Source organism: Doryrhamphus excisus, chromosome 17 (genome assembly GCF_030265055.1).
Source record: "Doryrhamphus excisus isolate RoL2022-K1 chromosome 17, RoL_Dexc_1.0, whole genome shotgun sequence".
Classification (NCBI taxonomy): domain Eukaryota; kingdom Metazoa; phylum Chordata; class Actinopteri; order Syngnathiformes; family Syngnathidae; genus Doryrhamphus; species Doryrhamphus excisus.
Window position 1 is genome coordinate 1,900,477 of NC_080482.1, and position 123,751 is coordinate 2,024,227.

General features: G+C 41.6%; 3 protein-coding genes and 1 long non-coding RNA gene across 4 annotated transcripts; all 4 read right to left on the minus strand.

The window, feature by feature from the left end:
• Nucleotides 1–4,122: 4,122 nt before the first annotated feature.
• LOC131105466 (uncharacterized) lies at nt 4,123–7,111 on the minus strand. Its single transcript, XR_009119939.1, has 2 exons — nt 6,553–7,111; nt 4,123–4,300 (listed from the first exon to the last, which is right to left on the minus strand). It is a non-coding gene; the product is annotated as an uncharacterized LOC131105466 (long non-coding RNA).
• Nucleotides 7,112–36,214: 29,103 nt separating this feature from the next.
• Nucleotides 36,215–81,623, minus strand: LOC131105165 (eukaryotic translation initiation factor 3 subunit H). Its single transcript, XM_058053014.1, has 8 exons — nt 81,457–81,623; nt 70,240–70,396; nt 52,733–52,900; nt 50,744–50,843; nt 48,250–48,399; nt 44,012–44,132; nt 36,811–36,943; nt 36,215–36,451 (listed from the first exon to the last, which is right to left on the minus strand). The coding sequence occupies exons 1-8, from the start codon at nt 81,514–81,516 to the stop codon at nt 36,357–36,359; spliced, it is 984 nt and encodes a 327-aa protein (XP_057908997.1). The 5' UTR covers nt 81,517–81,623; the 3' UTR covers nt 36,215–36,356.
• Nucleotides 81,624–83,368: 1,745 nt separating this feature from the next.
• LOC131105164 (double-strand-break repair protein rad21 homolog A-like) lies at nt 83,369–90,616 on the minus strand. The gene is made up of 14 exons (XM_058053013.1): nt 90,455–90,616; nt 89,308–89,497; nt 89,099–89,228; nt 88,927–89,026; nt 88,425–88,531; nt 87,283–87,480; nt 87,050–87,175; nt 86,834–86,959; nt 86,427–86,650; nt 86,048–86,201; nt 85,818–85,963; nt 85,133–85,321; nt 84,390–84,473; nt 83,369–84,284 (listed from the first exon to the last, which is right to left on the minus strand). The coding sequence occupies exons 2-14, from the start codon at nt 89,449–89,451 to the stop codon at nt 84,093–84,095; spliced, it is 1,920 nt and encodes a 639-aa protein (XP_057908996.1). The 5' UTR covers nt 89,452–89,497; nt 90,455–90,616; the 3' UTR covers nt 83,369–84,092.
• A 2,876-nt stretch (nt 90,617–93,492) lies between these two features.
• Nucleotides 93,493–112,185, minus strand: LOC131105498 (exostosin-1-like). Its single transcript, XM_058053658.1, has 11 exons — nt 110,389–112,185; nt 102,184–102,277; nt 101,886–101,993; nt 101,408–101,527; nt 100,187–100,319; nt 99,587–99,705; nt 98,995–99,090; nt 97,617–97,706; nt 97,256–97,416; nt 97,002–97,173; nt 93,493–96,677 (listed from the first exon to the last, which is right to left on the minus strand). The coding sequence occupies exons 1-11, from the start codon at nt 111,324–111,326 to the stop codon at nt 96,492–96,494; spliced, it is 2,217 nt and encodes a 738-aa protein (XP_057909641.1). The 5' UTR covers nt 111,327–112,185; the 3' UTR covers nt 93,493–96,491.
• Between the last annotated feature and the right edge of the window lie 11,566 nt (nt 112,186–123,751).

Here is a 123,751-nt window from a genome sequence, read left to right on the forward strand (position 1 = left end):
GACTTGATAGCGATGACAGATCTCTATCGTCCAAAGTATCTCCTTCCCCGTGGGCCTATTACAGTCGTTAGCCTTATCTTTGAACCGGGGCGGCTAAACTGTGCTCTCTCTATTCTTATTCAACCTGAGAGGAAGAAAACTTCAGCTCTGCGCAGAGGAGATTTCAGTCACCGGAGACAAGGCCGGTGTCGATGTGCCCGAGGCAGCTGGCTGCCTTGGCCCAGTGTGGCTGCAGAAATGTGATGACTTTTACTACGGTGGATTGGGGCTGAGTCATAATGGGCAGCGTAGTGGAAGGATTACAGGGGAACACACAGCTTAACCACATCTATCTCTGGGCATAATGAAATGTATCCACCCACTACCCTAATTACAAGGGATTCTGAAATCTCTCCTACTGGATTCGTTTGCTTCTTGGAGGAATTATGTCTCAATTCCAAGAGGGAAAACTAAATGCATTTACACTTTTGCTTGCATTTAACTTCAAGGACAGGTGCAAGACTTTAGTGCTGATTCTGTCTCAAAGTGAAAGAATTACGGAGGAATGTCGAGAAATCCTATTTGTTATCATTAGGCGTGCACAGACGGATAATTATGATATGGGTATAAGGAATTATGACGCCATAAATCTAATAATACAGTAAACCTCGGATATATCGGATTCAATTGTTCCCACTGGTTTTGTCCAATGTAAGCGAAATCCGTTATATGCGTATACCGGAAAATGTCCGTTTTACGCATATATCGGATTTATATCCGGTATATGCGTAAATGGGATTTTATCCGTTATAAAAAGGCACTTCCTTGACTATGTTTCCAATGTACCTGGACGCGCAGGCAACGCTGCAAACGCTGCAAATGACGTCGTATAGCGGCCTGTCACGATTCGGCGAATCGGAGCGCCACGATGCGGCCATCCGATATATGCGAGGGAAATTTAATGGAAATGCATTGGAACGGGACTGGAGATTTTGTCCGAAATAAGCGAAATCCGTTATAAAAAATCCGATATATGCAATGAATTTTTATTGGAAATGCATTACAGAAAAATTGGTTATTTTTATCTGTCCGTTGTGAATTTCCGATATATCCGAGTCCGATATATCCGAGGTTTACTGTATTCAAAAATAACATATCATTTAACATATCAACTTAAAAATCTGTGGTCATAGGTTCGGGCCTGGCCTGTGCAGACCTGGACCTTACCCCGAATTCAAGTACAGCTGCACGGGGCTCCAACTCATGGTACATTTGATCCGATGTGCCCTGTGTATGTTTGCTTTAATCCAAGATGCTCCGCGTATAGGCTCCGCCCTATATGCAGCAGCCTTGGGACATTCAACAATCTCCCATCAAAGAACATCAAAAGACCCAACCCAGGGCTTTATTGACATACCCCAACAGTGTAATAAATACTGTCAAGTAATCAAGAAACTAAAATGATTACGAAGAAAACAATGAGGTCAAACTAAGTCCCCAGGAAATTTACTCCATCAAGAGCTTTTGAAATAGAAATACATCATGGGACTTGGAATCTGGGGACTTGGTTAAATGGGATGGAAAGAACCAACAATAATAATAATAAGGGGAGAGCGGCATATGACTATTTCATTATTACGACACAAGCAAACCTGACAACATAACGCAATGCATGGGGGGGGGGGGGGGGGGGACGCTACGGAAGGCGACTGATGCAGCAATTCATGACACCGGTGGACACCAGTGGACACCAGTGGACACCAATGGTGAGGGATGCCGTCAACCTGAAGGAGGAGTCCTATCTGGCCTACTTGGCTCATAGGACTTGGGGCAAAAACCTGGATAGGAGGAGTTTGGAGAAGCCATGGAGAAGGACTCCCAGACGGCATTGAAGAGATTCTGGACCGCCATCCGCCATCTGGGATGTGCTGCTGACCTCAACTCAAGATGTTGTGGATTTGTGGAAGGAATACTTCGAAGACCTCTTCAATCCCATCGATTGTCTTCCAATGAGGAAGCAGTGCCCGGGGACTCCGAATTGGGGGGCCGAAATGAGCTTTCTCCGCAGGGTGACAGGGCTCTCTCTCAGAGATAAACTGTCATCCGGGAGAGACTCTGAATGGAACCGTTACTCCTCCACATTAAGAGGATCCAGTTGAGGTGGCCTGGGCATCTGTTTAGGATGCCTCCAGGATGCCTCCTTGGGGAGGTATTCACGTCCACGTCCAACTGCTAGAAGGCCTCGAGGAAGACCCGGGACACGTTGGAGAGACTATGTCTCCCAACCGGCCTGGGAACGCCTCAGGATACGCCTGGAGGAGCTGGACGAAGTGGTCGGGAGTGGCCGGGAAGTCTGGGCCTGGATGGATGGATGCTTGTCAGCATAATGATTGTCTGGTGACCCATTCAAGGTCGACGCTATCTCTCACCCAAGGTCAGCAGTGACAGGTTCAGCGCACCCGTGACATGGAAAGGATAAGGTGTAAAAAATAAATAAATGAATGATCAAACTGCTGTGTTGATGAAATGAACTGTAAATATTAAATACACTGTTGGCTCTCACGCTACTAAACGCAGTAAAAAAAGAAGGAAAATATTACAATAATTCATTCTACTGCTGTACAGGGTCATGAGTGAGCAAGAGCCTATCCCAGCAGACTCTGTGTGAGAGGTGAGGTACACCCGGGACTGGTTACTTGTCAATCACAGGTCCCAAGAAAAATACAAAATCCTCTAAACTAGCGGCTCAATGTCAAAATGAAAGCCACACGAGTTATTTTACTCTTTGCCCCCCCCCTCAGGCTGGAGCCTATAGCAACCTCAGTGGCGCTCGTGACTGCTTAATCCAAAGTAATGACATGTCAGAGGCCTTAAACGTGATGGACTATGGCGCTGTTTTGAAGGAGCGGTGGAGTGCACTCCGTAGCGTAGCAGCAAGAAGATTATGTGACGCCAGGCCTTTTTTTTTTATTAGCTGGGTTACATCAAATAAAATGTACCTCCCCCCCCAACATATAGCGCTATTGGGAAGTTCATTTGAATAATCAACATATATACTTTAGACATTTCAGCCCAAAAAAAATCCTTATTTTGGATTCTCTCTGAGTCACCATTTGGGTCTGTGAATGCATCGTGTGTTGATGTAAGAAATGGCACGCAGCGAGACATCTGGCACGAAACTCACCTTTCCTTTGAGCCGAGCATGAGCAAACTTCTCATCCATTTCCCAGTTCAGCAGCAGGCATGGCCGAAATTAACAAGTGACTGCACGTCACGTCGCACAAACACATCACGATGCATTTGAAGACAACCCCCTAAACACACACACACACACACAGGAGCATATTCAAAGCGATGGACAAATATCAATGGGAAGAGAAATGGCTGGAGGACAGCAGTTTGAGCCGCAGCGTAAGGTGAGGGACGAAGTGAGACTAATGCAATGGGACGTGCTAAATGTGAGCTAAAGCTCCAGCAGGACATGGAGCACAAGGGCTTCAAAGTGGGGGGGGGGTGTTGAGCAGTGGGAGCGCTAATCCGGACTGACATTGTGTGAACTACAGTAACTAAACTACACATCAACATGGAGCCGACTAACTAACTTCTCCAAAACCGGTCCGACACCTCGGATTCATTTATTGGTTTATTGGATATCTCCATTCTGCATGTGGACATTAATGCTATAACTATTCATATTAATAATAAGGCTGTCAAAAACAATGTGTTTACGGCGGTAGCTAATTAATTTCATGAATTACAGTACGTTCCATTTTTTGGCGTAATTAACGGATGTGGACCAGAGCTAGCACGCCTCTGTTACGACGGCAGCACCGTGGAGTGTCCCCACAGTCACGCAAGAGTCTGACGCTCTTTCAGAAATTCATTCTGACCTGAATACATCAACAGCAGTACAATTCCAGCACCGTGTACTGTAAGTATTTCCAGTGTTGTTCCAGTTGCTGGTTTGACCGAGTTCAAAGTTCAGTTCACACAGTATTAATATGAAGAGTTCACATTCAGAGTTCACCATTTCCATTTTGAACTGGTTCAAAGTTCAGTTTACATTTTTGTAGGCGAAAGAGAATGAAACACTGACATTGTTTTTTAAAAGAAAACTATGACATCCATCGAACAAAACTTGAATATAAAGTAGTTTTCTTTATTTATGCTTTTTAGCCTATGTATGTTTCCTTTTTCATGCCCTGCAAACAAAAGTATAACAAATAATTGTTTCATGCAATGAAATCAATTAGTAAACACAAAACAACGTATCCAGAAGTCCTTGGGAGCGCTTGGGAGTGTGACCAATCACTGGGCGTACCTAGAGGAGGGCCAAGAGTGGACAAAAATTAGAAACTGTTTGGGTCGGAAGCAGGAAGTCAATTGAAAGACCGCAGAAAGAAGTTTAAAATCAGGAATATCTAAAAAGCTTTTTGTGCGGGTTATTGTGTGTAGCTGCTCTATAGGAGTCAACAACTCAATACAAAGCGCTGAAAATGAGCATAATAATAGGTCCCCTTTAAGAATTGCTGCATTGTTGAAGTGCAAATATCTGTCTGGACCTAAACAGTGGCGCTGATTCCAGACATCGGTGAGCTTTTAATTCTCCTTGAATGCGCACTCTATAGTGCTACACAGACATCTGCTTACTTACACAAAATAAATAGTGCTTCTGACTCTTCAACATGATCAAGTTACGGAAAGCCATCGGATAGTGCAGCTTCACCCATGCCGAGTCTACAGCTTGTACCCAGGAACACCCATATAAGGGAGCCGGGCTCACTGTGATGTCACAGTTAGCCGGGTTTCCTTATATGGGATCTTATTAAAAAAAAAAAAAAAACCCTGAAAACGAGCATTTTTAGGCATCACAAACATCGTTCAGGACTCACTTCCAAATGCGCAAACCTCATTAACTGAAACTATGGCCACGTTTAACACGAGAACACAACATTCCAACAACATTTATGGGTCATAAAAGTGGAAAAAGCATAATGGGTCCCCTTGGGCTGGATTGAGTTTGTATTTGTATGACAATGAGCTGTACAGAGCAATTGAGTTTTGTGACGCACCAGGTCTACTTGGCTGTGAAAGCAAAGCACTTGATACAAAGGTGTGCAGTAGTTTCCATGGTCATTATTCAAATTGTCTCTGAAAGACATGTGCAATCATCTGGGCTTCCACGCATCAAAACATCGATTTGTTAAAGGTGTTTTTTTGTCATTGCCATGGCAACCGTGTTAATTATTTTAAGTGGATGAGCACTAGTGTCGAGTTATACGTGACACATTCTCCCAACCTGCTGACGACAAACTTGACAAGGGAGTCAAAATTTCAAGTTGAGGTGAACTCTAAACTTTGTTTTTGTTGATAATGATGATGGGACAACACATGATTTTCATATATTTAGATATTAGGCGACTATTTTGGCGATATATTTAATGTACCGGTGTATCGGTATAGATGGCATAATGGCAGCAGACACCAAAAGTAACCTTTTTTTATTGAATTTCTGTATTTCTTCAGTATATTCCACATATTGTGCGTATTTTGTAAGCAGCACATCAATAATGGCTTCCAACAGACTGCAAGTCAATTGGCAGAATGAAATTACGGTTAATATCAGAGCCACTCAATAAAACCATGATATGCCTGTCAGGTTTTTATGTCCTTTTTCCCCAAATATTCAGGATTAAGTCATCAATCAAAAAACAACAAACATCATCCAAGATTAATTTTATCATCACTATAATGTACAACATAACGTAATATGACATAATGTGGAATGTAATGTAGAATTGTAGTAGAATTGTAGTAGCATTCCAATTTCACCACTAACTAACAATGTCATCATACAATAAACAACTCTCGGTAACTCTTTGTATAACATGTCATATCAACAACAATGTTGCCATCAAAGTGGAATATACCATATTTTCTGGACTATAAGTCACTCTGGAGTATAAGTCGCACAAGGCCAAAAATACATAATTAAATAGAAAAAAACATACATAAGTTGCTTCGGAGTATAAGTCACACAAGGCCAAAAATGCATAATTAGGTAAAATAAAACATACATAAGTCGCTCTGGAGTATAAGTCGCATTTTTTGCGGGTAATTTATTTTCCAAACTACTTGACCAAAACAGACATTATGTCCTCTTGGAAGGTAAGTTCTAACAATAAAATAATAGAGAACAGGCTGAATAGAAGATATGCTAACACAATGCTTATGCAATGCATAAACAGTTTTTTCATTTATAAGTCGCTCTGGAGTATAAGTCCCAGGAACAGCCAACCTATGAAAAAAAGTCCATAAAATACAGTAATCAAATCAATAACAGTCCCAATTCATCAACACAACCTAGCAAGTGGCTGTACAAGATGTTTTTCTAAGTGGGTTTTGGTGATTGTAGTGACAGACAATTCTCTTGTGTTTGCATGTAAACAATAGTAAGGTGCCTAGTACGGTGCCAGGTTAGATTTATGTAGGTTGACAGTAGAACTACAGTCCTGTCTGGCCTTTACTGGCGTACTCACACCAAAGGCTGGGTTCCAACATGACGACACTTACGCCTTGCGTGTCTACTTCTTGAAGAGGAGAAATCAGGTTGTATTTCTTGCCGCTGCGACAGAGAAGGAAGAGAAGGTGGTCCACTCGTCCTTTGAATAGGAGTGCTGCAATCGCAGCGCCAAATGACTTTTGTTCTTCCTTCATCTCCTCTTTCTTCCTCTCCAACACCACAGGCTCTTGTATCCTGGCGGGAGAATGTGCTTACAAAAGAAAATAAAAAACAAACAACTTGACTTCAAACAACTTCTTTCAGTCTTTCTTTATGCTTAAGCTACTGTGCATCACGGGGGGCTGCCTCATATAAATGCTGGTATTTCTGGTATTTCTGTACTTCAGCTTCAAGGATTACCTGCCATTTTTTCCACCCGTTTCTGTCTGCGTAGATGCGGAAATTTTCTGCAAAAAAAGGGGCTGCAGTGAACTGTTGGGGGAAGCGTGAAAGGCAAGAAAGGCTTTCTATATCGAAATGTTAATGTCATTAATTCAAACAATTTGTTAGCATATTAATTTTTTAATGTTAATTTTTATTTCGCATAACAAAAACATCAAATAACGGCAAATGAAATTTTATAGTATGGGTAAGTTGTAGCTTACTACTTTCGTGACAAATCTGTTTAGCATGTTTTTAATTTAAAATTTAAAATTTTAAAAATTTAAAATTTAAAATTTAAAATTTAAAATTTAAAATTTAAAATTTAAAATTTAAAATTTAAAATTTAAAATTTAAAATTTAAAATTTAAAATTTTCGTCCATAGGTATGAATGTGAGTGTGAATGGTTGTTTGTCTATATGTGCCCTGTGATTGGCTGGCCACCAGTCCAGGGTGTACCCCGCCTCTCGCCTGAAGACAGCTGGGATAGGCTCCAGCACCCCCGCGATCCTTGTGAGAATAGAAGCGGTAGAAAATGAATTTAAAATTTAAAATTTAAAATTTAAAATTTAAAATTTAAAATTTAAAATTTAAAATTTAAAATTTAAAATTTAAAATTTAAAATTTAAAATTTAAAATTTAAAATTTAAAAATTTTAGCTGGGATAGGCTCCAGCACCCCCCGCAACCCTTGTGAGGATAAGCGGAAGAAAATGAATGAAAAATGAAAAATGATGTTATTTTTGCCAGTCTTATTAAAACAATAAGATAATAAGTAGCTTCAGGATGCCAAACTAATTGCCCCTATTTGGTCTAATCATCCAAAGGCGGACTAATGAGCACAACACTCAGCGATGCTCAAGCCGGTCCAAGCCATCCCGGCGCAAAGACGACTTGTGGGAACCGCCGAGGACCCCACCTGTTGGCGCACAAGCCGCAGTGGCACAATCCCATTACTCGCCGCGTTATTGGCCCTTTCACAGCGTGCAGCACAGCACCAGATCAGGCAGCCACAGACGGCCGTGCCGCCTCTCCGGGGAACGGAGCGGGTGTTTGATTTTCTGAGGTGCTCATCTCACATGCTCTCCCACCTTTCCTCAGCCCTCACCCGCATCTCCCTCTCGGCCCCTCTCACTTCTCCTTGCTCTCCTCTGCGCCTTGTTCCATCTCACCTCGCCTCAGCACATCCTGACTCTTTCTTTCGACAACAACAAAAAAAAACGTATTTAGCAGTCAGCTCAGCATCAGTATCGTAAAGCTGCCAATTCACCTGCATAAATTGCTGTATTCTCTACAGCGTCTCCAAAACCCTTTGTGATTACCGTCCCTGCATGTTCCATAAGCACCCTGTATCAAACACCTTCCAGGAATGTTTTTATCCATCACAGTCATCAACAACTTAGCTAAAGTCTTCACATATTTCATTTTGAGTCTGTTTTTTGGTTAAAGTCCAAATTTTGCACCAAATGTTGCCTTGGTTTGCATGCATTTTTTTTTTTTTTTGTGTAACTCATTCAATGGTATCAGAGCACGTTCTGCTCCAGGCTTGAACAGAAGTGACACATGTTTAGGTTAGAAGCAATTAGTAAGGGCATCTTTTATACATGACTTGAGTCAGATTATAGGGAAGCCTACTCGAGTGGAGTCGTCGACACAGGATTACTCTGCGTGTTTCTACCGAGTCGTAATTGCTGTTTTGTGTCAGCAGATGTCTGAGCTAAGACGAGGCTTTAATTAGTTTGTTTAATTTCATTTTGTTTCTGTTGATTGTAAATTACTTCCGACGATTGTTTAGTTGCTTGGAGGCCATAAAAGGTTTGTACATGCGTGGCATGGAATGCTGGTAAACGTTTAGTTCAGGATTTGACAAGACTGCACCAAAAGCATCCTTCGAATGCCTTTGATAAGCAGGTCTGTCGTAGAAGAAATATCTTATAGCGTGATCTTGTTTTCCACTTCTACCTTAGCGGTGATTGAGGAAATTGCATCTAAGCCGTGTAACATCAAACAATGTAAGCATGACGGCCCCTTCGAGGTCTAAGACGAGGAAGGGTGTTAACTTCAGATGGGCCGGGAGGAGGTTCTGAAAAAGATCTTGGTTTCAAGGTTCTGTGTTGTAATTACAGCTCAAATGTGTTATGTTCAAATACCTTTATTCTGTGGAACAAAATATTTTCCTCACTAACAAGTTGACAGTATTTGTTTCACCAAGGCCAGATGTAAAGGTAGCTAGTTCCTGTCATGACAGCATTGGCTTTATCCAGGGGCGTCACTCGGTTCTGAGGATGGGGGGGGAGGGGCTTAGCCCCCTTGAGATGCACAGGATATGAATGAATGTAGTAGACATTCAAAAAAAATCCCAAAATCCAAAAAACAAATAAGGAACAAGAATTGGGATATAACTTTCCCACTTTTGGACAGATTTAGTAGAGATACTCAATTGTTTTAGGCCACCATTAAAAGTACACAAGTACACACAATCTACACTGCAAAACCGCTGGACAGTGATCAATGATATAATAATCATTATTATATTATTAATTAGCCTATTATTATTCTTCTTCTGATTATTACTACTACTAGTAGGCTGCTTATTGGCTTGCTTATTAGCCTGCATTTGCCCTATTATATGAAATTTGAGATTTTTTTTAATATGAGATGAGATTTTGAGATGAGATTTTTTTGTAAAAAAAAAAAAATCAATAAAAAATATCAAATTATTTAGTGGGGTTTTACCTGAGATTTAGAATGATGATGGGTGACGTGCTATCATGTTTTATCACCTTTTGCATATTCAACAACTTCTTGGCCATCTGTATTGTTCCATCCACCCATTTTCTATGCCTCTTATCCTCATTAGGGCTATGCTGGAACCTATCCCAGCTCGTATGTATTCTTATGAAGTAAAAATGAAAGTATTTGATAGGAATGTTTGGGACAGTCACATCATTCCGCCATCATAGAGCCTGTCCAGCTGACCGCAGATGGAAGGTTTGTGATGTTGCACACGAACTGAGGGATTTCTGACCTCCATTTTCCATCATATCGCAGGAACTGCATGATGGAAAATTGCAGTGGTTTTGAAACGTGACTTTTTCATACCGCAGTATATCTTCCAACCAGTAACCTTGGTGTTAGCATGTAACAGGCAGAATAAGGCAGGAATGACACATATGCATGCTTGATGTGCTACAACTATGAATTTATTGTAAATACAATAATAAGAGTAATGTAGTATTGTAATATTGTGCTCAAAACAAATATAGAGTAATGGTATAAAAAAAAAACAACGGTACTGAAAACATTTCACTTGAAATCCCAATCCAATCTGCAATTAGTCCAAAGCTTTCCAGGCGAGTTTCTGCTTGTTATGCACCCCGAGGCAGAACAAAGGTTGAACCCAGAATCCACAAAGGGGGCCGACCAAGCGGTCTGCATAGACAGCATCATTGATTTAGACGTCTGTAATTGTGTGGGCGTTGCTGCAAAGGATACAAAGACAGCAAGCAACATTCATTACTGTTTTACTGTGGGCTGGAACCTATCCCAGCTGACTTGGGACCAGTCAATTACTCCGCATGGAAACAACCATTGACATCGAGGGACAAATGAGAGTCTGCATGTTTTTAGACTGTGGGCGGGAGCCGGAATACCAGGAGAAAAGCGATGCCGGCACATCAGACATGAACACTTGACACAGAGAGGTCCGTGTCAGGAATCAAACCAATACCAAGTGGCTGCGAGGCATAAGTGCTAACCATATGTGCAACCCTGCTGCCCAAGAGTCGACGGTACAAATAAATTAGCAAACAGAATCTCATTGTGTCCTTGAACATAATTCCTATGTGGTACACTGGAACCTTTAGGGTCTGATCCAGTCCTGGTTAGCCTCCAATTTGTAGAATTTCTAAAGAAAGCAACTGCTAAAAAAAAAAGTCAACAATTAATTATCAGACGCAATCACTTTAGCCACTCCTACTTTCTACTACTCCTACTCTCTCTCTTTCCTTTGTCGCCGAACGCTTGTTGTTGGGGGGGGAACAGGAGAGCGGTTCTGCGAGCGCTGGTCCAGGGTTTTGGGGACTGGGCTCCTAACTGGAGTTGGGATTGAACCACCAACCTTCAACTTTCTGAATAACCAACTTATCCTGAAAAAGCAAGACCAAGAGCTACCACTTCCACACGGAATAAGAGGAGAACTTGTTTTCACTCATTCATGTCCGACACACCATGGCTGAATCCTGACAACTTTAGTGTTTTTCGAAGTCAAAGCTGATATGTGGATGGATGACGAAGAAAATGACAAAATATTGGAAGGATATTTACATATTCAAAAACAATGAATTGATTACCAAAATAGCTATTGGATGATTGGATGAGGTATGAATAATTGAAGCCTATGCATCTCTGGCAGAAAGGATTTTTACATTTTCAACTAACAGATGAAGAATGTACCATTCATTCATTTTCTACCGCTTTTTCCTCCTGAGGGTCACAAGGGTGCTGGAGCCTATCCCAGCTGTCTTCGGGCGAGAGGCAGGGTACACCCTGGACTGGTGGCCAGCCAATCACAGGGCACATATAGACAAACAACCATTCACACTCACATTCATACCTATGGACAATTTGGAGTCGCCAATTAACCTAGCAAACTCCACACAGAGATGGCCGAGAGTGGAATTGAACCTGAGTCTCCTAGCTGTGAGGTCTGCGCGCTAACCACTAGACCGCCGTGCAACCACTTTGGCCTTTGTGGCATCAATTTGTTTTTCCCAAGATTTGGTCCAAATGGAACTAAAAACAATCTCATATATGAGATTGGGATTGAATACCGTATTCCACGACTCCACACGTGATTTAGTAGGCTCCAGCCACATGCATGTGTTGATGCTGTATCACAGGTGTTCTTTGGAGAGGTGTGGGGGGGCAAGGATGTCATGTAGAATTAGCAGCTCCAGATGTTTGCGGCCTGAAGAGAACATTTATTATGTGTTCATTTTCAACAGCTTTTCAAATGTCTGTATTTAGAGGCCAAAGCTAATTTATGCTACACAACGTGAACATTCCAGCTGCTAAGGACTCATTCGGAATTGAAACGTAGAAAAGCCCAACCTCTAACTTGCTAACTCGTTCCCCATTGTTGCGGTGAGTGCACGGCGTTAAATACCGCATGTGTCACCCTGCTAAATATGCATGTCGCTCGTGTCAGCTGGGGTCTGCAACAGGTCAGTGTGTGTTCGTGTGTGTTCGTGTGTGTGTGTGTGTTTTTGTGTGTGTGTGTGAGCTGTCAATTGTCCGAGCAATTGAGTGTGTCGGGGCTCTGCTGTGATGCCACGCTGACCTTCGCTTGGCTCGCTGGGAAACTGTTCAAACAGCTCGGGGCAAATGTCGTTAAGATGCTCACAATTAACAATGGCCGTCTTTGGCTGCTGGACTTTACCATGACTTGAACATTCAGGATGTGTTAAAAAAAAACAGGACATGTATTTTGAACATTGATTCCAATATTGTGGTGACACTGACACTTATATTACGTTCAATAATTCATGATTGACGCACAGTAGGAGGAGCCTCAGCGAGAACAATGCAATGACACGCCTACACGTAATTTATGTTAGATAGAACTACTTTCCAAAGTGAACAAAGCATTAGGCGGATGCAAAGGCTAACAGATGCCTGGATGAATGCCAACCTGTTCTCCTATGAAGTAATTTCTCTAATGAAGATAATTCCATTATCTGTGTAGGCCATTAATAGTGTAGAACTTCCATGCAACCATGGGATCGCTTCCGACTTTGGCACCAGGGGTCCAGTTAAGGATTCACTCCACCCGTGATCAAGATCAACTGGGATACGCTCCAGCTCACAGAAAATTGATGAGTAGCTGGAATACTTTGACACAGCTATTATAGATTATGGAACTGAAGTTTTTTGCTAGTAATAAAAGTAAACACATTTTTATACAGCATACATATATACATATATACATATATACATATATACATATATACATATATACATATATACATATATACATATATACATTTCATTCAAGAATAGAATTTTGAATCTATGTGAAAAATAAAAAAAAATAAAAATTAAAAAAATTTTAATTTTAATTTTAATTTTAATTTTAATTTTAATTTTAATTTTAATTTTAATTTTTAATTGTAATTGTAATTGTAATTTTAATTTTTAATTTTTAATTTTTAATTTTTAATTTTTAATTTTTAATTTTTAAATTAGGAAAGCAGGAAGTGAACAAATGTAACAGTTACTGATTGTAAAAGTACCAGATGGAGGGGTAGGATTTGGACATCTTTTGGACATGTGGAACTGGGAACTGATTATGGGATGCACTCAATTGTAATCTGATGCAAATGAAATTAAACCATTACCATTACCATTACCATTACCATTACCATTAGATCACATCCGGTACTTAGACTCCTGGTAACTGTTGGGTCCCCGTGTAGGGCGGTGCAAAAGGGGGGGCTGGGTGGCCAGTCGGGCTTGATAAAGTGTCAGACTGACAGGCATGAACAGACACACCTGAGAGTCGGCGAGGGGAAGGAAAGGAAAGGAAAGGGGGGGTCGGAATAATAGCGAGTGTGGATTATGGGGGAAGCAGCAAGGAAAGGGAGGATGACACGACAGAAATGAAACACGGGCGACGAGTGAGCCGCCTCGAGAGGCTGGACTTAGTGCAAGCGGGATGTAAACAGGACGAAATATAGAAGAAAGGACAGAAAGAGCAGCACCGCTCATCCTCTTGTTTAACACATCCTAGGGTGAAGAATAGCTAGCAAGGATTTGCTTGGTTGCGTTCCAGACTTCACAATCAATTTGTCACCAGCATGGCTGTTTATTATGGCAATAATCTCTTTCACTTTCAATGCAATACACATTATTGTAATATTCATTAGCAAAATGAGCGCTTCAGTACGGTGCTGAAACATAAGGAGACGCGTGGCATCGATATTTTGTCACCATGTCACTTGTTTTGTTTTCCTCGGCTATTTGACATCTTCACACTGCTGAACTGTCATATACGTACGTGTTGCAGGTCTACTGTTACCATGGCAACCGCTTCCACAGGAGGAAAGGCTAGAGGACGAAGGCATAAAAGTCAACACCCTTGGCTAATTTCTTCTTAATGATGTGATTCCTTTGTCAAAACATCGCACTTCAGACGCCGTTTCAGAAACAAAACTCTCGGACGACTCCGATATTCCGCTGGAGTTCCACAGCGTCAAAGTGCACATAAAGTAGGCAGAGTGGATGAATCACTGTCATGGAGTTATTTCTCCATCTCCTTTTTCCATTTCCTGTGATGGTTGAGTTTGAAACAACGTGTTCTTTGCCTCGTCACATTCCTTGTCCCCCCCCCCAAATAAATCAGCAGTTGATGATGCGACTGTGTCGCCTGCCTTCGCTGCTGCCCTGCTCAAGCCCCGCGGAAGATTACTGCTCTTTCTGTGCTCGCTAAAGCTCAGCAAAAGTATGTTTAGTGCTCACTTTTACAGAGACGGTGAAGTCGGGGAACTTTGTTCGTGGGCATTCTAGTCTTAGAGAAAACTTTGACACACAAAAGTCGAACTGAATTGAAAGAAAATACATTAACAAAAAGAATAAACACATTTTAATACATAGATAATGCATAAAATCTGTTACAACTCGATATATGAATACAACGGTATTCATATATATGAGTATACGTACAGTACTGCTCAAATGTTTGGGATCACATGCAAATGTCTTTGTTTTCCAAAGAAAAACACATTTTTATGCAATTCATAAACAATTTTTTTTCCATTTCACAAACAATAAAAATGAATCAGAATGAAAAATGAATCAGATGATGTATATTTTTGCATAGAGGCCTACTATCAACAACTGTCAGTCCTCTGCATCAATCTCCTGGTATGGCTGCTAATAGGCTAATAGATTATCTAAAAAAATCCCCAAATTATCAAAAAAATTATCTAAAAACCCATCTAAAAATCTAAACAAAAACCAAAACTATTTCTTACCATGCTGTTAACTACTCCCTTCCGAGAGCAGCACAAACTTGGTCTAACAAGGACATAAAAACGCTGCACGACTGTGCAAGAAGACAAATATCTGAGAGTGTGTAGTTTAAGACAAAGACGCCTCACAGGTCGTCACCTGGCACCTGCACTAAATAGTACTAATACTACTAATAGTAGTAATAATACCCGTCAAACACCAGTGTCAGTATCAGTATCAAGATTCAAGTATGACTGTGTGCATTGGCATCACTGCCAGTGGGTGGAAAGGATCGGTAGAGGAGACACTCATTACGATAACAATCCAGGATGTGGAGTAAACTGGGTCTAACAAGGACATAAAAACGCTGCACAACTGTGCAAGAAGACAAATATCTGAGAGTGTGTAGTTTAAAACAAAGACGCCGTAGCCGTCAAACACCAGTGTCAGTATCAACAAGGCCTACTATCAACAACTGTCAGTCCTCTGCATCAATCTCCTGGTATGGCTGCTAATCCAAGTTCATCATTTTATAAGGCTAATAGAATATCTAAAAATCCCCAAATTATCAAAAAAATTATGTATAAACGCATCTAAAAATCTAAACAAAACCCAAAACTATTTCTTACCATGCTGTTAACTACTCCCTTCAGAGAGCAGCACAAACTGGGTCTAACAAGGACATAAAAACGCTGCACAACTGTGCAAGAAGACAAATATCTGAGAGTGTGTAGTTTAAGACAAAGACGCCTCACAGGTCGTCACCTGGCAGCTGCACTAAATAGTACTAATAGTACTACTAGTAGTAATAATACCCGTCAAACACCAGTGTCAGTATCAACAGTGAAGCGGCGACTTCAGGACTTTAGAATTCATGGCAGGATTGCCAAGAAAAAGCCGTATCTCAGAACTGGCCAATAAAATTTCCAAGTGATCCCAAACTTTTGAGCGACAGTGTAACTGTATGTGGTATTGTACACTGGTCAGTATCAGTCAGCCTTACTGTAGCGACTGTCTTATTATGTAACAACTGTTTAGATCAGGGGTGGGCAAACTACGGCCCGGGGGCCACATCCGGCCCGCCAAGTGTTTGAATACGGCCCGCCCAATCTTTCAAAAGTATTTAATTTAAACTCAACATACAACCTGGCATCATGGCCTGAGCCAACCTTTTGATGGTTGTATCAATTTCGTTGTTTGACATGGTCTGTTGTTTACAAAGTGCTCCTGAAAAAAGAGACACAAGCACATAATAATAATAAAAATTAAAATAATAATTATTATATTATTATTATAACTATTATGATTATTATATTTATTATATTAATGCTAATTATTATATTAATTATATATAATAATATTGTTATATTTGCATATTTTACATAATAATAATATAATAATTATTTTAATTGTATTTTAATTATTATAATATTTTATTATTTTTAAAATATTTAAATATAAATATAAAATAATAAATAATAATAGCAGATTGCATGACAATTTTACAGATACAATAATACCAGGTGGACCCCCCGGACATTTTGTTATATCAATGCGGCCCGCGAGTCAAAAAGTTTGCCCACCCCTGGTTTTGATAGTAGACTCTAGTGGTTGCCTTGTGTCTATTTCCAATAAAAATGCTGACTAATTTACAGCCATCTTGATGCTACATTACATTGATGAGACAATACCCACCGTATGAAGGACGCTGTCCACACGTTGGACATCCCTGAAGTGGATGAATGACCTTAATCGTGAAACAGCATCTCAGTCCTGTTAAGCAACCAATTCATTAGAGGCGGGAAACAACATAAATCAACCAAAACAAGTACATTAGCCTGTCTCGCAAAAGAATCCAAACTGCCATGTCCCGTCATACCGTAGTGATGAAAACCATAAACCAGAATCCCTGGCGAAGGCGGTTACCCCACAACCCGTCCACCTGCCACGAACGGGGCTCTTTACGAAAAAGCGTACGGTTTCAGGTTCTGACCGCCGATTGTGGTCGAACGAAAGTGCATCATGTCAGAGTTGATAGCTCCGACTGCGTGGAGCAGAAACTTTGGCCTCAGGCCACCCAAAGCCAGCCAAAAAGATTTGTGCCTCAACAGATGGAAGACACCCTTAATAACCTCGGCTTAATTAGAACATGCACATCATTTTGACGAGCTTTGAGTTGGGTTTCATTTCTCTGTTTCTAATGGCTTTGGGCATTTGGGTAGCCATCAAAATGCTTCTGCACTGGAGATACTGTTGGCATAACCTCGCAAAAGAGATGTTGGAGTTTAAAGAGAAAAGTGTCTTTAATCTTGGCGGAGCTGCGTATCTCCGGGGCTCGTGGTGAGAGTCCTGGATGAGCGACGGCGGTAAAGCGAGAGAGTCGTCGGTGCTCAGCCAGCCTCGCTCATTCTTGGTCTTGGGTTGCTCCACGCTTACAAGGGCTCAGCTGTGCCTCTGTTGCCCTCTCATCTTTTCCATCTGTGTCTGGGACCGCAGAGTCACTCAGGTCCTCTCCAGCGCTGCATCCTGGCCGCATCGTTAGAACCAAGCCAGGAATAAAGATGCGCTGAATATTGTCATTCATCCAGGTCATTGTATTCTCACGGCATCCCGACTGGACGGTCCAGAGTCCAGAGACCAGAGTCCAGTCCTCGGAGGGTTGGACCCAAATGTTGGCACGAGGGTTGTCTCAGATAAGATGACTATTTGGCGATTCGATGAGTCTGGTTGCGGTGGAATCGTATGAAAATGTCATGTGACCAAGATTGGGCCATCCTGACCACATGGGTAGAGGTACACCCACATGTTGGTTACCCCTGCCATTCATTCATTCATTTTCTACCGCTTATCCTCATGAGGGTCGCACCCCGCTGGAGCCTATCCCAGTTGTCTTCAGGCGAGAGGCGGGGTCCACCCTGGACTGGTCGGCAACCAATCACAGGGCACATATAGACAAACAACCATTCACACTCACATTCATACCTATGGACAATTTGGAGTGGCTAATTAACCTAGCATGTTTTTGGAATGTGGGAGGAAACCGGAGTACTCGGAGAAAACCCACGCATGCACGGGGAGAACATGCAAACTCCACACAGAGATGGCCGATGGTGGGATTGAACTCGGGTCTCCTGAGTTGTGAGCTAACCACTCGACGACCATGCAGCCTACCGGAAATTAATTCATTCATTCATTTTCTACCGCTTTTCCTCACGAGGGTTGCGGGGGTTGCTGGAGCCTATCCCAGCTGTCGTCGGGCGAGAGGCGGGGTACACCCTGGACTGGTGGCCAGCCAATCACAGGGCACATATAGACAAACAACCATTCACACTCACATTCATACCTATGGACAATTTGGAGTCGCTAATTAACCTAGCATGTTTTTTGGAATGTGGGAGGAAACCGGAGTACCCGGAGAAAACGGGAATTGAACTCGGGTCTCCCAGCTGTGAGGCCTGGTTCAAATCAATAAAACATGAAATTATTGTGTTCATTATGCATAATAATAGGAGAACCTCATATCTGGACTGTGCTTTGACTCAAAACAAATAGAGAAAAAAAAATAATTGACAAGCCAATTATTAAAAACACATCATAAATTATGTAATAATAATAATAATAATAATGGTCCCACAGGTGTTGTAATTGGATATAGCAATCCTGGTCACGAGTTGTCAATCTTGCTCACCCTGAAGATGGCCGTCAATCATCAACGGAGCTTGTGTTGTGGTGTTCATTCAGGTTTTTGATTGTGGGTTGGGTTGGGTGAGGTTTGCGCGCTAACCACTAGACCACCGTGCAGCCACAACATGCCATGTTTTAGCAAATATGATGTTTATTTGGCGGTATCGCCATAACATCGTTCCATGATAAATACATAAACTTTGGACAAAATGGAGCCAATGTGATTGGAGTAGGAAAATCCTCCGTCCAAGTCCGGCCTAGTCGGCGCTACGCATGCGTCGTCGGTGCAGGATCTCGGCCCATAAGCAATAAGTCCTCCAAAATATCGATGCATCATCAAGAAGCCTCGGAAAAGCAAGCCAGCTCAGCAGGATTTAAGGTGAGACGATGACAGGCTATCATTGGAGATTTTCAGCTTTGGCCGACGACAAGAGAAGACAAGCTAAGAGTGAAAGGATTACGCTGCAGATACACTCCAGCCTCAAATGTCGGTTGAAAGTAAAAGAAAGACACAAGCGTCAAAGGATCGTTGTCACTTTTGCTTGTTGTCTGAATGAGGAAGTATTTCTTATTGTGTTTCCGCCCACATAGTACTCACGTCTACTTTGACGTATCAATAAAAACCTATTCAAATATTCCCTTTTGATTCAACGGCACCCCGCCCGCCCGCCCGCTTGCCCACTCCTCATCCCTTTAAACGCCCTCCTCTGCAAGCGATTCGTGATTCAAGACCGCGGGTCTCTTTATTATTGTAATGAACCTCGTGACGATGTGAAGCCGGGGTGCAAATGAGGAGTTCACCTCTTCTTGTTGAGCTCACTCCACCGCTAATTACTTGCTTACAGGCTTTGGTCTTGACGTGACCACCCATAAAAGTGGGAGATAGAGGGGGCTTGGGGGGGGGGGGTTGCTTCCTTAGATGGACGACTACATTTGTTCAGTGGTAATTGATCATATGGAAGATGATTACCTCCAGTTGCATGTAAGCTTTTCATCTCAGATCGCAGATTTCTTCATTAAGTTGAGTGATTGTTATTTTTAATGAAGTCATTGTAAATGTACGTGTGAAATACATAATATTAATATTATTAATAATGAACCATTCAAGTATGACTGTGTGCATTGGCATCACTGCCAGTGGGTGGAAAGGATCGGTAAAGGAGACACTCATTACGATAACAATCCAGGATGTGGAGTAAACTGGGTCTAACAAGGACATAAAAACGCTGCACAACTGTGCAAGAAGACAAATATCTGAGAGTGTGTAGTTTAAGACAAAGACGCCTCACAGGTCGTCACCTGGCAGCTACACTAAATACTAGTACTAATAGTACTAATAGTAGTAATAATACCCATCAAACACCAGCGTCGGTATCAACAAGGCCTACTATCAACAACTGTCAGTCCTCTGCATCAATCTCCTGGCATGGCTGCTAATCCAAGTTCATCATTTTATAAGGCTAATAGATAATTAGAAAAGCCATCTAAAAATCTAAACTAAAACTAAAACATTCTAGTCTTAGAGAAAACTTTGACACACAAAAGTTGAACTGAATTGAAAGAAAGTACATGAACAAAAGGAAAATAGGGTGATGTTTATGCTAATTAACACATTTTAATACATAGATAATGCATAAAATCTGTTACAACTCTATATATGAATACAACGGTATTCATATATATGAGTATACGTACGCTACTGCTCAAATGTTTGGGATCACATACAAATGTCTTTGTTTTCCAAAAAAACACATTTTTATGCACTTCATAAACATTTTTTCTTCCATTTCACAAACATTTTTATCCATTTCACAAACAATAAAAATGAATCAGATGATTTTCAAAGAAGGATGTATATTTTTGCATAGAGGCCTACTATCAACAACTGTCAATCAATCTCCTGGTATGGCTGCTAATCCAAGTTCATCATTTTATAAGGCTAATAAATTATCTAAAAATCCCCAAATTATCAAAAAAAAATATCTAAAAACCCATCTAAAAATCTAAACAAAAACCAAAACTATTTCTTACCATGGTATTAACTACCCCCTTCAGAGAGCAGCACAAACTGGGTCTAACAAGGACATAAAAACGATGCACAACTGTGCAAGAAGACAAATATGTGAGAGTGTGTAGTTTAAGACAAAGACGCCTCACAGGTCGTCACCTGGCAGCTGCACTAAATAGTACTAATACTACTAATAGTAGTAATAATACCCGTCAAACACCAGTGTCAGTATCAACAGTGAAGCGGCGACTTCAGGATGCTGGACTTCATGGCAGGATTGCCAAGAAAAAGCCAAATCTCAGACTGAGATTAGACTGAGCGGTAGTAAAATAAATTTTTTAATTAAATTTTAATTAAATTTACAAAAAAGTCACATTTTGGTAAATATCATGGCGGCGGGTTACTGATGCGCTGAAATCTTAAATGTAATATTCATTCATTCATTCATTTTCTACCGCTTTTCCTCACGAGGGTCGCGGGGGTGCTGGAGCCTATCCCAGCTGTCTTCGGGCGTAAGGCGGGGTACACCCTGGACTGGTCGCCAGCCAATCACAAGGCACATATAGACAAACAACCATTCACACTCACATTCATACCTATGGACAATTTGGAGTCACCAATGAACCTAGCATGTTTTTGGAATGTGGGAGGAAACCGGAGTACCAGAGACTACCAGAGATGCCCGAGGGTGGGATTGAACCCTAGTCTCCTTGCTGTGAGGTCTGCGCGCTAACCCCTAGACCACCGTGCCGCCCCCTTAAATGTAATATTTACATACAAATGTATTGACTTCTTTTATATGACATTTTTACATCTGTAACATATCAGTAACTCCTTGGTCCTTGGTCATGGTGAGGCTTATTATGTTATGATTTTTTTACATTTCGAATGTAAAAATGTAAACAAATGTGCCGCTAATTGTTGTTTTAAATCCATTATTAATTTAACCGATTCCATTACAAAAGGAAACTGCACCATCCAGTAAGTTTTTATCTTTGGCTGAATCGCATCGACAACCACAAATCGTTGATTACCGTGAACGTCAGCTCCAAGTGTACCTAATGAAGTGTCCAGTGAGCAGCCGTCGGCTTCCATGTTGTAACCGCAGGCTGCTTGTGGAGTTTGGGTCTACGGGGCGTGCATATTAACCATCTCCTCTGAATACAATGAAAAATAGATCAGCTCACCACTGTTGGTCAAACAATGTCTTCCCGCAGCTGTGATGTATTTCAATCTCCGCTTATGAAACCATTAAAGCTCCGTCATGCTGGGTATGGATGGGGCTGGGAGGATGGAGGAGGGTCGTTATACTCGTATTCATTTCGCAATGAAGGAATATGTGCCTTACATTTGACCACTTCCTCCCCAGGGACTTTATTCATGCTTCTTGATGAGAGCGCTCATTTCTTTTCCCTAATTGTCTTCCTTTCCGCGTGCCTTTTATCAGCGGCGGACAGTCTCTGTCGCCGAAGTGAAAGTCTGCCAATGGCATCAGGTCTGTTACATGTTGATCCGGGCATTTTAATGCATCATTTGTGCGAGTTATGCACGCCGTAATGCGAGCAAACGAGGTCGTTTCAGTCTGTCGGCCATTGCTGGGTAATTCTAGACGTCCCCTTGATAGTTGATATATGCGCTAAGTAAATTAGCGACAGCAGGACTTAATATAGGTTGTTTTGGAGGAATTCCCCCCCGTGTCATTGAAGGGCTTCTCACACATTTTCTCCTCTTTATTGTGCAATGTCGGTGTTTATCACAACTACCATCATAATTCTGAGTAATCACTTGGCACTCCGTTTTTATGACACATAGTAAAAGCTCAAATGGGATAATATCTGCTTATGGAGCTGCTGCAGCGCCGTCGTGGATGGAGCGGGACAAAGCATGCATGACCAGTGGCGACGACGACTTGGATTCCAGAACATTCATCATAAATCATTCATCAGAAACAATACAAGCAGTTGATGTTTGCTAAATACAAGGATGAAGAGTCTTGAACCAGTCATGATGTGCTATATATATCACTATATTGACACGCACTATGGTACACATTATGGCATTGGATGCTCATATCACCGAGTACTTCAGTATGAGGTACATTATTAAAAAAAAACAAAAAAAAAACCTTAAACTGTATTATGGAAAGCAGGAAGTGAACAAATGTAACAGTTACTGATTGTAAAAGTACCAGATGGAGGGGTAGGATTTAATAAGCTTTGCTTCTTCCTACCCCTTTTGGACATGTGGAACTGGGAACTGATTATGGGATGCACTCAATTGTAATCTGATCTATACAAAAAAATAATAATAATAATAATAGTAATAAAAAGTAAATAAAATTAAATTAAAAAAAAAAAACTCAAATTATATTATGAAAGCAGGAAGTGAACAAATGTAACAGTTACTGATTGTAAAAGTACCAGATGGAGGGGTAGGATTTAATAAGCTTTGCTTCTTCCTACTCCTTTTGGACATGTGGAACTGGGAACTGATTATGGGATGCACTCAATTGGAATCTGATGCATGTTCAAATGAAATAAAACCATTACCATTACCATTACCATTACCATTACCATTACCATTACCATTACCATTACCATTACCATTACCATCATATGAACTGACCTCTAGAAGACGTGGAACCGGAGCAGTTTAGAACATTTCAATCTAATCACACATGCAAGATGAGGAGTGTGCTAAATATTCTTTTTGCAAGGCTTTTCAACTGTCGGTCCGTGGGTCACATCTGACCCTGGGAAGCGTTTCATTTGTCCCACCAAACATCAGGAAGTCATGAAACCATTCAGGAAAGCAAGAGGAGCTCATTCGTTGAACTAAATATGGCACTATCCACTCGAAAATAGGAGAAATCGATACGGACAGATTTATACTGCTATAATTACATTACAGAAAAATCGGTTCTTTTTTATCTGTCCGTTGTGAGCGAATTTCCGATATATCCGAGGTTTACTGTACATATTTTTAACTAATCGCTTGGATTGTGTAAACTGAATAGAAACATATTAGTTAATATTTTAGTGATTTCTACCAAATGTGGGAGTAATTATGTGACAGACAGTACAGTTTAAAGCCATGCATCAAGAAGGACATATGAAACCTGAATAACGGGACTCTTCCTGCAGACCGTGGACCTGTGTCCTACAGAACTTGGTGGTGTAGGCTCCACCCCCGGGGCCTGCATGAATCAGACTCCAATTTGGTTCCCAGCCACGTTGAGGAAGTACTTCGTAACGCCAGCCATCCCCCGGAAACCGGCTTGAAGATTTAGAAATTGGCTTGACTGATTTTTCCAATCAGTTGCGAGGCCAAAACCCAGAGCACAAAGTCGACAAATGGCACCTCCAATCTCGCCTCACATGTCCGGGAGTGAAAAACACACCAGGAATGACCAATTCCGGCCATGAAAATTGTCTGAGAATGTATTCAAGCGCAGCCTGGGGGAAGCGTTGTGGAAAATGCTGACACTTTAAGAAAATTTACTCTTGTTTGGCCTTGGGTACCGAGGTTGGTGCTTCTGAGAGTGTCGACCTGTTTTCTCTAAATTGCATACCTGCGGGTCAGATGGAGCCTAGCGCCGTCTGTTACGGCTGCTCTAAGCTTGTTTGCTATTAAACTGCAGCAATAACAGTCCGGCAAATAGTACCCCTCGCAAGGCGACTGGGGACAAATTGAATTAAAATACTGTAGATGGCGGCAAAAGCAGCCTCGGATATACAGTACCGTATAGCAGCTATAGCCGGCGTGTTGCTAGGCAGACTCTCATCGTGCACAGCGGCGGTTCAGGTAAGGGTCTGCATGCGAGTCCCGGTGGTTTGATTTATAGGCCGCTTGTCATGCACTGTGTTATGTGTGCTTCAGGTCACAGGTGGAGGCAGCAAATCATTGTGCCAAAATAATGTGATTGAATGTCACTGAGCTTGCTGCTCCCCTCAAAGGAGATAAATGGACACCAAATGACAAGCTGCAGGGACCGGGCATCAACATTTGTTATTTTCTAAATGAGTTCAGAAAAAAAGGGGTCAAAATCTAAAACAGAATAAATAACGCTAAATAATTGTTTAGGCCGTCAAATCATGGATTCCGACTATTAAAAGGTCAATGGCAGCCGCTGTGTGCGCCTCTTTGTCGGTTTCTACCTGCGCTAACAGTGTGAAACATTTGCCAACAGTTGGGTTGGCAAAATGCTATTTCTTCAGCATGACTGCGCTCAAAATGCTGGGAACCAACTGTGTGGTTATTTTTGCTCCTGACAGAGGTGGCTTCTATTCTGAATGAGAGTGCAGGATGTTGCATATGTAAGCAGGAAGTACCAGAAGAATGGTAATGGTAATGGTAATGGTAATGGTTTTATTTCATTTGAACATGCATCAGATTACAATTGAGTGCATCCCATAATCAGTTCCCAGTTCCACATGTCCAAAAGGAGTAGGAAGAAGCAAAGCTTATTAAATCCTACCCCTCCATCTGGTACTTTTACAATCAGTAACTGTTACATTTGTTCACTTCCTGCTTTCCTAATATAATTTAAGGGTTTTTTGTGTTATTTTTCAATTATTTGTTATTTGTTATTTGTTATTTGTTATTTGTTATTTGTTATTTGTTATTTTTATTTTTATTTTTATTTAATTTTTTTTATTTTTATTTTTATTTAATTTTTTTTATTTTTAGTCACGTTTGAAAATGAACTATATCAGCAAGTTGAAGTATTTGGGATTTTAGAAATAAGGAGTTAGTATTTTCTCTATAGGCGGCATTATGAATTATCCTTACTGGCCTTTTTTGCAGTTTCCTCCCACATTCCAAAAACATGCTAATTAGCCACTCCAAATTGTCCATAGGTATGAATATGAGTGTGAATGGTTGTTTGTCTATATGTGCCCTGTGATTGGCTGGCCACCAGTCCAGGGTGTACCCCGCCTCTCGCCTGAATACAGCTGGGATAGGCTCCAGCACCCTCGGCGACCCTTGTGAGGATAAGCGGTAGAAAATTAATGAATATTTGTTACAACATATTTTTTTTACAACATCCCATGTTATTACACAGTGGATGCGGTTTATACTCGGGTGCGTTCGATAGTCCAGAATCCCTACTGCAGATCCACGATGCTAAGTGTGTACCGATCAGGAGTGATGGGGATGCTGGTGAGGAGCACAAACTATACTGGATCTCCAATGAGTAGGATTGAACGAATCGACGAACTGAATCTTAATGTCCAGAATATTCAAAGACACATCAGTCACTCTCAGGACCTGAGCTGGAGAGACCAAGGTAAGGAGGGTGTGACTAGACATCAAACAGGGGGGGCCGCTAGCAACATTTATCTCCGAGATCCTCAGCTGAGAGATAAGACGCTTTAATTGCGGGTCTGTCTATTATAGGTCACAAGCATCTCATCAATCACTCCACCCGGGGCAAGCCAGCATCTCAGGACTTCAAGGAACGGGGGGGGGTTGATCATGAATTAGAATAAATTACCATGCTTGGCATTTCCTTCATTTAGGAGGAAATATGAAGGAAGAGGCTAAATAAAGAAAGAAGTACGGGAGGTGGTAGCGACAGCCATGATTGATAATCACGCTTGAAGTGCAGCATAGAGAGCAGCAGGCCTATTAAAAGAGCATTAAGAAGGAAGCGAGGGCGGGGTCGCGGTTGGCGGGTCGCAAAACACAAACAGCGTCCGGTCTGAAACGGGACATCCCAGTTCTCCACCTGGAGTGGCAAGCCTCTGGACAGAGACCTTCGGATCAAATTCCAAGGCTAGCTCTTTAGCCTTTCTTCTTCTCCTTTCTTGTCCGGACTCTTAGGAAAAACAATCACACTGCACTTCCGGAATAACAAACAAAAAACAGACATATATTTATACTGTATTCTGTATATTTTGTATTTTCATTTTTTAATTGATGTGTCTGCACCTACTTCACCACAACAAATTCCTAGTATGTGTTTGATCATACCTGGCAATAAAACCGTTTCTGATTCCGATTCTTGGCGAAGTAGTCGATTATCCAAACATTTCAAAGGTTCTCAAATCGTATATGCTTGGTTACCATCGGAGACGAAGATCTTCCAAAGAGAAAATCAAACTTCAGATTGTGGCCGTCAAATTTCATCATCTTTTAATTGATTTTAATAAAAGGTGAAGGTGAGATGTTTTAGGGAAGATTAGCTTGTCTACTGCCTATCTCCTCGTCCCAGTACTTTGCCATGTAGTATTTGGGAGTGTTGTGTAATGCACTACATTGAAGAGTCCACCTACCCGAGAATCAAAACAGTACCCCCCCACATCTGTCATCCTCCATGAACCAGGATGTAGCCTCTGTGTGGAGTTTGCATGTGCTCCCTGTGCATGCGTGGGTTTTCTCTGAGTACTCCGATTAATAAAATTAATCAGTTTTCCAATTAATTAATCACGATTTGCAGATATGTGTCAAATATTCCCATTTAACTGTATTTCATGATCAAAAAAATCAATGACGGGCTGCACGGCGATCGAGTGGTTAGACCTCACAGCTACGAGACCCGGGTTCAATTCCACCCTCGGAGTTTGCATGTTCTCCCCGTGCATGCGTGGGTTTTCTCCGGGTACTCCGGTTTCCTCCCACATTCCAAAAACATGCTAGGTTAATTAGCCACTCCAAATTGTCCATAGGTATGAATGTGAGTGTGAATGGTTGTTTGTCTATATGTGCCCTGTGATTGGCTGGCCACCAGTCCAGTCCAGGGTGTACCCCGCCTCTCGCCCAAAGACGGCTGGGATAGGCTCCAGCACCCCCGCGACCCTCGTGAGGAAAAGCGGTAGAAAATGAATGAATGAATAATTTGCAGCTACGTGTCAAATATTCCCATTTAACTCTATTTTATGATCAATGACCAATTTTCATATCACAGTATCGATATTTCAGGTCTGCTGAGTTGACAGTAAATATCATTTTCCAGTCTAAATAAGGTTTAGTGTTGGCAACAACTACTTTCCCTTCCAGCTTTTGCAGTTTTACCAACTTGTACCAACTTTTACAATTTAAAATACCACAGATTTGACCCGAAGTCAACCCAACTCTACTATTGGGTCAACGGTAGGTCATGAAAAATGTAGTACCAAAGCTGTGAAGTATGCCTGCCCTGTTTTATTAAATGCACGTCCGGCACACAACGACTTCCTGTCGTCCACGTGCGTTAATTAGTACGACTTCAGAAGTGCTGCAGGGTCTGGTTTTTTCACTCCGCTGAAAACTGATTCCAGTAGTTTGTTGCTCAGACTCGACGCTGAGCTCAGCAACACGTTTGGTAGCCGCTTTGTGTTGTGGAATCTAACCCGGGATCCTGTTCGAATAAGCACACTACACGATAAATCCTCAGGACAACGTGGGCACGAGTCGGCGAATTGATGAGCTTGTCGGTGTGTTTACAAAACGCAGATTCATAAATAACCGAGGGGGCTCCTTTATTTCTGCCGGAAAATAACCTTGAATCCCGACACCAGCGGAAGCAAACAAACGGAGCAACAAACAATCATCTTTACCTGCATAATCAAGACGTCCATAAAACGATGATTGATTACCCAGCATGCAACAAACAGGACGGAACGTGCCCGGCGATGGCGGCCAGCCAGAGATTACAAGCGACATGTGATTGATCCCCAGGAGGAGGACATCCAGTACATTTGTCTTTGCGCTTCGGGGATAAGAGGCGACATTAGTGATGGAGTGGGATCCCAACAATGCGCCTCAGCTGCGCCCGAAGCCCACGGATGCACGGAACAGGCAGGGCGTCATGCTTGGAAAGCCTCCTTGAAAGGCGTCTCTCGGATTAAAGCTGCCTCGTAACGGCCTGTGGGATTTGCGCCACGGTTTGTGCGACGGCCATCGAAGTGGGTGGCGGCCAGAGATGAACGCGGCGCTCGATCTATAACGTTGGCCAATGACACAGCAGATCTGTCGACCTCAGAGGAGGAAGTCGAGATAAGGTAAGGCTGACCGTGGGAGTGGGGGGTGTTACTCCGCAGGCCTGCTCGGATTTGTGTGAATAATCCCTAAATTCCACCACTCTACTTTCCACAAACACATCCGATCGGCTTCCCGCTTTACATCCAGGATAGGTATTCCACACAGGATCCTGTTGCCATGGTGATATATGCGGCCAACGCAAGAGCAAAGTATTGAGTGGTGACGGGGAAATAACCGGTTTCATTATATTCCGCCAGCTGATTCCCTCGATCACCAGCGGCAGGGCGATGGCAGGCGCCACGGAGGCGACGGCAGGCGCCACGGAGGCGACGGCGTTTGTGTTGGAATCCTAATAAATTACCGGCGAGGTCAGAGCGGCGCAGGCCGCGCCCGCTGATTAAATGAGACCAAACTTATATCCCTCTGACATCTTGCCGCCGCCTCCTCCTCGGGAATCTGAAGGTGCACGGACAAATCCCATAATCCTAATGAAGTATTTCCTGCAATTGCAGCGTAGGAAAAGTGGGCTCCCACAGAAAGACCCCACCGGCTTCACATCCTTCCTTTCAGGCGTGTAGTTTGTGGCTAATCTTCACAAATGCAGAAGAGGACGTGACATCATGGAGTATCGCCTCAGCGGGTTGAGCGGCGGAAATAGGTGCGAGATATGAGGATGTCGTTCTCGTTTTCACCGACTGGCAGTCATCTCACGGTCAATTTAGCGGGTTAGCGTGGGAGAGGGAATCACAAAGCGCAGCTGCTGCTGTGGCTCTTTTCTCCCGAGCCTTAGAACGGAGTGCGGCGCCACGGACCTGCACTCGTGCATCCACTCGTGCATCCACTCTTGGGAACACAGGGTGACGTGTTCGCACCTAGCCTGTATGCTAAGATACCAGAATGGGATCGTCACGCCACCGTTGGCCCTTAACGTTAGCTACACGGCACATGGAAGCCATTTTTGAAAGTATTTGCCAAGTAAACAAGGATGTCACAAAGCATAGTACCAAGGTAGTGGATGGCAATTAACGGCCTGTATTGTTATTTTTTAACTATTAAGGAACACAAGATCCAGTAAAAAATAACAACTGCATCAAAAGGAGCAGCTGTACCATAACACCATCAGACTGACAGGTGAGTGGGTGCTTTTTTTAATTCTTTCCAAGACAGTGGATGGCATTTAACGGCCTGTACTGTTATTGTTAACTCTTTAAGTAACACAAGATCCAGTACTAAATAACAACTCCCTTAAAAGGAGCAGCTGTACCATTACACCATCAGACTGACAGGTGAGTGGGTGCTTTTTTTAATTCTTTCCAAGGCAATGGATGGCAATTAACGGCCTGTATTGTTATTGTTAACTCTTTGAGTAACACAAGATCCAGTACAAAATAACTCCCTTAAAAGGAGCAGCTGTACTATTACACCACCAATGTGACAGGTGAGTGTTTTTTTTTTATTATTTCCAAGGCAGTGGGTGGCAATTAACGGCCTGTATTGTTATTGTTAACTCTTTAAGTAACACAAGATCCAGTGCAAATAACAACTCCTTTAAAAGGAGCAGCTGTACCATTACACCATCAGACTGACAGGTGAGTGGGTGCTTTTTTTAATTTTTCCAAGTCAGTGGGTGGCAATTAACGGCCTGTATTGTTATTGTTAACTCTTTAAGTAACACAAGATCCAGTGCAAATAACAACTCCTTTAAAAGGAGCAGCTGTACCATTACACTATCAGACTGACAGGTGAGTGGGTGCTTTTTTTAAATTCTTTCCAAAGCAGTGGATGGCAATTCACGGCCTGTATTGTTATTGTTAACTCTTTGAGTAACACAATATACAGTGCAAATAACAACTTCCTTAAAAGGAGCAGCTGTACCATTACACCATCAGACTGACAGGTGAGTGGGTGCTTTTTTTTAATTCTTTCCAAGGCAATGGGTGGCAATAACGGCCTGTACTGTTATTGTTAACTCTTTAAGTAACTCTTTAAGAGGGTAGAATTGAACTCAGCTGTGAGGTCTGCACGCTAACCACTTGACTGCCGTGCAGCCAGCTTCACATCACTTCTTTCAAAATATAAAATAAATGTATAAAAAAATATATAAATAAATATAAAATATATTCAGAAATCTTGCTGTTTTGTGGTTTTAGTTTTTTTTTAAAGCATTTTTGATGATAAAAATGTCTTAATGAACCAAAATAGGGAAATTATGCAGATGCAAAGTAAATGACATGCAGTATCGCACACCGGCCACTAGATGTCAGTAATGTTACTGTGATGTTCAGTGAGACTGAACAATGTCCTAATAATGTAATAATGTTCAAAACCTTATTTAGAAACTTTTCTATGTTCCAATTATGAAAATATTTGATAGCAAAAATTCACTCATCACGGTCGGGTCTGGACTCTCGTTACTGCAGTAAAGCAGGGATTACTAAGTAAAATAAGTAAAACTACTAATCAGGAAAACCTGAAGATGTTGGATGTGGAGGTTTATTTTAGCACACACACACACGTACACACACACACACACACACACACACGTAGACGTCTTGGCAGTGTTTGAGCCCTGTGATAAAGTCATAAAAGGTCAGCCCTCTTTTGCTTCCTGGGATCGTCAGTGGTTTATGTCATGATTTATGTGACAGCGGTCTAATGCACCACTTTGACTCCCGTGCACCTCCCCTCCGTCGCCCTTGAGCCTTGCCATGACAACATGATTCAGTCTTGACTGCGTTTTTTTTTTTTTCTTTTTTTCCCCCTCCCATCAAAACGGCGGTCTCCTCAACCGGGAGCACGACCTCCGCCACCATCTTCGCACTCCGCAAAGGGGTGAGCGGCCGCCTCGCCGGTTAAAACCTCGCAGCTGGGCTTGAAGCATTTTCAAGGTTTTTAGAATTCCTGCCACATCCTTGGATTAGCAACAGGAGAGGCGGTGCCCCAGTCAGCCCTCAAGGGCGACAAGGGCCCGTGGCGCCGCCTCGGAATTCCAAACAAGCCTTCCAACAGAAGCCACCTCTCCGCAGCCAATCGATAACCTGCCGATACGAGGAAGCGACGGCCGCCATCATGAGGCGTCACGCCAATTACAGGTGTGCCTGATCCTTAACGGATAGCTTAATTAAGGACTTATCAACAAATACTTCCCGTCCAAGTAGCGTGAAAAGGGAAACGGCGTGGTGATTTTAGGAAGAATTTATTTGTGTCTTGAGTACCGCTGCTCCCATAAACATTTATCACGTCGCTCGACTCGTAATTATCGCTAATGAGCGCACTGATGGCAAGCAGGAGCCGTACGAGTTATTGCTCGACGAGGTGATGCTGATGACAAGTCAGACATCAGAGGCGGTATTCCACGGCGCCGTCGCACGGCGGCTTGAGGAGCGGCAACAGAGTGCCGAGGTAATTATTATGCAATGAACCACACTGGCAGCTTCTTTATTAAATGGCGCCGGTAGAGCCATCACTCAAGCTTCCTGTTGCCGAGTTGACGGAGACTCGGCTGGGAAAAAAAAAAGAAAAAAAAAACGCTTGATGAATTGAGCCGCGCCTCCATAACTACGCAAAGTGATTTGATCCTGTGTGAAGGATCAACAGCTCAGTCGCATTTGAGCTGTAAAATCATGTGGTTAGTTCAAGGACATTTCCCACCACCGACAGAGTGCTGACTAGTCGTGTTTTGATTAAGGATTGCCAAAAGTTTGCTTAGGGTGATACTTTATCTGAAGGTGAGCGCACCGGCGGCGCAGCGCTACTGCGATGAATACATTGTTTCATCATCATCATCATGCCATGTGACCAGAGTTCAAGTTGACTGAATATACTTGCTTCTAATGACTGGCACAGAGTACTATATACCAGAGTATATATTTATATCTGCTAAAACACTGCACTGCCGTAATTATGGGGATTTTATAGTGTTTGAAGCACAGGGAAACCTTGGTTAGCATCATGAGTAGGTGACGCTAACCAGATACATTTTTACTATAAGGTAGATCCAATTCATCTGATCAGAAAGACAAAAATGTTAACACAAAATATGTTTTTTTTTTTTAGTTTTTTTGTAGTATTTTTTAATTACGGTGATTTTATAGCGTTTGAAGCACAGGGAAACCTTGGTTATCATCATGAGTAGGTTACGCTAACCAGATACATTTTTACTATAAGGTAGATCCAATTCATCTGTTCAGAATGACAAAAATGTTAACACAAAACATGTTATTTTTTTAATAGTTTTTTTTTTTTTTTACATTACGCTAACCAGATACATTTTTACTATAAAGTAGATCCAATTCATCTGTTCAGAAAGACAAGAATGTTAACACAAAAATTTTATTTTTTTTATAGTTTTTTGAAAAGTTTTTTATAGTTTTTTTGTAGTATTTTTTTAACATTACGCTAACCAGATACATTTTTACTATAAGGTAGATCCAATTCATCTGTTCAGAATGACAAAAATGTTAACACAAAACATGTTTTTTTTAATAGTTTTTTTAAATAGTTTTTTTTGTAGTATTTTTTTAACATTACGCTAACCAGATACATTTTTACTATAAGGTAGATCCAATTCATCTGTTCAGAAAGACAAAAATGTTAACACAAAACATATTTTTTTTATAGTTTCTTAAATAGTTTATTAAATAGTTTGTTTTTTTGTAGTATGTTTTTAACATTTTAATTTTTTATAGTTTGACAATCATATTTTTACATGCGGAAAACTGACTGAAATGTGGCCTCATGGTTAGCATGGTAGCCACGCGGTCAGGAGATCGGGAAAACCTGGGTCTGTTTCCTCCCAAATTCCCAAACCATGCATGTTAGCTTCACTGTCCATAACGATGAATGATTGTTTGTCGCCCAAAGTCAGCTGGGATAGGCTCCAGCAGGCACCCTGTGACGCTAGTGAGGACAAGTTTCATAGTAAATGATGGACATAAACGCAAATGAATGATGCATGAAAGAGATACATGAACTTTTAAGATTACTTTGACCTTCATTGAAGACCATTCTGGACGCGACTTTTCCCCAAAAACGGGATATGCCAGCAAGATCAACGCGGACACCACCTTGGTTTTATTTCTTGAATGCAATAGCGTTTTGGAAGACGTCTATGGTTTCATTGCCCAGTGCTCTACTTTCCTCCATAGGCTTTTTGACCTCCTTAAGAGGTCCTTAAGCGTCCAAGGCAGCCTTATCATCCTGTAGTACCTTGATTTCATTGCCCAGTGCTCCATTTTCCTACCGGAGGTTGTTGACCTCATCCTGGATCTCGGATAAGCTCCTTTCAAGGCCGTTATTCTGTGAGTATACATTTGCAGTCTGTTTGCAGGCCACGTAATAAACAATGCTTCTCGTTAGGGATGAGACGAGCAACCAAACGGTCAAGTGGATAGTCTACCAATTCTTACTTCACAGATACTTAAAACGAGTAAGACAAAACGAATGGTCTTTGAGAAGGGATTAAAAATGGTCTTCAAAATAAGTCATTATTTGATGAATGTGGTCTTCGTCCCAGGACAAAATCAGTTAAATTCAGGTTTTAATGTCGGATGGTAGTATTGTTGTTGGAAATGACACAAGAAAGAACTGCATTGAAAACTGAACTGACCCATTTTCATACTTTTTTACTTGATTTAAATGATCTACATACCTGATCTATCTTGAGCATTCTAATCAATCAATAATATTTCCACCGTCTGTATTGAGAAACGCTAGGAACGCTATGACATAAATATTTACAAGATTTAGTAGGAGGTGTTTTCAAGCCTGTAATGTCTCCAACCCCTGGTAGAATAAATCAAAACAAAACAAAAGTCCCTGGTCTCGATCATTGTGCACCGCCTGAAACCAACACTCGCTAATTGCTACACGAGTGCAGATTCTGTGTGGCCTAATTAAGACACCAGATAAAACCTGACACAAATCTAAGGTCCGTTTAGCACAGTGACACCGAGCGGTGAGTCACGTCGCTGCCATTTCACGGCGTTCTCAACGTAGTACTGATATGGTCTAAGAAAATAGTCAGCCCAGTTCACTTCTACGTCACTGCAAAGTACGGTCGGCACTCACATACTCGGCATTCGCCATCGCGAGGATACAACTATTGTATTGGCGGAATGTTTGATAGCACTCGTGTACGGATTCTAGCACCATAACTAAGCTAGAACAGCTAGTCATTCACGAAAACGATAATGCCGGGGTCTCAAACACGTGGCCCGCGGGCCAAATGTGGCCCGCAGAACACTAGTTTGAGGCCCCCGCCTTGATATGAAAGTTTAAAGTTTGATATGGATGCTGTATGGTATCATGTACCCAGAAGAAATTATTACGTTTGATTCATGTTCATGTTAAAGGTTAAATAACTCTTAATAGTTATCCTCCCTATCCGTGTGGAAGTGGTAAGTTTTTGGTTATTTAAGTTTAAAGGAAATAACTTGAAGGCTACCGTTTAGGTCGCTAGCTCGCTAGTTTGCGAGTTAGCATGTGTCTCAAGACCCTGCAGTTGCGCAATATGTTGTAAATAAAGAGTATAAATGTGACTATAGTCGTGTTTTGTCATGTCTACAGGGCTCTAATAATACTTTGTTCATTTTAATCTGAAAAAATAATTTGTCTACCCACTCTTAAGTTTTTATTATTTGCCGTTTTATTATTATTATATTTATTTATTACTGATTGATTTTCTTTATTCTTGATTTGTTTATTTATTTTTCATCTTATTTTGTGTAGAAAAATAAAAAGTAAGATATTTGAGAACAGTGGAATGTTTTATCAGAGCTTTTATTGTAGAAAATTGTAACCAAAGTAAAGTTTTTAAAATTTTTTTGTTTTTATTAAATGCGTTTTTTTTTTTTTTTTGGAAAACCTGATGCGGCCCAGTGTCACCCAGACCCGAGCTCCAGTGGCCCCCAAGTAAATTGAGTTTGAGACCCCTGCGATAATGAATGCGTCTGAGGGAATTCGTGAAGTTAGAGGTGACTTATCTAGGACTCGATCACGGGGGTTCCGGTTCATTTCTGTTCCAGTGACTTCCATGTTCTTCCACCTTAAAGTTTGCCTTTATGGAACAGAAAATGTCCTTCCCATGAAAGTGTCTTTGTATGACGGAGATGGAAGAACAAGCATTGTCGCTTCTGCACCAAACTTTACCGTCGTCCCCTGCATCACGTAAAACAGCCTGGCGACCTCACAGGAAGTCTTTCTTGGCATGGCGCTTCCTAGCATGCAGGCACTGAGTCAAGGAAACACATGCCATAAAGCACCCAGCGCTAGGTTTTTTTTGCTGATGTTAATGCCAGAGGAGGTTTGGAACTCTAACGCTAATTGAGTCAGCAAAGCGTTGGTGACTTTATCGCATCAGCACTCGCCGACCCCGCTCGGGAACTTTATGCGGTCTGACACTTTGTGGCTGAGTTAGCGTGGCAGCTAAACGCTTCCACTTTGCAAGAATACCACTTATAGTCGATTATGGAATATGCTAGCGAGCGGAAAGTTATTCAACAATGAAACGGCTCATTATTTGACAAATGTAAATAAAGGAAAAGTGCCTGATTGATTGGATACACTGGTGGAGCGGCCCATATTAGCGTTGGGTTAGTTGTTAAAAACCTACAAGGAAAAGGCGGAGCTGTTTCACTTTTATTTCGATCTTAAATCAAAGATGAATTTGTATGCAAAATGGCGTAAACGACGACTAGATGAGCAGGGAATAAACAAAGCTAGTTTTATTTTCATGTATTCTTCCACTGTGCTCTCTGGTCGTCTCATCTAGTTGTGGCCTTGGAGAGCCTCTGCCATGAACAGCTTCCCAAGGTTCTGCGAGGTGAATTCCTTCACGTTCTGGCAGTAGTTGTTAATTTGCCCTGTTGGAGGGTAGCCGCACACCCACCCGATATGTACGTTTGTCCACGGACGCACACACCGGCAGGTCCAGGCCGGGCCGGGGGGAAAAAAAGAAGCATAGCAAAACATCAAATTAGAATAAATTGCAGGATCAGAAAGCTGTCGCGGGCGGAGGAGAGGTGAACAGCGTGAAACGGCAGACAAAGGGGCGGTTAAACTTTAGATTCATGTAATTTCCTGATAATTGAGGGGGGGGGGTAATTACAAAGCAGAGCCTGAGCTCCTGTATGGGGAAAACAGGAAGTTGATGGAGTTTGGACAAGTGGAATGTTCTAACTGGGAGAGGACACAAGAAAATGCATCGTGTGCGTTACCGTACCTGCGATGAGCAGCGTGTCCATGCGGGGTGGAGGCTGGGGGGGCTTGAACATTTTGGTGATGTCCTCTTCGGGCAACGGCGCCTCCCCTCGACTCTGGCGTTGAGCATTTTCCTGCTGCCGCCTCTGGAGGTACTGCAGGGAGGGATGGGATGGGATGTGCCATACGAGGCGTTATAGCATAATAACGGCGCACGATACACGACATCAGATAGCGATGGCGGCTGAGTTAGAGCACCGCAGTCGGCAAAAGCGCGGGACTAAAATAGAAGCACTAAGAAGAAATGCAGAAGTGACGGCGCCCTCCAAGTATTGGAACGGCGAGGTCCAATGTCTTCATTTCTGCTGTAGACTGGAAATATGAATATGAGAGCAGATGGCGGCGTTTCTCCTTCTATTTCCAGGTACCAACATCTGGATCTGGATGCAACTCAGAAGATAGCACCTTCTGTTGGAAGCCGCCCATTTTTCATTTAGTAAATGTCTTGGAACATGTGACGGGGGCTTTTCTTCTATGCCACCTTTCTTCTTGGATCATCTTTGAAACATTACCAATAAAAATGACAGATTTGTATAACTCACATCTATATGAATATTTCAAATCTATGCTACTAAAATGAATTTCTGACTTATCAGAAATGGTCAGAAATGGGATATGGAAGAACTGATTAAATATCGGGGGTGATTTTTTTTTCAAGGCTTCTTTTAACACTGCGCGATAGGACCATTTTCTGCATTTGTGCGTATAGCTCTACAAAAAATTGTCAGAGCACTTTGGGGGGACGAAAAAAAAAATTGAACAAGTTTTCAACCGGTTTTACAAAATATCAGACTGATCCAAAAAAAATGTAGGATTACAATTTTGTTGTGAATCACAATATGTTGCCCAAGTGTGTTCTATTACTTTGCTTCTTCGATTAATAAACGGCACTGAATGTCTTGTTCAGTTTCAGATTGGGTAGGACAGATTCTGCCTGTGTAGACTGCATTTAGAGGTGAAAACAACATGAAAATCAAAGCGATGTAAAAAAACAAGCAATTGTGAATCTGCATGGCAGGGACTAAGCAACACCGACCTGGATAAGACGGCTCTCGTCACAAAATTAGGCGATATTTAATTGTGCACTATTAATAATGCTTAAATTAGCTATAGTTTTAACAATGTTAAAATATAATACTATATGTTGCCACCTCGTTAGTGTGTTTTGTCTTCATTATTAAGTATTATTTTGTATATCTGAAATGAGAGCTCTATTCAAAGTACAGGTTCAGGCAATTGGTGAGGTTCTCTTGACGACTGACATACCACGAGGGTTCTTAAACCGAAAGGATGGACTCGAAAGCAGCTTTGACTTTCTATGTTCCCTTTAGACGGAAATGATTCCGTCCCGCATAGCAGCTGTCAGACAGACTGCCGAAGGATTCCACGGTATTTACACTGCAACTTCACAAGGCTTCCACGGCGTCCTGCAGAGAAGCATCCTCGCAGCTGCAACTACCGAGCCTCATGTAGCAGAGAGAGAGAGTGTATTTCTGGGGGTGTCTTATGTTTGGGCTTACACCGAGAAGTGGAGCTTCAAAGTACACGCTTCATGTTTGCATCAAGGCCTTGTTTTAACCACTTGAATCATCTCGAATTTTAGAGTCAGGAGCGTTTCCAAGCTAATTTATATGCAAGTGCAAAATAACTACTAATGTATTATAATAGCCTAGAACAGAGGATCCAGTATGTACAGTGCATCCAGAAGGTGCATCCAAATGGAATATCATTTGTCACTCAAAATTTGACATACAAAATGTTTGCAAATTCGTAATAAAAATAAGAAATAACGTGTGCAGAAGCATTCACAGTCTTTGCTTAAAACTTTGTTGATGCACCTTTAACAGCAATTACAGCCTCCAGTATTTTTGAATATGATCTACAACAGGGGTGGGCAAACTACGGCCCGGGGGCCACATGCGGCCCACCAAGCGTTTGAATCCGGCCCGCCAGTTGCTTTCTAAGTAACTTCAACTTTTAACATACAAACTGGCAACATGACTTGCAAGTCGGATGTCTGATTTAGTAAAAAATAAACAACAAAACTGTAAAATTAAATGACATAGTTTGATGTGGTGTGATGTTTAAAGTGCTCCTAAAAAAGGGACATGAGAACATACAACTGATATAGGATAACACTTTTACAGATAAAATTAGACAAATAATTCAAGGAAAATGATAAGCATAAAATAGTGTGTGTGTGTTAAATATATGTTCTGGCCCCCCAGACAATTTTGTTAACTCAATGCGGCCCTCGAGTCCAAATATTTGCCCACCCCTGATCTACAAGCTTTGGATGGGAAGCGTTGGTGTGCAGCCATTTTCTCTTCTTTCCAGAGGTATTTAATCAGATCCGAGTCTGGCCTCTGACTGGGCCGCCCAAGGACACGCACAAAGTTGTCCTGAAGCTACCCCCCCCCCTTTCATATTGTGGCTGTGTGCTTAGAATTGTTGTCTTACTGAAAAATTAACCGTCTCCCAACTCTGTGGTCAAGACAACTTTGGGGGAGGGGGGGCAGGTTTTCATCCAGGATGTTACTCTATATTCCTGTAATCATCCCCCTCTATCCTGTCTAGTTCTAACAGTTCCTGTGGCTGACTTTGGCGATTAAGTATTCAATCCTGTCTCATCAGACTACTAACACAATTGTGTTTGTTATGGTCTGAGAATCCATATGTGCTTTCTGGCAAACTTCAGGTGGGCAGTCCTTAGTAGTAGACCTTCCGTCTGCTCATTGTACCGTACTGGTTTGATTGGTGGATTTCTGAAGAGATGGTAGTCGCTCCAAGATGGAATGCTTGAGGTCTGTTAGAGTGACTATCAGGTAAATCGACGGCATCTTTGATCAGTGTCTTTACTTTAGTTCCCAAACACAACAAGTGTCAAGAACGGTATTTTTCCATCCGCGAAACATAAAAAAAATCTGAAATTTCCTGACACTAACCAGATGCCGAAAAGCGTGTTCATGCTTTTGTGACCTCAGACTGGAATATAGTAACTCCATGTTCATAGGTTGCCCTGATAAATCTTTAATGACCCTTCCAAAACACTGCCGCATGAGTCTTAACCAGAACCAGAAGAACAGATCATAGTTCACCCGTGCTAGCCTCAATGCTGTGGTTACCTGTAAAATTCCAAAGTTCAAAATTCTCCTTCTTCCATATAAAGCACCACACAGTCAGACACCAGTATATCTCAGAGATCTTCTAATGACCCATCTACCCAGTAGAAAGAACACTGTGATGCCAATTTACACCTACTTGAGGCTTATTACAAATAGAATGGCGGGTAAATCCTCTGTTATGCAACCGTCTCCCGGACTCAATCTTGGGGGCAGACTCTCTCTTTTTAAAAGTATTCTCCAAACCTTAGACTTAGGCCTCTCTCCTGATATGCCTCCCTGTCCCTTGGACCAAGATAAAAACGCTCCTGCTTTCTCACTTGATCAACCATCTATCCATCTGCTCCATGTTTTCCTATCCTTACCCAACCTGTCGAGACAGACGGCCACCCCATAGAGCCTTGGCTCCGTTCAAGGTTTCTTCCCCAGAGGGAGTTTTTCCTTGCCTCTGTCGCAAAGTGCTTGCTCATGTAGGGTTCAGTTGGTTTCTATTTTCATTTGTGAGCGTGTTCATAAACCGGCCCTTCTCCTCCTATTGCTCACTTTAACAGCGGCTCAGCTCTTGGAAAAGTCCTGTTGCTTTCAAACTTCTTCCATTTGCGGATGATGAAGGCCATCGTTTGTGCCTGGAGACATTCCTGTCGCAGTCCCAGCATCAGTTCCTATGATTCCATGCTGGGTTTAATGCTCGGACATGCATGTGAGACATTATATAGACGGGTGTGTGTCTTTCCGAATCACCAACTACAAACTGAATTTACGACAGGTGGATTCCAATTTAGCTGATGAAACATCAAGGAGGTAAAAACACAGCACCATCACTTCAATGATGAAGCCACTGCATTGCAGATCAGCGCATGAATTATACTTTAACATATGTAATGTCACACACGTGTAAAGATTTAAATTTACAACAAACGACAGCACATATGGCTATCGCTAACAAGCAACAGCACATATGGCAAGGCTGAGTCTTAATGCTTTGAGTAGCTTTTTGACAATATTCTTATCTTTGTTTTACATCCCTTTTGAGGAGGCTGTTCTTGATTTGAAAAAATGTTGCAAATCCACAAAGTTAGACATTTATTTGTACAATCTGTTCTTTTAAACATCTATTGGTAACATCTGCTAGCCGGCGGTGGTGCTCTTGTATTTTTATTTCATTTTTTCATTTTATTCCTTAGGAGCAATGAACCGAGTAAATTGACTGATGTGAATTACATGGACGTCTTTACCTAAAGTCATCCATGACGGCGGCGCATCATTGAGAAGTGTTACCAAAGAAGCCGTGTGCCGAGACAAAAACATGACAATAAATAAATCTGGGGAAGTGACAAACGCTTCCTGCACCCAAGTGTAACCGAGAACCTGCTATTTACTGGTTTTGTAGACCTTCTGGTGATTAATAAGGTTCCATTTGTCCCAGAAGCATCAGGGTCAATAGCGCAAGATTAGAGGGCGCAAATACAGTAGATGCATGAAAGGTGTAATAGAGCTCACTTTCAGTTCCTCTCAGTGCACGGATTGTTCGCCGTACGTAACTGCCCAAAATAAATAAAAAGTAGACGCCATCAAAGGGCTTTACCGTGTGTGTGCACGTGTGCACGTGCGGCTCGAGGCCTGCGATGATGAGAAGGTCGGTGGGGGAGGATGATAAATCATACTGGCTGCAGTGTGGGTGATTGGCCCGGGGACGTTTGGCTGTGTACGTGTGTTGTCTTTTTGCGAGGCTCACGTTGTGAGCAGTGATGGGCTCGGAGTTGTGTGATTATTGTACGTCTGGCTGATGCTTGTGAACCTGGGTGATGATGAAGGCTGAACATTAGCGCTTCAGACGTTTTCTCAATTCCAATCTCTGCGACTAACGACAGAATTATTGAAGCTGTTTGAACGTAGGTGGAAGTTTGTATCTACACAATGCACATTAGTGAGTCTGTGCTACGATTGTTCTGACTAATGTGTTGGTATGCGTATGACTCTGTGTTGGCGGACATTTATGATGCATCTGATTGAGGTTGCGGATGTGCTAACCCTAATGAGTCTTCATCTGCGAATCTTTCTCTGCTGCTAGCCGAGTGCGTGTTGGTGTCTTTGTGCATGTTAAGTGTTTTTGAACACACTAAACGCATCACTGCTGAAGCTTTTTCATTTACAGCTGATGGAAACTGTATGAAATATCTATCAGAGATAGAGAAATATCATGAAAAACAGGGTTATGATATAAGTTGCTTTTTTCTTACAAATTTTGCATATTAAAACAAAGTATCACTTGTTTCTGTTCATGAAAAAGGCCTAATATCATAATACCCACATATATACAGTGGTGTCATACAATCTAAATATTAGTCAGTGAACTGGTGTGTTTTGGATCATAGTCCAGCAGAGTCACGAGTTATTAAATATTAGGATAACACCTGTTGAGTTCAACCCTTCAATCCAGCCGCACAGAGAGGAAGCGGTACTTTGATTTCGGGTTCACGTTTTATGTCCTCTTTCAACAAGGGGAGGATATAGCCTACAGTGGGGAGCAGAATTTTGGTCTGGACCGACCAACATGAAATAAGGCACAGAGACAGGCCCGCACCTGATGTGCTTCCATTCATTTGTCAAAGCAGATATTTTCCACTGAAAGAGGCCGAAAACGGACAGGCCGTGTAATTCAGGCAGACATGAGGAACTAGAACTTCAGAAACCAATACAGATCTAGGAGAAGATCAGCAGAAGGAGCCGTCAAATAAGAACGCAATAAATGTAATTACTTTTCACCCGCATGTCAAGGATGAAAAACATGTTTCATGCCATGGTAATACAGACATCCTTGTAAAAGCCAATTCTCCTAATTTAACCCCAAGCAGTGGTTAAGTGAAACTGAACGTGTCTTCGGCAAGGGGTTTAACCAGCCTGGACGCTTCCACCAGATGTCTCCCGACTTGTTTTTATCATTAGGGGCTATGAAGACAGGTGGGATCGCAGAGGTGAGGCAGAGCCACGCTGCCAATGGGGCAACCAATGGGGCAACAAGTGCGTCAAATCAGGACGTGAACCTGCTGGCTAAAAACCAGACAAAGTTGAGGGGTACTTCATTTTTTGCAGTGTCCAATCACCGCCACATCATCAAAAACATGATAACAATGTTGACTTCATGAAAAATATTGGCAAATAAAAAGTAATTTGCTCCGATTAATATAGCCTAGCTTCTTACTTTGCAGTTGTACATCTTAGAAGAAAGCTTGCTTCTGACAAAAGTGTGTCCGACAATGAGTGCTCCTCCTCGGGCCGGCGGGGTGGAATTTCCATTTCGCCTACATCTAACAATATTCCATACACTACATGGAATTAGATCCTGGAAAAGTTCTCAGCATGTGCTCACTAGCTACGGTACAACGCCAGTGTTTGAGGAGGTAATAAGTCAGTAGGTACTATTCTAACCGTAGTTGGGAATACTGTTGACCTACACTGCATCCCACTTGGAAGTATTTCTAGTGTTTGGCTTGCCTTTCTTTGCTCCACGAAAGGCATACGATATTAGAAAACATTACGTGGCATACTTCTTCCTCTGGTTGAGCAGCACCATTTAAAGGGAAAAGGTAATACAATAATAGTTGTAACTAAAACCAACCAAACAAGTGAATTAAGGACAATGACAATGGTATGTGCACATAGTAAAAAGGATGTTACTGCAGATGTATAATTCAAATTTGTTGTTTACTGTAGTTAATCGCAGGGTTACTGTACTAAGAGTCAGGGAAAATGTTTTTGTATTTTTGTGTGTGGGCGTGTACTCACTACTTCATGCGTTGTAGCTTGCACGCTGTGATTATTGCTGCAATTGGTCGAATCCCCAGCTGAGAGAATGACACCTGTTTTTTTTTTTTCCTGCAGAGACCAAGTATGTGTGTGTGCAGCACAATAGGCCTTCCCCTAACATATGCAGGCTGCAATGTTGAGATTTCCTGCGCTACTTGTCGAACGGTGCCTGTGGGTGGTGTGCGTGTGCTGGAAAAGTTTGCATAGCCGTACGAGTGTATTGCTGAGTATTACCTGGTGCTTCTGCTGCTGCTGTTTACTTAGATTGCGGCTGTAGGTGTTATATTTGACGATGTCTTGGCTCATGTCATCCACTCTGTCCATCAGGAGCTGAAGGCTCTTCTCCAAATGGTTACTGCAAGACAAAGGTCTTAATCGTTCACATTGTTTTCCATTTCATCCAAAAATCATGGCGTCTAACTAGCGCTGCCAAAAATAACACCTTAATGGCAGCCATCAATTTATTTTAATTGATTGTGTTTAAACGGCAAGATAGACCAAGATGAGCCGGCTGGTGCTTTGGGTGGATTTTAGTACACAAACAACAATGATGGAACAGTCAACAAACAAAAAGTGATTTACTTTCACCAAAGCAATGCCAAGCATGCGTCTGTTGCATCAAACGCACCATGTGGCTATTTTTACAGCTTAGAACTGCACTAAACGAGGTGTAAGTTCGTCTTTGGGGTCTGGGATCCGGGTTGAGCAAAATACGTCTTTGGTAGCGAATGAGTCAAGTAAAGCCACCTCGGACAAACTGAACAATGAAATTGCCAAATGGATTGGAAAGGGTTGTCCAGGCCTGTAGTACCGGTTCCGTGAACGCATCCGACAAGCCACGGTCAAAGGCCACAGCGATGGCCAAAATCCACAAGCTGACCAAAAGAGACCCAAACCAGGGCAGACGCCAACCGCGGCTCCACTGAACCCTGAACTTTGATTCGATTCAACATCCATCCATCCCATCCATCTTCCTTCGCTTATCCGGGTCCGGGTCGCAGGGACAGCAGTCTTAGTAGGGAAGCCCAGACTTCCCGATCCCCGGCCACCTACTCCAGCTCCACCGGGAGGACACCAAGGCGTTCCCAGGCCAGCTGTGAGACATAATCCCTCCAGTGTGTCCTAGGTCTGCCCCGGGGCCTTTTCCCGGCTGGGCAAGCCCGGAACACCTCACTGGGGAGGCGTCCGGGAGGCATCCGGACTAGATGCCCGAGCCACCTCAACATAGTCAACATATACTGTATATTAAAAGTATAGTTCTGGTGAAGGTTGATACAGACTGCTGTTCAAAGAACTTTTTTGTATTAATATTAATATTTAATGATTCAATGCTTTGCCGTCACAGCCACCTTCATTTGCCGTTTGATAAATGTTGATCAATTATACATGTGTTTGCTGTTTGGAAGGTACCCCACAGGGCATTTTGGGAGTTCCCGCTGTGAAAAAGACAGACGTGTGCTGCAGTTGTAAAGAACTGCAACATACCAAAAAGGTAAGGTCAGAAGCTTTGGCAAAACAATGAACATGCACTCTCCTAAGGTCTGTAGAGAAGGGATGAGCTGCGGTGTTAGGTGATAAGTATCTTTAGGTTCATCACCGAGACTGACGGCTCTAAGAGGACGCGTTGACATTTGATATATTGTTGCCATTATAAAAATATTGATCATGCCTTCTTGTAATTCAAAAGATAATGGCAAAAGGTGTTGCAATCAGATTTCTATCAGGTGAAAGTTTCTCACAACCCCCTGTTTAAGAGGTGGAATGGATTAAGGCCATAAAGCAGCAACCTTTCACTTAACCGGGAGAACGCTTGATACAAAAAGTAGCAAACTAAAAGGATCACCTGCACCTTGACGTGTTTATACAGTAAACCTCGGATATATCGGACTCGGATATATCGGAAATTCGCTCACAACAAACAGATAAAAAAGAACCAATTTTTCTGTAATGCATTTCCAATAAAAATTTATTGCATATATCGGATTTTTTATAACGGATTTCGCCTATTTCGGACAAAATCTCCAGTCCCGTTCCAATGCATTTCCATTAAATTTCCCTCGCATATATCGGATGGCCGCATCGTGGCGCTCCGATTCGCCGAATCGTGACAGGCCGCTATACGACGTCATTTGCAGCGTTTGCAGCGTTGCCTGCGCGTCCAGGTACATTGGAAACATAGTCAAGGAAGTGCCTTTTTATAACGGATAAAATCCGATTTACGCATATACCGGATATAAATCCGATATATGCGTAAAACGGACATTTTCCGGTATACGCATATAACGGATTTCGCTTATATCGGACAAAACCAGTGGGAACAATTGAATCCGATATATCCGAGGTTTACTGTAGTAAATTAGTCATGAATATGTATACATGGTAACATGGTGCAGGTAATTTTTTTTTTCGTAAAAAAATTAATAACAGGGTTTGGTCGATTAGGGAATGGGTGTTTACTTTCTAAAAAGCTGTACTTTTGGCACTAGCCTACCTGTTGGATTGGCAATAATAAAAACTATGAGAATATAAAAATCCTAAATTAATAAAGACTTTGCGTGATTATTTTATTTCCCAGAGGATTACTGCCATTCTGCACATCATTTTGTTCAAAATGTTTATATCCTGCATGTTCCACAAAAGTTTGGATGATAAACGTATGCGGGCTCAAAACAGCTACTGACTGACAAAGACGGGGTACTTTGGATGTTTTCAACTAGGAAACATTTTCAAGAGTTGGAAATGATTTTAAATTCACGCAATTCATCACTGGGGCCCCATGTCATCATCTGGGGTAACAACAACCTCGTTTCCTGAAGTGAAACGGTATTCACTCAGCTTTCCAAGTAGATGACAGAGACAAATGGGGCTGCAGATTAGAAAAAGAGACAAAAGGAAAAACATTAAATAAAACCCATTATCATTTACTTCTTTGAAGGACTGGAAATGAGAAGAGAGGGTGTGACTGTCAGCAGAAGATGTAGCGAAACGGACACTACAATTCAATACAAAGACAGAAACTGGGGTGCAATCTGACAACGTCAGGAAAGCGTTCCATCTTGTCAGACAGTCCATTCCCAATCATGCCAGGAAAACCTATAGGGAAGGCAAATAAACAACTCCTCATGTGCTCCACTGCAATCTATTAGTATGAGCGTATATCACACTTTCAGTCGGCATCGTGCTAATTCCTTACACCTGCCCCTGCTTTTTCACTTGAATGGCAGCAGCGTCTTCTCATACACTAAGTGATTGCTGACAGATACAGCTGAGAGCCTTAAAGCACTGCTGACACCAAAAGACATGTTAATTATGATGTTGTTTTTTGCCGTGAAGAATAACATTAGATGCGTGCTGGAATGTTGAAATATTTACCCTTTTCCTTTTCCATCACTAAAGAAGAAGCACCCGGAAGTGCCAATGGAATACTGTACATTTGTTTCTATATTGTTGTGGTTGAATTTCTGTTGCCTGTTAGACACGTTGTTGTATTACTGTATGCCCTCTCATTGTGTGGCAGGCTTTATGCTTTTAACACACGAGCAGCGATCGCTGCATCAGATTTTTGGGTACTGGACGTCGGCACATTTCAAGGACAGTTGTTTTGATACCGTGCCTCAGATAAAAGAACATTTGGGACTGGATGTGTATTAGCGGAGAGTATTAGCGGAGACCCTTTCAACCCTGACCGGGGGAAAAGAAGCACTGATGGAGAAGGAAATACAGTAAATAAATCCCAGAAGAATACAAGGTAGCTTGTAGTTTCATGTGCTGTATAAATATATACATGTATTAGTATTATTATTATTATTATGTATTATTTTTTTATCTACAATAAAATACTAATAAATGCTACTAAAAATTGCAGTCGCAGGCTGTCAGCACTGACCTACATTTTCAACTTTACAATTCTAGTATTTCGAATATGTTGTTGTATTAAATTATTCCCAACAGTTCATTATCTTCTATTTGAAAAAGGCCTCTTGGCTGCAACGTGTCCAGTACGTGTTTGCTGGGGGCGTGGGGGGGTTTCAGCTTCTATGTCAATGAAATCCAGGGCCTTCAGAGTGAGGTGCGCTGGCCTGCTTCCACTTTAACTATTAGCAATGGGCCTGTTTCATTGATTAATCACATAATTGAAACATATCGATCACATAACAATGTGGCAAAGAATGGAATAATACAAAACGGTGGAACTTGCGCTTCAGCTGTGTGATTCCTGAAGTTACCTCATTGTACCTCATTTTGTCGCGTCCAAAACATGTACTTTACATGTACAAACGCAGATAAAACTTTACACCCCATTACACGTGAACAGCATATCCCATGTACAAAGTTGCTAGAAGTCAATCAAGGAGGGAAGTATGTGCAAATGAGCTGACAAAGAGTTCTCCATTGATACGCTACGGATTTTTTTACAAGAAAGAATTTAGCTTGAGGCTGATGAACAAATTCTCAATGAGCTCTCATCTGACCTGCTTGATAGGTTGAGCAGCTCGTGTTTGTCGGCGACTGTGGACTTGTCCTCCAGCTCCCACATCAGGACGCTGATAAGGTGAGAGTTTTTGATGACAATGGGCACCTCCTCGAACATGTGCTCAAAGCCAATGTTAGCCTTCTTCAATCTGGAGGGTAAAGAGAAAGACAAGACAGACAGATTGAAGGTCAAGTGCTTTGCTTTGTGTTGAGGCTCCAGCAGTCATTCATCAAAGCGTTTTCACAGTCGATTCGAGTGTTTACGCAAGTGTGGCATATTTGTCAGGATATTCATGTGGTCTTTGGTTTCACATGCCCAGGAAGTAGTTATCGGGGAGTGTCCTGTCATTTGAGCGAAAACGCTTATTGTGTAGAGTGGGCAGTGAAAATGTTTTTTGTTGTGCATTCTGAAGTTCTACATAAAACCGCCTTAAAATGCAATAGCGCAAAATGTAAATCCTGGCGATTTTTCAACTGGTCTTGAAATTTTGATCAGGGGTGCATGTGGTACAAGAGCACTCTACTGACCCCCATCTTCTTCAACATATTTGCAAGTGAAAAAAAGACTAATAACCGCTATTCTGCTCTTGGAGAAATTCTGTTCTTGGCTATGCTGTGGATGTACTTCTATTTTTTCGCTACTTTTTATGCATTTGTTGAAAAAAAAAAAAACTGCAAATGGAAAACTGCAGTTACCATTGGACTTATTCTCCCCACTAAATTACATCCAAGCTATATAAAAGTGAAATGTAATTTCTCATATGCAATGTATTTTTAAAACTTCATGTCAATGCTGCCTGGCTCGAGCATTGTTGTTGGATTTGACAGCAATCTAGATTGCTTTTTGGGGGAGACCTCTGTCATTGTGTAATACTACCACTCAGAGGTCAAAGCGCAGCCTGTCCATCATGGGAAAAATGTTTTATTAGCCCAGGGATAACATCAGGCAAACTTCTCACCGACTCGGCAAGAGTAAGTGGACAAGTGGGTTTGAATGGGGAGGACAGGAAACATTATGGATAAATACACACGCTTCCATATATTGGCACAGTTATTCATCGCTGAGTCTCAACATACATCCTGCATATTATGACCTTTTCAGATGGCAACAGAGCAATATAAATAGGCACATGAAGAAAGGACAACAAATTCGAGGCAAGACAAATTGCTCTGGTGCATTTAATGTTGTGATCTTTCCAAGTTGATCCCCGCTGGACAAAGCCAAAGGTTGATTTTAAAGGCTGACTAATTTGATGTTTCAGATTGTGAGCTCAAGTGGATGCTATTGACCACTGCCTTCATAGCCCAGCGGACTTGGAGGGTATATCAAAGGGATGGGTCTATTTGGCACTCATATTAGAATGGGATTAAAACAGCAAGACAAACAGAAGATGTGAACGGGAATTTTCTCACCCCTGACACTCCTACAAATTAAGCATTTTCAAGCCTAAAATGGCTGAATGAACCAAAGTACAACTAAAAAGGCATTCAAATGGCGCATTCAAAGACATTGATGAATTGTAGTATTCTACACTGGTCACTGGGTGTCATAATGTTACTGGAATGTTCGGTGAGACACATCACCATCGGAAAAACAGGCTTTTATTGCATGTTTTAATTATTTCACAATAATCCCTAATAACAAATCCCACATAAAAACACTGGCTACTTTTACAGCCTTCATCCGCGCTTAGCTGAAACTCAACTCTGAACATTATTGCCTGTCCGCCTCCCTTTCGGGGTCCATAGGGAACAAATTTATAGTAACACACACAAGCACAAGTCATATTTATGTTTTAAATAGCTTATTTACTCAACTATGTAGAGTATTACAAATGTAAATGTTAATAAATTCATTCATTCATCACAGTCGGGTCCATAACCAATGAACCACAATAAATGAACGATAACTGTACACCCCAAAAAAACACAAAATTTGATGACGAGAAACTGGGTCGGTGCCAACAAAGACACGCAAACAAAGAAAGATAAATTCGATAAAGCAGTAGAATGATGACTTTTATGAAGTGAAATATGACCAGGTTCTTGGTGAAAACACAAACTAGCGCTGGGATATTTCCCCTAATCCGCCTGCACTTTTCCGTACATGCGTCCTGACTCGTGTGTTAATGTATGCCGGAGCTGGTGTACTTGGACTCACATGAACCGCATGGAAATAGTCCCCTCCTCGCATTTCTTTTCAACTGCAATTTAAAAGCAATTATGCTAAGCCTTGGGGTCAAAAAAGGCGTAAACAGTACATTTGTTTGATGGGCAAGGGCGAACTGATAAGTCACCAACAGCTGCATCCATCTCCAGCTGCTACAGAATGACTCCCCTGTGGGTGGACTTTAATTAACTTTAATTTCCATTTAGTACGGCACATTGAAACAAAAAAGATGTTTAACTTTCTATCCCTACGAGTAGTGTTAGAATATTATAATTATATTATAAAAAAACGTTGCATGCACACACTCTTAAGGAGCGACTTACCCTTCCGGTGTGAAATCTTTCTCTTTGCAGATCTCCATGAGTTTGGGAGTGAGCCTGTAGGCCTTGAGGGACAGGGAGCCTTGTGCCGTCTTAATGGGGTCTGGAAGTAGTGCAAGAGTGGCGCTCATAAAAAAAGCAATATTCATTTTGCTATCAAAAATTCAACACAATGTTTGATTCTTTGCGTTTTGGAAAGGTTTCACCTTCAGATGACAGCATTGAAATGTGCACAGTAAATGATCACTATTCACACCGAGCTGCAAATCGCCCCATTGCTTGTCCTCCTGATTGTATCCAAAAGCATATTTTAATAGGCTGCTTGATCTTCACTCCGTTTGAGAGTTTGAGTGGCGGAAGTAATGGGTCTGGTAACTTTGCTGAAGAACCTCATTATCTTGTACGGCACACATGATACAACACCCCCGTGTTCCACCAATGCACCATTCATAAATGCATGTGGTGAGTGCGCACAACATTTGTTTTTAGAACAGATGCACTTCTCCGTGTGGAACTTTCCAAACACAGAAGCTAAGAGTGGTGATATAACGGGTGGAAGCTGTAAATCATGTTGCACGTAGCGGTTCCGTGGTTATAAACGTGGGACTCGCTGGAGAACTCGTGCACGAGTACACCGTGCTCAAGTATTGACCGCTCTTGTTTCAATCGCTTGACTGTTGTGGCCATCATTGTGGCAATTTTCTTTTCTTTGACTTTAAACAGAGATCAGATCAATTTCTTTGAGGTGCTCTGATCCATTAAGTTCTGCGTTATTGATTGACATTAACAGGAACCCTCCATTACAGAAAAAAAACAGCTGACTGCATGGCTTGCTAAATGGCTGGCAGGAGGAGATCAGAGGGGTTAATGTGTCACATGATTAAATGAACACTTCTGTCAAGTCTCAAACATGACAGCGTGAAAGCCATGTTGGATGGGAAGTACAGGGGGGCCACTGCGGTTTCTTCACACATGCAGGGACTAAATTGTTGGATTTCAGAGTCTAGTAGCCATCACTCTGCAGATGAAAATTTAGTAGAAAGCCACTTTGTGACCCAGACTGAACTTTTCCCATTAAATGGAAGAAGAATGGCGCTTAGCAAATTTAATAGACAACCGATCATAAAAACAAGAAAGCACGTTTTAGAGCTCCTTCAAAAATGATGGCCCCCAGTCTAAATTTGTTACGCAGTGAAACTGTACGAAATGTTTGCATGCGGTTATTGTGAATGCATCACTGCATCGTCGGTGGTGATGTGTGATGTAAATGACGTCTTTACTGCATTATAAATAACCCTGCGCCTGATGCGGACGGTGCTATTAATGGCCTGCCAGTGTTTACATTGTCATTTATGAGCATCAGTGTCATTGGCGGTCACCTGTTAATGGCTGTAAAAACGTTATATAAGTCCATAATGTAACACAAATTATTAAGATTGTTATATCAATGTCAAAAATACATCCCTTGGTAATCATGGCAAAAGACAGTAGCGTGGGCAGAGAAGGTAAGCCCTTGAGAATATTAGCAAAGATCAAAAAGATAATCAGTCATTGAATATGTGAGTACAGGTATCAGCTTTTTGACTGCCGTATAGTTGATTTTAGTACATTTAGCCATTTTTAGGATTGAAAATGTGTAATTTAGGACCCAAACTTTGCTTACACTTGCCTATTTTTTTACTAAACAAACTAAACGGCAAGGTAGCTCAATATCAATTTTGTAATGGATATAATTGGAAAAAGTGTGATAAACCAATGAATGAATCAATGTTGTATTTTGGTGCGTCTGTTAAACTAGTAAACTCTGTTTACTTGCTTTATTCAAATCCATTCTTCTGTAAAGTGTCTGAGTATTTTGAAAAGCGCTATACAAATAAAATGTATTATTATTATTATTATAAAATAAAGCCTCAAAAGTCAAAGCACAAAGTGGCTGCCACTTGGCTGGCTGTGTTGCCGTTAAGGAGAAATGTAACGCCACGTTCTACTTACCGTAGATGAGCACAACAGACTCTTCAATGGCATGCTGGTAGCTGAACTGGGAGTCGAGGAGCGCTCTGCTGACAAAGGAACCGTAGTAGGTGGACTGGTACCATCCCACATGCAGATGGTCGATGTTAACATGACGTAGAGAACGCATCATCTCCATCTGGTACTGGACTGGAATCAGAAACATGGGACAGAGCAACATTTTTTTTTTTACATTTGGAATTCAATTGATCTTTACACTTAGCGTGGGCGCTCTTCTATTCTGGATTGTAATGTCTGTTCTCCATCTGGAGTTAAGACATGGCGCATGAGAGAAAGGAAACAACATTTTTCCTGAAAGATGTGTAGGACAAATAAAGTAAAACTAAGAATAGTCGAGGTCCCATCCACACTTGGCAATGTGATTGGTGGTCCATTCGATGTTTGTTATAGAAATCTCCACCGCAGACACTCTTTCTACTTGTTCATTCCTCACGCTGATTAATATTTCCCAGTGGAGGGGGGAAAGATTAGACTGATACGTAGACAGGTTTCAGCTGGAAGGGAGAGGGCTACATGCATTAAGTGGAGTATCATTTCATCAGACGTAGGATGGCCAGAAATAAAAACAACCTTGCCGTGCCAGCGCTAAGTAAAACAGCATGTCCGTACAGGCTGGGGGAAGAAGGTTGATAAATCAGGGCATTATTGGGCAGCTGTGGCCCCCCTACACCCCGGCCTGGAGAGCGCATCCTTCTCCTGCTGTGGCTATTAACAAGAATAAACTGAGAGGATAGAATAAAGGAGGAGAAAATGTTTGAGAGGAAAAAAGGGGTGAAGGATAAAAGAAAACGTATGAAGATCAAAGATTGTGCCAATACACTGTATCATGGGGACAATGGCGACATTTGATCTTCTGTGGTTGTAACTACATGCAGAAAGGCTTACCAGTGTCTGGTTCATGTGGAAGTAGTTTGTAATATTGATATCGGATAACAGGTCGATAGTATCCAAGTATCAGATTAAATTGTCCTGCGTCTAAAATGTCCGGAATTGGCAACCCGGCGCAAGCTGGGGATTGAATTAGTGCAATAAAAATGCAGTATTCCATTAACTATATCCACGTCTGCACCCCTAAGCCAATCAGCATGTGTTTTATCCCTCAAGTGTCTCTGAAGTACAGACCTGACCCAACACAGACAGTATCGGGCTTGATGCGTTAAAGCTTGTGGCTCAGGGGATGACAAGAGGCAAGGCCGCCAACAAGCCAGCTCAAATACCCTAGTTAGTCTACAGTTCAGGTTTGTCGTCTTATTTTAAAACACATACCACTGAGTCATCATTTGCCAGGAACACGTAGAAAAAAGTACTAAAATTACCATAATAGTTCAATTGTAAATGATTTGTAAAATAAAATTGGATAAAAATCAAAAGGTGAACGTGCATGCAAAGTATAGATGTAAAGTCGCGGTGTTATTCTGCGATGGAATCTGAAGAATATGATTTAAGAAATATTTCTGCCTTTCTGCTTAGTGCCAACCATGCAAGGCTGCCGGACCAGTGTTAGTCCAGGGTTATTTCAGTGGTAAGGTGCAGCGATATTACGTTCCCGAAACATACTGTATGATCAGACTACTAATATAGTGAATTGGTGTTCACATCCGAGCAGGTTCCAAGATCTATTGGCAAATTTGTACATGGGAGTACAAGACCTGGATGGACATCCAACACAGTAAAAACTCCAGCCAACAAGAATTAGTGACACACACTCAGAAGGTCACACTGACATTTTGGAGTTGTTTGTATCAGATGTGATTAATAGTTTCCCTGAAGCAGGCAGCATTGACAAACTGAAAGATGTGTGCATACGGGCTCACATATAATTATTATGGCTTTGTTTATTGTCAATATGGGCCTAATGTTCATCAAACATGTAAAATACAGGATTTATGCTTGTTGAATATTGGAAGATCAGTCAAAATCAAAAGTTTCTCCAGGCAAAGGTCGGAAAATGAGAGCTGATTGGTATTGGGTAGACAGAGAATGTATGATTTCATACAATAATGGTCAGCTGAATATGTAACCTCTACATGACTACAACTGGTGACCAATCAGCCCTTCTAATCATGAATTAGACATGAACTTTTATACCAAACAAATATATGTGATAATGAGCATACCCCCTCTTGTTTGCTAACAAACCCCCAATCACACGTATTGCACATCAGTAAATTGACAAGGATCTAGTTTTCCGAGTCTTGGTTCCACAATGTTTCCCATATTGTATTATAACAATAACATAACAATAAAAGTGCTATAAAAACAAGCTGCAAAAGCACTATCTGAAGACGGGTATGATGGTGGTTTGCCTTAATGTTTCACTACAAATGCCTCGTGGTGACATTACAGAGGACTGAATATTACACTTCATCTTCACAATACTTAAATACACACAAATTAGAAAATATACTGCATGCTTGCAAATATGCAATGTAATGGAAATGTGCACTTACTTGAAATGTATTGATGCAAAATGTTCATCACTGAGGATGTAGTTTACAGCAGTGGTATATAACTGCACTGTATTATTTGGAAAGCTATCTGGTGTATTTTATTGCCTGCAGTGTAATATCACCCCCAACAAAAACTGAGTAATTACAAGCTTTACAAGCTGGAATTCATTGGAAAGCTGATCTGGTGGACTCTCATATTTTATTGGTGTACATAGTAAAAGTGGGCAATGGGTATGTGTCACCGAGGGGTTTAACGGTATTGTATCTGTAATCGGATTTTTTGGTACGGAACCTACATATTACCCAGTCAAAGCTTTCTATCTGCCATTAATTGCGTTTAATTAAGAGTAAAGTAGCACGTAGGCCACACAGTCAGGAGATCGGGAAGACCTGGGTTCGATTCTCCGCTTGGGTATTTCTGTGTTGAGTTTGAATGTTCTGCACGTGCGTGCATGGGTTTTCTCCGGGTACTCCGGTTTCCCCCCACATTCCAAAAACATGTTAGCTTCATGAATGTGAGTGTGAATGGTTGTTTGTCTATATGTGCCCTGTGATTGGCTGGCCACCAGTCCAGGGTGTACCCCGCCTCTCGCCCAAAGACAGCGCGGTTAAATGTTTTAATCATCTGACAGCCCGAGTTATTACTGAATTAAAGTAGTATACAAGTAGTCATTTCCAATGAAGTCAATGGAGTCAAAGCTTGTGGAGCACAGATGGAGTACATCTCAACAACACCACCAAGCCAGCCATTACACAAATGACAACAAACTTTGTTAGTTTAGTTCACCATCATGCACTTAAACATCGAGTTGCCACTGTGAAATTGTCCGTGTTAAATAAAGTACAAGCCCCCAAAAAGATTTCCATGGCAGCGTGAGACAACAGGTCAGTGGCAGGCCACGCATCTCATCCCCGTGGAAGTAGAACAGAAAACTAGGAGTCATTCATGAATTGGAGCTCCTGCTGTGAAGATAAGGTAAAACAAATGTGTGACCATCTGATAGAGGTGGAAATACGTGTGCACGCGTGCTCCAACACCGAGTGGCACGACAACACTTTGGCAGAAAACCACACGGTTCAGATGGTACAAAGAATCAATTAGTTCCATATCTGTATACAAATGCGCTTCAAAGAGACGTTTTGGCTCATATAAGCTAATTCTTGACTGTGGTTATTTATGTATGAGCATCTATTCAAATTTGGTCTTTATGAACTGAATAGATTAATGGCTATTATGTGAGACAAAAGACACAAGTACACCCAATGTGCTTCATGTAGACCTTACATAACATGTATACCTTGGTTAGAGTCCTTAACCCGTACCAGAAGGTCTGATGGACACTAACCCAATCAAATAGTCTTTTTTGAAATCATGTAATTGTGTTTCAATGAAGGTAAAAGTAACCTGAATATAATTTAACCTGAATTTATATGCATTTAATATTGTTTTATGGATTTAAAACTATAAGTTTTAAGTCTATAAGTCTATTAAGTCTATAAGTCTACGAGTGCTTTAACATTTTTGTGAGTCAACTACTGATTTCCAGTTTCTGTTTCCATGTAACGGCATGCTAACAGGATACTAACAAGGACATTTTGTGATAAAAATACAGGAAGAACACATTAACAGCAAATGTTCAACATACAAACCGGTGTGTACCTATAATTACCCAATGGTATCAAAAGAAGCTGAAGCGGTAAGATGAACAGATAAAAACCTAAGCTTCCAGGTCAGGGGAATTGTAAAGTGTGACGAGAACTCCTAGATAACTGAAGAAACAGAAGTAATGCACTGATGAATAATAAATAAAGTGCTCGACGGTGGGAAAGACTCCCATCACGTTTGGTCAAAAGCATTCCAGCGAGTTCAAGTACATTTGAATTTGTAAATGACCCACAAACTGAGGCAATTCTTTCGTCATCCTACATCAGACAGAATCGGCTAAATTACTTTTAAAAAGCAAGACGTTTGTTGGAAATATTTTTGTCCCCATTATTGTGTCTACAAAAAAAAAAAAAGACATTTCCGAGGTAATATTAGCTTGAGAATCAGCCGTCTGACCATTTGACAATGTCATCAAAAGGCATGCGCCTCCATTTGCTATTCACCCATGTTTGTGCCCTGGAGTCTTTCCTATCAATCAACGTGGGTCTTAAGGCCGGGCGGGGAACGAGACGCTCCATTCGCCTAGTGCTGCTTGATTGTGCATCTGCCTGGGCGTGTGTGTGTGTGTGTGTCAGCTCCAAAAATGATGTAAAAGTGCAAAACAACGGGGGTGCGCATTTGACAATACTGAAAATAGTTTGTGTGTGCGTGTCTTGGTACTCATCAGCTGGAAGGTAAAATCTCACCCTGGGGCAGCAGTGTTACAAGAAATAACCAAAAACATACAGCCCGTGAGCACATGTGTGTGTGTGGTTAAACACGCTTGACACAGCAACGGGCATGGCTGTGTGTCTGTGCAATGAACCAGACAGATAGTCCATACTCTAATAGTCAATGACACAAGAGGTGAACTGCTTCAGACCTTGCATGCTGCTGCAGGCCACAACATTTCGGTGAAGGCAAGATGTGTGTGTGAGCGCGCCTCTGTCTCTAAAAGTCAAGATCCACGTAACTGTTTGTCACAACACATTCAGATCACCACCTTGTCACACTTAAGGGATCATGCCTGGAAAGTCTCCACACACGCGTGCACGCGCCCGCACACGCACGAATGCATGCACATGCGCACGCTGATGAGGAAATCTTGCTCATCTAAAGGCCTGTTCCCACCAAGCAGTGCTGTTTAGGTCCCTTGAGTTCGGTGTTTTGACTGGTACCGGAATAAATGATCCAAACCCTCCTTCATTTTTCAACCATTCAAAACCTGAAATGCATGGATATGCATGGATAGTTTAAAAAAGAAAAACAAGATTTTTACTATTTGTATCAAGCACCACAATTAAATCCCACTGTTTTGAGGAACTTGAACTGCATTCTACTATTGTGTGAATAAACCAACTAGCGTACTCTGCCACCAGACATGTACTTGCTGTTTGTTATTTCTGTTTACCTTTCAGCTTCCGGATGCTTCCGCTGTCCAGCACATTCCCATCTGCAATCAGTGGACTGTGCAGATAAAAAGTTGAAAACATGCTAGGCTGTCTGACATGGACAGTTAGCTAGCAGACTCCCGCTCCCGATGTAAGGCAGACAGGGAGGTTGAAATGCCGCTCCGGTGCCTGACTTCCTGTCGCGGTGTGTATGCAGTTGCAACATTTGCAGTGCCCATAATCTGTGGGTGCAGATTATGCAGCAATCTAATAAAATCCCTCTGGTTTTTGATGTTCAGAATTCCCGATGTTCATGAATGCACTTTGGCGAGACTGTGATTGCAGGACGAGCAGCTCGTGTTTGCATTAAAACACTGCTGTTGGTGTGTTAAGGTTGGCAATAAACTCCAAATTGTCCATAGGTGTGAATGTGAGTGTGAATGATTATATTTGCCCTGTGATTGGCTGCCGACCAGTCCAGGGTGTACCCCGCCTCTTGCCCAAAGTCAGCTGGGATAGGCTCCAGCATACCCTCGCAACCCTAGTGAGGATAAGCAGCTTAGAAAATGGATGGGGAAAAAACTACATCGAAAATGGGGGGAACTGAGCTTTCAAACACTACTTGAACTTTGACACTGTTAAATACAAAACTGACTTTAATTGTACTGTATGTTTTGTTGAACGTTATTACAATATATAAACAGCCTGCATAAATGTATGCTGTCTTTGCTGGGAAAAGTCTGGACATCTCTGGCCTACGGATGGCTGCAGATGTAACCAATTCATTCCAATCCCAATTTATTAATTCAACCAAATAAGCTTCAAGAAATTCTGGTTTTGATTTGCTTTCTCTGTGTTTAAAATAAAAAGCCTTCAAGCTCCATCAAAATTTCATTTCATTTCCAACGCCACCCGCACGGCCAATGTGTACTGGACATCACATTCAATCAAGGCTGTCAGTGTCTGAACCTCCATGGAAAATACACAGAAACATTACAAAAAAGTAGACAAAACCTTACACCTTACACAAGTTTCCAGGTACCATCTCATTCACATTCATAATGTCATGCTTCTTTTGCCTCAGTAGCATGAAAAACAATATGCCAATTAGGCCTTGAACTAACACGCGCACTCCTGAGTGAGCCTCAAAGTGCCACCAAGAAAAACCTTTTTAATTCACTCGGAGTCCCTCTCCTTTTGAGGGCACAAAGTGTGCACACACACTTGCATGCGTGTGTGCACTCGCACACACACACACACATACATACACACACACACACACACACACACACACACACACGAAACAGATACAGTTGCTTTTAACAAACGGCTGACTAAGCAGCTGTACGTTCAGAACATGGTGGCTTCCAGGCATCACTAAATGGTGGCTAGGAAAAAAATAGCTGCAAAGATTAAAAAGAGATGAAAACTACCACAGCCCTTCACTCACAAACTTTAGTCTCGCACAACGAAAATATTACAGCCAAACCGTACTATAATGCAAGGTGGGATACTGTGAAGGAGGACACACAAAGAATGGTGATGGCAGAGGCATCGGGGAACGTGTAATTTAATACATACATTCTGGAAAGACTGAATTATACACTATATAGATGTCAATACCAGCAGTATATCAACACTAATGAAATGACCATTGAGAATTAACTAAAATTAGCCTTGTTTTGGATTATTTTAGATATGAAGCTGGTCTTGTTGGCCTGAAATGGAGATACCAATATCGCTGCATAACACAACACCTGCCTTGACGTACTTACTAATGTTCTGTATGTTAAGCCTAAATTTTGACAAGTGGAGGAAACAGGGTGACAATGTTTTCTGATCAACTCAAAATTCAAGAATATCCCCTGCAGAATTTGGTGAAACAGCAAGGTTGCCGGCACAGTGTTTTTCCGGAACAAATAAAACCTCAGCATGTGTCACCAAACAGAGGGAGTATATCTTTAAAGAGACAACGAATGCTTTTAAAAGTTAAGCGCTTGGCAAAAGCCATTTAAACAGTTAAAAGCTGCAAGCTTGTTTCGCACCAGCTCTAACACTGTGTGACATGCCACGGGGCATCCCCGAAACCAAACACTGTTGACAAGCTTGCATTATGTCACAAAAAGACGCGGGGCATCTACTTTTTATGGAGCATAACATATAACAAGAGTAGTTTTTGTATAAACGCCTGACTTTACAGCTAAATGTATTTTTTTTTATATTGCTCATCACAGTGAAGCTCCAGCCAATGCAGTAAATTGTTCTCTGAACCGAGCATTGAAATACTCCTCCACACAACTATTTTTCCAAGACTGATACAGTACAACCTTCTCCGCGGCAAAAAAACTACAAGGAAATGAAGCTGGAAGCACAGTTGCACACATACAATATACAATATGTAAAGGGTACCGTATACAGTTGTCCCTTGCTACAACACTGCACCAACATCGCTCCCTCACTCTATCGTGTTTTTCAATAATGTATTAATAAATGATCGCTGTTTCCTGGTCGACTGAGGCCCCATTATTAGTTTAAAAATATATGTGGTATTCTGGTCACCGGGTGTCAGTAATGCCACACTGATGAGACATTGCAACCACGGAAATAAGATTCTCCTCCCGGTCCGTGTGAAAGTGGTACATTTCTGTTTTTTACTTTTGTCCTTCTCCACTCAGTTTCAAAGGCATTCTTAAATTTAGACTAAATAAACTGAATGATACCTAGTTAGCACTTAGTACTTGTAGTTAACAGGTTGAAAAACCTTTACATGATTGTGTAAATTTATTTTAATAGTAATGCTCATTTTTGAGGAGTCTGGTTACGGTGATTATTGATGATACGACTAACTGAAGGACATTTCCCGAACAATGAATTCACTACACCCCACCCTTGTACTGAGGACATTCCCTGTCACGCACATCCTTTAAAAACAGGACACACACTTTCTTGTGTTGAAGGTCAGCTAATGCTAATATGAGAAAGCACATAGCTTGTTCTTTTGTCAACTTATTTGGCCCATCCACACATTCATCTGTTGGAGAGAACAGTGATAAATGTGCAAGTTGTCGGGAAGTAAATGGTGGTATCGAGTTGCAGTCTACCCGGAGGTGTCAAGAGAGGCACAAGGCTAATTTTCGCCAGCAAGGGTATAATGGGATCTGTGTGCCTATTTGTTAGCGACTGTGTTTGTGTGAACGCAGCCACCTTGGTCCATGTTCCACCTGGCACAGTGGATTTGGTGCAATTAATCTTAGTTAAGCGAGACCTGCAGTGGGCTGCCCAACACATTCAGGCACATACAAGCGCCGAGCTTAAAAACCAAAACACACCGCGTGATGGTTTTTGTGACGAAAAGTAGCAGATATTTCAGCAACGGTTGAGAAACTGATTGAAAAGACTGACTGAACATATACTACATTTCTTGTCACCACGGGGAGAGTTCATGTTTTACTGTGTGGTCAACTACCGTGTTTACTGTTCTCCGCATGATACTACTGTTTATTGCTAAGCATTAAGATCCAGATATGGTTTCATCCTCTACGCTCGCCCATTCGATGCCACTCCCACAGCAACTCATGGCATCTTCCTGCATCTTTGACCCAATTGTTCTGAGACTAGTACCTCTCTAACAGCTGTTTACTTTGGAGGCCTATCTTTTTCCATTTCTCCTCTCCTCGCGCCTGCACCAACTTGCAATCTTTTGCTTGGTTGCCCTTATTTCCGCCCTATAACTTTCTCTCTTCTCCTCTGCTCATCACTGCACCACACATCTCCTATACCGTACCCATGGAGCCATCCGCAGGCCTCTTCATTTCGTCTCGTCCTTGTCACCTTCCTTTCTTGCCTATCACCCCCACACAGACACAAAATTTAATGTAGGGCGGAATCGTGATGAGACAAAGGAGCAGATGAATAAAACAGCGGAACTGATGGAAATGGTGACTGCACCTGGGGGACCCGCACCCGTGATTTATAATGCAGGGTGAGGATTCAAAATCTGATAGAGCTCCGGCTCAGTGCTAAGCGACAACCCGAGATCTGCAGTACAGTTAAAAAAGGAGACATACCGAGTGAAAGCGTACCATCTTGAATACAGGACCTCCAAGTGATTTCTAATTGGCTTTGCTGAGAGTGAACAAGGAAAAATGGAGGAAATCAATTTCCCATTTGGGGCAGGTGCAGTGATCTATTGAAGGGCAAACCCCAAGCAAAGACCCCCATCAGAAGAGGGGAGGCTCAACTTTTTATAAACCCCACACAAACCCTTTACTGCATACTGAACAGTGTATTTACAGCACGGAGTTGGGAGATCATGGCAGAGGCATTTTAATCCTCTGACTTCAATTAACCTGCGGTGAAGACGCCTGCTGCAGATGACAATTAAGACTCTAAAATTGCGGGCTAACCTAGCAGGACCCCCAGAAAATTGCTGATTCAACTGGTCTTATTTAGTTCTGTTTGTGCATTAACGTCCAAGATTTCATAGCTTTGGCTTTTTCCTTAGAAGTTTACTTTCTTGCATACTCACTCTAAACTTTGACCACACGACCAAACTGTGTTTGACATTTTATTATTCATGACTTATTTGAACATTCTGAAATTAATTTTATTTCAACTGTTTTTGTAATCATTTCACTGTCTGCTGGTAATAATTTTTGAGTTGAAAGGTAAAAATGAAATAGATTCCTATGATGGCTGTGATGTTGCTTAGGTTGCAACATTAGAAAATACTTTAAGTAGACACCTACAGTATGTAAAATAACTAGGGCTGTTGATGGTGCTTATCATTTCAAAAATGTTTATTTCAATTAAAATGAATTCATCATGATGAAACTATGTCATAAATATGCTCATTTCTACTGCATTTTATGAACAGAAGCCAACAGACAGGAAACAACCATACATATTTGTATGTATCAATAGCTCCAAATGAGGTGGAAACTTAAGTCAAGCTAAAAGATACTACATCTGATCATCTATTTGTCATACACTAGTCCTTTTCATCGTAGCAGAACATCTGAATGACACTTTTACCATGTTATTATGGGCAAGAAGGGTCTGCATTCAGAGACACCGCATCATTTAAGTTCAATTAACATGTTTTGGGTGTATTTTCAGGGCTTTCTGAGCATACTTCAATGCAGCAAATAGTACTTTAATAGTACATTAAGAGTTATGAAGTCCTCTTGAATACATCACGATGTGAACAGCACGGAGAACACGGTCCGAGTTAGGACTTGCTCTGACACAAAACAGACAATAAATGTGTTCATCGTTTGTGTGAATTATATGAACCATTTAATCGTTGAATGATTATGTTGCTTGGAGTGTTAATGATAAGAATATCTACTTCCTGTTTTTCTGTTTATCTGGACCAGTGATTCCTAACCAGTGAGAATCACTGTGAGAATGAGTACTAGTGCAATGGGTTTCCTTGTCTAGATTTTGCTGGGATTGTTTTTGCTATTTAGGTGAAAGACCCAATCTCATCCCCAATTATAGTGACATCAAGGCGTATATTGTGTTTGAACTGCATTTGATAGATTTTACCTCAAAAGAGCCCAAAAAAGGCTTACTGTGGCCCACATACAAAATGTAATTACTGTATCATCGCAACACAAGAGGAAGAAAGCAGAGCCGGGACAAAGGACTTGGCAACCCCGACCAATGCAAGTTTGGCTGAGGTGTGGACAAAATCAACCCATTAGTTTGTCTGGTGTTTCAGGAGAAATGAGCTGAGGAACGTACATACAGTGGTGTGAAAATCATTTTTTTCTTGCAACAAACAATTAAGTGTTACAAACACTTGTCATGAAGGGTATTTTTTCACACCACTGTATTTGTAGGAAATAAAAAACAGTTATTGTATTACATATTTTTGCACTAACCCGTATCGCTGAAATCCCAGAAGCTAAAAAGGTAGGCGACCAGTGCTTATTGTTTACAAACTACCATCAGTAAGTAGTTCAATAGAGCAGCTTCCAATAACATTATTATTATTTCATATGTATACTATTTTTATTAATAAAAATGTGGCCCTTCCCATTTTTTAGACTGCAGACATCTTTCCAGTTATTGGTAATGATTCCTTCCATCGGTCCGCTCTGATCATATTTGCATATAAAATATGATGCATATTTTAATGTAAATTTTATTGTTTAATCCTTAATCTGTAAAATGCTGTTACAAGCGCTATTTTCACCATCAAGGGATCAATGTCATACCTTATTATGAGATACTGAAACAATCTGCCCTCAGTGTGTTTTTGACCAGTCCACATTATGTACTCAAAGCTACCCATCAAGATCAGCACAATCAAAACGGAATGCAATGTTCAAAGAAGCCCAGTGAGACAAGTTGGAGGCTGACAATTTCTCTTACCGCCGGTATGTTTCTAAATGAATTCTACTGAGGCTGTGATGGGGACAGGGAGGGGATTTTTAAGTAGAGGGGGTAGTCGGACTATCGTGGCAGAGAGGGAAGATGGAGAGACCTTAAAGAAGCAATAAAGAAAAGTGCAAAGGAAAAGACGCAGCGTCAGTGAGTTGCTGGAAATAGGGAGAGAAAGGCAAAGGCGGCTCTCACCTGCAGTGAGTTAAAGAGAGGAAAAAAAAGGTGAGCATTCGTGTCTAATTTGGATCTGGATGCTTTTAAAAACAGACGCCATGTCACAAATATGGTCAATGCAATGTTGAGTTCATTTACGATACAATGTCAAACAAATCACTATATGCTCACTGCCTGGTACATTACATTTAAATAATCCTATATTTGAAACCATTTGTAATTTCAAACAAAAAGTCCACAGACACGGCAGCAGAGCACACTTCCCATCCCAGAATTCCCAAATGATTGCCACTGCCGTCATAGCATGAAGGAGGTCAGAAATGAACTTTGATGAGCAATGACCACATCAGCATCTAAGCGGTGTGGTGGGATACGTATATAGTTAACATTTGCATAAAGGACAGTGTCCTATTGCTAAGCAGCTAATTAGATTATCCATTTAGCCTAAGGTTAGTGATACACTACTGAATCCTGACAGGAGGCTGGTTCATCAAGCAACAATTCAGGTGAAAAATTAGCATTTTCAACAGATGAAGTAGTAGGTCCACTGCCTGTCTCCATCTTGCCATTGATTTTTTTTTTTTAGTAACCCAAGAAGAACCCGAGAATATATGCTCCTTTAATCTTGCTGCTGTTGGTGGATGAGATTCTTTTTTATGTGGCTAAACAACCAATAAAAAGGGGGATTACTAAGACCCTCCCTCACTTATTTGAAGATGGGTGAACTTGAGTGAAGACCTTAGCACCTCAGTGCTAAGGTCACAATATGGTTTTGCTCTATTTTTTTGGTTTATTTCATTTCTAAAAAACTAAACTCTAAAAAAACAAAAATGTGTGGTCTGCAAATGGCCCCCAGAATACCCTTTGGGCGTCGGTGTTTGAGGTATATCGGGCAATAGTGTTACCAAACAACACCTATTGTCTCCAGGTTCTGGTTTCTAAGCACTGTCACCAGTCATGACTCCCTTCTGCACTGCGCCTTCCACAGTGATGCTAAAGTACACTCCCTGGGCTTGTGGAGGTGCTCTGCACTCCTGGATCTCTATGCCAGGGGTAAATGTGTCGCCTTGGATTTGATTTCAAAGTAAAAGTGTGACAGAAGAAACACAAATATGAATACATGTCATGAGTGTTTCAAATGAGCCAAGTGCAGACCAATTCTCAATTAAGTTGCGAGTGATGTCAATTTAATTGTAACAAAAAAATGTAATGCAATTCTTTGATGAGCTGCATTTTCAGCTATTTTCAGCAAATATTTCACATTGCTGCCCAATGTTACAAGCTGAGAGAAACATGAATATGACATACATGCTACACACTGTATACTGTATACACAGACATGGTATGGTAATGCAGTACACACCATCAGGAGGATCAAAAGTTGCTGAATTAACCATGCCACTTGTGTGCATCAAATGCATACCACAGCCCGAGGGTTTGTGTATGAAATCCTACACATCTTTCCATACATTTGTCCATGATACAAAGTCAGCCTATGCAAGGTCATGTGCACCGGGGTTCCGTAAAGGCTTTTTTCTGCTCCTACTGAAGGCCTATTTTTTCCACATGAGCTCAATTACTCTCTCCCTCGCTCACTCATATTTGTCACGTTACAGCTCGTCTGTGCTGCAGCAGTGGCTCCACACTGGCACCCGTTGATGAAAAACAGCATAGCACACCCGTAGCTTATTCTCAAGCCACACTTGGGCACCCAGTCACATCCTTTCCAGTCCTTTTGACATTGTGTGTACAGATCAGCTAGGTGTGCCATTCTCATCTAACAGACCTTTGCCGATTGACAAAATACACAGGTAGAAGCTATTTATTGAAGGACTTAAATGACTTGACTCACTATTATTTATTATTATTTAAATATTCTACTTCTAAGTATGCTGTAACATGTGAATTTCCCCATGGGGATGAATAAAGTACCTACCTACCTACAAGACTTGTTTAGCACTGTACAAGCAGACCTCCACTGGTGTGGGTGCTTGTCAAAGCTACTACTAACACTCCCTTGGAAAATAACACATTGACATCAGAGGTTGGACCAAAAGAATTATGCCACACATGTAGCGCATTTCCAAGTGAATTATGCAAAGACATTATTAATGCTGCTTGCTACTGGTAAATCAGAGTGAAGAAAAGGGAGAAAGCGCCAACAGCGTCTGCATAATATCGCTGTAAAGCCACATTCGCAGATGAGATGACTGCACAATAAAATGTCAAACAAATGCAGTAACAAGCAGTGCCAGCAGGCCTAATTACAGCTGCCAACACAAAGTGGGAAAAGGTGAGGTGCACCAATACAACATTGACACGCAGATGTAGCAACGACCAGTGGGAGCGGTGGAGATAGCAGATCGACCAGTAATTAAAATTTGGGTTTGATGATGGACAAATCACTGACATGATTTATCGACTGTTGTGTATTGTTTGTGATGATGTTCTACGTTGTTACGTTTTTTGAAAACCAAAGGTAAATTAGCCAACGTTACATTTACAGTTCATGGCGCCAGGCATGATCAACTCAATGTCGCAGCAAAACGTCATTTCCAGAAGCGGAGTATCAGCTCTCAGCTAAAGGAAAGCCAAGAAACGACTCTCAGGGTATATTTTCATCAAAATGGTAGCCATGCCAAAACGTTGAGTTGCTGCTGGCTGTTCACAATATCCCAGTGATACTGATAGTGATAAGTTATACTTTTCCAAAACACAAACATTGAGAACAAATCGAGTACGATGGTACAAATGGTACTGTTTATCCATAGCTCTTCCTTACTGAAGCAAAGGGTCAATCTCTATTATCTTCACCAATTACAAGCACCTCATTATTAGCACACCAACTCCTTCAGAGCGTTTTTTTATTAGGTTGACACACATTTGCTTGCATAAAAAAGCAGCTTGAAATACAGCCCAGAGGTTCCCTTTCAGTTCCAGGTTATCTGTAATCTTATGATCGAAAATCATTCCAAGATTTGGCTACAACTGTTTCAGACCCGTCACTATGCTCTGTGTATTCTTCTGCCTCTGCAGAAGATCATTGGAACCTCTCCCAACAACAGTACAGAAAAAAAACGGGAACAACAACATACCACGGAGTACCCAGGCCAGAAAGTCAAAGGGGGCTGGTCAGTTGACATACAACATCATTTAAATGCATGAAATCCATTTTTCATGTTTTGTTTACATGGCCATAATCTAAAGCAGAGGTAGGGAACCTATGGCTCGGGAGCCAGGTAGGGCTCTTTTGATGACTGTATCTGGCTCTCAAGCATTTACCACAATAAAAATATGCTAACATTTGCTAACATTTTAAAGTAAACATCACAGAAATCACTGTTAAAAATAATATTAAAAATCAACAACTTTCTTATGCATTTTAATCCGTCCACATATCTATCTTTCCTGATGATATTTTCCAGGTCAAACACCAAAACTCGATTATTACTGGGTAATGCGGTAGTGTACCTCGGTCATTAAGATGTAAATGTAAACTTTCCTCCTTTAGTCAAATAGTCACCTAGCTAAAGCTGCAGAACCAAGCCTTCTGGCAAAGATGGCCAAAAGAATGAAATATACTGAGTATGGTGCAAAACCATGCCGCAGCAGAAGTTGCATTAATGGCAGCAAGTATTTGATTTATTATTGGACACTGCGCTGCTCCAAAAGTATGCTGGCCACACCCCCTTGGCGTGGGGTAGTGTGCCTGGTCAACGTAATTAGAGCCCGTTATATCTAAAACTGTTGGTCTTACATAAAAATGCACACATTTTATTGCATTCAATGTTTAAAAAATGTATATGGCTCTCACAGATACACATTTTAAAATATCTGGTCTTCATGGCTCTTGTAGCCAAAAAGGTTCCCGACCCCTGATCTAAAGTCTATCTATGGCTGTGATTACAGAGATAAAATGCTGTCATGCATTAAAAAAAAAAGTAAATTTTGCTGTTAACATCTCAATTCGTGACGTGAACTTCCAGTACCAACTACAATGCCTCAGCAGCCACTCCATTGGAGCACAGTTCTGTCTTGATTGGTTGTTTACATTTAGAATCCTTTGAACGTCAGTTTGAGATAGTCATCTCAGTGCAAATGCTGTTTCTGTGATTAAAAACATGCCAGAGACTCCAAAGCTAACAACTCGACGCGCCATGACACCCATCCTAAATATGCAAACTACTCGGGAAACCTTTACATCATCTTGCTTAGTAGCCATGGAGGCGAGTCAAGGCGAGATTTCTATCCTTTCTTTGAATCTCAATTGGCTGCATCTGCTCAGTTTCTCTACTTCTGTGTTGCCTGCGGCAAATAAGGCAACAGTAACAATACTTGATGGAGGAAGGCATGAGGTCGGACGGCAAGGAAACCTTGATAACAAAAGCTATCGGGGAAAGACGTCAACAAAAACAATTATTGTCCTCACCACCCACCTGAAATAAGAACTCTGCATAGATTCATACATACGGTATTGGGCACCTAAAAACTAGATCGCTCTTGGCATGTGTACAGTTTGATTGATTGATCAATGGAGCAGGCTTTCTATGCATTTAGCAATCTTCATGAATGTAATCTTCATTAAATTCACACATCAAGGAGAGGGACCCGGCAAAAGGGGCCAGCCAGGAGACAAATTAAAGCTACTTAAGCTGAAAAAACTACCATTATATTAAGTATAGTGTATGAAAAACAATTCAAACCTACGTTTTGAATAAGTGGCAGAACGTTTAAGTAGAGGCCAGTTTTAATACATGACATGACACCTAGGATGGGGTAAAAACGCAAAACCTCATCCCCATCAGGACTAAATAATCCTCAAATCGCAGAGATGCAATCTGGAACACCCTCAACGCCTTGGCTGTGCCAAGAAATTCTGTCCATAAAAATTATGAACGGAGCCAGTGACAAAGGGCGGCCTTGGCAGTGGTTCACCACTTACTGCTGGCAATGCGAAGCGGGCTACTGCTTCCGGTTCTTCTATTCCAAGGGCTGAATAGCACGTAGAACCTGAGATATCTCAGCCACGGTGACGGACATGTTCAAGCAACGGGATCAAACTCAAAACACTGAAAATAATTTGAGGCATTACTTGGGCACTGGGCATTAAAAACCAGTAAAGAAACATTTGTGCACACCAAGATGATGAATGCCAAAGAAAGCTGATGTAGACATCCCTGTTACACCCTCTTCTCCTCCCACTCGCTGCCTTGTTACTGCGGTCTGTTTTTCTGCACTATTCAATCTGTTAACAAAATACAAAAAAAGCACTTACCTCCGTACAACAACGTTTACGTTAAAAGTAAATCTCACTCTTGTTATTGCTGATAGTTGCAGCATTAAAGTGAAGAAAGTTGCGAAGCATTCGTTTATTTCCAGTTGCACAACTATGCAATAAACCAAAACATTCCATACCTTCATCAAAGTCCGCATCATCCTCAGTGTGCTGCGGGAAGGGGAAACAGTTGGTGATTTCCAGCCGGTCATCAACCACCAGGCCCAGTAAGACACCTTGAACCACCTCACTGCCCTGGCCCTCTTCCTGGTAGTGCTTGATGATCTTCAGCACCACCTGTGTGAAGTGAAGACGCAATGTCATTAATATTGCAGTACTTCTACAGGGGGGGCAGCATGGAGGATTAGTCATTAGCATATCTGCATCACCGTGAAAAGATCCAGGTTTGAATCTCCGGTGCATGTTCTTCCTGTGTTCCAGCTTCTTCCCACATCTCAAAAACATTAGTGATGGGCTAATTGGAGACTCTAAACGGCCCATAGGTGTGAATATTAGTGCAAATGGTGTCTGTCATATGTACTTGGCCGCTCATCCCAAGTCAGCCAGGATGGAATCCAGCTCGCTCAAGTGCTGAATGTCCGCTTACTTTAAACCAATTAAGAACATTTCTTAATCATCACAAACAATGCTTTTTAGTGGAAAGTATGAAATTGTTGCAGCATTGAGTGTTACTGAAATGGCCGCAGACACGTCCATGTGTCCATGAGAAGAATACTTTCAAAGAATGCTTTCAGTGGGTGATTTCCTTCTTTGAGTAGATGCAGAATATTTTCAATGATTTTGAGTTGTCTATGGGATGTTTGTTAATGTTGAATAGCAGTTTGCTAGCAGTTCTGCAAAAAGTGTGAACAGAGTGCCATGCAGTCACTCTTTGCAGCTTGAACATAAAATACCACTGTGTTCCAACATAGTAAGCACTGAAAAAAAGAACACGGGTATGGGGAAGTCAACCCCCTAATATAAAGGGCTGGAGAAAAACTGCAAAGAAATTGCTTATTGACGGAGAAAAGAGCAAAGCTACTGGAACCGATGGTCTCAGGATGCCGGCTGATGATGTGGAAGTCGGATGTAACTAAAGGACGAGGCCCACGGCTGCAGGAGGCACGTTTATGACTAAGGCACATAGAGTAGTTATTGAGGAAGTAATAAAGAACTAACCAGGAACTAAGGAGTAGAATACTTATTGAGGAACTAATGATAAACTAATGACCAAGGCACATACATTTAGAGTAGTTACCGAGGAAGTAATAAAGAACTAACCAGGAACTAAGGAGCAGAGTAGTTAATGAGGAACTAATGAGAAGCTAATGACCAAGGCACATACATTTAGAGTAGTTACAGAGGAAGTAATAAAGAACTAACCAGGAACTAATGAGAAGCTAATGACCAAGGCACATACATTTAGAGTAGTTACCGAGGAAGTAATAAAGAACTAACCAGGAACTAATGAGAGTAGAGTAGAGTAGAGTAGAGTAGAGTAGAGTAACTAATGAGAAACTAATGACTAAGTCACACACATTTAGAGTAGTTAGTGAGGAACTAACGAGTGGTGGTTAGGTTTAGGGTTGGATAGGTTCGTTCCACATCAACTACTGCAATTATGTGTACCTGCTTTTTAGAGATTGGCGATCAGACAGATCATTTGGAATCAGTGTGGGGGGGGGGGGGGGGGGGGGTAGGTATAGAATGTGCTAGTTTTCAATGTAGAGTTGACTGAATGAAACACTATATGCTTACCAAGTAAACAGTCGTGATGCAAGGGCCATGCTAGTAACATAATCATGTCATTTAGAAAAGTGATGTTACTTAAGTAACTTGCTGCATGGGGGGGGGGGATTCGGAGCGGTACTGGAGAGGGAAGAGCTGCACACATTTAGAAGGAGACATGAATCTAATGAAACTTTGAAGAAAAATGTTACCTTCCTTCTGTGGGAGGGTATTATTTGGACATGTAGTCCGATATCCCAGATCGTTGTGCCTCATCCAGGCACGGCCTCCATGCATCATTGTATGCATTTAATTTTTAATGCCAGATAAAAATGGGCCAATAGGAAAAGCCTCCACATGATTGAAAGGCTCGTTTAACCTCTAATGCTGTGTCACCAGTTCCAGCAGCGGTAGGCTGCGGCTTATTTCAGCACACACACACACACACACACACAAGCCAGCTAGCAACAGCAAACAAGCTAAGCCAAAGAGTTAAGAATACGGTAAAGTGTCTAAATGAAAAGGTAGAGCACAGCAGGCTGAAAGCGTAGTGTGGAGGGTGTGGAGCATAAATCACAGTGATAACAGCGTGGGCAGGTCATAGAAAAAGGCATTAATAATACACACATACAGTGGAAGAGGGTGGCAGTCCCGGACCCGAGCTCACAACAACAAAAACACCCATCAAAATCATGAGCGAACCCCAGTGGTGTCACCGCCATGCTGCACATACACACCCCACTCTGTCTGGGCACATGATTTATTCCGCTAGCGTGTTGGATCTGTCACCCTACAAGTAAAAGAGCTAGGGGTGGGAGAGGAGAGATGATATGGCTTGGAGTGAGGAGAAAAACAAATCTCATTGCCTGCCTCCCATCCCGGGCTCTTTTGATGAATAAAAGGTTGCAGGCGGGTCTAAAGAAAAGGTCAGGAGGAAGGGGGACGGGTGACTTGGTGAGGACAAGGAGAAAAGACAGGTGAACTACATTAGAAGGAAGAAAGACAAGAAGAAACACTGTAGCGCCGAAACCTTTACCGAGACCTTGTCCCTCAATCACCTTCTCACCTTTAGCTCTGGTATCTTTGAAGGGTAAATCATTCGCTTTGTTCGTTTCCCGTCTCCAACTTCCCGTCTACGGTATTTTTACATTGTGTTTTATCATGAACGGGTCTGGATCTGTGTAAAACGGGTAGAGAATCGCCGCTTGATTTCCCAGGTGCCTCGGCACAGGTCTGCATTCTCTTACTGTTGATGTATCTTTAACAAGAAATCCGTTCATGCTATGTGTAAATGGAGTGGACCCTCAGAACTCCAAAGATGAAACACTGCGGGTTACTACAGTATCTAACGTTGGAAAGACTCTGATTGTGGTTGAAAAGTCAAACAACAATCCCAATGAAAAGGGGCAAAACAAGACAACGGGTGTTGGTTTCAGCGACACTACATTTTAAACAGTTATTTAGATACATTTTATAGTACTTCAGAGTTATGATGATGAAATTAATTCTACCTCTACTAGTCAGGATTGTCTAAAACGTGACTGTTGAGGTGAAACTGATAATGAATTAACTGTAATGAAGTGTGAAGCACACATGCTATGCTGGTAAAAGGAACGTGAAAAACAGAATTGTAAAAGAAAAAAAAAATTGGAAAAAACTAAACATATTCCATAGGGTCCTAAGCATGGTCCTGCAGTGGCAGAGAAAGGCAACAAGAGACAATAAGAGAGAGAAAGTGAGCATGGCTGAAGCAAATACGGCAGACGAGGAAATTGGGGGAGGTAACTCTGCAATATGGAAGTGGTTTGGTTCCAATAGAGCATATGTGCAGCAAGAAACCATAATATGCTATGCAAAGTTTCCAACGCAACAGTGACATCAAAAGGTGGAAACACAGCAAATTGGGTCTAACATCTCAAGTGCAAACAGAGTGGAGTACAAAGAGTGTGTCATGAAGCATGAGACGGAATCAGCGAGCACGTCTACGCTTACCCAGTCAAAAATAAAAAAACACACGGTTTGGTAGACACTAAATGCATTTGCTGTATTGCACGGTTTACCAAGAAATGTGCTTTACAATTTGAGTGTGTGTATTTAATGACATGGGTTAAGGTTGTTAGCTTTTTTGATAATAATTATAGTATTATTATGGTGATACATGCTAAAATTCATGTGGCCCAACATTACTATATGGGTTTTATTTCATGTCTACAGGGCTCTAATGATCTTAAAACCTTATTTAGAACGTCCTAAACAGCTTTTCTGTGCCATAACTACAAAATATTCCACTTATATAGAAGGAATTCACTTATCACGGGCAGGTCTGGAACCAATTAACCATGATAAACGAGGGATTACTGGACTGTATTGCACACAAAACTCAAACTTTGAGGGTCCACTGTACCATAAATTTGGAGAAGATAGGGTAGCTGAGTGGGTAAAGAAAGAACCACAGTATGGTTATATAAATGCAGTACAAAATTATTCTACACTATGGGAGATATGTCATGTGTCTCCAATAAACAAGATGTACAGATGGTGTTCAAATGCCATCAGGTATTCTAGCTTCCACGTTAGTGTAACTTTAAGTCCACAGTGCCGTGCATTTCCCCCATTTCACACACATCCAGATTTGTTTTTAATTGACTAACCCATTGAGCACATCCCACATCCCGTGTAGGGAGGAGAGACAAGACTGATATGTGGACAGCGTGGTATAAATCAACAAGCTTCAAATTGAATTGTGCACAATCAATTGCAGTTCAAATCCCCCAATGGCTGCCTTTAATTTGTACCATAAATCTTGTCTTCCACTCAGACAAAAGGGGTCATATTACCACCCACAACACACACTGTTCAGGTTTACAAGACTACAACAACATTAGCATTAGCAGACCTGCCAACCTAAAAAAAATGTTATGATCTTTCGATCATTAAGTGACAACTCGGGTCCTTCTGTGTGTTCTACAGTTTTGTAGGCTAAATGCAAATACAGCCAGGCTCCATAAAAAAGACTTAATTTAAAGATTATGGACAACTGATTGAACAGACACTGCAATTAAATTTAAGTGCAGTCACTACAGCAAATGGCCCTTTTGAAAGCCTGGCTGTAAAAAGTGATTTTAATGTCAACACAAACCGGGTGTAACAATATAGTCTAGAACCTTTTCTCTTCATTTCATAGCAACCGAGAGCTTTTTGCATATCGCCAGGAAGGCACCTGGAGTCCTTATATGAAGGCTGGCACGTCACATTCAAGGGGCGGAAAGATACGCCGTTGCTTTCCTTTTGGTGAATTTGTTGCAGATTTGATGGGGGCGGTGGCAGGAAAAAAAGTTTCCTACATAAAACTCCATCTGACACATTCTGTGATGTACAGACATCTGTGCTGCGCTTGTTTAAGATTGGCCAAACTTTGTGGTCTGTGAAGCTTTCCAAAGTTTTTCAATAAAATTCAATATGGACGCCTTGGGCCAAACCCACACTGTCATTGTTTTTCTTTTCAGGGCCCCCAATTGGAAATTAGCACTTTTTTTTTATCTCCCAATGTCCTCAGAAACTACAAAGTGTATATACAGAGTTTGATGTAGCAAGCAGTTTATAAAGGAACACAATATGGTGCCTGCATAGCTCCTCGGTAAAACAGTGTTTTACAATAACACCTTTCTGGGTCAGCCCCCTGAAAGGAGTACTAGAGAGGGTGCAGTCACTTGGACGGGCATGTCGCATATTTGGTTTTCACAGAAACATATCTTCCATATCTCAGGTGCAAATGTGCATGTTAAGGAATTGTACGAGCAACATTGTGTTATCAACAAGAGCTGCAACTAACAATTATTTTGAATAACCGATTAATCGGTCAATTGTTTTTATTATTAATTGGATTTTTTAAAGACAAATTTTTAATTTCCACCTCTTAGCAGGAACTAAAGTAGAGAAGTGTAAAGAATCAGCTGACAAACGTCAAACACTCACATGTGCGTCACCATCCATCCACCTTCTATGCCGCTTATCCTCACTAGGGAATGCTGGAGCCTATCCCAGCTGACTTTGGGCGAGAGGACATGTGCATCACCAACAAATAAGAAATAACAACCAAACTTTGGGTTTGGCATGGGCAGTTTCCCTGTTTTTCATCTAGCTTTGTGTATGCATGCAGTACAAGTACAAGTACAAGTACAAGTGGATAAATCCCATACTTTGCATGGAAATGTTCTTATGCACAAGGTATCAGAAAAAGGCAACATTTCCACAGCTTTTCCTTTTTTTTCAGTGAATGAAACAATCGATTACCAAAATAATTAATTGGATACTCAATTATCATCGATTCATAGATTAATTGTTGCAGCTCTACTATCAAATCTGTCTAACGGGAATAACGACTTGATTCGTGTCACGATTCACGGTTGCCAATAAGATCCGAGGACAATATTGGTTCATACAGAACGATACGATCCAAAACGACTCAGCAACTTTATCCAGCGTAACTGTGAAATAAATACCTGGCTACTAGATGATGCAATTGCAGTTTCCTAGAATGCCAACGACTTTTGGAAAGGAGTCGGGCATAAATGAATAATGCCGACATATTTAAGGATAAATTATCAATGAGTACAAAAAAATAGTTAACAATGCACTATAAAAAAACGCCATGATGAATTATTGACTTTAAATAGTGCAATCCAAAAGTGCACTTAGCACCAAAAGGTGAGGGACATTATGCAAATGACTGCGGTATGGTAACTTCAATTAGGTGGAGAAACTTTCTCACCTGTATGGCCTGATGGAGGCGGGGCCTTTTCTTTTCACTAACGCTACTGGACCACTCCAAAGTGTACTTTGTTTGTTTTTCACCACATACTTGAGCTAGCCAGCAACAATACAGATCGCAGCTCCAGCTACATCCACTGAACACGGACACAGAATAGCTTGAACAGCTACCAGCAATGTGCACACAGTGAACATTTAACAATTCATACACAAACGTGACCCACTTGGCCACAATTAATTCCGGGTTACATCCCACCATGGAGACCGGGGCATGCACAGAAGGCCGACTGCGCTCCAGTAGCACAATGTCTCAAATTGTACTCGCAAAACGCCACCGTTTAGTCGCAGTCTAGAGCCCTGGTGTAATTTGAGTACCTCAATTACAGCAAATAATCGTGGGATTTTCTGTGCCCGGAGGAATCATCACGTGCGCTTATGTCAACAAGGCACTTAAAGGAAGACGGGGGTGTTAGGTTGAAGGAGCTGAGGATGGAAGCGGCGAGGGGAAACAAAGAAGGAAAATAAAATGAAAAAGACTGAAAAATGTCAAAAGTGTTCGCTGTAGTTAATAAGAGGTAGACATTCACAAATTACAAACGTGCCAGCAAAGGTTGATGTGCCGCTGGATGCGTCTCATTTGTTTTTTCTCCCGCAAGTGTGAAGAGAGATTAAACAATCAAATATGTAATTAAAAAACAAAAGAAAAAAATAGTGTGTTTCTGTTGATGCTGGAGGCCTGTGTGTGCTCTCGTAGTGTTCTCACTTTGGAACGAGCGTCGGGGTAAAGCCACCAAAATAAGTACGAGCAGTTAACATTCTGATGCCGGCCGAACTCGGCGCTTGCAAAGCATGCTGGGGTCTCTCAAATATTGCAGAAGTCTGAGTGACCTTTTTGAGGCAGATTTTTTTTATTTTATTCAGCGTTTCCTGTACTACTATTCATTTGTGGCTGCCTGCTCGCCCCCACTCAAAGACACGCTATAATGGGACAGCCTGTGAGGAATAAGACAAGTGCTCTTCTCTATGACTATCGACTGCTGCCTCCGACCCAAAACACTCACAAGTGGCTCAGTCAAAAACAACAATAGACTAGAGAAGAAACTTCATTTGTAGTCCTATGTATGTATATACAGTAAACCTCGGATATATCGGAAATTCGCTCACAACGGACAGATAAAAAAGAACCGATTTTTCTGTAATGCATTTCCAATAAAAATTCATTGCATATATCGGATTTTTTATAACGGATTTCGCCTATTTCGGACAAAATCTCCAGTCCCGTTCCAATGCATTTCCATTAAATTTCCCTTGCATATATCGGATGGCCGCATCGTGGCGCTCCGAAGCTAGCTGACATTCTGAGACGTTTTAAAGCAGAGGACATTTTTTTATGCCGACGAAACTGGGTTATTCTGGCAAATGCTGCCAGAAAACACCCTGGGATTTATTGAATGAGATCTTAACATCACTATTGGAAATAACGTAGGCCTGACGGGCGTAACAGGGCCTAGCTTAATTAACAATTTGTTATGCTCAGAGTCCAATAAAGTTAAATTCTCGTTACCTTACGTCTCTTTTCATTGCCCAGTCCAGGTACATTGGAAACATAGTCAAGGAAGTGCCTTTTTATAACGGATAAAATCCGATTTACGCATATACCGGACATAAATTCGATATATGCGTAAAACGGACATTTTCCGGTATAGGCATATAACGGATTTCGCTTATATCGGACAAAACCAGTGGGAACAATTGAATCCGATATATCCGAGGTTTACTGTATACCTATATGTTTTGTTTATCATGGTTTTTCCTCACATTCCAGGGCTCTACATTAAAAACAAAAATTACTTGCCCATGGGGAATCCTTAAGGTGAGAACTATTTGCTCGAACTTGCCCCATGTAAAATGAAAAGATTGCCATAATGATATCATCTAATTTTTGTGGCATCACATTGTGGCATCTCAAATAAAGATTAAATCATTTCTTGTGGTTTAGACGATGAATTAGACCATGTTGGCAGGGACGCCATGATAGATGTTTTCGTAGTCAAACCATCGCTGATTGGTTGATCGCGAACAAGAACGGGCGTGGGTAAAACGTGGACTGTGGACCGCAGTCTAAATAAACGATTCTGATTGGTCCATTTCAAGATTTGCAAGGATTGGTTTACAAATTACCACCGGAATTACGCAGTCCTTGTTTTACCAACACCCAACAAGAACCGCTTTTTAAAAAAAACTCTTGGCAGTATGGCATGCCAAAGCGCACTTGCCCGACGGGAATATCACTGATTGGATTTACTTGCCCGACGGGAATATCACTGATTGGATTTACTTGCCCGACGGGAATATCACTGATTGGATTTACTTGCCCGAATTTTGTTTTGTTTTAACTTGCCCCGGGCCATCGGTACATCGTTATTGTCGAGCCCTGCATTCCCTTCTCCTGCACGTTATTCGTTCCTCCTAGAGCCCATTCCATTCCCATTACTTTTTTCCTGCTTATCTGATTCCGGGTCAGGGGGGCAGCAGTCAGAGCTAATCATGTAAATTAGATGATGTCATCCAACGACTTGTACCAACTTGTAGGACGGCCATTAGCACCCCCTAATGTTGTTATCTAAGTGTCATGTCATACAAAAGATGCGTTTTGGCACATTGTTGCGGCGGAATATTACAGTAATACATGTGTTCCACAGAAATGTTTATATGCTGTGAGGGCAATAGTGATCATATTCTAACTTCTATTGAGAGATACAAGATATTACTGCACCGTACTAGCAACACCGGTACGTACTAAAGTGATATGCTCCACAGTTCAGACCCCCGAAATCTCATTTCCAAAATGTACGGTGGCTTTATTCGGCGCTTGTTACCTGACTGGCACGGACCGCAGCTTAGAATAAAGACGTGTTTATACAGCAAGCGTTTGATGTTAACGGGTGTGCGATGGAAGCCCTCGCCGTGCAGCTTGCCGCTTTAGTGGCAACACGACTGCTGACAGGCTTCAAATGAAGGCAAAACAGTTCCTCCAACACAGCAACGGGGTTGCTGCTGACAGCGCACCCGCAGCTGCACCTCTGACAGACGGATCATGACGCAATACGCCAGCAAGTGTTGCACATCAGTGAACACGGCAAAAGACATTTCATATCACTACCTGGACCAGACACCTTTGCTTCAATGCAGAGTCTCAAATTGAGGTCGTACTGTTTTAATTTAAAAAGTTTGGTTGATAAGAATGGGAGAATGAGTAAGGGAAATCTCGTTAGAGCTCTATCGAATACACGTTGAGGTGAAATATTTAGATTTGAAATTAGGGTCCCAAGACTCCGGGGCACCTTTAATTAGCAAGATAAAAGGAAGGCGGCAGCGGGCGGGTTTAAGTCCTGTGTAGAGGCACACTGGGTAAATGAGCTGCTTTGTGTCCGTGGCACTGGGGGCTGCGGGGAGTGGGGGGTGGGTGGTGGGGGGGCAAGTGGAACAACATGAAAGTGAAGCAAGTTTGTCCTCTGCTGTTTACAAAGCGGTACTACAGAGTCAACACTCGGCATTTCCACCTTTGGCAAATATGGCGCCGTGAGAGGGAGAGCTTTGGCTCGTTGCCGTCTGTGGAAAATAACATCTTTAGAACATCCGTCTTCAAGATGGATGACAAAACAACATTCCCTCAAATGTTTCTACTGTCAGACATCAAATTTAAATTAAAAAAACAAAAAAATCATAAATTTGGCCAAAACCTTATTGCTTTATTTTTCTGCAGCTGTCCCCTGAAGTAGCTGACACCCCCATTAGAAACACACTGACAAGCAGGTCTTGCCCGCACAAGGAAGGTGGCTATCTTTAAAGTAGCTACATCACCATGGCAACTTCAGCTGAACTCACAACCTGGTCCCAGACAGGTTATGTCCAGACTCGCATCTTAAAATCAGCTATGAAAGAGCGGCTGTTTCACTGTGGAACTCATTCGGAGATGGTGTCCACCATGATTTGAGAACCCGGTGAGATGAGAGGAGACGTGGGAGCAACAGTAATTAGTGACGGGATATTAGCACGGTAGTGGCTACTTTGAGATATTTAGATTTTCAGCCAAGAGAATACACTACATTTGCTCAATTTTTCAGCAATCAGGATTGAAAGGAAATATGAAATATTAATTGGGACACATTAGAAGTTTGCATGGAAGAGTTCCAAGACGAAATGCACTGATGAACAAAAAGAACATACAGCCTCATCTCTGCTGTTTTTGTTTTTTTATTTTTAGCAACATTTTATTTTTGTACCCAGCTCCTCTACAGACACTCAACACACAGAGGACACATCCCAAAAATATTGTGATAAATGCCAAGGTACCCAAACCTAATATGCATATGCAAAAACACAGCTGTTGGTACAGTTTGTTTATTTTTTTTAATGGATTAATTGGGTAATGTGTCACAATTGAGCAATGTTGAGCATTGATAAATGAAAACACTACATTAAAATACTATATTAAAAATAACCTTAAACATAATCCGGGATACGATTTAGTAGTTCGTAGTTTTAATTGTGATGCTATGCTAATTTAATGCAGAACAGTAGAACGCATGCAGGCTTCACAAACAAGTCAATCGTCGTAACCCTAACTCGTATAACCCTAACTAATATAACAGGGTTTAATGTTTTTTTTCAAATAATATAAATAAAACTTGATCACAAAAAAATCATAATTTAAAGCAACCGGCCGCTCAGGTATTGTTAATGCTAATGCTAAAGCTAAAGCTAGTATTCACATCTGTTAGCCTCATCGCCGGTTTCTCACAAATGTAGTCTTTTAAATGCACAAAATGGGGACATAAATATCCGGTGACACTTACCAAGCCCTCAATTTGGATCTGTTTGACAGGAGAATCCAAAGTACCGCCGGTAGAAGCCATGACAGCGATAAATATTGGAGCAGTTTTGGAAGGAAACCACCAACAATCCTCCACACGCGGAAAAGGGGGACAGCTTTCTGTGACGGACAATTCCAGTATCCGGTTCGTACAGGAACATGAGTAACAAAACTAAAGTTCCGCACTTGAAAATGCAGTTTGTCACTTTCATTTTAAGCAGTTTAAATATAGGTATGCCATCAGAATGTTGGTACAACGTTATTGGAATTATCTGTTCAGTAAAATTCGATTAATTGATAATTAAGTAAGATTACCTTTTTTTTCCTTGATAAAATATTTGATAAAGTACTGCAATGCACAATCTTATGAGACAAATGAACTATGAACTTTGGATGCTTGAGGAAATTACATTAATTATATAATTCAACTGTTTTTTAAGGGGCTGAATTTCAAAAAAATGTAATTAAGAAATGATTACAAACAAAACAACAAGCTTATTCCATAACTATATTTTGTTTATTGGCTCCAACCAGTAAACCAGTGTGCTATGTGTTCAGTATTTTTGTCACGCCGGGACGCACGCTCACCTTTCCAGACAGCTAAGACCACCTTGAAACGGAGTGTCGTCAGCCTCTCCTGGGCATTGCTACACTTAGCAAAGCAAACATTTAATGGTGCGGAAAAGTGTTGTGCTTTGTTGGTAGATGAGATTGAAACGTGTGTACAAAAGTTTAGTGGCGGCCTTTCACCATACGAGGCGGCTCTCCTCCGTCAAGGTCACACATGCAATTATGTGACAAATGAAGATGTGACTACCATGCAGGATGTGAGTTGTTGCCGAGCAATAAAAAGTATCCATAATGTCTCGTGAGGAATGTCGTGGATTGCTTTGCAGCTTGCAGCAGACAACCATTCACACTCGCGTTCACACAGGAAGTGTTTTTCAATAAATGGACAAATACGAAGGCTGTCCTCAAGGTCCCATATGGACTATGTTTGACATGTTGTGATGTATTTTTTTCCCTAGTCGCCTTTATGGTTACTGCCGCCCCCTCCCCCGCTTATCCAAAAACATGTATGATAGGTTAGTGAAGACTTGTGATTAACCGTAGAAGGTGCGGCCCATGTCTCACCCTAAATCAGCCAGGAGAGTCACAGTCACACCCAGGATAAGCAGTATAGAAATTATAAAGATGGATTCAATGCTGCGGCCTGTCAGCCGTCTGATGAGAGCACCAGGCAGCTGAGGGATAACATGTACGCCCCTATGATGGACCTCTGGGCGCCGCTGAAGCCATTTGCAGAGGCACGGCAGTCCATCACTGAGGACACCTTATGGAGGTTCTTGCAGTAGGTCGTGTGAGGATGCCATAAGCCAACTCAAGCACGGTGAGATTGAGACTGACTGCAGGAAGGAGTATTGATCATTTCAGCGAATCAACTTTTGGCTAATTCATTTAAACGTCAACTTCCTGTCAGATTAGTTTCATTGCAAGCTAGGACGGCCTTAAGGGGCTGATTTGCATATGCACTTTGTGTCGTGATACGCTACTTCTATTTCCACACATCAACACTTTTCATCTTAAGTGTTATGGGATGCACAAGGGAAAGCGTCGGAAATGAGTTACAGCCCTCTGGATTGTATTTTAAATATTGTCATCACAGTGTAATATCTCTGTAGCGTCATGGGAACGGGTCCTATCAAACGACTTATCTCTGGGAACAGCCACTATCAAGGAGGCAGGCTATTAATGATCTTAGGGAAAAAATATAAGAAACACAAAGTACAATGGATGATGTAGAATTACTTGTGGTTTGCACCAAAGACCAACTTGAGCAGGCGGCTTTACAGTATGTTGTTAAACACTGTTAATATAATCAAGATAATAGACAGTAACCATGTACTTAAAACACTTTATTTCCAACCTTTACAGATGTATCACTAGAGATTACCCAAAGACTAAAAAGGTGGGACACTGTACGTATCTGTAACAAGTAGATTACCTAGTTACATGATGCAAAAAGGTGAACAAGCGTAAATGCAAAATACAAAAAAACAACATGAAATAAAACTGCCTGAATTATACAACTGAATCATGATATCTGGCGACAGGGTATATGACAACATTTTTGACAATTACCTTTTGTTTGTTATGGAAAAAAAACGAGTGCAACAAGGATAAATTGGAGAGGTTACACTTCAGAGTAATAAAACAGTAGCTTCCATAACATGTACATGTAGATGCTGGATTCCACTTGGCAAAAATGTATTGTTTCACGTCTAAAAGATGCAATATTTCTAGGCTGAGACGAGTACTGTGGTAAGACTTGGGGAGTAAAGACAATGGGAATTTGACTTAAAAGTGAATGAGTCGGTGCTGAACTTGATGAGTGAGAAATGCTTCTATATAAATATAACTGTTAAACATTCTCTGCTTTCAGTTTAAACCCAATGAATACTGCATGTTTCCACCTGAAATACAGTCCAATCGTTTTAAAAAGTTTCAAAACCCTTCCCCCTACTAAGCCCATCGTTTTCTCTGGTAAAAAGAAAGTGTGACAGAAAAGACAAAATAAAAAGCTGAGCATTAAAAAAAGCAGTGTTTCTCTTCCAAAGTCTAAATAAGGTTGAATCGTGGTCCGGCTGTGGCGATGATGTCGCTGTAAGGCTCTCTCTGGGTGACCTCGATAGCTTGCTGCTTCTTGAGGACCAGGAAACTGTAGAACTTGGCCGCCGCCTGCTTCCTGTTGTTGTTCCGGCACAGGTCGAGCAGGCTGACCGAGTCTGCTCCGGTCTTGGCCATGACGCGCTGCGAGGACACTCCATGTTAGTTTGTGTCGTCTTGTGGACCAAAGCACCATAACAGGCAAGGTGGTGCCAACCAAACCAACAAAATGAAGTAATGTTCTTGTACCTGGAGACCGTGTAGCATCTGCTGGGTTCTCTTGTTCCATCGCTTCTCTTCTTGGTCCTGGTCTCCAGCCTGACCTTCTTCTTCCTAATGAAGATAAAAGTTCATACATGGTTGGCTGTCGTATGTTTCACTCACTGGGGACGAACGTGTGTGAGCATTGTATGAGGCTTGTGCACCCCGTTAGCTCCCATAGCTAGATGGACGTACTGACTTCCTACGGTACCTATGACTATCATGACCGGCAGAACCAGAGCGTACAACAGGATGATGGACAGGCACGGCGCATTAATGTCGGCTACGCTATGTGAGCAGCTGCCGTGCAACCATGGAGATCGGGAGAACCAGCGTGTTCACCTGGAGGAGTTAGCCGCCATTTTTGCACAGAGCCAGCATGCACGTCTGGGTGCGACCCCCCCTTATGTCAGCACTCTGTGACCAAGTCTAAGTCTTGTAATTTTTTTTCCAAATAAAACAGAAGAAATCCAAATGTACTGATTGTACACGTCAAATATAATAGTGTTAAAATGGTATCTCATTGAGGAGACACTTCAGTGTTTATAGCTTGTAAGAACACAAAAATGTCAAGCTTATGACTTTGGACTTGCACTTGAAACATGACTCGACAATTGAGATGAAATACTAGCACTTGTACAACACCGACTTTCTGACTTCCCTACAAAACATGATATGGTAAGAGAATTGATGGAAACACACACACACAAAAAAAGCAACAGCGCTCTAACCTCCTCTTCGTCGCTTTCATCTTTCTTGTCCTTGCTCTTCTCTCCAATCAGGTCAAGTTCGGGAACGAGCTGGGTGAGGTTGACAGTGGTCTCCTCTGGGGGCAGGTCCACCTGGGGCATGTCTAGCCTCTGAGACAAGGCCGAGCGGTCAGCCGCCTGTTGCGGTTGTTGCTGATCCAAGGCGGCCATCTGGAAGAAAAACATGGCCAATCAAACACACACACCCAGAGCGTTGTTCTGCTGTAAAGAAACATTCTTATACATTTAGTACACAACATCTGGAGTCAGGGGATGTTGTCATTTTAACAAATAATGGATATGAAAAGGTATCTGTTATGTATAAATATAATCGGTCTTGAGAGGCAGCAAGTATCTGAGTATCTGCTTGAAAAACCACATTGTGTTATATGAACTGTTCATCCCGGTCCATCCTTAGTGGATCCTTAGTGGTGCTCTACAGTAATCCCTTCTATGATGCCAACAGTTTGACACTGGGAAGGACTGTTTCCATTCTCATCCTTCATGGGATACTAATGTTTTGAAAGCCCAACAACTATGAGATCCACTAGCATCAACAGGTTGTGTTCCATCTCGGCGTTTCCACAAGTATTTTTTATTAAAGATTAAGCATTGTACATACTACGTGATTCTGAGAGAGAATATAAAAATCCATCTTTGAACTCACAGGCAGGGTGCTCTCCTTGTCAAGAGTCTTGCGTTTGACACCCCGGGGAGTGGAGGGAGGGGGCATGACCGTCTCATCCAGCGTGGTCCTGCTGCCTTCCACTGCGGACGTGGCCAGCATGCTGGGCTCTTCCATGATGGTCTGATCTGCAAGGCCAATGAGCCAAATCGTTAGCTTTTTCCCTGCCAACTGCCGACCGTCACCCTCGCATCATCAGTCGGTCACCTCACCAATGACATCTCTGTGCTGACCCATGACCTCCTCTCTGGGCACCTCGGGATTCTCCAGCTCTTTGAGGAACTCGTCCAGACTGTCTGCCTCGCCACCCTTCCTCCTCTTCCTCAGCTCATCTGGCACCAGAGGTGTCAGGCAGCGTGTGAACATCTAGCATTTCAGTTGTGACATTCAGAGAGCAGATAGGAAAACCAGATTAGGATCATTGAAAAAAAAACATGTGACATCTGATCAATTATGGCCCAACATGCTTTTTGTTCAGTATTCTGGAGAAGCACAGGCAGCAGCAGAAGGAATCTAAATAAACAACTGTTTTCCGCTCTGCCCGCCTACAAAGGGCGGGATAATCAGGAATGTCAACGTATCGCATCTCACCTTGAGCAGCCTGGCGTTCCAGAGAGGTTGAGCGGGGAGGGAGAAGAGCTTTTCTACTCCTCCGGTCTCCTTCCACATCATCAACTTCTTAGTGGGAGGGGCCAGGTCCAGGGTGGTGACAATGTCAGAGTAGTCGGACAATTGGGCCCTGATGGTTTTGCTGTCCAACTCCTTCACGCTGTCGACAATCAGCTTCCTCTTTCGCTTGGCCTTGGTCTCTTTCACTGGAGACAAGTTTAAAAATCATTACGACATACTTCGCCCATCAACGAACACACGGACAAACTTTTTTCCGGATGAAAGAAGAGTCTTTATGTATTTATGGAGCCCTAAAACTGGCAGTAAGGAGCTCTCTTCTCTGAAAATGTGGCAGTGAAGGAGTTAATGATGATAGGAAACAAGTTTACCAGTGATGTCGATTGGCTCCAGTGCAAAGGCTTCCTCCTCGTTGTGGACCAGCGTGGTTTGCTCTGTCTGGTCGGCCATGGCTGGCAATGGCTCTGCTGGACCAGAGTCTGGGCTGTCTGGGCCCGCTACACACACACACACACAAATTGTAACTAATCTTGGACACAGTAAAAACGTATTTTGCGCTAATCCACACACAGGACAGCTTTACTTACGTGACTGGAGATTGTCAAAGTCATCCTCATCATCACCATGATCAGGAGGCATCATGACGCTCTCGGTGATGGCTGGAGGGTCGTCAAAGATACCGCCTCCATCTTCAGAGCTCAGTAGCTTATCCACTAAGAAATCACAAGCGCATTTAAAACCACCACTTGGCCATAAACGCATCACAGGCGAGCTGCCAGGAGAGACGCTGAATGAGCAATTGACACGGTGAGGAGCTCACCAAGCATCCCTCCATCACTGTTGCCCATGGAGGCGTCCCCGAAGTCATCATACTCCATGTGGTTGGATTTATCAGGCAGATTAGCCGGACCGGGCTCAGCCTCCAACAAAAGGTTAGAGGCTGTGGCGCCATGCATGATGTCCTCCTCAAACGTGCTGGCATCACGCATCATCTCCCGGTCGTCCATGCCGAAGTCAGCTGGGAAGAGCAAACAATTGTAAATATGAGGAAACAAAGGTTTTCTATTTGGACAGGAGTACAATCAGATTCTGCAATCACAACTATGAATGTAACTTCAACAGAACCGAGAGACAAAGCATGACATGTTACTTTAACCACTGTATTGCTTACAGAATGACTAAGTCACACGCAAACGGGCCAAAGCATGAATGCTCACTGTGAACATAAGCTAGCAGAGGACCGAGAGGAAAGCACATCCTACTCCAGCACTGAGCATATCTTTACACCACTTTTTGGTGCCCTTTGATAAAAAGACCAGTGTTTTTATTGTAATAAAAGCGTTCAAAAATATCACATTTGTCTGCAATTTTCGCCAATTATGTCAACTTCTCTAGCAACCGGATAATCCCTGTGGTACTGCTTAATGTTGCATGTGAAGTGTTTCTATATACAGTAAACCTCGGATATATCGGATTCAATTGTTCCCACTGGTTTTGTCCGATATAAGCGAAATCCGTTATATGCGTATACCGGAAAATGTCCGTTTTACGCGTATATCGGATTTATATCCGGTATATGCGTAAATCGGATTTTATCCGTTATAAAAAGGCACTTCCTTGACTATGTTTCCAATGTACCTGGACGCGCAGGCAACGCTGCAAATGGCGTCGTATAGCGGCCTGTCACGATTCGGCGAATCGGAGCGCCACGATGCGGCCATCCGATATATGCGAGGGAAATTTAATGGAAATGCATTGGAACGGGACTGGAGATTTTGTCCGAAATAGGCGAAATCCGTTATAAAAAATCCGATATATGCAATGAATTTTTATTGGAAATGCATTACAGAAAAATTGGTTCTTTTTTATCTGTCCGTTGTGAGCGAATTTCCGATATATCCGAGTCCGATATATCCGAGGTTTACTGTAAAAAGCAGCATCGGTCAACAAGTGGTGTCTTACCAAAGTCATTGTCTTGCAAGAGGCTGAGATTGCCAACATCCTCTCTCATGGTGATCTCCTCAACTCTGCTCTGGTTCAGGGTAAATTGCTGGGCCACATCAATGTCACTGCAAGACACGACAAAGACAACCGTGATGAACAACAGACGATGCAGAAGCATGAACATTCAATCCCCAGGGTGCCGACTTCCTCTACCTACAAAAGAAATCTGTTTTCGTGTCTTTAGAATACACAGAAAAGAGAAAGACGTGTGTTCATGGCTCACATGTTGGTGGATGATGGGCAAAATGTAAAAATGTGCACATGTTGGCAGGTCTGCAGACAAGTACAACTTAAAACAAGCCTGGGAAAATGAATAATTGTGTGTAACAAGTGGTATTAATTTAAAGTTTTAATTGGATGACTTATGGACAGATATGATTTTAATAAAAGCATTCTGAGTGTGAGGACAAAATGTCCATCTTTGTCACACTGTAGGTAGGAAAATATAATGCTGACTTACTCCAGGTCAGGAAGCGGCTGGTCAAAATCATGGAACTCCTCGGGTAAGGTAATGGCATTGTAGGCCGCCTCTCTGTTTTCCTCGGGCAAATCTACCACACCTGAACAAAACCACAAAAAACACTGTTAGACATCACTGTACCCAAGGGCAAACCCAAAAGATGTCCCCTTACCTGGTCTGAAAGCCATTTTGATTTTGATAAAGGCTTCGTTACAGTCAGCCAGCAGGTACTTGGCCTTCCTGTGGTAGATTCTGACCACCCCCAGAAGCAGGTGACCTGATGTACGCAGCGCCATCTTCACCTACGAGCACCACACAAATACCTTCATAACGAACTCATACCGAGCTGCTGGAAAGCAAACACTGTACTTGTGTTATTACCTTGGGCGAGATGATGCTCTCCACACTGCTCTCCAAGTTGCATTCGAACACATGAGCCTTGGTCAGCTTCTTGTCCCAGTGGGCCGCCAGCCAGATCTTGGCCAGCGGCCCACGTTTGCTGAGGACAAAGTGGGCGTAGAACATTGCCCCGGAACCACTGTCTCACACACTCACAATGGTGTGGGTTCACCTGGAGAGCAAAATGTACTGACATTTAAACAGGAATAAAGTCCATACAACATAGAAAGTACTAACTAGGAGATCTGCACTTTAAAATCGCAAGGCAGTAGAACCTTTTTCCTACAATTCCCTGACCCTTCAAAGGGTCCAGGCTTCCAAAACCAAAAATAGACATTTTAAATAAAACAATTGTACTCAGTTGTGTTAAGAGCCAACAAGTGGTCCAATCCAAACCAGACCAGTAGTAAATGTCGTCCAAATTAACTCGAGAATGGAACCATTTGACCACAAATGAATGGATATTAAACGTTATGCGAAAAATCAGGTATCCTGTACCTCGATACGCCAACAATACCGACTCAATGCGCAAAGTTTATGTTAAATATACCCGTCCAGTGGTGATGTTGCACATTGTAAGCAAAACGTGGACGCAATAGTCATTGCTTTAACAAACCCGGGTATACTTCGTTGTACCTCTTCTGAGTGACCACCACTAGATACGCACATTTTTTCTAGAAGTAGAAAAAAAACAATAGTTTACAAATTGATACATTGAGGTTGTGTAACGGTAAGTCGTTAGGGGAAAAAAAGAGTGGCAATATAGACGCAAATGAATAAAATCGCGCCAGTAAATAAACGGCGCCATCAACTGCGATTACCTAGGTTAGCCGCCAGGTAGCATTAGCATTAATCAAACCAGCATCTGTGTAATAGCGTGCTAAACGTTTTCGTTGTCTTCCCACGAAACAAAAGGGGCAAAAAAACGCCCAAACAACTTCGCGTTTACATTCGCCATCCTAGCATGTTTATACTTTTCCCTCTCGCATCACAACTGTGCCGTTAGCCACTAGCTAACGGCTCCTGTACTACGAAGGCCTGAACAAACGACTTAAGACCGCGCATGCTTACTTCGGCTACAAAATAAAGAAAATAACGCGCAAACTTGTGCGACTTCAACGCCACTTACCAACGGTGCACCACCTGTGAGTGAAATTCCGCAAATTATGTTATTTCTCCCAGCGAATTCCACCCTGTTGTACTCATTAAAACAGTAAAGATGGCGCCAGTCGCCTTCCTCCCGCTCAGCGCTGCCCTTTTAAAATCGACAGGATGTTTACAGTCAAAAATGGCGGAGGAGGAGTTTCCTGACTGAGGGACCACCCGCAGTGAGCACTCTCGGCCAATAGGGGGCTCTGTGGCACAAATACCTCCAAGGACCCAAAGAAGCACGAAGAAAAATAGAAGAAATAAATAAATCAATGCAATTCCTACTTTTTATATACAACTGGGATACTGGTAGCATAATAACAATAAAATACACAATTGTAATAAAATTTATTATAAATAATAATACTAATAAAAACTTACACTGCTTGCTTGTGTGACAAATTAGTACATTTAAAACAAAGCCAATGCTTAAATGGTGCCCTAACCCTGCGTAAATATTGTCCAAAAACTTGCCTTTAAAAATTTTTAAACAATGTTTTGACATGCAAGTTGGACAAAACAGTAATGTAAAATTTTAATAACATAAACTGAATTCACTAATCTGAAATAAAAATCCACAATGAACGTTGTGTAAAAATAAATAACGGTGATTATCAATACAATGATCAGTTACTACCAGTGCTCCATCTGTACATCTGAACACTAAAAACGAAAAGCAGACGCCCATGCGGCCAGCTAAATCGATTTCCCAGGCCGTATATTAGATAGGATATGCCTAACAGAGAGACTCTCAGTCAAATTGCAAAAACTGGTAGACAGGAAAGCGGATTTGTCTCATAGGCTCCGGCATCTGTTGCCGTAGGAAGGCTGCCAGCTGAGCATGTTTATGATTTATCAGCAGCAGGAGGCCGTGTCATCGCACGGGGATTTCTGCAACATTAACTCCAGGCACTACTCGGGCATCAAAGTAATCCTATACTGTCTTTGCCTCATACAGTAGTTTAGTATGGAACACAGTAACACGCTACATGGTGAGAAATATTAATAATTTGACATGAAAACCCCAAGTTATGTACATGCTTTGTTTACACTCGACCCAAAACAGCCTCAACCGAGGATAATAACACTTCCAGTCTTTCTACCATCTGTTAAACAAATCATTTCATCCCAGGCGGTAATATCTGCGTGCTGATATGAAGTATGACGCTTCACCTTCCCGTACAAGACGACGCATGAGCCATGAATCAAATATCTGATCATGTGTAGCTTTATGAAATAGCATCAGAGACTCCCAGGACGGAAAGGTGGCAGGAGATCTTCATTAAGGCAAATGTAGATTAATGAACGTAATTAGTTTGATCCCATAAAATCAATTGTTTGTGGTGACATCATGTGACTAATGTGAAGAGTTGCCAATCAGTCATGTTTCCACAGGGAGCCCCTCCCAGAAAGATCCGCACCCACGAGTTGCTCCCTGACTAATGAGCTAAGCAGTCATCCAATTCCCATGTATTAGAAACGTGTCATGGGATAATGAAAGGAGAAATTCCTATTATGGAAAATAAAAGTACAAATTTGGTGAAAGACTGTGCTAAAATATTTTTTAAAGATGTGTGGTGAAGACAAAGTGAAGGAAAATCCAGTTGATTGAGGTAAGACTACAATTTGTAACGTCCTAACATGACAGTTTCTGTATGCAAGTTGCCTTTTCATAATCTTTAGTTGACAGGCTTCCATTGGGAGGGCAAGGTGAGGAGCGGGAGATGTCAGATGGAGAAGCATGTGTGCGTTGTCCATTCAACGAATGGGAAATCTACATTCTACAATCTCCAAAAACAAAAGGTTTTGGTGGAGGATTGCTATATAAGATCGCTGGACCTCAGTTAGCAACCACAGTTATTTGGGTTTAGTGATGATGAACAATGTTATTTTTGGTGTGCCGACTTACAGCACCGCGATTGACAGGTTTGTTTTATTGATTTTATATGACCTGGAAATCAACAAGCTCAGTGTTGAGTACTTCTACTGCTCACAAGTTCACGCTCGGCATCTGTTCACGGCTCTTAAAAGCAACAAATGACTTTGTTTTGGTTATATAACTCATATCTTTAGATCTGCCACAATGTGAGGGTTTTTCCTCAGCATTTCTTTGGATGAGATGGAAAAATTTAATGCATCAATTCATTAGGAATTAGAATTCATCTGATTAAAAAAAAACCTTGACAAAACTACACACAATAACTCTACCGTACATAAGCTACATTTACATTACGCAATGACTACAGTTGTGGCCAAAAGTTTTGGGAGTGACTTAAATTTTGTTCAATAATCGCTATTGTTAAATGTGCTATATATTTAAAAATAAGGAATTTTAGTGTCAGATTTTATACGGTACATATTAAGGGAAGAGTTTTTTAAACATCCGTGGATTATACGGTGCAAGCGTATCCAATTTTGTTGTCTTCACTGGAAAAATGTACGTAGGTTGTACCTGTCAAGAGCAGATCTGAGTCTAGCTGTTTGTTTTTGTAGGCTTAAGCTCTGCATGTGCATTTTCAGACAAAACTGCGGGATGCATGCTGCTATTTATGCCGCGTGTCTTTGTTTTAATCAGCTGCTGGCAGATTAATGTAAACATATCAGTCACATTGCATGGTATGACATCTACATGTGCTTCAATAGTAACCCCAACAGTAAAATATGGCGGTGGTAGTGTGATGGTCCGGGGATGTTTTTGCTGCTTCAGGACCTGGAAGGCTTGCCGTGATAAACGGAACCATGAATTATGCCAACTTTGGTTCTGCAACAGGACAAAGACTTTGGAGTGGCCGAGTCAAAGTCCCGACCTGTGGCATGACCTTAAAATGCTCTTCATGCTGGAAATCCCTCCAATGTGTCTCAATGACAGCAAATCTGCAATGACTGGACCAAAATTCCTCCACAGCGCTGGGATAGGCTCCAGCTCACCTGTGACCCAAATAAGGAAATGGATGGTCCAAAACAGTAACAAAGCAAGAAAAATACCTTTTTACAAACCCACAGCCACATATAATTTATTTAAAATGTTTTATTTCCTGATTTTGCATTTTATTTTAGAAAATTATTGTACAAAAATGTGATTTTTCCATTTCAGTCTCTACATTTGTAGCATTTCAGAAAGTGAAACAAGCAGGCAGATTCAGAGGCGAAAAAAAATCTCCATTCTGTTGAATAACGCGTACCATGTGTACATAGAATGAGGTGACATGTATTACTATACTTGTAACCAGCTGGGACTTACAAATACAGTAATACAAGGCGTACATACAGTACTGTATGTCAGTGTCAGTCACACGGGAGCATGGAAATGTTCTTCGAACAAGTAGGAATGTCGGTAACAGATGTAGCATTCCAGTGTTAAATAGTACACTTGGAGAGTTTTTCCATACAGTATGAATGGATAATGATGAGCAGCACAACAATGGTACTTGGTTCTCACACAAGGCTTTAGGGAAGAATGTATTTTTTTCTGAAGGCACATTAATACATAACAGCCTCTGAAACAACAAAAAGAAAGAAAGCGAAGATGTCATCATTAATATTGCACCTATCTTCACACATCTTGGTAGCGTTGGGTTTGGAAATACAAGGACAGCAAATAGCACATTCTGTCGAGCAGAAAGCTCCTCTTTCTAACAAAACACGTCAAAGAAGCCCATAAATATGGGAATACATGGCATTCCCCATACAGTACCAACAATAATAAAAAAAAATAAACAACAATTGGCACACACCAGGGTAAAGTGAAATTGGAGTTGAATGTTGTAGAAAGTGAAAAAGGATGAAATGCTGCTGGCTTCGATGGTTAGCGTTACCTTGATGATGCAGTGATTCGTAAAACCCTTCTGATATGAACGCACTAATGTTCAGGGTCAAATGACAATGTGTTGTCCTCACGTTCAATTGCATAACAACCCGCCCATATGATTAACGCAAACATTCTGCGGCTTCCATCGGGGACCTGATTCTGTTCTTTTCAGGGTCGGCAGTTTGAGTGGTGTGAATATGTCGTCTAAAACCACCAATTAGTTCAGTGAACACCACACACGCGAGTCGGTATAATCAGAGGAAGTGGTTTATCACACCGAAGTAGCATCGGACCTGAGCGACAGCCATTACCGTCAGTGGAAACAAAAGTGACAGTATTGCATAAATGACAATGTATGCTGTGATTGTTACTAGAGCCGCAACAATTAATCAACAACTATTCATCGTTTTGGATTTAAATATGTCAATTTCCTCCAATTTCAGCCTCTCAAATGTGAATATTTTATTTCCTTAGTCATCCTTGACGTATTATCTTTGTGTTTTAGCCACATTTAGCCAATATTCTCAGTGATGGCCTTTTGTGTCTCTGTTCTGATATGTTGCGGACCCAACCACTAAATGTCTATGGCCTAACCAATTATGGTATTAATTGAAACAAGCAGCTTCAGATTAATCAACTAATGATCGCGATTGCATTTGTGTACAGCTATTATTGAACATAAACAGAATATTCAAGCAGCAACCTGGTTTTGTGCTCTGTCAGTTCAAATCTTCCGTTTCTGAATGAAGAGAAATTTGACAAATCAGATTAATCGGTTATTAAAATAATAAGTCAGTGGCAGCCCTAACCGTTACACATACAGGTCCATTGCCAGCGGTTTGATCTTGTATATTCAAACCAAAAAAGATTCAAAAGTACCTTCCCCTCAGTTGTCGTACACAAGGTTGGTAAATGACAGAATTATTGACTCAATTGCCAAAACTGGTAGAGAATAGTCAGTCGGTGGGTAAGCGGCCCCAAAAGTAGGGGTCCTGATCAGATACTGCTATCGGTCCAACATCAGCAACAAAAGGAGCATCAGATTATTTCAGTCTGCATCTAAAATCTCAAAATGTTTCACTCCGTTTCAGAAAAGGCTTCAGCACGTGCATCGTGCATTTGTAGCAGAACGTCTGGCTCCCTCAAACAAGCAACGCTGTCCTAAACATATACTAGACGTGAATATCTCCCATGGAATGGCTAACAATCGATGCTCGATGATCACATGATCAGCCCTTGTCTGCAATGAGAAATGTTGGGTCCAAATATCTACTGCTGATGACTTTTGTTCTCCGTTTTAGCAACATCACTGGATCAAGCCGTTCCCAACATTCCACACTAGGAAATACGTACTAAAAGTGTGTACGATACGTGCTGATATTGGACCGATATCGTCTACGCTCAAGGCTGCAATAACGCTCTAATACTGGAAAACAGTACACAACAATGATCTTGTTTTTGAAATAATACAAATCTCTTAACTGTGAGCTCCTCCATTTTATCAGACATAGTTACTATCGTCAATTATGGAGAAAAAAAAAAGCTGCAAGATACTAATTTTCCCAAACAGTTTTTTTTCTGGACTCCCAAATAAAAATGCTAAACTGGAGGCACTGTGACGAACAAGATCCTAGCTTTGGTGAAGGTTGTGTCCTTCCTCTCTTCACCTACTCTGCCACCCATTTTAAAATAGAGGCAGCAGCGCTTATAAAAATTGAGTAGAACCGTAAAAACACATCCAAAATAGTGGTAACCTCTTCATTCTGAATAATATACTATTTATAATATTGCCAACTATTCTAATCAGCAGAAAGGTTCATGAATGTGTGCATAGTATACAGAGGAGAACGATCTTTAGTGAGCTGGAGTGGTTCCTTACAGTTTGGTAAAAAAAACAAAACATTATTAATCCGATTGCAGGACTTTGGCAATTCCAGTTCAAAGTCAGGCAGTTTTAGGCCCTCAGGTGGTGTTCAGTGTGTTGTACCTAAAACAGAGACGGAGCCGCACGCTCCGCTACTGCCCCATACGTGACGGACAGGTCAAACGGGAAAAAGACGCAGTCCAGAGGACACCATACCTGCCCGTAGTTACCCTTCTTGCCCACTTCATTTTCTTCTCCATTCATCCATTTGTGCAATGAAAAAAAATGGATGCCCCCCCTCACTCTCTCAGCCGTGTCCAGAGAGCAGGGGGGGGCTCTGGAGGGTTATAGCCTCTCGATGTCCCTGTACTTCTTCCGCAGTATGGACACCTGGTCTTTAAAGAGGACTGGGTCCAGCCTCATCTGAGAATGAAGCAGTGGCATTGTGCCAAACCAGTTGGCAAACTTGTTCATGCAAGTCTGACGCTGAGCGAAATGGTCGGGGTCAGCCCAGCGGGAAGCGCGGGAGCTCTGGGTGGGGGTGGGGGGGATGGACAAAGATGAGGTATGCAGAGAGAAAATGGACAGCAACAACATTTATGAGTTATGAAGGATCTTTCATAGCACAGTTTTAAGATCAATAAAATGGGAAGGTGTTAAAAGTTAAAACTAAACTGGCCGCTACAGAAAAGGGCTTTAAGGGTTTCGAACTCAAGGCCCCGGGTTGTTTTTATGTGTTTTCATGAGTCAAAAGTGCTAAATGTATTTGTTCTTTCACTGTGTGCAGTTCTTCCGCACTTTACTATTTAATATTCTATTAAGTTTTTGAGTCTCCTGTTGTAGATCTTTGCTCACCTGAGCCATCATGGTCTCCTTGTATTGTTTCTTCTGGGTGACCTTGATGGGGGGCAGCTTTGACACGGACGAGACCAGGAAGTTCATCAAAATGTCCTCACAGTTCGACATCTGGTCCACCATGGTCTTCAGACTGGCGGGAAGGTACGTGGTGTACAGGTAGTGGTAGTATCTGAGGACAAGGAGCCAGGACGGTACAATAAGGTAACGTAAACATACGTGAGACCAGTCAGCAACGGTGAGGACTAAAGTACTTGTGATAGATGGCTGCACCGGTCAGCACCATGGAGTAGTCATTGGTCCATTTGGAAGTGTAACCCCAGCGCTCCTTGTTGCTATCCCAGAAGTGGCTGCGGGCCGGGTACCCAACAATACGATCTGGGAAGCTACGCCACACCGTAAGAGCAAACTCCACCTGGATGGACATATGGGGGAAAAATGAGTCCGAAAGAAGGATTTGAGGGAGATAATCCTGCTCAGTTGTGATTTGCATGATCATTATTCAGTTTATTGTTCCAAGCGAGCTAAATCCGCATGTAGACATGAACTGACCACAGCATAGCCTGCATTCCCTTAAAAGCACACAAAAGTAAACGTGTCCGTTTGGATTCTGACCTCTGTGGTGGAGAGCACGGTGTCCTCATCGAGGCTGAGCACAGCGTCAGTGGGGATGGTGTCGTACGGAAGGAAGCGACTGCTTATGACCTGGTGTTCATGCGCGAGACAGAAAACAAACAAGCAACATTAGGCCAGTTGTTACAAAACAGTAAGTCCAGTTGTTTTCATTCATTCATTCATTCATTCATTTTCTACCGCTTTTTCCTCACGAGGGTCGCAGGGGGTGCTGGAGCCTATCCCAGCTGTCTTCGGGCGAGAGGCGGGGTACACCCTGGACTGGTCGCCAGCCAATCACAGGGCACATATAGACAAACAACCATTCACACTCACATTCATACCTATGGACAATTTGGAGTGGCTAATTAACCTAGCATGTTTTTGGAATGTGGGAGGAAACCGGAGTACCCGGAGAAAACCCACGCATGCACGGGGAGAACATGCAAACTCCACACAGAGATGGCCGAGGGCGGGGACCGAACCCTGGTCTCCTAGCTGTGAGGTCTGCGCACTAACCACCAGACCGCCGTGCCGCCGTCCAGTTGTTTTATCAGGTAATAAATAATGCTCGAATTTACAGACAAATAAACAACCTAACAGAAAAGCACAGATTTTTGGACATTGCTGCCGTGTTTCCCTTCAAGGTCCTCGGCGTGCGTTTACTGATGATATCTCGATATCGACATGGGACACAAAGACTGGTCTAATAAATGTACTGTAAACGGTACATGGCTTTTCTACCTTCAAAGCGCATCTACAGAGTGTTCAACGGCTGCAACTAACCATTATTTTCTTTGGCGATTAATCTGAAGCTTGTTGTGTTAATCGGTGTGGACCAAATCAATGTTCCCCTTTCTTACTGTTCAGGGACCCCACAGTTTGGGTTAAGAAGATTGAAACTATGTGAAGCGTCATGCTGCTAATGTGCTGAGAACTCTCTTGATGACATGATCCACCCTGGCAACACATTTTGGACTTCTCTCTAATGAGGGTCTTTTTTTTTTCTCTCAAATCTTAGTATGTTAGGAATGCCATTTAGTTTTTTTCTGTCGTTTCTACTTCCTTGATGAAAATCTTGCAGCGGCATTGCAGGTTTACAAGACAAAACTATGGAACTCAATTGTTGTTTCTGAATTGGACACCCAGAACATTCACACATAAATATAATATAAGCGTGTTTGCATTTAACCATGAATACTTTAAGTTGACTGGGGTTCCTTTAAATAGAACGAAAAGGGCAGCGCATGCTCCAAATTACAGGGAAATAAACAACAGGGTGCACATCGTTTGACAGAGCATTCCTCCTTTGCCCGTAAGATGTAAAAATGCTGCAGTAATACCGACTGTAATGAGAACAGAATGAGGATATGGCTTTTACCTTGCTTTCCCCCTCTATTACGATGACAGGAACTGAAGTGACAGGCCAGCGGTGCTTGGCGGGAAGAGATTTGTCACAATTCCACACAACTAGCACCTGCAGGAACGGAACGTCGGGTTAATGATACTCCATATAAGGACACATCTTTGGCAATCGCTTTGATTGATGTGATTAAAAAGAACTTTTAATCTGGGTACAAATGATGTGGGAGATAATGGTTCTACTGTAATTTCCGGTGTTTAAGCCGCACACACTGAATTTCGGGAGAAAAACAGATTTGTACATTTATAACCCGATCGGACTATTAGCCGCACATGTTGTAATATGGCGTATTGTGGCTTGAGTCCATGAGGACAGGATATAAAACCGCCTGCCAGAGATCATCCTGTAATGTCACACAGTAAAAGCCCACTTCTTCCTAAAATGACACATTATAAATATGATAAAATACAGATATAAATCCTTAGGGGCCATTGTTAAAGCTGAATGGCGGGTTCCGATTTATGCAGCCATCCCACAAAGGTGTCTCCGTTTATATTCCATTAAGAAAATATCACGACATAAAAAGGAAATGCTAAAGGTTTCGCCTCACCTGTGCGCAGTACTGGGATTTGGCTACAGCCACCAGCAGCTTCATGACTGGCTGGGACTGGGAGACCAGTGGTGTCACCACGTGAATGACAGCTGTAAACTTTGGGTATGGCTTGATACCTGCAAAACAAGCGTTCAATGCCACCAAGGCGAGAAAATAAGTCATCAGCTAACAGATGCAGGATAAGTGCTACAGTATGTGTGCATACTAATGTACTTTTGTTTTTTTTAACCACCAGGTTTCACTTCAAATTGTGACAAATATAGACATCTGCTCACCAGTCGTGGTGTTCTTATATATTTTGTTAGAAAAATGGAGTAATTTGGAGCCAAAAGGCCAGAGCTCCTTTGAAGACATGCCAGTAAATCAAATCCCAGTATTCGCCATCAGCTTCATACTTGGCCAAATGAACAAAGCACACATGTAACAGAGGAGTCAATGAAGTTAAATTATTAAAATTGCGGTGCATAAATCATAGCAATGTCACAGATTGGCAAATTCAACAGCTGCCACACACCAGCTGTTGCAGTCTTGGGTCATGACTGAAAAATCATTTGTGTGATTTATAACATACACCGAGCGCATGAATAATTTACTGACCGAGCTTAGCGTAGTAGAAGGGGAAGTCTCCGAGGTACGTGGAGTACTGGGGCAAGGCGAAGAGACCGCCAGGCAGACTGTTCCACATGAGGTTACTCCTGGAGGTGTACTGCAGCACCCGGTCCTGGATTATCTGCACAGACAGAAGAGAAACATCTGAAGGCTCCGTAAAAACAAACTAAAAATTTATCGTATGCTGGTGCGGCCTGTCAAGAGAGACATCAGGAAGAAGTCCGACTTCTTGAGTCCATTTATTTTATTTACACATTGCTGTCACTTCTTTGATATGCGCTTTTATTGTTTCCTTTGGCACCTTTTATTTTTGGATGTGAGGCATTTTCTATTATTAGGTACTGCATTTAAATAAAGTCACAGGACACTGTTCCAAATCCTGTTGTATTATTAAGTACCATGAGGTTTCTGCAAGTGACACAATGCAGTAATTGTCTTTATGTGGGTGTTAACATCATTTAATTGGAATGTAAAAAAGAACAAAAAGATCAACCACAACTGGATATATGCGTAAAATGACCTACTCCATCAAACACTACGTACAGTCATTTACTTTGGGGTAAATCCTTTTGAAGATGTCTGTAGTTACAATGGAATAAACAATACTTTGGAAGATGATATTTACTATCCACGTGGTTTTTCTCTGCCCAACATCAACTTATTAACATTGCATCCCCTCCCAACATCAGAGCTCATTGACAGGGGCTCCTACATAAAATATTAACCATTCTGTCGGTAGGGTAGGTACATAGTAAAGTCAGCTTAGTGCATTTGCTTGTTTTCTCTAACATATCTAGACATATGAAAGCAGAGTTGAGGCGTTCCAAGCCACCTAAATCTGTTAAGGCAATAAAGGCAGGGATAACAATATGGGGGGTCTCCCGTAGAGGCAATGGCCGCTTTCCTATTCCATGATTTTATGCAGTATTCACACGTCTGTGTTGATAATTAGCAAAAACTGAAATATGAGTTCAACAATTGGAAACAGTTTGTGTGTATGTGTGTGTAATTGACGGCAAGAAAAAATATGTTGTGTGTGTGAGTGTATATTTAAGTAATAGCAACTTTGGGGGGGCTAAGTGATGGTCATTGAACTTCATGTCAAAAATCAGAACTACCCCTTGAAATAAAATAATCCCATACGGAACTGAAGCTAAGATTGCTAAAAGCTAAAATGACTGTCTGGACAAACATGAAGGAGTACCGTACCTCCAGTGTGGTCAGAACTATTTTCTCTACAGAGTTGAAGTAGGCCTCCCACAGGAATTGGGTCTGCTGTCTGAGGGATAGAATCTTATCTTGGTGGATGGAACGAACTGTTGAGGGAATCTGTGACAAACAGACATGCTGATAAATCCATGAAGAAAACATTTTATTTTTTTTATCATCTCTACCATAAGTGCAATTTGGGTTCATGTTCAACTGAATATGAATTGACATCAGACAAATAAGACGAATACAAGCAAACCCTAATTAAAAATGCCCTGTAGATTACAGTGACGCTGACAATGACAAGTTTGACACCCCTGTTCTAGGTGATATCAATGCTACAGCTAACTGATATATATATACTGATATGGACATACTGTAATAAATAAAAACAGATTCACTATTCTTTGTGTTTACCAATGATATAAAACTTGACTAAGTGATGCAACTTTATACATAGCTGTATATTAATTTTTACCTGAAGCAGCAGCCTTTCATCACCAATCACAGCTGCAGTGTTCCAGTCAATGATCTCGGAGAAGGGGAGCTCCCAACCATTACTTAGCATCACCGGCACACAAGCTGCCTGTGATGGGGGAACACAACACCACAGGGAACACCTATCACTTCATTTATAATGGGAACAGATTCATTGGATTCAGCCATAACATGTGGTCATCATGGTCCTATACTGCTGGCCCTTCACTGTTGTGTGTATTGCTGCTACGGTTATTTACATGGTATAAATATTGTTTGTACGTGCATGCATCACTGACCTGTAATGCCTCCAAGAAGCGAAAGGAACCCAGCCGACGTCCTCGAGGGACGAGACAGAACGTGGAGTTGTAGAGCATCTCTCTGTAGTCGTACCTGCGGGATGACAATGTTGGAGTGCATCAGAAACAACCGAGATAAAACGCAGCGAAAAGAGCAGCGGCATACCTACACGGTACAATCAAACACTGAACACAACATTCTAAAGCCCCCCCCCACCCCCGCCTCCTCCCAACGGCAGTGAAGAGAACACCGTGTTTACGTTGATGACATCCACTTAAGAAAACACACTCCCTGATCTTGACAGCTCTCTTTTCCTCCCGTCCGCCACCCCTTCATCAAAACCCATTTTCCCACTCGCGTGCACATCTCAGGTTTCATCCGATTTACACCTCAGTTATCACTTGCTTGGATTAACATACTGCTTGGCATTGCTTTAGTGACAATCTACTCTTACTCCGCCATGAGTAAAAGAATGTACACTTGTACGTCCTTTGGTCTCTCACATGACAATAGGGAAGTGCATTGTGATAATCGCTCAGCAGGTACATTTGCTACTTTGTGGAATTGACAATTAGAACAAGTCTAAACTACAGTACTATTAGTATCAATGAACGCTACACTGGTGTCCTTTTAAGACAAATCAGTCAATTTATGCTTGCTGAATAAGCAGCGACAAAACCAAACGACAATGCAAAGCTTGCTGGAGGCCACGTTTCCATGTGTGTCCATTAGGGATGCTAAGATCAGGGATCACTCGTGAAACTTAAGATGATGAGAATGCTCCTTCAAGGAGACGTTGGATGCGAGAGTACATTAGTGGGGCTTTAGCAGGACTTCCAGGTACGTGAGAGAGCACTTCTGTGAACCTGGTGTCTTCCACTGCCGAGAAAGGCTGGCCATCTCGTCCGATACATTCTTTAATTATTTCCCAGTTCAGCCTTCTGACTGTCATGCACTTACGCACTGTGAAGGAAAGTGGGAGGAGCATGATTCCTGACACATTTAGGGCAAGACACCGCACCGCATGTATGGGTCGCTGCGGCCTGCAAGAGTCACATGATTTTCCACGGAAATTGGTCGGTACTCTTTGGTGGCCGATCAATCGGAGCATTCCTAGCGGCCATGCATGTTAAAACAACGGTTGTGGGTGCATTATCTGTGAAGATAATCCCATGTCAGACTCCGACACATCATTTAGAATTAAGAGTATCTACAGAGAGTTAACAGGAGATTAAAGGATACAAAAAAGGATAAAAGCTACAGTTAAGCACAATTCCATCTACAGTAATAGAAAAAAATCCATTATTAACTGTATGTATGTACATAGTATTAACAACTGTCCAAGTCCACGGAAGCACTTTGGAGTGTGACCAATCACAGCGGAGTGGGCTCGGCGGGAGGGGGGCCGGGGTAGAGTAAATTTGTGCAGAGGCAGGGAATCTAAGACAACACTGCTGGACGTGAGTGGAAGATCTAAAAAGGTTTCTATGCAGATTATCGTGTGTAGCAGCTCTACAGGAGCCCAGAACTCAATGCAAAGTCTTGAAAATGTGTGTAATAGGTCCCCTTTATTGTGAATTATAAGAATTCATAAATGAAATAAAGATTCACAACAATGAATTTATTTGATCTCCACCTAAGTGTTGCTAATGTTCTAATTACCTGGCCGTCTGACCTCATGCAATCAGTGAGTTACGAGAAGCTAAAGGGTATCCTTCACACTCACGTTACACGTGCTTAATTAGCCATAAAGCCACTCTCGTTAAGACGCAGCCCTCTCGTATATGAAACATGAATGGGACTCTTGTAACATAGTAGGTGATTCCCAAGGAATGTGGAAACATTAGACCTTCAAGCAGCCCAGGTGAGTGTGTGGATATCTGGCACAGACTTTAGTGTCGGCATAACGCTGTGCAGATTCAGCATCCAAGTACCTTATTAGTCATATTACAACAGTCTTTCAGATGTTTCACACATGGTTTTAGACGTAAGCTACAATACATTTAATTCAATTTGTTCGCTATAGTATAGATATAGTGTGTGTGTGTACACATTATTACTATTCCATCTCTGATTGTCTAACTCAGTCTCCAGTCATCCAACTAATCCTTACACCAGGGGTCGGGAACCTTTTTGGCTAAGAGAGCCATGAAGGCCAGATATTTTAAAATGTGTATCTGTGAGAGCCATATACATTTTTTTAAACATTGAATGCAATAAAATGTGTGCATTTTTATGTAAGACCAACAGTTTTAGATATAATGGGCTCTAATTACGTAGACCAGGCACACTACCCCACGCCAATGGGGTGTGGCCAGCACACTTTTGTCCAATAACAAATCAAATACTTGCTGCCATTAATACAACTTCTGCTGCTGCATGGTTTTGCACCGTACTCGGTATATTTCATTCTTTTGGCCATCTTTGCCAGAAGGCTTGGTTCTGCAGCTTTAGCTAGGTGACTATGTTGACATCTCAATGACCGAGGTAGACAGTAATAATCGAGTTTTAGTGTTTGACCTGGAAAATATCATCAGGAAAGATAGATATGGTCGGCCGTATTGCAGTAGAAAATAGATGAACGAATTAAAATGCATAAGAAAGTTGTTGATTTTGAATATTATTTTTAACAGTGATTTCTGTGATGGTTTACTTTAAAATGTTAGCAAAAATACATTTTTATTGTGGTAAATGCTTGAGAGCCAGATACAGTCATCAAAAGAGCCCTACCTGGCTCCCGAGCCATAGGTTCCCTACCTCTGCCTTACACCAACCCCAGCAAAGCAAAACCACCGAACAATCATGACACACGTCTTCCAGTCCAAAGAAAGTGTATTTTGGATTACATCAGAGCCATAGAATGCTCTGCCATCCACCAGCCAGCTTGATGGGGTTGATGAGAAATGCTGTCAAGAACTCTCCAGAAGAGAAACACTAGATCAAGGGAGTTTTGGACAACCCTGACCACTTTCTGTCTGAAGAAAGAGCACATTTTAGTTTACATCACAGCCAGAGAAAGCTTTGTGCACGTCTCTGTTTTGCGTTCTACCAGCTTGATGGAGTTGACGAGCAACGCTGTTAAGTGCTCTCCAGAAACCTACATTAGAACAAGGGAGTCTTGGAGATAATGAAACAAGTGTTGCTAATGGAAATGATACCCATGCCTGAATCCCAGGGCTAACTTGTAAACAGAGACAGCCATTGACTTTTTTTCTACATAACTAGCTGCTGAAAGTGAACTGATAAAGTTTGTTATGGGTATAGGCATCTTACCATTTATCCGTAATAAGAATAATAATAAAGAAAGTTGCATTATCCGTGTGTGGCTATGGACATCTCCACTTTTTTTGACATCGACATTCGAGTGAATGGTCACACGTGACCCATACTACCTTCGCAATCGCCATACTGGAAACCATGTGATATAGTATGTCCATTTATACAATGTATTATTTAGGTAAAAAAGCTTTTATTTTGCTGTCGCATTGCTGCCACAATTAATTACATGTAGCAGAAACCCTGCACACACGTTGGATCAACTTTATGTGAGCTTTCATTTCTCTCATAATATGAGTTGAATCTCATATTCGGTCCAAAAAAGGGTGTCATATCAGCGCATTTGTGTGTGTAAATGTTCTGTGCATGTATGTATTTGATCTCTTGAGCCAAGTAACTACATGGCCAGAAAAGTGTTTGCCCATTTTATGCTGCCAAGTGCTGTCATGCAGCACAACATGGATCCACATTGTGCAATCATACGTTGCCAAAGTACCTCGGAAAATATACAATCACATTCACGTGGCCTCATAAATGAGTCACAGTTCCTCTCTATAAATCTCCAAAAAGAACATTCAGGATATTTGTTGTCCTAAAAGCCCTTTCAAATCAAATGTAATATCTGAAATATGAAAAAAAAGAGCCAAAGACGTCGAGAGGCTTGATATCTGCAGGCATGGAGGTCTGCTCTGCACTCGCTACAGGATTAAACATCCACAAGATTTGGCTCAATTCTGCTTGTAGCAGTCATAACATATTTCTCTGTACATGTGGGATAATTGAATAAACCCCAGCAACACTAAGAAAGCAACTCTGATGGCGTATGAAAGGACTGTAGATGTGATTTAAGGCTCACACGAACAGAGGTTTCTTCAGCAACCCCCTTCTCAGCTCTTCTCAGTCTACTGACTACATGACTTGACATAGTTCAACTGCAAGTCAACTAGCCAAACTCTTACAAGCAGATTTTTCCCTCCACCTCAATTATTAATTAAAAGTGTGGCACAGGTGTCATGACCATGTTTTGTTTTGCACAACAACCCTTTGGCCTGTTTGAGTCATTCAACACAACCTTTGTACATCTGCAGGGGGAGAAAGAAATGTAGTAATGTGGGCTTCCGCATAATGATAGAGAACCTCTTTATGGAATTGGCACATGCACCACACAGGGTCCTTGGACAAGACAATTATCTGCTGCTGACAACAGAAGCCCAGAAAGACAGCTGGATAGACGATTTTTAATTGTCAGTAAGAGTCATCCAATCAGTGCAGTCAATTTTTATTTGATAGAGGCTTTGAAATGGATCTAGGCAGAGAGGTCTTACATCTGCAAGTATATGATTTATTACTAAATGCAAAAATAAACTTTAGAGTTGACATACCCTTGCATTTAATACATATTGTACAGTCTTTATTGATAGAGCATGCAAGTAGTGGTTACAGTATGTTTAAGGACATCGGAACACTTTCACATTCTACGTCACTCTCTATTCATCTTGTCAATGAAAAATGCAAAGGCTATTTTTTGTCAGCATGCACCATTCAACCGACCGATTTCTTTCAGGTCCCTTTAAGACTATAAGTATATCAACAAAATTCATGTCCTGAGAAAGCAATTAGAATAGGTTTGTCCGTTAGGTTTTAGAGTGTGTGACCACGACTGACTTCCGTATGGGGAAAATGTGACCAGACAAACAGTTTTCCCCCAAGCTCTGTAAAAGCTTGCGTCATGTTGGATAGCTGCCCTGGGCCAGAAGCTTTGGCCATTACTGAGGATTAAAACCCTGCAAGTCTAAAAATATACCAAGTTGACCAACGTCAGCACCTAGCCGGCTACTGCACTCACCTCACTGCCAGATGCCTGGCATTGGGGTTTCTTCTGTATTTCCCCTTTCCTTCACCCTCTGGCTATATCACAGAGCGGAACAATTTGGGAAAATAATGTAATTATTAGAAGGGCATTATTATGATTGCCATTCTATATGCAATGTAAGAAACACTAATTATTACTAGTTTTAAGATTGGTGCGATGTTTGTCTCTGCGCTTTTTTGTATGATTGGAGTTCAGTATTCTGACTAAAGGATGTATGTGAGAGTATAATGAACTGTTAATCTTATTTATCCACGCTGTGAATCCATTAGACATCATGACTTTTGCAATGAACTCTGATACTGCCCCAGTCATTGCCCGTATGCCATTGCTTATGTGGCCATCTTGTAATTGCACCTCTTACATTTCATTATAAAGCAATATGACTGCAAATGCAATTAATCCTTCAGCCGTGTGCCATCGTGCCCTCTAGACAACTTACATGCTCTCTCTCCCTTTGCATGGCCTCTTGAAGGTTAAGACCTCTTGAATTGAAAACAAACTGTGTAAGGGCTTTTTCTATGAGATTAAAAATTGCATCCTGCTGTAGCCTTCAACGCTAGGCTGCAATGCTAGTTAAAATAGTTGGTGGCGCATATGAAGTCGCCTGGACTGCAACTAAGTACCAACCAAATGCATATAATCTAGTGGTAATGCTGCTAATCCAATTGTTGCACAATCCTGATGAAAATTTTAACACCAGCTGAAAATCGCAAGAATTCACATTTTGCTGTGTTGAATTTTAGGAGGTTATAGGTAGAGTTCAAAATGCAAAAATGGCTTCACTGAGGGCCATCCACTGTCTGGAAGTGATGTCCTTCCCATGCCATCCATCGCCAAATATTCTCAACTGCTGCAAGCTAAAAGCCGTATATGCAAACAAATAATTTGTAGTACATTAGCCATTGTGTCACTTCAGAATGGCATATGCTCTACTTATTTCACTCAACAGAAGAACACAGCAGGTTAGCTTCAGCATGTCATACTTGTTGGACTACTACACTCTGATCTGGATTCTTCCCAGAAAGTGTGAATGCAAAGCTGCATGCTGCTTAACGCATGATTGATAAATGGCTACTTCAGTACTGTACATTCCTCACATAGTCATTAGAACAACAGAAATATCATAACTTCCTTTTGCCGGTGGGAAAGGATGACAAGGCTTTCTCACACAAAAGACCACAAACAGGTACGGGGCTTCTATGTCCAGCCTGGAAGGGCATACTCACACTGAGCCATCCACATCGTGCTGGTCTTGGGTACAATTCCACCCTTCCTGGCCTCCCACTGGGGTGGGCTCAGTCAGACTGGACTTTTCAGTCACCGACTGTTTGCTTGTCCCATCACTTCTACACTGTGGTAGTACTGCAGTTTCTTTTGGCTGTGGATTGTTTCAAGTCGTTCCGATTATTTTGTGCAAGCTGTCTGCTGTCATTAACTACTTGGGATATTAATGAAGTTCCATTTTTATTATGCATGTGAATGCAGTCGTGGGTGAGTTAGCGTGCAGTGCATAATTTTGAGTCTATTTTGTTTCTATTATGAATAGTATCAGTTATTATTAACCTGTAAGGAACAATCACATTGCCAACGTGCATGTGCGTGTGCATGGAATCGTGCCGGGTCCTAGACTACCTCTGTAACTGTGCCAAAACAGGGAAGAAGGCTATTAAAACCTTTTGTGCACCATAAAAACTGTGACTGTGCATGATTAATTAATATATTTTGGAAAAACCATGATATAGTAAAGCCATAAAATTCAAAATGCCAAGTGGTGGGAGGCGCCTGTATTAGTGTTAACATTGACGTAACTGTACTAGTGTAACATTTGAAGAAAAGTAAGGTGTTCTGTTAATTTTTCATTTTTAAGCCATCACTCTGTGAAACGTCTCGCTGATTCTACCTGCAAGCAAACAAGGAGCTGTCAGGATGAGTCAACGGGAGACTGACGGGTAGCAGATGGCACGTCTTTTGAACGACAGAGAGAATGGCATTCAACTGAGCCAATAATAAATGAACCTCTGGGTTTGATACCTTCTGTTGAAGACAGACACAAACAGAAGAATCCTCTGCGGGATGACAAGCATATTAAACATTCAAAACGTAATAATACCTCTGAGAGAGGTCATGATTTCAGCAGCAGAATGATTAACATACTGTGAAACAACCCTGCAAAGAAAAGAATTGCCCCCATGGTCAATCCAAGCAGGTCCCCCCCAAACAGTGGCGAGGTCACAAAGGACACAATGCGGGACGAGGGCATTTCTGGCTCATGCAGTCGGGTCTGACTGGGATTTGACTAAGTAAACAGGGCCCACTATGGCTTCCCCTTACTGGCACCAGGGTTTTGTCCGATCTAATCCATCCCAACGATCCAAAGTCAAACACCCAGCAGCCACCAAAAACAACCCAGCAGTCTGGTGGCAGAAAATGAATGCCTGACCAATGTACAGCATATACACACATGCAAATCAAAAGCCTTAGAAACTAATATTGTATAAACTCACAATTTATGGAAACGTTTGTCACAATACAACCAACATCCAATCCAACATGTGTCTCCCCAAAATACTAAAGGAACAGGAAAGTGGAGACTAAGCAAGACCATAGATTAAAATAGACTGTGAAAAGATTGTGACCGAACTGTGAGAAATTTAACTTTGGGACGAATTAACTTGACTAAATTATTTATCACATGGGAATTAAATGGGGAAAAAATCATGAACAAAGGAAGAATTGTCCTCCCGACTTTAAAGAGTCATGCAGATAAATAGAATAGACAGACACAAAAACAATTCTTAAAAATACAGATGAAGAAAACCGAATCAGAAGCTTGTACACTACAGAATCACATAAGATTCCAAACAAAAACACTATCGATTTTTCTATTCATCTGAATGTTTTTTTTGCAGGCTGCTTCGGCCCCACCCACCAACTGGTAACGGCCCCATTTAGGAGTCAAGACCAATATAAATCGAACATTCTAAAACAGCATTGTAGGCGTATTTACAATGCAGAACATGGAGATTATGATAACATGATGAACGATAGCACTTACTTGTCATATTCTGCATTGTCTTTGTCGCAGCGTGCATCTTTGTGCTTCTGCCAGTCCTTCCCATGCTTGCAGGTGGTGAGCAGGACCACATCTTCTGCATTGTGCACATGATATAAGGCGTTCCTTGTGTCGGAACCTATTCCAGTTAAATATCTCTTCCCCTTGAACACAAGCATGTACTTCCTATACGGGGGGATTGTGTTGTGTTTAAGGTAGCCCCGTTCCCCTCCTGTCCTGGGGTGGTCTTTAGAGAAAAGAGGGATGGAAACGTCAAAGTTGGGACGAAAGTTCTCTGTGCTGATGCTGGCCTTTGCCAACATGGAGAGGCCGATGTCAAAGCCCAGGTCTTCCGTGTAATCAGGCCACGTGCCGGAGTACAAGTTGAAAATGATGTGGTTTTTCCCGTCATTCCACAGAGGAAGACTCTGGACCTTTGCCTTCAGGTTGTGTACGTACTGCGGTGACAGCTGGTCCCTGTCCAGAGTGTCTAAGCCCAGGACAAACAAACAGGCCCGGCTTGGGTCTGGAGTAAAGAACCTGGAGCCTTCAATAGATGACAAAATGTTCTGATAGCTTTCAGACATCTTCTCTCCCTTTTGCTTGGGATAAATGTAAACTTTGAAGCCATTCCTCTCACAAAGGGAGAAATCAAAACAAGTCTCCATTCTACAGCGCTGCCCGGAAAAAACACCCGAGTTTGCATCTCTCTTTTGTCTCCAAGATATGTGCTCATTAACATCGTCGTTGGGGTCCTGCTCCCAGACCCTGAAAGGTTTAAGTACCCCGGGGGAGCGACGCCACCGCGCCCCCGGACTGCGCTCATCACGCCGGCTTAGACCCCGCCTGGACAGCGGGACTTGGATCCCTCCGAAACAAAACAGCAGAATGAGACACACACCGGCGGAGAACAAAATTAGGTAGCGTTTTTTGGCCTGCATGTGTCCAATGATGTGGATTAAGTTGCGTGGCGATAAATCCAAGAGGTTCCGAAGTTCTGACTTCACCGCCTCCTGTGGGAGAGCTCCGCCATCTTCCCCCGGGCTGCGACTCTCCCACCTTCTGCTTCGGATGCCTTTCACAAGTCCGAGAACTGATCCAAAGCATGTGGGCGACTTCTAATGTTCATCCAGATCGGCTCCTCGTCGATATTCCGTCGATTAACTGGCAAAAGTTCGTCCTACGCTACTAATGTGCCTTAATGGTGGCAGAGAGGTTATATTTCTTTATACAGCGTTAACTTTACTTTACCGCCAATGTACATTTTCTTAATACTACTCTTAATACTACTACTCTATCTTGAAAAGACCAGAAAAACGTTAGCTGTTTTCCGTGAAGACATGCCTGGACACAAAAGTGTCTTTCCTTAAGGAAACTGGTACCCAAGCTAACGCCGGATCATGCACATTTCATATAACCCATTCCCGACATTAACGCTATTTTAATCCGCATGTTTGAACACCAAAGTGTGTCTTTCTTGCGGTCTGCCACCTTAACATGCCACTAGCTAGCTAAAGACGTGCTCATTTCAACAAACATTCCCCAGGTTAGCTTGCTAGCTTTGCGAGAACATCAAGTAGCTTATCATCCGTGTGAAAGTGAAGACAGCCTCTCCCACGTTGGAATAACATGGCTCTTCACCGGTCTGCAACTTCTTCTTGGCTCCACTCCTGAAGTGGCCAGGTTATTTCCCGAAACATCTCCCCCGTCCAAGTCAAGTCAAGAGTCGAAGCGGCGTCCCTCACATAAAGAAGAGGTGTTGTGGACCCAACAAGCCGAGCAGAGGACGGCCACTGACGATGAGGATGTGACGTCGGTACACCGTGCACGGTGCGTTACATTTAGTCCACAGGCACATTCCAAACGGGAGGGGCTTCGATGCAACCGTTAACTAGCATGGAGCTCTGAGCGTTTGGTTTTGATGATGATTTGTTTGTGAACTACACTGCATTGCGTTCAGGGCAGTCGTATTGAAACTATATTAATACTCATGTTATGTTGACTATGATAGTGGTGACAGTTTTCTCCCTGGATTCAGAAAATGTTGTTAAATGTGAATGAAAGCAAAATTAAGTGATGGGATTTGACTTAACTACGGGTGATGCATAAAAATGTTTCAACGTACCTGATTTATTTTTTGTTTGTCACACTTGTGTTTAAAACAGTGTTTAAAATCATCAAACTAATTTAAATATTAGTCAATGAAAACACAACTGAACACAAAATGTGCTTTTTAAAATGAAAGTTTTAATTAATAAGGGAGAAAAAAATCCAAACCCCCATGAGATGGACTTGCTGGTGTGTTTTGGATCATTGTCCTGCTGTACAAACCGAGTTGGTTTCATCTTGAGGTCACGAACAGATGACCGGACATTCTCTTTTCAAACTTTTTTGAAGAATTTTTAGCAGAATTCACAGTTCCCTTTGTTGCAGCAAGTCTTCCAGGTCCTGAAGCAGCAAAACAGCCACATACCATCACACTACCACCACCATATTTTACTGTTGCTATGATGTTCCTTTTCTGAAGTGAGGCGTTACTTTTTAGCCAGATGCAATGGGACACGCATCTTCCACTAAGTTCAACTTTTGTCTCATTAGACCACAGAGTAATTTTCCAAAAGTCTTGGGGATCATCAAGAATTTTTTTTTTTTTGCCAAAATTTAGATGTTAATGTTGTTTTTGTTCAGCAGTGGATTTTGTCCAGTCTCTTTCTTATGGTGGAGTCATGAACACTGACCTCAACTGAGACATGTGAGACCTGCAGTTCTTTGGATGTTGTTGTGGGGTCTTTTGTGACCCATCGGTTGGCCACCCACTCCTGCGAAGGTTCACCTCTATTCCATGTTTCATGTTTCTTCTGTACCGCTTCTATACGGGTGAACTGGGGCGCATCGTAGCGAGACTCTGGAGTGGTCACTCGTCAGTCAATCCGAGAGCAAACAACCATTGACACAAGCATTCACACCTATGGACAATTTAGTGTCTTTAATGTATTCGTATTTTTCGACTGGGGCCGAGAACCTGCAGTTCTGCAATCACCAAACCTTTTCATGTGCTCTAAAGCAGGGCACTGACTTATTGCAGCCATACAGGCTTTCTTTGTACGAGCTGTCACACAATAATAAGACCCCATTTTCAACCCACTTCCAACCACAATGAGAAAAATAGGATTAATAGAATGGAATTGCACTCGTGAATGAGGATCTGGAGGAGCAAGGGCAGTCTTTTGTGGCACATAATAAGCCATGATGTGTTTTCACAGCCGCTCCAGTCTACAGTCAGACCTGAAGTGATTTTTTTTCTAAAGTGGCGACGGAGCGAGGAGGAGCAGAAATCAGCATTCCTTTGGAGTGGTGGCCCTTCCATATGCACTGTCTCACTTCCCCGAACACGGGTCGCTGATCAGGGATGATCACTTCATTTTCTCACTCCTTTCCTTTCTCAATCCTTACTACCGCCATGTGTCCTTTACCCTGTATCATCTTATCTGCTGCTCTCCTTTGCTTCCTCCTTTGAACCAATTTGCCATGGCAACAATCACATGTGTTTTGAATGGATTTGTGTGTCTTTGAAGCTTCCTCTTCATGTTGATATGTGACAGCCTCTCATTTTGCGGAGTGAAAATGATCATATGCTGTATTTCTTCTTCACTGGCTTATTTACAGGCTTCTCCTCAAAAGCAGTCATCACGATGATGGCAGTGAAACCAAATGCTGACGCAGACAAACGTGGATTCTACTTTAGCTTTTATTGGCAGCTTAATGAGGACGTGAAGACGATGTCTCCTTGCTGATGCATCGTGGCGGTCTGATCCGAGCAGCGGGGTGAGCCAGGCCGGCACTCCCAGTGCGTAATACATTCATCCATGCCAATATCTAATTTGGATGCACCCGGGTCAGCAGAGTTTGCCCAGACAGCCGAGCCGGCGACTCAGACAACTCAAGCATCCTTCCCTCACTCGTGAACAAGACTCCAAGGTACTTGGATTCCTCCAAATGGGGCAGGATTTCATCCCAGACACCCTTTTCCTGGAACTGGAGGTGCTGAGTACCAAACACTTGACTGCAAACCGATACAGCGAGAAAAGGAGAGAAGCTAGCTACCATAGTCTTGGAGTACCCCCACAGAATCCCATTTACCAGGTTCACAAAACGCAAGTAGACTGGTTGGGCAAAACCCCATGCATCCTTAAGGACCCCACAGCTTCAGGATCTAATTCCTGACTGATACATTTTACAGAAAGTTTTGATTTGAAGTATTACGCATCAGGTTTTCAAAAAAAAAAAAAAAACGCACAGAAAAAAAACTGAAAAAATAAAAAAAAACTGAAAAATATACAAACTTTTTCAGTGCTTTGGTTCCGATTTTCTACAATAAAAGCTCTGATAAAACATTCCACTGTTCTCAAATATCTTAATTTTTATTTTTCTGTACAAAATAAGATGAAAAATAAATAAACAAATCAAGAATAAAGAAAATCAATCAATCAGTAATAAATAAATATAATAATAATAATAAAACAAATAATAAAAACTTAAGAAACCACATATAGTTGGTGGGTAGACAAATTATTTTTTTTCAGATTAAAATGAACAAAGCATTATTAGAGCCCTGTAGACATGACAAAACACGACTATAGTCACATTTATACTCTTTTTATTTACAACATATTGCGCAACTGCAGGGTCTTGAGACACATGCTAACTCGCAAACTAGAGAGCTAGCGACCTCAACGATAGCCTTCAAGTTATTTCCTTTAAACTTAAATAGCCAAAAACTTACCACTTCCACACGGATAGGGAGGATAACTATTAAGAGTTATTTAACCTTTAACATGAACATTAATCAAAGGTAATAATTTTTTCTGGGTACATGATACCATACAGCATCCATATCAAACATTAAACTTTCATATCAAGGCGGGGGCCTCAAACTAGTGTCCTGCGGGCCACATTTGGCCCCCGGGCCGCGTGTTTGAGACCCCTGTTATAGATGAATATGCTGTATGTGAGTCCGTGATTAATGGCCGACCTCAGTGAAATGTGACCCCTTGCTTCTGTCTCTGGCAATCACTTCTGTAGAGCGTTACAGTCACAAGGCCCTTCCACTTGAGTGGCAGCAACAAAAAAGCATTTAACCTGAACGTGACCCCCATAATTCACAGTGAATTGCCATGAAAGTTAAGATGAATATTCTATTCTTATGTAATGAACAAGTCCAAGGAGGTCTTTGGCAAACATATGACATTTTCATTCCCCATAAAAAGGTACTAACATAGAATCAGTCAACAAGTCGTCAATCTTTCCATGACTTGTCAAATCAGTCAATTATAAAACGTTTTATTTCGCACTAAAGGGCTCTCTTATTCTTTCGCTCATTTGATCTTCTTGCATTGAAAGAAAATGACAGCAATGACCGGAATACTTGATTGTGTGCTCATCGCTGAGCTCCTTGCACTGCGACGAGCGTGCGTGCTGGAGTAACTCAATCACAGCACAGGGATCCGCTTCAATTACACTTGCAATAACTTTGAGGTCTCCATAGGCCTGGGGAGCATTTATATGCTAATAAGTATGACAACCGTAATGACTCGCAACAGAAAGACATCTGCTGCTTGATCAAATCTGATAGAGCATTACCGCAATCTGCCTTTGCTATTTGTTCTGAAAGCATTCATTAGCCCCAAAATGACTTGCAGGAACTATTTGGTGGTGTTGTAACATTCTAAGGGGTTACATTTGTGTTTTGTACCCCTCAGGGAAATTTGGGAGTGGACACGGTTTTAGTTTGGAGAGGTTTCACTTTACTTTTACATCATCCTGTGTTCTTGGGTCTTAATTCATTCATTCATTTTCTACCGCTTTTCCTCACGAGGGTCGCGGGGGGTGCTGGAGCCTATCCCAGCTGTCTTCGGGCGAGAGGCGGGGTACACCCTGGACTGTTTGCCAGCCAATCACAGGGCGCATATAGACAAACAACCATTCACACTCACATTCATACCTATGGACAATCTGGAGTAGCCTAGCATGTTTTTGGAATGTGGGAGAAAACCGGAGTACCCGGAGAAAACCCACGCATGCACGGGGAGAACATGCAAACTCCACACAGAGATGCCCGAGGGTGGAATTGAACCCTGGTCTCCTAGCTGTGAGGTCTGCGCGCTAACCCCTAGACCAACGTGCCGCCCGGGTCTTAATTCATTCATTCATTCATTCATTTTCTACCGCTTTTTCCTCACGAGGGTCGCGGGGGGTGCTGGAGCCTATCCCAGCTGTCTTCGGGCGTAAGGCGGGGTACACCCTGGACTGGTCGCCAGCCAATCACAGGGCACATATAGACAAACAACCATTCACACTCATATTCATACCTATGGACAATTTGGAGTGGCTAATTAACCTAGCATGTTTTTGGAATGTGGGAGGAAACCGGAGTACCCGGAGAAAACCCACGCATGCACGGGGAAAACATGCAAACTCCACACAGAGATGCCCGAGGGTGGAATTGAACCCTGGTCTCCTAGCTGTGAGGTCTGCGCACTAACCCCTAGACCAGGGGTGGGCAAACTACGGCCCGGGGGCCACATGCGGCCCACCAAACGTTTGAATCCGGCCCGCCAGTTGCTTTTAAGTATTTCAACTTTTAACATACCAGCTGGCAACATGACTTTCAAGTCGGATGTCTTATTCAGTAAAAAAAAAAAAATAATAAATCGTAGTTTGATGTGGTCTGATGTTTAAAGTGCTCCTGAAAAATAGGAAACAAGAACATATAGCTGATAGTATGACAATTAAAATTAGACAAATAATTCAAGGCGTAAAATTAAAAATTATTAACAAATATTAAAAGTCATTAAAAATTATTAAAAAATTATTAAAAAATTATTAAAAATTATTAAAAATTATTAAAAATTATTAAAAATTATTAAAAATTATTTTAAAAAATTATTTTAAAAATTATTTTAAAAATTATTAAAAAATATTAAAAAATATTAAAAAATATTTAAAAATATTTAAAAATATTTAAAAATATTTAAAAATATTTAAAAATATTTAAAAAATATTAAAAATTTAAATTATTATTAAAATAATTAAAATTATTAAAATTATAAGCGTAAAATCATGTGTGTTAAATATATGTTCTGGCCCCCCGCACAATTTTGTTAACTCAATGCGGCCCATGAGTCAAAAAGTTTGCCCACCCCTGCCCTAGACCAACGTGCCGCCCGGGTCTTAATTCTTAAATTCTTAATCATCCTTGTAGGAAACAAGTAACTTATGTATGATTACAAATAGTCCTCCTCCGTTCATTCAGTGGACCATGTCACACTTACGCAATGAACACCCTGACAATTGCTACTCCCGGCGGCTTTCCTTGAGCTGCTACTATCAGCTAGCGTGCTAATTAACCAGGCCATGTAAATCCACTTAGACCAAATACAGGGCACACATCGCCGTTCACAGCTTTGGGATGTTCGTTTGCCACTTTTAATTGGACTGTTACGTCTAATTTGCAACAACTAATTTGAACGAAAAAATCGAAATATTTTTGTGCGTAGAACTGCAGTATTGTGCGTACTCTTGAGTGACAACATGGTAAGGAGAAATCACCGGTTGACCTGATTTTCCTTGTTAGATCTGTATCATTATACAACGGTATCTCTACAATTAAACACCCCTGAGGCGATGCTATTCAGTGAAAAATACAAGTGCTGCACACTAATCCAATGTTTGAACTACCGTCATGCATATGGCAGGAGACTCAATGATCAAATCAAACAACAGATTACCTTAATCCCATCAAACAACAGATTAACTTTGCACTTTGTTTTGTTTTTCTTTGGCTTTCTGTGATTCTATGTATTCCAACGTGTAACCCCATTGGGACTCGATGCTCAATACTCCGCTTCCCCTGGAATATGACGAAGTGGAGTAGTTTAAGTACCCTTGGATGGAACGGGAGATGAACAAGCAGTGTGGAGTCTGTAGTGATGCAGACTCTGCATTGGTCTGGTGTGGTGAAAAAGGAACTGAGCCAAAAGGCAAAGCTCTCAATGGTCACCTATGGTCATGAGCTTTGGGTCAGGACTCAAACGATTGGTGGTACTAGCGGCTGAAATTTGTTTTTTCCATAGTGTGGCTCGGTTCTCCCATGGAGATGAGGTGAGAAACAGAAGGCTTGGGCATCTGGTCTGGGCACGTCCAACCGGTAGGAGTCCTCGGAGAAGACCCTGGACACATTGGAGAGACTATGTCATGTTGTGGTTACGTTGGAATACACTGGGTGCTCATTATTGGCTGCACCAATTTATCTCCAAGATGGTGTTACAATGTCCACCCAGATGTTGTAAGGAGGATAAGGTAGCGGTCGATCTGCTACTGTCGGCAGAGTCGTGCCAAAACCTTCACAGATGGTCAGAAATCACATAACACTTTAACCCTTAGATGCATAAGTGGGTCAAAAATGACCCGGTCAGGTTGCTTTCTTGGAATATCTTCGCAATTAAAAATGTTTATCATTTCATATTCCAGGTATTCCTCAAAAAGCATGTTTTGATATCATGCCGTTCACATTTTTAACTTACTTTTTATACATTTTAAGAAATTTTTATTTTTGTGTTACTACCCCAACCTTCCATAAGTGGGTCAAAAATGACCCGGTCAGGTTGTTTTCTTGAAATATCTTTGTAATGAAATTTTTTTATTATGTCATATTCTAGGTATTCCTCAAAAAACATGTTTTGATATCATGCCATTCACATTTTTAACTGACCTTTTATACATTTTAAGAAATTTTTGTTTTTGTGTTACTACCCCAACCTTCCATAAGTGGGTCAAAAATGACCCGGTCAGGTTGTTGTCTTGAAATATCTTTGTAATGAAAAATTGTTATCATTTCATATTCCAGGTATTCCTCAAATATCATATTTTTGATATCATGCCATTCACATTTTTAACTTACCTTTCATACATTTTAAGAAATTTTTGTTTTTGTGTTACTACCTCAACCTTCCATAAGTGGGTCAAAAATGACCCGGTCAAGTTGTTTTTTTGAAATATCTTTGTAATGAGAAATTGTTATAATTTCATATTCCAGGTATTCCTCAAATATCATATTTTTGATATCATGCAATTCACAGTTTTAACTTACCTTTTATACATTTTAAGAAATTTTCGTTTTGTGTTACTACCCCAACCTTCCATAAGTGGGTCAAAAATGACCCGGTCAGGTTGTTTTCTTGAAATATTTTCGTAATTAAAAATGTTTATCATTTCATATTCCAGGTATTCCTCAAATATAATATTTTTGATATCATGTCATTCACATTATTAACTAACCTTTTATACATTTTAAGAAATTTTTATTTTTGTGTTACTACCCCAACCTTCCATAAGTGGGTCAAAAATGACCCGGTCAGGTTGTTTTCTTGAAATATCTTTGTAATGAAAAATTGTTATCATTTCATATTCCAGGTATTCCTCAAATATCATATTTTTGATATCATGCCATTCACATTTTTAACTTACCTTTCATACATTTTAAGAAATTTTTGTTTTTGTGTTACTACCCCAACCTTCCATAAGTGGGTCAAAAATGACCCGGTCAAGTTGTTTTTTTGAAATATCTTTGTAATGAGAAATTGTTATAATTTCATATTCCAGGTATTCCTCAAATATAATATTTTTGATATCATGTCATTCACATTTTTAACTTACCTTTTATACATTTTAAGAAATTTTTATTTTTGTGTTACTACCCCAACCTTCCATAAGTGGGTCAAAAATGACCCGGTCAGGTTGTTTTCTTGAAATATCTTTGTAATGAAATTTTTTCATTATTTCATATTCCAGGTATTCCTCAAAAAACATGTTTTTGATATCATGCCGTTCACATTTTTAACTTACCTTTTATACATTTTAAGAAATTTTTGTTTTTGTGTTACTACCCCAACCTTCCATAAGTGGGTCAAAAATGACCCGGTCAGGTTGTTTTCTTGAAATATCTTTGTAATGAAAAATTGTTATCATTTCATATTCCAGGTATTCCTCAAATATCATATTTTTGATATCATGCAATTCACATTTTTAACTTACCTTTTATACATTTTAAGAAATTTTCGTTTTGTGTTACTACCCCAACCTTCCATAAGTGGGTCAAAAATGACCCGGTCAAGTTGTTTTTTTGAAATATCTTTGTAATGAGAAATTGTTATAATTTCATATTCCAGGTATTCCTCAAATATAATATTTTTGATATCATGTCATTCACATTTTTAACTTACCTTTTATACATTTTAAGAAATTTTTATTTTTGTGTTACTACCCCAACCTTCCATAAGTGGGTCAAAAATGACCCGGTCAGGTTGTTTTCTTGAAATATCTTTGTAATGAAAAATTGTTATCATTTCATATTCCAGGTATTCCTCAAATATCATATTTTTGATATCATTCCATTTACATTTTTAGCTTACCTTTATGCAACACACAATGGATCCTCACATTTTCTATTCTTAGCCGATTATTAGCCTAGCGGAGTTCTTACATTTTAAAACAAACAGAGGACTATACCAAGGACTTTGGTTGGCTCCATGTGTTTGAGAAAAGGAGCCATGATGTTTTTATGGTCTCTTATCCCAATGAGACAAACACGCCGTACGCAGCACTCGCTTGAAGCTCAGGAACAAGATCAATGAAACCGAACAGCAGAGGGACGGCACCAGAGAATCAGCTCCCTTTAATCACCTCACACGGTTCGCAGCGGTGTGAAAGTTCCAGGGCAATGAAAAGGTTTAATCACTGGCCAGGCTTGCTGTTAATAAAGGTCGCACGGGCCCCGAGGGCACCCCTGGTTCTCCTTGGCACCCTCACACTTTCAGCACTTATCTACGTGTTGCAAAAATACTTGTATAGCAAACTTCCCAAAACACGTTTCCAGCTGCCAGGTCCAGATAAGAACCTCAATGAGACATTCTTCACAAAAGTTTCTAACGCCTCATTTGGGAAATGTATTTGAATACAAAGGAACTGATAAACGGTGGTCATTATTTGATAGTCAATTCAAGGGTTTCACTGACAAACGATAATTACCCGACCCAACAGTCGCTAATGTCCACGCTCGGGGAATGACAAGTGGGACGTCGATGCACTTAATGAGCGACCGTAATGAAGATGACTTCAATGGTTAAGTGAAGAGGCTTTGCGTGACCTATGGAACGTACCACCTGCACTCTACATCATAAACAAATGCGCTATTTTATTTTATTATCACAACAATCTCGATTAAGTGATTTTTCTGGTGTTGCTGATCCACAAAGACCGATGGAGAAAACCAGACGAGAAACCCCCCTGAAGGCGGCAGAAGGTTAATAAGAAGGTGTGTTCTTCGAGACCTCATTAGTGAAAACCTTTCATGATGCTTCCCGGGAAGCTTCTGAGAATGTGACCTTGGTGTGATAGCCGGTGGGTAATAAATCCAGCGACCGCAGGGACGCCGTATGTCGCGTGTGGACAGCCGGGACAACGAGGAGGCCAGCCATGAATCTGAATTGCACCTGTCCGTCTTCCTCAATATAAAATGCATTGAATTAACGGTGCTGCGGCGGCGCAGATAAGACGGATGTTAAATGCGGCTCACCTTGCCGTATGTAGACATATGTCATCCCTCAGATCTTCCCGCCGCCACTTTGCTAAACTGTATGCATATTAAATGATAACCAAGGCTAAGAAAAAGCTTTGTCAACCAGACTGGAAATGAAAACTCACTCTGCGGCACCGAAAGGTGACGGGTCAAAGAAACAACCGCTCCGTTTGACCGTTACTAACCTTTGGCTCATGCTGAGCCTGAGTGGAACAATTCCATCAGAATGTAGAACAGGGTTCTCAAACATGCGGCCCGCGGGCCAAATGTGGCCCGCAGGACACTAGTTTGAGGCCCCCGCCTTGATATGAAAGTTTAATGTTAGTGCGGCCCGCGCAAGTTTGATATGGATGCTGTATGGTATCATGTACCCAGAAAAAATTATTACGTTTGATTAATGTTCATGTTAAAGGTTAAATAACTGTTAATAGTTTTCCTCCCTATCCGTGTGGAAGTGGTAAGTTTTTGGCTATTTAAGTTTAAAGGAAATAACTTGAAGGCTACCGTTTAGGTCGCTAGCTCTCTAGTTTGCGAGTTAGCATGTGTCTCAAGACCCTGCAGTTGCGCAATATATTGTAAATAAAAAGAGTATAAATGTGACTATAGTCGTGTTTTGTCATGTCTACAGGGCTCTAATAATGCTTTGTTCATTTTAATCTGAAAAAAATAATTTGTCTACCCACCAACTATATGTGGTTTCTTAAGTTTTTATTATTTGCCATTTTATTATTATTATTATATTTATTTATTTATTACTGATTGATTGATTTTCTTTATTCTTGATTAGTTTATTTATTTTTCATCTTATTTTGTGTAGAAATATAAAAAGTAAGATATTTGCGAACAGTGGAATGTTTTATCAGAGCTTTTCTTGTAGAAAATTGGAACCAAAGCGAAGTTTTTTAAAATATTTTTGTTTTTAATAAATGCGTTTTTTTTTTTTTTTTTGAAAACCTGATGCGGCCCAGTCTCACCCAGACTTGAGCTCCAGTGGCCCCCAAGTAGAGGAAATAGACACATCAACCAAATGTCAGTCTGGCGATCACTAACAATTTACTGACTCCTGCAACACAACACTGCATTGGTTTAGCATGTAATTAAGTAAACAAAAGTTGAATCAAATAAAGTGGCTAGCGTATACTTCATTTTTTCTGTATGGGTGTATCCCTCAGTGGAAAAATGTCAGATTTTGGAAAGTGAACAAAATATCTAACCTCAGGTGCTGACATCCTGATGCTCCAAACACAGAAATGATCCACTGCAAAACAAAAAAAAATGCAAACGCAGGTTTGAGGGACATCCTACGGGATGCTCACAAGAATGTTGACTGACTTGTGAAGAGGTAGATTGTCAAGGTAATTATTTCTTGATGTCTTTGTTTAACACTTGCTGTATGTTACAATAGCCTATTATAGAAACTGACTGGCAAGTAGCTTGATAAATGTTTGTTTTTCCCGTGAACTTGCAACATTTCTCATAAGTTGGTGCCTTTTTTGCATTTGTTTTTGGCCTTGTTTATTGATTTTTTTTATTTTACTTTGCATCATTTTTCTTTTGCATTTTGCATGCATAATTCTGTTTGGAGCGTTTGCTGCGCCTTTTCCCCATCTGTATCTGTATTAAATAATTATGCAACAACAGAAATGCACTTTTGGTGCACTTCATTTTGCCTATTTTCTGAAAGGGTGGAAGCCTATGAGAATATTACGAGTATGTTTGTGACTATATTAA

Excerpts from the sequence above, each read along its gene's own strand:
- LOC131105165 (XM_058053014.1), bottom strand. The coding sequence starts at position 81,516 with ATGGCTTCTACCGGCGGTACTTTGGATTCTCCTGTCAAACAGATCCAA. Across the intron at positions 70,397-81,456 it reads AGATCCAAATTGAGGGCTTG|GTGGTGCTGAAGATCATCAA; the intron begins GTAAGTGTCACC and ends CACTTCACACAG. Across the intron at positions 52,901-70,239 it reads TGATGCGGACTTTGATGAAG|TCCAGTACCAGATGGAGATG; the intron begins GTATGGAATGTT and ends TTCTGATTCCAG.
- LOC131105164 (XM_058053013.1), bottom strand. The coding sequence starts at position 89,451 with ATGTTCTACGCCCACTTTGTCCTCAGCAAACGTGGGCCGCTGGCCAAG. Across the intron at positions 89,027-89,098 it reads CAAAATGGCTTTCAGACCAG|GTGTGGTAGATTTGCCCGAG; the intron begins GTAAGGGGACAT and ends GGTTTTGTTCAG. Across the intron at positions 84,474-85,132 it reads ATGAAAGCGACGAAGAGGAG|GAAGAAGAAGGTCAGGCTGG; the intron begins GTTAGAGCGCTG and ends TATCTTCATTAG.
- LOC131105498 (XM_058053658.1), bottom strand. The coding sequence starts at position 111,326 with ATGCAGGCCAAAAAACGCTACCTAATTTTGTTCTCCGCCGGTGTGTGT. Across the intron at positions 97,707-98,994 it reads TAATAGAGGGGGAAAGCAAG|GTCATAAGCAGTCGCTTCCT; the intron begins GTAAAAGCCATA and ends CATGAACACCAG. Across the intron at positions 97,174-97,255 it reads GGTGCAGCCATCTATCACAA|ATACTACCACTACCTGTACA; the intron begins GTACTTTAGTCC and ends CCTTGTCCTCAG.